Source organism: Leuciscus leuciscus (genome assembly GCF_965113295.1).
Source record: "Leuciscus leuciscus genome assembly, chromosome: 13".
Taxonomy (NCBI): Eukaryota; Metazoa; Chordata; class Actinopteri; order Cypriniformes; family Leuciscidae; genus Leuciscus; species Leuciscus leuciscus.
This window is the reverse complement of record NC_138737.1, coordinates 36634262-36778440: the sequence shown is the minus strand read 5'-3', so window position 1 is coordinate 36778440 and position 144179 is coordinate 36634262. Positions and strand designations below refer to the sequence as shown.

Genomic DNA, 144179 nt, shown 5'->3' with positions numbered 1-144179 from the left:
CATTTATGAGACGAGCTCCAGTTCACTCGCCAGCGCCTACGTGTCGTGATTATCTATTTTCTACTTATTTATTAAATCCTGGCAATTGTTTGATGAAACATTGATTAAAATTGAGATACAATTAATACAAAACGAAATTCAAATTTAAAAAAGGCTTTGTGCTTTCTGTTTGAGGTCTCAGTGAAAGTTTTAAAGCAGTCTTTTAGTGCCTTTCAGAGCGGTCACGTCTGTAACATTGTTTTTTCCTCATAAATGGGAACACGAAAAATAAAATAAAATGAATATGTTATGTTCTGTGGAGAGAGCCAACCCTTCATCCGGTGGGTATTACTTTTGGTTTGCGCAGTGTAATTCACAGAATTACAAAAAAATATTTTTCTACCTAAAAGTTAAATATTGTTTGTGTCCCGTAACGCATGTGTAGCCTAGATTTCCCATTAAATATAAAACGCATACTGATATTTTTCAATATGTATTAAATGCATTTTCTGAGAATTTATATTTCAAGTTTTTACTGCAAATGTCCCGTTTATAACGATGGAATTGCCAAATATTAAATAATTTATCCTCAACTAGTTTTGTGGTGTAGGTCTACGTATTGTATAATGTTAACTTCAAAAAAGGGGTGTGTCGCGATTCTGCCTTCTCCCTTCTCACACCGCGACACAGGTTCGTAGATCTGAGTGTAGCGATTTCGGATTCATATTGTTACAGCCCTAATTATTAGAATATAGACATTAAGAGAATAAATTGTTATGCAAGTACTTTTACTTTTAATACTTAAAGTACATTTAAAATCAGGTACTTTTTACTTAAGTAGGGTTTTCATTGTGGTAGGCTACTTCTACTTTTACTAAAGTAAATATGTCTCTGGTTATTTGTACTTTTACTTAAGTACTGAGATTCAGTACTTCCTCCACCACTGTTTATTTATTTGTCATTTAAACTGATGCAAACAGGGAAAGAGAGTAGAAAACACTTATTATCCTGTCGCCCCCTCTAGTGGACAGCATTAAGTATTACGGCCTTCATTGCTCAGATAACTCAAGTCGATGGATTTTTTGGGAAAGTCTGACCAGTTAGAAGCAAGTTAGACCAGTCTGAGGGTCTGAGCTGAGTTTGGTGAAGCATCAAAGTTCTAGGCGGAGTCAATTTCTCATAATAATAATAACAATTAATCCCAAACCTGGTCATTTTGTCAGTATTTAATTTACGTTCACTGATTCTGGCTTCTCTCTTTTCTGTCTCTTTCTTTTCATGTGAACTGAGTAGGCTACACATGCTTAAATTCAAAAAATATAAACTTTATTTCTATTCAAAATTATTTATAGCCCATAGGCTATATGTCACACACGCCTACCTGCCTTTTGATGTAAATAAAAGACTAGAGTGGTAAATGTTACGGACATATTATCATGGTACAGTTCAGCCTATTATTGATTTTTATTTCCACTTCCCTTTTATCCAAAGAGACGGAACTATTTGCACTGTATTTATCAATGGGAGATATGCTAATATAATCTGTCATATACTGTGGCTCACATTAATGGGGTTGCTTGCAAGTCGCAGCAGCACGAATTACTTGACCAGCAACATATTTCTAAATCAAATAGTGTGTGTAGTTAACAGTGAGTGGTGGTTTCAGACATTATTTCATTAAAGGGCATTTGTCAGTGCCGCACTCGTAGCCTACTGACTCTTATTCTGCCTGACAGAAAGAAAAGCTCACAGCTTACTGAAGGCGGAGCGGTTTGACCAATCAGATGAAAGGGGCGTTTCAGCGCCGCCCACGTGTGCAAATGAAATATCGAACCCATAAACCGACTTGTAAACCATAAACGAAAAATGAAAAATCTAGCCAAAATCTAGCCAAAAAAAAAACGAATAAACGAGCTGGTTTTCATTTCTCCTTATTCCATTCTAAACAGGAAATGAAATGATCAAAAAGTGCACGGACCCTATGACTAGATGTCGCCTTGGCTACGGCAGTTTGGAATATTCTGGGCTCATCTGATTTTTTTGTACATAGCATAACCTACTTTGTTATGATTTTAGTATCATAATGATTAATAAATGCACGCACAATTATCATGAACTTGATTTGAACAAATGCCTATCAACTTGTGTGTGCAAAATTCAGAATTAAATGAATGTGCAGCAATTTGTACAAATAGAGAGTCTGTAGGCCTATACTGTTGTAGCCATTAAATAAGCGCATTTATTTTCATATTTGTTCAAATGTTATAATGTTATTTTTTTCCCCATGTATGTTGATTTATGAAAAGTGAACAGCACGAGTAAAAGTGAATTTCGTTTTGTATAAATTGTATCTTAATTTTAATACATTTTTCATCAGCCTGTATTTAATAAATAAGATAAATAAGATTTAATAAATAATAATAAAAAAATGATAATCTTGCATTGCACGTTAACTGGAGCGCATCTCATCCTAACTTAACGAAACTCATTGTATGCCTCACACACAGACATGAGAAATACATCAAATACACAAAGCTTGAAATGTCTTTAAACGAAATAATTCAAAAACGAAAAGAAAAAGGCTACTCTCTGATTATGTAATCCATTATGTGCATTTCTCTCTATAGGCGCGTTCACTATACGGCGATCGTCAACTTCATCTTTGCAGCCGAGTCGACACTGTCAGAAAACACTAGATTATAAAAAAAAAATCAATGCACGCGTCACCGGATTTACAAATGCACATCTTGTTGCACCCACACATATTATGTCGAAATAACGAGATATTATGTTGAAATAACATTATTAATAATAATACATATTTTAGAATATTTGATTGAATGCTGAATGTTGCGCTTGTTCAGTTAATAAAATTCAAACTTTAATTGTGATCATTAAAATAATTGAATATGAAATATTTAGTGTCCAAGTTTTGCTAATTAATTAATTTATATATGTAAGGCATTCGTTCCAATCAACTGCCTTAGCCAAGGCCACTGGTCTAGTGTATATATCTATGACTTGATCAGTCAAATGAAATACAATAAACGTATAAATAAATATTACAAATTAAAAACCGATCGGAAATGTGGTCCAATTTTCTAATACTATTATTTGATGACAACAATAGATTTGTAAAACAAAATCCAGCCATTTGTGTTTTTTTGTTTCGTTTTTTTAAAGCAAAAAACCAAGCTGCACCCTTTTTTAAATGTCATCTTTCATTCCGAAAGAGAATAATGAACGGGGCGATGTGCAGATTGTAAATATTTAAAATGATTGAATGATTTGATTGTGTCATTATGATGAAGAAACAAGGCAAAAAATGTCAAAAAAAACCATTTGTGGAAGGCATCCGACCCGGCCAGATCAGCAAGTGCATCAAGGCAACCACGATTAGCCGGTGCACCAGCCAGCAAAGTGATTCAATGGTTCATAGGTGTAGCTCGCAGCCTCATCGCCCTACCCTCCACATCTTAAAGAGTGTACAGGCGGTTATTTATATAGGGCAGATAAGAGCTGTGTTTCTCTTCGACGGTAACTGTAAATTGAATTCAAGCTGCGATTTTTGAAGTTGGATATACTCGCGCGGGCAAATACAGATGTGTTAAACACGATAAGAACACAAATTGTACCTTTATTCGTTAATACAGTCGGTATTTCCCACAATGATTCTGCTTTGCTATTGGCCCACGTCACGATCAGTAAGCGCTGCTATTGGCGGTCACGATTATTAAGTATGAAAATGAAAATTCTGTCAGTAATTCCTCCCCCTCATGTTGTTCCAACCCCTTCGTTCATCTTCGGAACACAAATTAAGATATTTTTGATTAAATGACTAAATTGGACTATATTAACGATGTGTTTAATGAACAAGTTTCAAACCCTTAGAAGCCTGAAGAAGTCTCGTTCCGAACACATCGCGATATTTGGCATCAGTTCACGTGTGTCAGATGTTGGTAAGTAGTAAATACGCTGTCCGAATAATGTGTGATATATAATGTATTTTCTGTTTGTCGATATTAATCAGATTAGCTCACGTTCAGTCACGGCATTATATCTGTCATCTCCACTGAGGCTTTGCGTTTTATTGCTTTCTAATTCAAAACAGGGTGATTAAGTTACACTGCCTGTCACATGACGTGAGCATAGGCCTAAAGACCTTAAATCAGTTAATCATATTCATATCAGATTAAAAGTAGTACAATTAGTTCCAAAGTTGTATTTGTAGTAGAAGCACAGTACAAACAACACTTACCATGCTTTTACCACATTAACATTAGTTTTACTGTGGTAAGTGTAGTAAAAAGACAGTAATCACAAAACTTACCATGCTTTTACCACACTATTGGTAGTTTTAATGTGATACTTATTGTAAATGCACATTAACCACAACGCTTACCATGCTTTTACCACAGGAATGATGTAAAACAACATAATGATATTTTATTTTCTCTTTTTTCAGCTGAAAAGACCAAAAGGACCTTTCGGACTATTATTGTTTGAGGACAAGTAAACGGAGGAGACAGACAGCTGCAAAGGCAAATATTCGCAATGGTATATACATGTGTTGGTTCGAACCCTAAATCAAACATTTTATCAAGCATTTGTTGTTTCTTAAACCTTTTCTCGCAAAACCCATAGCCCAATCAGTACGAAGATAGTCTGAAAGTCTTAATAATTCACAAGATTTTACAAGTTGTCAAATTCGTACGATACTCGTACATATTTGTATACTCGTACACACACTGTCAGAAAGTTGATATTAATTGCATTGTATTGATTACAATTAGTGATGCACCGATGTGAAAATTGAGGCCGATACCGATAACCGATATTAATATTGCTGTTATGGCCGATACCGATATTTGCCGATGTCGATATCTCTGTATAGAAAACAAATTTGAATGATTATCAAATAAAGAGCTATTTTCCAAAACACTTTTTTTTTAGAAATGACTGATATTGGGCACCTTTACCTGTGTGCAAAATATGTCACATACGACACACATGCATTATACTGCATTGCATATACAGTAATGTGTGCTGGTCAACTTGTCTAAAATTAAGAAACCCTTAGAAAACAGTAAAAAAAAAAAAACCACACAAAAAACAGGAACATTGTGTAAAATTAAGATAGGCTACTTTATTTATTATTCCAATATCCAAATATCGAGGGCTTGGAACCAGAGGGGCGTAAGTGGCATTTGACAAACTTTACAGGAGAGCCAAAACAAAATTTTGACCACACTTCAATCAACTGTATTTATTAACCTTCAACCACAACATTGCAACCACATACATACTTATATGAGTAAGTTCTTAAGTGAACATATTATGGAATATTAACACGATGAACATATTCTAAAACCTTGCAAAATCTTGAAAATATGGCAAAAACATCAAATACGCCTTTTTGGCACCAAACATTTCCAATTCTTCTAAAGAAAAATAGGGCGTATCTGCTGATCAATGCAGAAATGATTGGTCAAAACATTGGTTAAAAACACTCTAACTTCATAACTTTTCATTTTATTTAAAATACTGTATACATAGTCATTTCATCATTTCAAACTGTTTAACATTTCATTTCTAACCGTTTAATTTCAATTCTCATTTATGAGTTCACATTCATGTCAAACAGTTTAACATTTAATTTCAAACAGTTTAATTTCTCTTGTTTATTACACATTTCACTTTTTAGTTCACTTTAGTTGAACTAAAAAGTTCACTCACTGCCCACTGTCAGAGTGTTATAGAACTCTGCATAACAGTGAGGAATACTCCCATTGGTGCACAGGGGGAGTAGGTCTTTTTTCTTTAAGGCACTGATCACTGGAGGATTTTCATACAATGAGCTGGGGTGTGTGGTTCTGGTGCCTCTGGTGCCTCTTGTTGCCTGTTGTGCCACCGTCAGTTTTCGAAAGGTTGGGGCGGTGAAATCATACTTGAAGAAGATTGTTTTTGGTTCATCTTTCGTGTAGCGGAACCATTTAATCTTCTGCCAATGAACTGATTGTCCCTCCTCATCTTTTGTTCTGTTTTTGAGTATGTGGTTGGAGAGGGACTTGAAGTCCAGAAAGTCCTTGTGTTCAAGTTCATGTACACTGTATGGGTCGTTCCTTCTTGCCATTCTCACAAGTGTGTAGTAGCCATCAGTAAATAGAAGTATGGGAGTAAATAGAAATGGGAGTAAATAGAAACTTTTCTTCTTGCAGTTTACACTGCAGCATGCACACTATCACACTCCATGTCTAGTAGCCATCCATGATGGCTACTACACACTTGTGAGAATGGAAAGAAAGAACGACCCATAGTGTACATGAACTTGGACACAAGGACTTTCTGTACTTCAAGTCCCTCTCCAACCACATACTCAAAAACAGAACAAAAGATGAGGAGGGACAATCAGTTCATTGGCAGAAGATTAAATGGTTCCGCTACACGAAAGATGAACCAAAAACAATCTTCTTCAAGTATGATTTCACCGCCCCAACCTTCCGAAAACTGATGGTGGCACAACAGGCAACAAGAGGCACCAGAGGCACCAGAACCACACCCCCCAGCTCATTGTATGAAAATCCTCCAGTGATCAGTGCCTTAAAGAAAAAAGACCTACTCACCCTGTGCACCAATGGGAGTATTCCTCACTGTTATGCAGAGTTCTATACTGTTCGTTGCTCAGACTCGCTCTCCCAGTTTAAAACTAGATTAAAGTCGCATCTCTTCAGCCAGGCATTCATATAATCCTACAGTTCAAACTACAATCCGGCCTGTAGCTCATAAATGCCAGAGGAGAACTGGCCCCCGACTGAGCCTGGGTTCTCCCAAGGTTTTTTTTCTCCATTAGGTCACCTGATGGAGTTTTAGGACACCATTAGGTCACTTGATGGAGTTTTTCGGTTCCTTGCCACTGTTGCCTTTGGCTTGCTCAGTTGGGGATATTTTGGGGATATTTAATTTTATTTTATCAATCAATAAATTCCTCTTGAAACAAACATTGTTGTATTATTTTAATTTAATACTGTGAAGCTGCTTAGATACAATCTGTATTGTGAAAAGCGCTATACAAATAAACTTGACTTGACTTGACTTGACTTGAATCGTATGGTAAATTAACTTATTTATAACTGTCTTAATTTATGTTTCAAGAACAATAGTAATTGCACATAGAGTAAGTCGAGACTTTCTTGTTTTACAGCAGAGAAGGAAGACCAGTCCTTATATCAACGCAAGCTAATCGAATAAGTCCTTTGTTTCGGGTGAGGAAGGAACATCTGGTGCCCAAAGAAGACAGAAAGCTGCGCGAGTCCATTGGTATGTCTTGTATTGAAACAATGCTGTAATATGTAGTACATAATTTGATGTTGACAATTTTACATTGTACAGGTTATCACTTGGTTTTTGACCAAGTGAAGCTCTTGAAACAAGTGACAGGAGAGTATGTAACTTGTCTGGAAAGTATCAGAGTCGCATTTGGCACGCGTGCCTTAGGTTGCCGACCCCTGGTCTAGCCTATAGTCTATGGTACCAATCACGTTAGTGAAGCCTGAGTAACATATACTGTAATCGGCATGGTCATGAATGCATGATCTTCATAAAAAATTATGATAGCCTAAAAAAAAACTGCTTAAAAAAAAAACTGCTTTACAACATTGGGTCTTAAAGGTGCTGTATGTAGCTTTTCTACTAAAACGAATCCTTTTTTTATTGCCTGTGTGTGAAGGGGTTGTAATATCACATTAAAATGATCCACTTTTCGGGTTTTGCTATTACCTCTGAAAGCAAGTATTCTTATGTTTATGTGAAGGTGCCGGGTCGGATTTACCGCGAAATCCAGTGACGTCACCTGCATGCGCGGAGCGCTCCCGAGCCTCTCGCCTCGTCTAGCCTACTGATTTTGCACTCAACAGCGACGACACTGCAACTTATGACATGGACTTATGACTTATGCAACTTATGACATGTCTGATAACACTAAGAAACGACCTGCTCCCAGCACAACACAGACTCCAACACAAACTCCACATATTGATAAAAAAAACAATAAAACGTTTTTTTCTTTCTGCTGAAGCTCGTATTAAAGGCCAGACGTGAATCGGATGAACTTCGGGTGAAAAAACACGGATCAACATCGGCAGGGCGTTTGAATCATGGAGAGACCTTATCTACAAACCTAGAATGTATACATTTCCTGAAGAAAATGTGAAGTAGTGCTTGCAGTGGCAAAATTCGGCACGGTTGATAGGGTTCCATTCTTATCATGGTACGAGCATGGAGCATTAGTTCAACGTCAAGCTGATAAAAGTAGCCTATTATTGTAACGTTGCAGTGGGAGTTTACCTGAGTTTCTAGCATGTTGTGGGATGCTCTCTCTGGTGTGTTGCGTGACGCGTCTCAGTCTGGCCGGTATCCACAGTGCTCGCTCCTAAATTCGAGCACGCGCAAGAGCACGCGCTTGTCAACTTATTGGTTGCAATCTGAAACATCACCGCTAGAGGCAGCTGAAAACTACATACAGCTCCTTTAAGTGGCTTGGAAATGCCACAAAAAAAACCTAAAACTGTTTTTCTAAACCTAAAAGCGCCAGGTAAACTCCGAATGACACGACAGACAGCACTTTCCATCAAGTTCTCCGCATCTCCAATAGTGTAAAGGAAAGAGCCACTCGCAAATAATCTTAAGGCAATGCAAACAGTTTGTGCTGTAGTTAAAGCCCGACTCCGACAAGTCGAAAATAAGTGTGCGTTTCCAACAAATTAATCATGTAAACGACAATCTCACCAGTCACGAGAAAAAATATATGTCTCAGAAAGTGCACTATTGTAACGCAAAATCTCAGTTCTTCGTACCTCAGGGCCCGTTCTTCGTACGCCGCTAACTCTGTTAGCTGGATTTGATTATTGGCGATTTGGCATGATCTGGGATTGTTTGGTTCTTCGACGCTCATCCTGGACTTGCTGTCATAGCAACAGGTGCGCAAGCTTATTTCATGTTAACAGGATTAGATCCCGGCTTCATAAGCGCTGGACTTCCCGTATCAGCTCCGCTTATGAAGCCGCAGTCTAATCCTGTTAACATGAAATAAGCCTGCTCCCGAGCAGGTTTAAGCTTGCGCACCTGGGGCCCGTTCTTCGTACGTCGCTAACTCAGTTAGCTGGATTTGATTATTGGCGATTTGGCATGATCTGGGATTGTTTGGTTCTTCGACGCTCCTCCTGGACTTGCTGTCATAGCAACAGGTGCGCAAGCTTATTTCATGTTAACAGGATTAGATCCCGGCTTCATAAGCGGAGCTGATACTGTACCAGCCATTTGGATTATGGACATACTTAATTTAATGCAGCAACAAATTATTTACAGTGTAGCAAGATGATTTAAAACTCATTTACCTGTAATTAAGGTGTTGCTGTTACTGGTCCCTGGCTTTAGGTCTAAAGGCCTATTTATACTTCTGCGTCGAACTTACGCCGTAGCTACGTCGTAGGCTGTGCTTAGCGCGCGTACCCTTTGGCGTACCCTGATGCGCACCTCTCCAAAAATGTAACAACGCGTCAATTCTACGCGGACGCAAGCGCTGTGATTGGTCTGCTAGAACCCCTCCCTCGGGTTTCACATGGTCCCTCTGCATGAGTAATTGCGCGTCAACGCGGACAACGACGCAGAAGTATAAATTAAAACCAACGCGTTGCCTACAGCGTAGAGGCTCCGGCGTAGGTCCGACGCAGAAGTATAAATAGGCCTTAAGGAAGAGCTGCCCCCAGGAATGCCCTCCACAATGGGTCGGTTCTCATTTAGCCCAAGGGCCAGCTCTTCTGCCGGGGTATAACGTGGGGGTGCAGGACCACCACCTGTTTTTTTCTGCTCCGCCTTTTCCTTGGTTGCAGATAACCATAAACAGACAAACACATCATTTAAAATGTCTTTGCTAAAAGAGACTAATCAGTAGAAGTAGAAAAGATTACCAGTTTGAAGAATATTCTTGTACTTCACTTTTACTTGTTCCCATGTTCTAGTGGGTCCTGAGGTGGCTCTGACATTAAGCAATTATGAAATTATTAAAATACAAGAATATATACTGTAATAAGTGATATAACCATAACATGGAACACTTACGCATTTAATTTGTCTGTTACTTTTTGCCAGCCCTCTCTCCTGGCTTTTGCACACTTTGATTCCCAGTGTTCCCTGGCGTTTTAATTATATTTTTCAAACTCTGCATACCCTTCCAGTAAAAATTCCTGCTCTGCTGCGTTGAAAAACTGAGCGCGCTCTTTGGCCATGGTGAGCAGCCAATAGCAGCGTTGCTGATCAATGTTTCTACTATCGATACATATCCCCTTTTAAACCAGCGCGTGAACGCGCAATTATCTCACTAACTCAATCCAGCTATACTAATCATATCCGGCAGGTGTGTTCGAAGAACCAAATTAGTCAGATCATGATTAGCACGATGATATCATCTTGGATGTCTCGTTTGATCTCAGATGTTTTAAGCAACGTACGAAGAACGGGCCCCAGTTGCTATGACAGCAAGTCCAGGATGAGCGTCGAAGACCCAAACAATCCAAGATCATGCCAAATCGCCAACAATCAAATCCAGCTAACTGAGTTCTTCGACGCTCATCCTGGACTTGCTGTCATAGCAACTGGGGCCCGTTCTTCGTACGTTGCTTGAAACATCCAAGATCAAATTATGAGACATCCAAGGTGATATCATCGGCCTAATCATGATCTGACTAATTCGTTTCTTCGAACACACCTGCCAGTTATGATTAGTATAGCTGGATTGAGTTATCTGAGATAACTGCGCGTTCATGCGCTGGTTTAAAAGGGGATATGTATCGATAGTAGAAACATTGATCAGCAACGCTGCTATTGGCTGCTCACCATGGCCAAAGAGCGCGCACAGTTTTTCTCCGCAGCAGAGCAAGAGTTATTGAAGGTTATGCAGAATATGAAACCTTAATTAAAACGCCAGGGAACACCTCAAAGTGTGCAAAAGCCAGGAGAGAGGGCTGGCAAAAAGTAGCAGACAAATGAAATGCGTAAGTGTTCCATGTTATGGTTATATCACTTATTACAGTGTATATTCTTGTATTTTAATCATTTCATAATTGCTTAATGTCAGAGCCACCTCAGGACCCACTAGAACAGTGTTCTTCAACCCTGCTCCTGGAGGACCCCCAACACTGCACGTTTTCTTTGTCTCCCTAATCACACATACCTGATTCAACTCATCAGCTCATTAACCCATGTGATGATGAGTTGATGAATTGAATCCGGTGTGTTTGATTAGGGAGACAAAGAAAACCAGCAGTGTTGGGGGTCCTCCGGGACCAGGGTTGAAGAGCACTGCACTAGAACATGGGAACAAGTAAAAGGGAAGTACAAGAATATTCTTCAAAATGGTAATCTTTTCTACTTCTACTGTTCTTTGTCTCTTTTACAAAAGAAAAGCACCGTTAAATGTGTTTGTCTGTTTATAACAGCAACCAAGAAAAAGGCTGAGCTGAAAAAAAAAAAAACAGGTGGTGGTCCTGCTCCCTCACATTATACCACATTATACCCCAGCAGTAGAGCTGGCCCTGGGGTTAAATGTGAACCGACCCATTGTGGAGGGCATCCCTGGGGGCAGCTCTTCCTCAGACCAACAGCCAGGAACCAGTAGCAGCAACACCTTCATTACTGGTAAATGAGCTTTAAATGATCTTGCTACACTGTAAAATATATCTTTTTTTTTTGCCGCATTAAATTAAGTAGGCCTATATAATCCAAATGGCTGGTACAGTAATTTCAGCTGTTAAATATTGAGTAGTGATCAATTGCTTTGACTTGTGAAGGTGAAAACTGCTGAACTTAATGTAAGAATATTTTGCCATGAGTTACTGATCACATTTGTTCATATAGTGTAGTTCATTGTAATGCCATTGTGTTTCCTCTTTTGTGCAGTTTTACATAATACACCAACACTTGTACCTGTTCCCAAGAAAGTAGTGGCTGAAATGTGTGCAGTAAGTGGACTTTTTCTAACTTTACATCAAAAGGGAAGAAAGTGCAACACTTTGTAATGCCCATTTGTTTCCATTGCACAGGACAGTGAAGAAACCCTCTCAGATGACTGTCCTTTGGAGGAAGTACTTGTAAGTGCATAAATAACTTTACTTCATTTATAGTAACTTGTGTACATATTATTTCTGACTGCAATATGAGTTGCAGGAGGAAAGGCCTACTGCACAAAGTGATACAGAGGTGGGCAGTGTAGTAACCTACTTGTACTTTTTATTTTTGTTGCATGAGGCTTGTGTTGACAGTTCTTTTTTATTTTTTTTTATTTTTTTATTCTTTTTATCCAAACATGGCACAGGGTGATATCCGTATATAAACGGAATCTACAACATAAAATTTAGTATTTTGACCTGAAAAAACAGAAAAATGAAGGGGAGAAATAGAACTTGACACCTTAAAGAAGAAAAAACTGGCACTAGAGATTGAGTTGCTTCAAAAGGAACTTCAGAGTAAGTGCTAAATACACTATTTCACACAGAGTACTATTGCTGACCTTGGATAACAATATATCTTATTGCAGGCAAAAGATGACCATCATTGGCTTTTCTTGACAAAGAATAATTGAAATAAAACTCAAGGAACTAAGCATGTTGTCTTGTCTTCTATTCATTTAATGAAGGTTTTTGTTTAAAAAAAAAAAAAAAAAAAATGGTGTTCCACAATTCTGTCCCGTGCAGCTCTGCCACTAGGTTGGTCCAAGTGCACTGGCTGGAGGTCATCATCAGGCTGCACCTCCACCACAGGGGTCCTCTCCTTTCTGATGGTGGCACTATTGTGGAGTATGGCACATGCAACAATAATGTCACAGGCCCTGTCAGGTGCAACCCTCAGACACTGAAATCTTTCCTTTAGTTGCCCAAAGGTCATTTCAATGCGTGCCCTTGTCCTGGCTAGAGCTGCATTGAAACGGGTTTGGGTCAGGGAATGGCGTCATGAAATACTGCCTGCAGGTATAGCCCCTGTCACCAAGCAGGATCCCGTCGTAAGCACCTGGAAAAATGCAGTTTTGTTAGGCTCAGAATAAATGTATGTAATACAGTGAGCTTGATATTAAATATTTCCTTACCACGTTCAAATAATGTGCATAAATGTGACTCTCTGAAAATCCTGGAGTCATGCACAGAACCAGGCCATTTTGCTTCCACATTTGTGATGTAGGACATGGAGTCACACACCATCTAAGATATTTTTAATCAGTCAACTGCATACTTTTTGATTACATTACTTTTTGTATTATTTGATATATTCTGGACTCGCTTCTCCAAGGTAAATGGTGAATTGTTTGATGTCAGGCTGCATGCTCAGAAAGCGGCAGTGGATTGTGCAGCGTGAGACCACCTTCAGCGACAGGTTCTTGTCGTAAAAACGGACAAGACATGGCTGCGAAAGACTTCCCGTATCACCTCCGCTTATAAAGCCGGGATCTAATCCTGTTTACATGAAATAAGCCTGCTCCCGAGCAGGTTTAAGCTTGGGCACCTGTTGCTATGACAGCAAGTCCAGGATGAGCGTCGAAGAACCAAACAATCCAAGATCATGCCAAATCTCCAACAATCAAATCCAGCTAACTGAGTTAGCGACGTACGAAGAACGGGCCCCTGGGGCCTGTTTCAGAAAGGAGGTTCAACTGAGTTGACTTACCCTGAGATGGGAAACTCTGAGTTTTCGGTTACAGAACAGCGGAAATTAGTTAGTTCAATCAACTCAGAGTTGACTGACTCTGAGTTAAGCGCGTGCACCACCACTATAAAAAGCCATTATCAATGGAGTGCAGATATTATGAGTCACCATGGTAACAGCGCCAGACAAAAAGAGGTCTGCATATTTCTCACCAGCTTCTGCAAGCGTAAGAAGACATATTATTATTTTTTAAATATCGGCTGCAGCAGCGAAGGACAACTAGAGTTAGCTAGGGAGAAAATAGTTGCTCGAGTCAATGCGTATGTTTACATTTTAATTAGTTATACAGTGTTGGGTGTAATTAATTACCAAGTCATCTAAATACTGTCATTTATTTAAAGGGATTACTCTTAATTCTTCTGTAATTTGAAGTAAAATCTGATGCAATTGCATTAGACTATAGAACAATTCTGTATATTTAACATACATTTTTAAAAGGTATATTTTTTATGTAACCTTCTCCCTCTACACACTTTGGTCAATTCAAGAATAATCCATGCAATTGTATATTGTTTATTTGAAAGCATTAAAAGTGCAGTTTCTTGTCTCTCATTGTATTGTTCAAGTGGTTGAGGTTGATATGGGATTTATTAATAAGTAGACCAATACTTTCTAAAGATAGTCATTATTACATGAATCTAATTACACGGTTGAAGATGTCATTTGTAGTTAGTAATTAATAACTATTTTAGAGTAACTTACCCAACTGTTATAATATCAGAGGTGAAACTGGAAGAACAGTATGTTATTCAACCTAATTTTAATTTTCATGGGTGCAATCCTGCAGGTATTAAAAGAACATGGCAGCAGCTGAAAATTAAATATAAGAACATAATTCAATCAGGTAAGGTTTGAGCATATCATGGGTGTAGGGCTACCTGAATTTACAAATATTTGACATATTAAATAACTAAATAGCATCCCAGTGTCTAGCAGTGCAGCAGCATTTTTGGCTGGGGGAATTCCTGGAGGGACTTCAGAGCCAGTCACTCCCGAAGATCCAAGGGCCTTCATAAAATGTAAGAGGTTTACATATGTGTTATTTCTTATATAGGCTATTTTTGATATTTCCATTTATTTTACTTTGGGTTGGGTTTTTTGTTGGTCCCAACAGATTCCGATGGTAATATCTGTCTTTTGGAGCCTCCTGTCCCAACAAAACCTGCAGGCAGTTGTAAGTAGCCTACTCAATACACCAGAAATTATGACAAATAGTGTTATAAAGTGTACTCATCTTCACAGGACGATGGGGATAATGTTATGTGTCACATCAAACAATCTACACATTCAGATTTTTTCACATTTTTATGTGGAGTAGAATCTAAGTTTAAAGCTAAGTATAAATGGGTAGTCTTATCTCTCCCCCCCGCCCCCAAAGTGGAAGAACAGCAGGAGGACGGTCCATCAACTTCTGTTGCACAGATGAACAGAGTTCAGTGATTTTCAGTAAATGCCACAGTTTAATTCTGTAGAATTTGTTTAGAACTACATTATGTAACTCTAATCTACTACTGTATATTCAGTTGCCAGTTAAGGAGTTAATAGACTTCATCTTATTTAAAAAAAAAAAAAAAAAAAAAAAAACAGTAAAAATAGCAATATTGTATTTATTAATTAAAGATTAATTTTATTAATAAAAATGTACTGAAAGAATGAATGAGGTGTTTAAACACCACTTCCTCTTTAAAAAAAGGGGAGGAGACCGAAAGAAACTCTGGGTTTACCGAAGAAAACCTGCTCCCGGCCAGGTTAGGTTCACAGAGTAAGTTACCATGGTAACTGACTCTGAGTATAAGTTACCTCTCTTTCAGAAACGGGCTTGACTTACTCTGCTTTCTCAGGTTTAACATACCTCCCATTCTGAAACAGAAAACCCAGAGTTTCCCTCATTTCAGGGTTAACATACTCTGAGTTTTCACTTAACCTCCTTTCTGAAACAGGCGCCCCTGGTCTTTTCACGATCGGATAGCTATCCGATCTGAGAAAACGCATGAAGTGGCCAGGTGTAAACAGCCCCAGAAATCATTCTAATATTCTGATTTATTATGAGTGTTGGAAACAGTTCTGCTGCCTAATATATTTGATGAATAAAAGGTTAAAAAGAACTGCATTTATTAAAAAAAATATATAATTTCTAATAATATAAATCTTCTTTACTATCACTTTTTTTTAAATCAATTTAACACATCCTTGCTGAATAAAAGTATTGATTTATTTAAAAAAAAAATAAATAAAATACTGACCTCAAATTACTGACCAGTAGTGTATATTGTTGTTACAAAAGATTTCTATTTTTAAAAAAATTGCTTTTTTTTTTTTTTTTTTACTTTTTATTCATCAAAGTATCCTAAAAAAAGTATCACAGGTTATGAAAACATATTAAGCAGCAGAACTGTTTCCAACTTTGATAATGAATCATCATATTAGAATTATTTCTAAAGGATCATGTGATAGACTGGAGTAATGATCCTGAAAATTCAGCTTTGCATCACAGAAATAAATGATCATTTAAACCAATTATTTTAAATTGTAAAAATATATCACAATATTACTAGTATTTTTGATCAAATAAATGCAGGCTTGATGAGCAGAGGAAACTTCTTTCAAAAACATTCAAAATACTAATACTTATACTTGCCCTGTAATACATGTATTCTTTGTTTTAGATGTTATTAACTTAAATTCTTATGAATAATAAAAATGTTGTAATGTCTATTTGTTATTTATGGCCTGTACGCCTCATTATTGATCTGAGCTTCTACATCTTGAATTCGAATAACATTCGATAAAACATAATTGCTGGATTATTTTGACTATAATAAATAAGCAGATGAAACATAGTAGGCCTATACACTGTTTATCACAGATTACTTTGGACCAAAGTTACCATATTATAATTAATTATTATATAGTTCTATTCATTCATTTTATTTAAATTAGCACTGGTTAAAATGTATAAAGCATGAACAAGATATGAAACAATATTTATTAATAATACACAGTTTAAATATCACAAATATCAAATTGTATTTTCATTTGCGTCCTATGCTGGCTAATTACGACGTTTAACCTGTTATCATAATGAAATTCATGCATTTATTTGCAGTGGTGGAATGTAACCAAGTACAAATACTTCGTTACTTTACTTAAGTACATTTTTCACGTATCTGTACTTTACTTAAGTAGAATCAATAGTGCATACTTTTGACTTTTACTTCGTTACTTTTTGCAGCAATTATTATACTTTCTACTCCACCACATTTCTACAACGTTTCGTTACATTTTCGGATCAGTTTTTCCCCTGCCAAAACAGGGATTGAAAAAAATCTCCATGTTTTCGGTGCTGATCGCGTTGGTGGCGCTAACAATAAAGCACCTAAAAGCTGTCACAAAGAACCAGCAAAAGTAATGAATATGTCAAATATAGCAAGAAGACATTTTAATTGTTTATTAATAAACAAGTGTTTTCTGTGTCGGCTGCAAAGATGAGGTTGACGATACTGATACGCGATCTTCGCAGTAGTGAACGCGCCAGAGAGAAATGCGCATTTCATACGGATTATAAGCAGAGAGCAGTCGGTTTTCTTTCGTTTTGAATTGTTCTGTTTAAAAGTACACATTTAAAGCTGTCTAAAGATATATTTATCAGGTCTGTGAGGCAAGTAGGATACCTTATAGCCTACGCTGAGTTTCGGTTCATTTATGAGACGAGCTCCAGTTCACTCGCCAGCGCCTACGTGTCGTGATTATCTATTTTCTACTTATTTATTAAATCCTGGCAATTGTTTGATGAAACATTGATTAAAATTGAGATACAATTAATACAAAACGAAATTCAAATTTAAAAAAGGCTTTGTGCTTTCTGTTTGAGGTCTCAGTGAAAGTTTTAAAGCAGTCTTTTAGTGCCTTTCAGAGCGGTCACGTCTGTAACATTGTTTTTTCCTCATAAATGGGAACACGAAAAATAAAATAAAATGAATATGTTATGTTCTGTGGAGAGAGCCAACCCTTCATCCGGTGGGTATTACTTTTGGTTTGCGCAGTGTAATTCACAGAATTACAAAAAAATATTTTTCTACCTAAAAGTTAAATATTGTTTGTGTCCCGTAACGCATGTGTAGCCTAGATTTCCCATTAAATATAAAACGCATACTGATATTTTTCAATATGTATTAAATGCATTTTCTGAGAATTTATATTTCAAGTTTTTACTGCAAATGTCCCGTTTATAACGATGGAATTGCCAAATATTAAATAATTTATCCTCAACTAGTTTTGTGGTGTAGGTCTACGTATTGTATAATGTTAACTTCAAAAAAGGGGTGTGTCGCGATTCTGCCTTCTCCCTTCTCACACCGCGACACAGGTTCGTAGATCTGAGTGTAGCGATTTCGGATTCATATTGTTACAGCCCTAATTATTAGAATATAGACATTAAGAGAATAAATTGTTATGCAAGTACTTTTACTTTTAATACTTAAAGTACATTTAAAATCAGGTACTTTTTACTTAAGTAGGGTTTTCATTGTGGTAGGCTACTTCTACTTTTACTAAAGTAAATATGTCTCTGGTTATTTGTACTTTTACTTAAGTACTGAGATTCAGTACTTCCTCCACCACTGTTTATTTATTTGTCATTTAAACTGATGCAAACAGGGAAAGAGAGTAGAAAACACTTATTATCCTGTCGCCCCCTCTAGTGGACAGCATTAAGTATTACGGCCTTCATTGCTCAGATAACTCAAGTCGATGGATTTTTTGGGAAAGTCTGACCAGTTAGAAGCAAGTTAGACCAGTCTGAGGGTCTGAGCTGAGTTTGGTGAAGCATCAAAGTTCTAGGCGGAGTCAATTTCTCATAATAATAATAACAATTAATCCCAAACCTGGTCATTTTGTCAGTATTTAATTTACGTTCACTGATTCTGGCTTCTCTCTTTTCTGTCTCTTTCTTTTCATGTGAACTGAGTAGGCTACACATGCTTAAATTAAAAAAATATAAACTTTATTTCTATTCAAAATTATTTATAGCCCATAGGCTATATGTCACACACGCCTACCTGCCTTTTGATGTAAATAAAAGACTAGAGTGGTAAATGTTACGGACATATTATCATGGTACAGTTCAGCCTATTATTGATTTTTATTTCCACTTCCCTTTTATCCAAAGAGACGGAACTATTTGCACTGTATTTATCAATGGGAGATATGCTAATATAATCTGTCATATACTGTGGCTCACATTAATGGGGTTGCTTGCAAGTCGCAGCAGCACGAATTACTTGACCAGCAACATATTTCTAAATCAAATAGTGTGTGTAGTTAACAGTGAGTGGTGGTTTCAGACATTATTTCATTAAAGGGCATTTGTCAGTGCCGCACTCGTAGCCTACTGACTCTTATTCTGCCTGACAGAAAGAAAAGCTCACAGCTTACTGAAGGCGGAGCGGTTTGACCAATCAGATGAAAGGGGCGTTTCAGCGCCGCCCACGTGTGCAAATGAAATATCGAACCCATAAACCGACTTGTAAACCATAAACGAAAAATGAAAAATCTAGCCAAAATCTAGCCAAAAAAAAAACGAATAAACGAGCTGGTTTTCATTTCTCCTTATTCCATTCTAAACAGGAAATGAAATGATCAAAAAGTGCACGGACCCTATGACTAGATGTCGCCTTGGCTACGGCAGTTTGGAATATTCTGGGCTCATCTGATTTTTTTGTACATAGCATAACCTACTTTGTTATGATTTTAGTATCATAATGATTAATAAATGCACGCACAATTATCATGAACTTGATTTGAACAAATGCCTATCAACTTGTGTGTGCAAAATTCAGAATTAAATGAATGTGCAGCAATTTGTACAAATAGAGAGTCTGTAGGCCTATACTGTTGTAGCCATTAAATAAGCGCATTTATTTTCATATTTGTTCAAATGTTATAATGTTATTTTTTTCCCCATGTATGTTGATTTATGAAAAGTGAACAGCACGAGTAAAAGTGAATTTCGTTTTGTATAAATTGTATCTTAATTTTAATACATTTTTCATCAGCCTGTATTTAATAAATAAGATAAATAAGATTTAATAAATAATAATAAAAAAATGATAATCTTGCATTGCACGTTAACTGGAGCGCATCTCATCCTAACTTAACGAAACTCATTGTATGCCTCACACACAGACATGAGAAATACATCAAATACACAAAGCTTGAAATGTCTTTAAACGAAATAATTCAAAAACGAAAAGAAAAAGGCTACTCTCTGATTATGTAATCCATTATGTGCATTTCTCTCTATAGGCGCGTTCACTATACGGCGATCGTCAACTTCATCTTTGCAGCCGAGTCGACACTGTCAGAAAACACTAGATTATAAAAAAAAAATCAATGCACGCGTCACCGGATTTACAAATGCACATCTTGTTGCACCCACACATATTATGTCGAAATAACGAGATATTATGTTGAAATAACATTATTAATAATAATACATATTTTAGAATATTTGATTGAATGCTGAATGTTGCGCTTGTTCAGTTAATAAAATTCAAACTTTAATTGTGATCATTAAAATAATTGAATATGAAATATTTAGTGTCCAAGTTTTGCTAATTAATTAATTTATATATGTAAGGCATTCGTTCCAATCAACTGCCTTAGCCAAGGCCACTGGTCTAGTGTATATATCTATGACTTGATCAGTCAAATGAAATACAATAAACGTATAAATAAATATTACAAATTAAAAACCGATCGGAAATGTGGTCCAATTTTCTAATACTATTATTTGATGACAACAATAGATTTGTAAAACAAAATCCAGCCATTTGTGTTTTTTTGTTTCGTTTTTTTAAAGCAAAAAACCAAGCTGCACCCTTTTTTAAATGTCATCTTTCATTCCGAAAGAGAATAATGAACGGGGCGATGTGCAGATTGTAAATATTTAAAATGATTGAATGATTTGATTGTGTCATTATGATGAAGAAACAAGGCAAAAAATGTCAAAAAAAACCATTTGTGGAAGGCATCCGACCCGGCCAGATCAGCAAGTGCATCAAGGCAACCACGATTAGCCGGTGCACCAGCCAGCAAAGTGATTCAATGGTTCATAGGTGTAGCTCGCAGCCTCATCGCCCTACCCTCCACATCTTAAAGAGTGTACAGGCGGTTATTTATATAGGGCAGATAAGAGCTGTGTTTCTCTTCGACGGTAACTGTAAATTGAATTCAAGCTGCGATTTTTGAAGTTGGATATACTCGCGCGGGCAAATACAGATGTGTTAAACACGATAAGAACACAAATTGTACCTTTATTCGTTAATACAGTCGGTATTTCCCACAATGATTCTGCTTTGCTATTGGCCCACGTCACGATCAGTAAGCGCTGCTATTGGCGGTCACGATTATTAAGTATGAAAATGAAAATTCTGTCAGTAATTCCTCCCCCTCATGTTGTTCCAACCCCTTCGTTCATCTTCGGAACACAAATTAAGATATTTTTGATTAAATGACTAAATTGGACTATATTAACGATGTGTTTAATGAACAAGTTTCAAACCCTTAGAAGCCTGAAGAAGTCTCGTTCCGAACACATCGCGATATTTGGCATCAGTTCACGTGTGTCAGATGTTGGTAAGTAGTAAATACGCTGTCCGAATAATGTGTGATATATAATGTATTTTCTGTTTGTCGATATTAATCAGATTAGCTCACGTTCAGTCACGGCATTATATCTGTCATCTCCACTGAGGCTTTGCGTTTTATTGCTTTCTAATTCAAAACAGGGTGATTAAGTTACACTGCCTGTCACATGACGTGAGCATAGGCCTAAAGACCTTAAATCAGTTAATCATATTCATATCAGATTAAAAGTAGTACAATTAGTTCCAAAGTTGTATTTGTAGTAGAAGCACAGTACAAACAACACTTACCATGCTTTTACCACATTAACATTAGTTTTACTGTGGTAAGTGTAGTAAAAAGACAGTAATCACAAAACTTACCATGCTTTTACCACACTATTGGTAGTTTTAATGTGATACTTATTGTAAATGCACATTAACCACAACGCTTACCATGCTTTTACCACAGGAATGATGTAAAACAACATAATGATATTTTATTTTCTCTTTTTTCAGCTGAAAAGACCAAAAGGACCTTTCGGACTATTATTGTTTGAGGACAAGTAAACGGAGGAGACAGACAGCTGCAAAGGCAAATATTCGCAATGGTATATACATGTGTTGGTTCGAACCCTAAATCAAACATTTTATCAAGCATTTGTTGTTTCTTAAACCTTTTCTCGCAAAACCCATAGCCCAATCAGTACGAAGATAGTCTGAAAGTCTTAATAATTCACAAGATTTTACAAGTTGTCAAATTCGTACGATACTCGTACATATTTGTATACTCGTACACACACTGTCAGAAAGTTGATATTAATTGCATTGTATTGATTACAATTAGTGATGCACCGATGTGAAAATTGAGGCCGATACCGATAACCGATATTAATATTGCTGTTATGGCCGATACCGATATTTGCCGATGTCGATATCTCTGTATAGAAAACAAATTTGAATGATTATCAAATAAAGAGCTATTTTCCAAAACACTTTTTTTTTAGAAATGACTGATATTGGGCACCTTTACCTGTGTGCAAAATATGTCACATACGACACACATGCATTATACTGCATTGCATATACAGTAATGTGTGCTGGTCAACTTGTCTAAAATTAAGAAACCCTTAGAAAACAGTAAAAAAAAAAAAAACCACACAAAAAACAGGAACATTGTGTAAAATTAAGATAGGCTACTTTATTTATTATTCCAATATCCAAATATCGAGGGCTTGGAACCAGAGGGGCGTAAGTGGCATTTGACAAACTTTACAGGAGAGCCAAAACAAAATTTTGACCACACTTCAATCAACTGTATTTATTAACCTTCAACCACAACATTGCAACCACATACATACTTATATGAGTAAGTTCTTAAGTGAACATATTATGGAATATTAACACGATGAACATATTCTAAAACCTTGCAAAATCTTGAAAATATGGCAAAAACATCAAATACGCCTTTTTGGCACCAAACATTTCCAATTCTTCTAAAGAAAAATAGGGCGTATCTGCTGATCAATGCAGAAATGATTGGTCAAAACATTGGTTAAAAACACTCTAACTTCATAACTTTTCATTTTATTTAAAATACTGTATACATAGTCATTTCATCATTTCAAACTGTTTAACATTTCATTTCTAACCGTTTAATTTCAATTCTCATTTATGAGTTCACATTCATGTCAAACAGTTTAACATTTAATTTCAAACAGTTTAATTTCTCTTGTTTATTACACATTTCACTTTTTAGTTCACTTTAGTTGAACTAAAAAGTTCACTCACTGCCCACTGTCAGAGTGTTATAGAACTCTGCATAACAGTGAGGAATACTCCCATTGGTGCACAGGGGGAGTAGGTCTTTTTTCTTTAAGGCACTGATCACTGGAGGATTTTCATACAATGAGCTGGGGTGTGTGGTTCTGGTGCCTCTGGTGCCTCTTGTTGCCTGTTGTGCCACCGTCAGTTTTCGAAAGGTTGGGGCGGTGAAATCATACTTGAAGAAGATTGTTTTTGGTTCATCTTTCGTGTAGCGGAACCATTTAATCTTCTGCCAATGAACTGATTGTCCCTCCTCATCTTTTGTTCTGTTTTTGAGTATGTGGTTGGAGAGGGACTTGAAGTCCAGAAAGTCCTTGTGTTCAAGTTCATGTACACTGTATGGGTCGTTCCTTCTTGCCATTCTCACAAGTGTGTAGTAGCCATCAGTAAATAGAAGTATGGGAGTAAATAGAAATGGGAGTAAATAGAAACTTTTCTTCTTGCAGTTTACACTGCAGCATGCACACTATCACACTCCATGTCTAGTAGCCATCCATGATGGCTACTACACACTTGTGAGAATGGAAAGAAAGAACGACCCATAGTGTACATGAACTTGGACACAAGGACTTTCTGTACTTCAAGTCCCTCTCCAACCACATACTCAAAAACAGAACAAAAGATGAGGAGGGACAATCAGTTCATTGGCAGAAGATTAAATGGTTCCGCTACACGAAAGATGAACCAAAAACAATCTTCTTCAAGTATGATTTCACCGCCCCAACCTTCAGAAAACTGATGGTGGCACAACAGGCAACAAGAGGCACCAGAGGCACCAGAACCACACCCCCCAGCTCATTGTATGAAAATCCTCCAGTGATCAGTGCCTTAAAGAAAAAAGACCTACTCACCCTGTGCACCAATGGGAGTATTCCTCACTGTTATGCAGAGTTCTATACTGTTCGTTGCTCAGACTCGCTCTCCCAGTTTAAAACTAGATTAAAGTCGCATCTCTTCAGCCAGGCATTCATATAATCCTACAGTTCAAACTACAATCCGGCCTGTAGCTCATAAATGCCAGAGGAGAACTGGCCCCCGACTGAGCCTGGGTTCTCCCAAGGTTTTTTTTCTCCATTAGGTCACCTGATGGAGTTTTAGGACACCATTAGGTCACTTGATGGAGTTTTTCGGTTCCTTGCCACTGTTGCCTTTGGCTTGCTCAGTTGGGGATATTTTGGGGATATTTAATTTTATTTTATCAATCAATAAATTCCTCTTGAAACAAACATTGTTGTATTATTTTAATTTAATACTGTGAAGCTGCTTAGATACAATCTGTATTGTGAAAAGCGCTATACAAATAAACTTGACTTGACTTGACTTGACTTGAATCGTATGGTAAATTAACTTATTTATAACTGTCTTAATTTATGTTTCAAGAACAATAGTAATTGCACATAGAGTAAGTCGAGACTTTCTTGTTTTACAGCAGAGAAGGAAGACCAGTCCTTATATCAACGCAAGCTAATCGAATAAGTCCTTTGTTTCGGGTGAGGAAGGAACATCTGGTGCCCAAAGAAGACAGAAAGCTGCGCGAGTCCATTGGTATGTCTTGTATTGAAACAATGCTGTAATATGTAGTACATAATTTGATGTTGACAATTTTACATTGTACAGGTTATCACTTGGTTTTTGACCAAGTGAAGCTCTTGAAACAAGTGACAGGAGAGTATGTAACTTGTCTGGAAAGTATCAGAGTCGCATTTGGCACGCGTGCCTTAGGTTGCCGACCCCTGGTCTAGCCTATAGTCTATGGTACCAATCACGTTAGTGAAGCCTGAGTAACATATACTGTAATCGGCATGGTCATGAATGCATGATCTTCATAAAAAATTATGATAGCCTAAAAAAAAACTGCTTAAAAAAAAAACTGCTTTACAACATTGGGTCTTAAAGGTGCTGTATGTAGCTTTTCTACTAAAACGAATCCTTTTTTTATTGCCTGTGTGTGAAGGGGTTGTAATATCACATTAAAATGATCCACTTTTCGGGTTTTGCTATTACCTCTGAAAGCAAGTATTCTTATGTTTATGTGAAGGTGCCGGGTCGGATTTACCGCGAAATCCAGTGACGTCACCTGCTGCATCCCGAGCCTCTCGCCTCGTCTAGCCTACTGATTTTGCACTCAACAGCGACGACACTGCAACTTATGACATGGACTTATGGCTTATGCAACTTATGACATGTCTGATAACACTAAGAAACGACCTGCTCCCAGCACAACACAGACTCCAACACAAACTCCACATATTGATAAAAAAAACAATAAAACGTTTTTTTCTTTCTGCTGAAGCTCGTATTAAAGGCCAGACGTGAATCGGATGAACTTCGGGTGAAAAAACACGGATCAACATCGGCAGGGCGTTTGAATCATGGAGAGACCTTATCTACAAACCTAGAATGTATACATTTCCTGAAGAAAATGTGAAGTAGTGCTTGCAGTGGCAAAATTCGGCACGGTTGATAGGGTTCCATTCTTATCATGGTACGAGCATGGAGCATTAGTTCAACGTCAAGCTGATAAAAGTAGCCTATTATTGTAACGTTGCAGTGGGAGTTTACCTGAGTTTCTAGCATGTTGTGGGATGCTCTCTCTGGTGTGTTGCATGACGCGTCTCAGTCTGGCCGGTATCCACAGTGCTCGCTCATAAATTCGAGCACGCGCAAGAGCACGCGCTTGTCAACTTATTGGTTGCAATCTGAAACATCACCGCTAGAGGCCGCTGAAAACTACATACAGCTCCTTTAAGTGGCTTGGAAATGCCACAAAAAAACCTAAAACTGTTTTTATAAACCTAAAAGCGCCAGGTAAACTCCGAATGACACGACAGACAGCACTTTCCATCAAGTTCTCCGCATCTCCAATAGTGTAAAGGAAAGAGCCACTCGCAAATAATCTTAAGGCAATGCAAACAGTTTGTGCTGTAGTTAAAGCCCGACTCCGACAAGTCGAAAATAAGTGTGCGTTTCCAACAAATTAATCATGTAAACGACAATCTCACCAGTCACGAGAAAAAATATATATCTCAGAAAGTGCACTATTGTAACGCAAAATCTCAGTTCTTCGTACCTCAGGGCCCGTTCTTCGTACGTCGCTAACTCAGTTAGCTGGATTTGATTATTGGCGATTTGGCATGATCTGGGATTGTTTGGTTCTTCGACGCTCATCCTGGACTTGCTGTCATAGCAACAGGTGCGCAAGCTTATTTCATGTTAACAGGATTAGATCCCGGCTTCATAAGCGCTGGACTTCCCGTATCAGCTCCGCTTATGAAGCCGCAGTCTAATCCTGTTAACATGAAATAAGCCTGCTCCCGAGCAGGTTTAAGCTTGCGCACCTGGGGCCCGTTCTTCGTACGTCGCTAACTCAGTTAGCTGGATTTGATTATTGGCGATTTGGCATAATCTGGGATTGTTTGGTTCTTCGACGCTCCTCCTGGACTTGCTGTCATAGCAACAGGTGCGCAAGCTTATTTCATGTTAACAGGATTAGATCCCGGCTTCATAAGCGGAGCTGATACTGTACCAGCCATTTGGATTATAGACATACTTAATTTAATGCAGCAACAAATTATTTACAGTGTAGCAAGATGATTTAAAACTCATTTACCTGTAATTAAGGTGTTGCTGTTACTGGTCCCTGGCTTTAGGTCTAAAGGCCTATTTATACTTCTGCGTCGAACTTACGCCGTAGCTACGTCGTAGGCTGTGCTTAGCGCGCGTACCCTTTGGCGTACCCTGATGCGCACCTCTCCAAAAATGTAACAACGCGTCAATTCTACGCGGACGCAAGCGCTGTGATTGGTCTGCTAGAACCCCTCCCTCGGGTTTCACATGGTCCCTCTGCATGAGTAATTGCACGTCAACGCGGACAACGACGCAGAAGTATAAATTAAAACCAACGCGTTGCCTACAGCGTAGAGGCTCCGGCGTAGGTCCGACGCAGAAGTATAAATAGGCCTTAAGGAAGAGCTGCCCCCAGGGATGCCCTCCACAATGGGTCGGTTCTCATTTAGCCCAAGGGCCAGCTCTTCTGCCGGGGTATAACGTGGGGGTGCAGGACCACCACCTGTTTTTTTCTGCTCCGCCTTTTTCTTGGTTGCAGATAACCATAAACAGACAAACACATCATTTAAAATGTCTTTGCTAAAAGAGACTAATCAGTAGAAGTAGAAAAGATTACCAGTTTGAAGAATATTCTTGTACTTCACTTTTACTTGTTCCCATGTCCTAGTGGGTCCTGAGGTGGCTCTGACATTAAGCAATTATGAAATGATTAAAATACAAGAATATATACTGTAATAAGTGATATACCCATAACATGGAACACTTGCGCATTTAATTTGTCTGTTACTTTTTGCCAGCCCTCTCTCCTGGCTTTTGCACACTTTGATTCCCAGTGTTCCCTGGCGTTTTAATTATTTTTTCAAACTCTGCATACCCTTCCAGTAAAAATTGCTGCTCTGCTGCGTTGAAAAACTGAGCGCGCTCTTTGGCCATGGTGAGCAGCCAATAGCAGCGTTGCTGATCAATGTTTCTACTATCGATACATATCCCCTTTTAAACCAGCGCGTGAACGCGCAATTATCTCACTAACTCAATCCAGCTATACTAATCATATCCGGCAGGTGTGTTCGAAGAACCAAATTAGTCAGATCATGATTAGCACGATGATATCATCTTGGATGTCTCGTTTGATCTCAGATGTTTTAAGCAACGTACGAAGAACGGGCCCCAGTTGCTATGACAGCAAGTCCAGGATGAGCGTCGAAGACCCAAACAATCCAAGATCATGCCAAATCGCCAACAATCAAATCCAGCTAACTGAGTTCTTCGACGCTCATCCTGGACTTGCTGTCATAGCAACTGGGGCCCGTTCTTCGTACGTTGCTTGAAACATCCAAGATCAAATTATGAGACATCCAAGGTGATATCATCGGCCTAATCATGATCTGACTAATTCGTTTCTTTGAACACACCTGCCAGTTATGATTAGTATAGCTGGATTGAGTTATCTGAGATAACTGCGCGTTCATGCGCTGGTTTAAAAGGGGATATGTATCGATAGTAGAAACATTGATCAGCAACGCTACTATTGGCTGCTCACCATGGCCAAAGAGCGCGCACAGTTTTTCTCCGCAGCAGAGCAAGAGTTATTGAAGGTTATGCAGAATATGAAACCTTAATTAAAACGCCAGGGAACACCTCAAAGTGTGCAAAAGCCAGGAGAGAGGGCTGGCAAAAAGTAGCAGACAAATGAAATGCGTAAGTGTTCCATGTTATGGTTATATCACTTATTACAGTGTATATTCTTGTATTTTAATCATTTCATAATTGCTTAATGTCAGAGCCACCTCAGGACCCACTAGAACAGTGTTCTTCAACCCTGCTCCTGGAGGACCCCCAACACTGCACGTTTTCTTTGTCTCCCTAATCACACATACCTGATTCAACTCATCAGCTCATTAACCCATGTGATGATGAGTTGATGAATTGAATCAGGTGTGTTTGATTAGGGAGACAAAGAAAACGTGCAGTGTTGGGGGTCCTCCAGGAGCAGGGTTGAAGAACACTGCACTAGAACATGGGAACAAGTAAAAGTGAAGTACAAGAATATTCTTCAAAATGGTAATCTTTTCTACTTCTACTGTTCTTTGTCTCTTTTACAAAAGAAAAGCACCGTTAAATGTGTTTGTCTGTTTATAACAGCAACCAAGAAAAAGGCTGAGCTGAAAAAAAAAAACAGGTGGTGGTCCTGCTCCCTCACATTATACCACATTATACCCCAGCAGTAGAGCTGGCCCTGGGGTTAAATGTGAACCGACCCATTGTGGAGGGCATCCCTGGGGGCAGCTCTTCCTCAGACCAACAGCCAGGAACCAGTAGCAGCAACACCTTCATTACTGGTAAATGAGCTTTAAATGATCTTGCTACACTGTAAAATATATATATATATATATTTTTTGCCGCATTAAATTAAGTAGGCCTATATAATCCAAATGGCTGGAACAGTAATTTCAACTGTTAAATATTGAGTAGTGATCAATTGCTTTGACTTGTGAAGGTGAAAACTGCTGAACTTAATGTAAGAATATTTTGCCATGAGTTACTGATCACATTTGTTCATATAGTGTAGTTCATTGTAATGCCATTGTGTTTCCTCTTTTGTGCAGTTTTACATAATACACCAACACTTGTACCTGTTCCCAAGAAAGTAGCGGCTGAAATATGTGCAGTAAGTGGACTTTTTCTAACTTTACATCAAAAGGGAAGAAAGTGCAACACTTTGTAATGCCCATTTGTTTTCCATTGCACAGGACAGTGAAGAAACCCTCTCAGATGACTGTCCTTTGGAGGAAGTACTTGTAAGTGCATAAATAACTTTACTTAATTTATAGTAACTTGTGTACATATTATTTCTGACTGCAATATGAGTTGCAGGAGGAAAGGCCTACTGCACAAAGTGATACAGAGGTGGGCAGTGTAGTAACCTACTTGTACTTTTTATTTTTGTTGCATGAGGCTTGTGTTGACAGTTCTTTTTTATTTTATTTTATTTTTTTATTCTTTTTATCCAAACATGGCACAGGGTGATATCCGTATATAAACGGAATCTACAACAGAAAATTTAGTATTTTGACCTGAAAAAAACGAAAAATGAAGGGGAGAAATAGAACTTGACACCTTAAAGAAGAAAAAAATGGCACTAGAGATTGAGTTGCTTCAAAAGGAACTTCAGAGTCAAGTCAAGTCAAGTCAAGTTTATTTGTATAGCGCTTTTCACAATACAGATTGCATCAAAGCAGCTTCACAGTATTAAATTAAAATAATACAACAAAGTTTGTTTCAAGAGGAATTTATTGATTGATCAAATTAAATTAAATATCCCCAAAATATCCCCAACTGAGCAAGCCAAAGGCAACAGTGGCAAGGAACCGAAAAACTCCATCAAGTGACCTAATGGTGTCCTAAAACTCCATCAGGTGACCTAATGGTGTCCTAAAACTCCATCAGGTGCCTTAATGGAGAAAAAAAAACCTTGGGAGAACCCAGGCTCAGTCGGGGGCCAGTTCTCCTCTGGCATTGGATAGAGGCCGGATTGTAGTTTGAACTGTAGGATTATATGAATGCCTGGCTGAAGAGATGCGACTTTAATCTAGTTTTAAACTGGGAGAGCGAGTCTGAGCAACGAACAGTATCAGGAAGACTATTCCAGAGTTTTGGAGCCAAATGTGAAAATGCTCTCCCTCCTTTGGTGGTTCTGGATATCCTAGGTATGACCAAAAGCCTTGAATTTAGTGATCTTAAAGAGCGCGATGGATTATAGGGCGATAGAAGATCCGTTAAATAGACTGGAGCTAAGCCGTTTAGGGCTTTATAAGTCAGTAGCAATACCTTGTAATTAATACGGAACTTTATAGGTAACCAATGCAGTGATGATAAAATCGGTGTTATATGATCATATTTTCTTGATCTCCTAAGAACTCTAGCGGCGGCATTTTGGACTAACTGTAGCTTGTTTATTGAGGATGCAGGACAACCAGCTAATAAAGCATTACAGTAATCCAGTCTCGAGGTCATGAATGCATGAACTAACTTTTCTGCATCAGAAACTGATAGCATATTACGTAGCTTAGCAATGTTTCTAAGGTGGAAAAAGGCTGTTTTTGTAACATATGAAATATGATTTTCAAAAGACAGGTTGCAATCGAGTATAACACCCAGGTCTTTTACTGTAGAGGATAAAGTAACAGGACATCCTATGATGTTAAAGTTGTATTGTGCGAGGTTTTGTGGGCGGTTTTTTGAACCGATAAGTATTACCTCTGTCTTGTCTGGATTTAATAAAAGAAAATTACGCGTCATCCAATCTTTTATATCTTTAACTAGGGTTGGGCATCGAGAACCGGTTCCAACTGGGAACCGTTTAAAAAATAACGATGCCATTGGAATCGTTTAGAAAATTTGTTTTCGATTCCGATCATCGGTTCCAAACGCGCAAGTTTTGGTTTCCATAGTGGCCACTGGATTTCCGGAAGTGCTTGCCGCGCCCACTTGTTCTGTTGCAGGCATGGAGCACGGTAAGCGGCGCTCAAAAGTGTGGCTTTATTTCACCTTAAAAAAGCCTGGGTCGGCAGAGTGCAACACATGTGACAAACTTATTTCTTGCACGGGCGGATGCACTACAAATATGACTAAACACCTAACGTTACGCCTGCATGGTGTACAAAATTTACAAGGAGTGTAGCGTGTTCGACATATGTCCACTGTCTCTGCGCGCTGGTCCACTGTCTCGTCCTCCTCAGGCAACCCTGCGCGACCAACGTTAGTAACGTTGCCAGGATCGAGTGCAAAATAATTAATCTGTAATGTTTTTTATTTTGAATAGAAATCATCACTCATAAAGCGTCATTCACGTCTTCTCCGGTTTATTTGTGTTCACATACATGCAATAAACAGCATCCGCCAGGGCTCTTAATTCAATGGTGCGCATATTTGGAGAAATAATGATTTATCATCACATGTTTGTAAAATGATTCGCATCAGTTTATGATATCAGCGCTCTCTCATTCGCTGTACAGCTGTCAATCATCTCACGTGGACCAACGTGATATGAGGTATTTTTTTTTAAATGAATAGAGAATGTTTATAGTATACGTGTTAAGCAAGGTAGCTATTAGCTGCATATAAAATGCTAAATATAACATATTTCAACATCTTTTTTTTTTTACTTAAAACCATTTTAAACCGCGACCGGAATATGATACAAATCAATGGTGTTTTAAAGTGAGCTTTTATACATTGAGTTAGTTATGTCCAGAGAGTCCAGACCAGGGTGCAAGTTCTGCATAAATCTGTTTTTTGGTCTGGTGCAGAGGCATTCCTAATTTTCTCCCACGTGGGCTGCAGCTCCCAAAACTAAAACTAAATCAAAATAAAATGTTCCTCTGTGAAATGAGCCTGTGACAGGTTTTGACTCCACCCCTCAAAGAATCGGAATCGAGAATCGAAAAGAACCGAAATCGAAATGAAGAATCGGAATCGGAATCAGAATCGTTCAAATCAAAACGATGCCCAACCCTATCTTTAACACACTCTGTCAATTTGGAAAATGTAGCGTTTTCATCCGGCCGTGATGAAATATATATTTGAGTGTCATCAGCATAACAATGGAAACTAATCCCATGTTTCCTTATAATATTTCCAAGTGGCATCATATATATTGAAAATAACAGAGGGCCTAATACAGATCCCTGCGGCACTCCATAGTTTACTGGAGTTATGATCGATTTTTCTCCATTTAAATAGACAAAATGGTAGCGGTCAGATAGGTATGATTTGAACCAGCTTAGTGCTTGTCCTTGAACACCAGTATCATTTTGTAGTCGATCTAAGAGTATTGTGTGATCTATAGTATCGAACGCAGCACTAAGATCAAGTAAAACTAGTATTGAGATACAGCCTTGGTCAGAAGCTAAAAGTAAATCATTTGTGATTTTAACGAGCGCAGTTTCAGTGCTATGATGCGGTCTGAATCCAGACTGAAACTTTTCATAGATATCATTTTGTTGCAAGAAAGATCCCAGTTGAGCGGACACCACTTTTTCTAATATTTTAGACATAAATGGAAGATTTGAAATGGGTCTATAATTTGCTAGATTATTATGATCTAATTGTGGTTTCTTAATGAGAGGTTTTATAACTGCCAGTTTAAATGTTCTTGGAACATGACCTAAAGATAAAGATGAGTTAATAATATTGAGGAGAGGCTCTTCCACTACAGGTAACACTTCTTTCAGTAGTTTAGTTGGTATAGGATCTAATAAACATGTTGTTGTTTTAGATGAAGTGATAAGTTTATTTAACTCTTTTTGTTCTATAGTTGTAAAGCACTGTAATTGTTCTTTCGGGGTGATAATTGAAGCTGAATTATAAGGCGCGATTGAAGATTGAACGTTTATAATTGTGGTTCTGATGCTTTCTATTTTCTCAGTGAAGAAGTTCATGAAATCATTACTACTGAACTGTAACGGGATATTTTGTTCGGGTGACGTCTGTTTATTTGTTAGTCTAGCCACGGTGTTAAATAGAGACCTTGGATTGTTTTGGTTGTTTTCTATTAGTTTGCGGAGGTGCTCAGCCCTGGCAGCTTTTAGGGCCTTTTTATAACGCGACATACTGTCTTTCCACGCGATTCTAAAGACCTCTAAATTAGTTTGTTTCCATTTACGCTCTAAAATACGGGTTTCTCTCTTTAAAACATGCGTAGTATTGTTATACCATGGTGCTTTATTTTTCTCTCTGACCTTTTTTAATTTAATAGGTGCAACCACATCCAATGTTCTAGAGAGAATGGTGCTCATAGTGCTAGTTAGTTCTTCTAGTTCATCTGTTTGTTTGGGTTCAGGCAGCAGCTGAGACAGATTAGATAAGCAATTTGAGAAGTTATCTATGGTGGATGGGAGGATTGTTCTGCCTGGTTGATAACGCGACGCCGCATGACATATTACAGCAGTACGTAATATGCAAGTTACCATGTAGTGATCAGTGACTACGGTAGCCAAGGCTAGAGATAATAGGGATGTTTTTCTAACATCTAAGAGCGTAACATTTAGTACAAGTACTTCAAATGAAATAAACTTATAACCCGTTTTCTGAGTAACATTTAGAATATCTTTATAAATGGTTGCAACACCTCTGCCACGGCCAATCAGACGGGGCTCATGCTTATAACAGTTTCCAGGAGGAGTAGACTCATTAATACCGAAATAATCAATCAATCATTCAAGAGTAAGTGCTAAATACACTATTTCACACAGAGTACTATTGCTGACCTTGGATAACAATATATCTTATTGCAGGCAAAAGATGACCATCATTGGCTTTTCTTGACAAAGAATAATTGAAATAAAACTCAAGGAACTAAGCATGTTGTCTTGTCTTCTATTCATTTAATGAAGGTTTTTGTTTAAAAAAAAAAAAAAAAAAAAAATGGTGTTCCACAATTCTGTCCCGTGCAGCTCTGCCACTAGGTTGGTCCAAGTGCACTGGCTGGAGGTCATCATCAGGCTGCACCTCCACCACAGGGGTCCTCTCCTTTCTGATGGTGGCACTATTGTGGAGTATGGCACATGCAACAATAATGTCACAGGCCCTGTCAGGTGCAACCCTCAGACACTGAAATCTTTCCTTTAGTTGCCCAAAGGTCATTTCAATGCGTGCCCTTGTCCTGGCTAGAGCTGCATTGAAACGGGTTTGTGGTCCGGGGTTTGGGTCAGGGAATGGCGTCATGAAATACTGCCTGCAGGTATAGCCCCTGTCACCAAGCAGGATCCCGTCGTAAGCACCTGGAAAAATGCAGTTTTTTTAGGCTCAGAATAAATGTATGTAATACAGTGAGCTTGATATTAAATATTTCCTTACCACGTTCAAATAATGTGCATAAATGTGACTCTCTGAAAATCCTGGAGTCATGCACAGAACCAGGCCATTTTGCTTCCACATTTGTGATGTAGGACATGGAGTCACACACCATCTAAGATATTTTTAATCAGTCAACTGCATACTTTTTGATTACATTACTTTTTGTATTATTTGATATATTCTGGACTCGCTTCTCCAAGGTAAATGGTGAATTGTTTGATGTCAGGCTGCATGCTCAGAAAGCGGCAGTGGATTGTGCAGCGTGAGACCAGCTTCAGCGACAGGTTCTTGTCGTAAAAACGGACAAGACATGGCTGCGAAAGACTTCCCGTATCACCTCCGCTTATAAAGCCGGGATCTAATCCTGTTAACATGAAATAAGCCTGCTCCCGAGCAGGTTTAAGCTTGGGCACCTGTTGCTATGACAGCAAGTCCAGGATGAGCGTCGAAGAACCAAACAATCCAAGATCATGCCAAATCTCCAACAATCAAATCCAGCTAACTGAGTTAGCGACGTACGAAGAACGGGCCCCTGGGGCCTGTTTCAGAAAGGAGGTTCAACTGAGTTGACTTACCCTGAGATGGGAAACTCTGAGTTTTCGGTTACAGAACAGCGGAAATGAGTTAGTTCAATCAACTCTGAGTTGACTGACTCTGAGTTAAGCGCGTGCACCACCACTATAAAAAGCCATTATCAATGGAGTGCAGATATTATGAGTCACCATGGTAACAGCGCCAGACAAAAAGAGGTCTGCATATTTCTCACCAGCTTCTGCAAGCGTACGAAGACATATTATAATTTTTTTAAATATCGGCTGCAGCAGCGAAGGACAACTAGAGTTAGCTAGGGAGAAAATAGTTGCTCGAGTCAATGCGTATGTTTACATTTTAATTAGTTATACAGTGTTGGGTGTAATTAATTACCAAGTCATCTAAATACTGTCATTTATTTAAAGGGATTACTCTTAATTCTTCTGTAATTTGAAGTAAAATCTGATGCAATTGCATTAGACTATAGAACAATTCTGTATATTTAACATACATTTTTAAAAGGTATATTTTTTATGTAACCTTCTCCCTCTACACACTTTGGTCAATTCAAGAATAATCCATGCAATTGTATATTGTTTATTTGAAAGCATTAAAAGTGCAGTTTCTTGTCTCTCCTTGTATTGTTCAAGTGGTTGAGGTTGATATGGGATTTATTAATAAGTAGACCAATACTTTCTAAAGATAGTCATTATTACATGAATCTAATTACACGGTTGAAGATGTCATTTGTAGTTAGTAATTAATAACTATTTTAGAGTAACTTACCCAACTGTTATAATATCAGAGGTGAAACTGGAAGAACAGTATGTTATTCAACCTAATTTTAATTTTCATGGGTGCAATCCTGCAGGTATTAAAAGAACATGGCAGCAGCTGAAAATTAAATATAAGAACATAATTCAATCAGGTAAGGTTTGAGCATATCATGGGTGTAGGGCTACCTGAATTTACAAATATTTGACATATTAAATAACTAAATAGCATCCCAGTGTCTAGCAGTGCAGCAGCATTTTTGGCTGGGGGAATTCCTGGAGGGACTTCAGAGCCAGTCACTCCCGAAGATCCAAGGGCCTTCATAAAATGTAAGAGGTTTACATATGTGTTATTTCTTATATAGGCTATTTTTGATATTTCCATTTATTTTACTTTGGGTTGGGTTTTTTGTTGGTCCCAACAGATTCCGATGGTAATATCTGTCTTTTGGAGCCTCCTGTCCCAACAAAACCTGCAGGCAGTTGTAAGTAGCCTACTCAATACACCAGAAATTATGACAAATCGTGTTATAAAGTGTACTCATCTTCACAGGACGATGGGGATAATGTTATGTGTCACATCAAACAATCTACACATTCAGATTTTTTCACATTTTTATGTGGAGTAGAATCTAAGTTTAAAGCTAAGTATAAATGGGTAGTCTTATCTCTCCCCCCCCGCCCCCAAAGTGGAAGAACAGCAGGAGGACGGTCCATCAACTTCTGTTGCACAGATGAACAGAGTTCAGTGATTTTCAGTAAATGCCACAGTTTAATTCTGTAGAATTTGTTTAGAACTACATTATGTAACTCTAATCTACTACTGTATATTCAGTTGCCAGTTAAGGAGTTAATAGACTTCATCTTATTTAAAAAATTGAAAAAAAAAAAAAAACAGTAAAAATAGCAATATTGTATTTATTAATTAAAGATTAATTTTATTAATAAAAATGTACTGAAAGAATGAATGAGGTGTTTAAACACCACTTCCTCTTTAAAAAAGGGGAGGAGACCGAAAGAAACTCTGGGTTTACCGAAGAAAACCTGCTCCCGGCCAGGTTAGGTTCACAGAGTAAGTTACCATGGTAACTGACTCTGAGTATAAGTTACCTCTCTTTCAGAAACGGGCTTGACTTACTCTGCTTTCTCAGGTTTAACATACCTCCCATTCTGAAACAGAAAACCCAGAGTTTCCCTCATTTCAGGGTTAACATACTCTGAGTTTTCACTTAACCTCCTTTCTGAAACAGGCGCCCCTGGTCTTTTCACGATCGGATAGCTATCCGATCTGAGAAAACGCATGAAGTGGCCAGGTGTAAACAGCCCCAGAAATCATTCTAATATTCTGATTTATTATGAGTGTTGGAAACAGTTCTGCTGCCTAATATATTTGATGAATAAAAGGTTAAAAAGAACTGCATTTATTAAAAAATATATATAATTTCTAATACAACAACCTTTATTTTTGTCATAAAGGTTGTTGTATTACAACCTTAAGAATCTTTATTCTTAAATATAAGAATAAAGATTTTTCTTGGCAAGATAACTGGTGTCCAGTCCCGTGAATCAAATAATAACGGGGAAAAGGCTACAGCATCAAATTAAATTTACAAAAGTAAAGTCTACTTTAAAGGTGACATATTATGCCCCTTTTCACAAGATGTAATATAAATCTATGGTGTCCCCAGAATGTGTCTGTGACATTTCAGCTCAAAATACCCCCAGATCATTTATTATAGCTTGTCAAATTTGACCCTTTTTGGGTGTACCTGAGTAACAAACGCATGTCATTCATTTACATTTACATTTACATTTATTCATTTAGCTGACGCTTCTATCCAAAGCGACTTACAATTGCTATATATGTCAGAGGTCGCACGCCTCTGGAGCAACTAGGGGTTAAGTGTCTTGCTCAGGGACACATTGGTGTCTCACAGTGGATTCGAACCCGGGTCTCTCACACCAAAGGCATGTGTCTTATCCATTGCGCCACTACCACCCCATTCAGTGAAATGCCACAACACACTTAGCCTATATTGTTAGATTTTTTGAAAAATAAGTAGATGTTGTGAATAATTGTGATTAACTTTGCTGGTCAAGCTCATTGTTTAATATAGGTGGCCAGTGGATGGCCGTCAATATAAGCTGAAGTAGAAGTTTGTGTCATTCAGTTTAATGCAAATTCTTCAAAAAACTGAATGACAGTATCTCTGTATAAATAACAATTTTAGTATCGTATTTATATTACAGATAAATTAGGAATGATTTCACTGACAAATATGTTCAACTTAATATTTTTTTATTGTTTGTTAATAGTTATAATATATAAGTTGAATCACTTATATTTCCCACAGGGGGCGCCAGAACTAAAACAACTATACAAAACAATACATTGTTGAGTGACATTTAAACTAGAAGCAGAACACTCCCCACCAGACATCCTAAGGATGTCTCATTTAAGTCTTAATTTTCCTTAGGGAACAGAAGAACAACCTCTGTAATTGGTCTGAGATACTTTACTTCCTTTCCAGATCCATTTTTAGTAACTTTCAACTGAACCTTGCGTACTCTCCCATCAGTGCTTTAAATACTTGGGACACAAGAGCCATAGGCCACTTGTTACGAGGGCTCTGATTGTCTTTTAGAAGTACAAGATCTCCTTCTTCAAGTTTAAAAAAGGCAAGCAGTTTCAAAACATAAATCATATAGGCTAAATGGGGAATCATATTAAATACAACAACTGTGTTATATACTGCTACTGTGTATAATTTCTCCTGTTTTTGTCTACTTTATCTCTCTTTCAACACAAGAAGCACAAAGCGGGTTCAGAGGATCCTGAAGACTCCCTGCAATGACGCTGTACCCTCACCCTGAGTCTCAGCTCAAGACTATGGAGGTATTTTTGGTGCAAAACTACTGAACGCCCGTGACAGTGGAATTTGTAGTTGTAGAGAATAGCCACACATGTGTATCAGTAAATTTGAAGTCACAGAGAGAAATGTTTTAAGAGTTGCAAACTTGTAGACTTTTTTTTATCTTCCACAAACACAACACAACAGTCACACCTTCTCAAATTCTTCATTGCAGGTGCACAAATCCTATTCTACAAATCACAAATTAAGAAACTCATACGCTCACATTTTTGCTACAGTTGCTGCAGTGAATATGGTGCAAAACGCATTTACACCCCGCATCAAGAAATGTGAAGTCACGGAGAAATTTTGCTGCTCATCTGCAAATCAGTATGTGAATTCATCCAATGAGAGTTGCACACTTGTAGAATATTTTCTCACAAATGTCTTGTATATTTTTCTAGCACAAACACAAGTACATAACCACAGCTGCTTGAATCTGCTGCGACCAATCTCAAACACTGTTTTTCGCTTTCAAGTGACAAGTTTCGCCCGCTCTCCCTTTTGCACCAAGTGCACCGTGAAATGTGGGGCAAAAGTGAGTTGTGCAACTGTAGAGGCAGTGGGCGGAGCCTACATGAATATTCATGAGTTTCCCGGGCATGCGCGTGGAATTGCTCATTCTAGTTCACGCTCCTCGTTTCTCAGCAGGTTTAATGGATTATTTCAAAAAAGGTAAATATAGTTTCAGCGCGAACTTAAACCACAATTGTGTATCGTTTTGTTAAATTCCTAATCTTTTTATTATTTCGTCACTGACTGAATGATTGCTGGCATTCACTTCGTGTAGGCCTATATACAGTAGCTACAGCAAACTTCAACTCGCCGTATAAATTGCACCTTGCGAAGCTTTAAAACTGTGGCTTTTACTAATTATTATCATTTGTTGATTGCAATAAATTAAATAAACCTTCACAAATGTATCTGTGGGCTAACACTTTTTAAAATATATATAATATATCCTGGTGTGATTGTTCTTAAATTCTTGTTCGTTTAAATAAGCCAAATCATTTAAGACCAAACTCAAGCATGAATGTGTTGCTTTAATACATACGTACAATTTGGATTAAACAAAATTGTATGGACAAAAGTGGATAAATTACATTTGATACAACTAGGTTACTGTAAATGAGAAACAAAAAACACTTAACATTATTTTACGGAATATAATAAGCCACCAATTTGATGTTCTAAAAAAAAATATTTACAAACATACTGGCAAAATAATATAAAAATATTATTTTTAATGTTTTGATTGCAAGGTGTGCTTGTGCTGGTTTTGATCTAATAATATATATACACGGTTCAAAAGTATGGTATTAGTAAGGTTCTAAGGTAAGGTACCTCTAAGGTACCAAGACTACATTTATCTGAAAAACAGTAATATTGTGAAATATTTTTATCAACTGTTTTCTATTTTAATGTTTTTAAAAATATATTGTGATGGCAGAGCTCATTTTACTCTAGATTTCAGTGTCACATGAGCCTTCAGAAATCATTCTAATACTGATTTGCTGCTCAAGAAACATTTCTGATTATTATCACAGTTGAAAATGGTTCTGCTGCTTAATGAAGTGTGGAAATTGACCTTGCCTGCTATAAAAGTATAACATTTCTTAAATCATAGTGATTCCAAACTTTTGTCATGCAAATCTTAAATACCAGAATGTCATGTTTTAACATTGATCCAACAAAGTTTAAAGGTTTCATTTTCAAGAGTTCAAGTCAGAAGTAGATCATGCATTTGTATCAATGGTCATCATTGTGTATCATCCAGGCACACAGAGCAACACATAAGGTCAAAGAAAGAACATGACAACGAGAAACATCAGTATAGGGTGCAAAATGTTTATTTGGACATGGATATGGTTGTGGAGTTATTTCCCAGAGATTATTGCCAGAGATGACACAGTTGTAAAGCTTCATAAGGTAAGGTATCAGAAGAGCTTAGCAATAAATAAATTAAATGGTAATGGTTCATGTATTTAGGAATATTCTGCTCTTCTGTTGTAAATAAGTGTTGCTGTAATCATTCAGGTGTTCTGGAATTTTTGGTTTTACGGTAAAAGTGGAACGTTATTTTTATTTTATTTATTTATTATTTTTTTTATTGCAGTGACATTCAACAAATGATAACAAAAGACAGTTTAAAGCATTGCAATGTACAGAGGAAAAGCACAACGAAATGAATGAGTTGAAGTTTGCTGTGCTTTATATAGGCCTACACGAAGTGAATGCCAGCAATAATTTAGTCATTAACGAATGCACAAAACGTGCAAACTAATAAAAACATTATGAACTTTATGAAATGATACACAATTGTATTTTAAGTTCGCGCTGAAACTATATTTACCTTTTTTTAAATAATCCATTAAACCTGCTGAGGAGCGTGAACTAGAATGAGCAGTTCCACGCGCATGCTCTTATTCCGTAAAATAATGTTAAAGACCCACTCCGATGAAAATCATGTTTTTCTAGGTGTTAACATGTTCTTGTTGTATTTTTCTGATGTTAGAGGACATATCTTGAGAAAAATAAATTCAAAGTTGTATTTCTGAGTATTTCTGCATTCAAATGGCTGTGAATCAGTAACAGACGCTAAAATGCCGGCTAAAATAGACTGGAGTTGTGACGTAGTAACTCCACTGGGCGGGGCCACAAGCTCATACTCCCCTCCGCCCCGCCCAATCAGGTTCTGAGGAGTAGAGAAGACGATGGCGGATCAATACCTATGTGCGGTAGCGGGTTGCAATGCTAAGAGGAGAGATATTGGTATTAGCTTTCATGCTTTACCAAAACATGTTGCTGTGAGAGATGAATGGATTACGTTCCAGGGTTCCAGACTGCGACCGTTTTTTGAGAATGTGCGAGTTAAAATTTTATGTGGTCGCATTTGTGCGAGTGCATGGTCATGTACTACTCAGTTAAATTCACGCATGAATTTTCCTGCATTGAACTTGTTTTAGCGCCCGCCAAAGTGAATTTTTGTCCCGCCAAAGTCTTATTTGATCGGTGAGTAATGTAGATGAACTGCTGCGCTTGTTTAAATGAAAGAACGAGCAGAGAGAGAGAGACCCGGACGCGCGCGCGCACTCTCTGTCTTCGGAGCCAGGCGAAAATGTAAACAAGACCTCACCGTCTCCAAACTAAGTGCTGTCTTGCTCTCTCTCCCTCGCACATATTAATCAAAATAAATCGACACGGCGGTAAATGGTCGGAAGACCAAAGTTTCATGTGGAGCATTCTGAGATTTTTTTTATTTTTCTGAATTGCTGCTGGGTGTGAATTGTGCTAAATAAGTTGCCTTATCTTCTCTGAAAAGCGTTCCGGACATTCAGCTGACATAAAACAACACTTTAATTAAACGAAAAAAACTATCCAGTGATGAAATGTTTTCTGTGTTGACAGAAAGAAAGAAAGACATAAAGAGGCTGTTGCTGCCTATGTATCTCGCTTCAGCCAACGGCTCCGCCCACAACGCAGAGGCGAATTGCTAATGAGCTACTGCCGTTCTGCTGAAGCGAAGTCCCAGAAAACGGCACAGGTTTTGTGATTTTGGCTAAAAACGGCATACTCATCATTTAAAGACCACTGAGAATGTTTAAAAATAGCTCAAAATATGATCGGAGTGGGACGATCTCCCCTGTTGTTCGGCTCAACAAGGCCGCTGTTCTGCCTAAATGTCTCAAACAGTCTTACATAATAGTCACCGACCCATTCATCTGGCCGTTGACGGCAGCAGCTTATCTTTTCAGTGTCCACACGTGCTGGAAAACACATCTCTTATTGCTCGTGCCAGGTCCAGGACAGCTCCTCTGTAATCGCCGTTTGCCCTGTCCGTCCAGTCCCTGTGCATGCGCCTGTGGTCTTCAATCTGTATTCGACCGGTCACCAGCTGCCACTTAGCGGCCCCTAGCTTCATGCCTAGCAGCCTCTTCAGCTCTTGTGTAGTGGGGCTGAATTCTTGGCAGAATTTGATCAGTTCTTCAGCAAATCTGTCCCCCGCGTCTTCAGGGTTTGGCAGAACTGTCATGCACTCTTTCAAGTCGGACCCGTTCCACGGTCTGTGCACGTAAATAGGGCCGTCAGTACCTGCTACTTCCACCATTGGCGCGGTGAAGCTCTCTGGCTCGCTCTTCACCTTTGATTTTGTGTTCATCGGTCTCTTTCGTTTGCCGACCCCCTTGTCTTCGTCCGGAGTGTCGTAAACGGCGTCATCCTCTTCTTCGTCCTCCGTGTCCTCTTCACCTTCCGTGTCTACTGGTCGTGCTCGCTTGATTGGCTTTGTCGGTTTGACGGGCTTTTTTGGGCTTTTTTGCAGTCTTTACTTGCTTCTTTGGTTCTGGCTCTGTTTCGGATTCCGTCTCTGTCTCTGGCTTTGGCTGTCTCGGCGGAGAGCGGTCAAGGTCGTGGTCAAGCTTCAGGGCTGCCAATTTCTGCTCAGGGACGTGTGTCAGTCCTGCATAAGCCGGCGGAGCATTCTGCGCGCTCGGCGCACTCGGTGCCGGGTTTACATGTGGGAAAACACAAACACAAACATTCCGTTCATTAGCTGGTGTAGGTGTCACATGTCTCTCACATGCATTCATATTTTCCTCACCACATTTCCTCACGCACACGCTGTCAGGTGCCGTGGGCACAGATTTTTCACACACATCACTCTGCTTTTCATTCATAGCCATTTCTTGCTTTTTCTGCATTCTGCATTCTCTCTTTCTTGCTTCTTCCATCCAACATTCAACCGTTGCATCACAGTTTTTACACACATGTCTAGCGCACGCACAGCAGCCTAGTGTTTTGTTGCTGCGCTTCTCAATTGACTCTTTAACCACTCTTAATCTTGTGGTGCTTAATGTTCCTTCTTTCGGAAAATCATGATGTCTTATGAGCTTCCCTATGTCTTTCAAGCCCTTTTTCCCATGATTTTTCTTCATTGCACAGTATACCGACCGGTGTGCAGTATTTACTATTAGAAATCCCCATAATGGCTATTATTCCCCTTCCTTCACTATTGCCCGTGGATTTTACTTCAGCGCGCTTACTCTGACTTTCACCGGAAATCAGGAAAGGTTTGGAATTAATTTTTCTGCATACTCTCAATTGACTCCCTGGAAGTGTTCCAGTGATCAATTATTTCAGCTCCTATTAATCTCACAATAACGAGTACTCGGCTTCGGTCTGGACAATCTCTTGACCTACCCTAGGTCTCAATTTCCGTTCCCTTTTTAAAAGCCTTCTTTTCCTCGTACCACAGCTCTAGTTTCAGTTCTCAAATACAGCCACTATGGTTCATCCACAAAATTTTCATTTCCAAAATCCCCAAATGAAAAAATAAATTTGCTATCTCTTACCCAAGATTTTCTTTTGCCACCTGGGTTCTTTTCCGAATTCCAGTGGAAGTCCTCCCGGGCCTGAAGCGGCTGGTTCTCCTTCTCTGAACACTTTCGAGGTGAGACTGAAGCCTATTGCATTCAAGGCAAGGCAAGGCAAGGCAAGTTTATTTATATAGCACATTTCATACACAATGGCAATTCAAAGTGCTTTACATAGAAGAAATTAAAATAATAAAAAGAAATAAGAATAATTAAAACAGTTTAGAAAAATAAAAAATAAAATACAGTACAAACAGTCGGACGAACAGTGGCACAGTGCTCATTCAGTAAATGCATAGTTAAACAGATGTGTTTTGAGTCTGGATTTGAATGTGACTACAGTAGGAGCACATCTGATCTCCTCTGGAAGCTGGTTCCAGCATAATAGCTAAAAGCAGACTCGCCATGCTTAGAGTGAACCCTTGGTATTTCAAGCTGATATGATCCTAATGATCTGAGTGATCTGTTGGGTTTATATTCAGTGAGCATATCTGCAATGTATTGAGGTCCTAGGCCATTGAATGATTTATATACCAGTAATAATACTTTGAAATCAATCCTAAATCTAACTGGGAGCCAGTGTAAAGACCTGAGGACTGGTGTGATATGTTCATATTTTCTGGTTCTGCTCAGAATCCTAGCGGCAGCGTTCTGTATGAGCTGCAACTGTCTTATGGTCTTTTTGGGAAGGCCAGTGAGGAGTCCATTACAATAATCCACCCTGCTGGTGATGAAAGCATGCACAAGTTTCTCTAAGTCTTGTCTGGAAACAAAGCATCTAATTCTTGCAATATTTTTCAGATGATAGTATGCTGATTTAGTTATTGCTTTGACATGACTACTGAGACTAAGCTCTGACTCTAGTGTCACACCAAGATTCCTGACTTGATTTTTGGTTGTTTGACCCCTAGAGTGAAGGTATGCGTTCACCTTGAGAACTTCATCTTTGTTTCCAAACGCAATAACTTCAGTTTTGTCTTTGTTTAACTGAAGAAAGTTTTGACACATCCAACTGTTGACTTCATTCAGGGCGTTTTCCCTCCACCGTCCGCTGATCAGGTCCAGAAGGCCTTTCAAGGAATATCGATCCCACTTCTGACACCAACTGTTGTGGCAGTTTAATTCACTAAACAATCATCTTTGGCATAAGAGACAGTCTGGAATCAAATGATCATTAAAAAGTAATTTATTGTCTTGCAAGAGGCCCAATTGCCACACAGAGGTAGACAGTACAGTCTGTGAAACAAGTGCGACCAGGAGGGAGGGGCAGGCCAGTCTTTATACTCTGTTATTGTTATCTTCCAAGGTTCTTTAAACTCCAGAGATGGATAAGACACCACCAGTGATCCTATTATACTGAACTTTAGTTTAGCTTAACTTACAGCCTGCAAGTCCTAAATTGGACAGCCCTTTGACCTTAGGGGTCAGGGCTTCAGCCTTCAAAGCTCTCCCCCTCTTTCTCCTGCTTCGCAGGCGTTTCACATCAATCGTTATATCACATAGTCAGCAACACACATAGTAGTCAATCTAGTGTATGGTAATGAAAATCAAAGTAAGTAATGAAAATCAAAAATCTCCCATTACACTATTTTTCTGTGCTCTTGTTTCATGAACACCCACTGATAGTTAACGTTAGCTGAACTGTTATCATTTCAACCGTTGTCTTCCTATGCTGGCATGTTTTGTCTACTATTTGAGAACTATTACAGCCTTTTGCAGCTCGTGTGGCTCTAATGTCCAGTTTTTGGCTGAAGAAGTTGAACTTGGTAAGTACGTGTTAAGTCTGCCTTGGCACCTAAAGTGTAAGTCTAAACCTTGAGTTAGTGTTATTGGAGCACACTGTTTATTAACTGAATTCTGAGGCAGGTGTTTCTACCAATTAAAGTTGTTGCTCAATAATACCCTCTCTATTATGTATTGAAAGCTTTAGTGTGTCAAATTAAATTTAGTATTATTTATGTCCTTCTTTGTATAGAGATATAAAACATCTTAATGCTATATTTCATTCTTTGTTGGTGGTTAGAGTCACCAGTCCATGTTTGTGGAATTCGTACCCTAAAAAAAAAGAAAAAAGAAAAGAAAAAGTGAACAGACTGTCCTTGTACAAACGGAAAAACTACTCGCCTTTGGACATTGTCGGGACAGCTATTATTGACTGAGTTGAATGGACCCTGCGTCAAAAAAACAATCTTACAGGGAGAAGGCAAGATGTAATGCTTATAATGGCAGAACTTGATCCATAAGGCATTGAACAACACTCAAGAAGAAGATTTGTGAGAAGGGTTTACCATTCTCTGGGGCCAAATCATGTCTGGCACATTGATGGCTATGACCAATTAAAACCCTGTAACCCTGTTGCTTTTAGTTGCCATCTCGTTTTGAATATTGTTTTGATTCTTCTCCCTTTACGTTTTCTTTCTGCCTTTTGATGACGTTTTGATAGAGTAAAGTGGACAGGTTAGATGTCACGTGAAACAACACCTAGGTAACTCGATGTATAGATACCCCAGGTAAGAAAGTGAATGCCACCCTCTGTATGTTTTGTATTAGTTAGTTAGAGTAATTACAGTAAGTTAGGGTGTTTGACGCTGAAGATTTGATGTATTTTCCTTTATTTATTTTATTAGTTAGATTAGAGGTTTAATTACAAGTTAGAATGAGTTTTGTTTTGTTCTTTTCATTTCTTTGGCTTCACTAATTGCGTCCCCTTTTTCTCTTGGGTTATTTATTTATCTGATATCTTTTTGATCTGTAAATGTTTTGCTTATTTTTCCTTGCTTATATTCACCATTATTATTATTACTATTTTCCATCTTTTTGGATAATTATTTCACTTATGTATAATAAATCATCTTTCTTTCACATCACTTCATTACATGTTGTCTCTTGCCACTCCAATCACACCAAATGTTATCATGACCTCAAAGTTACCTCTTCTGGCCTTAGATCATGAGAGTTCGTAACAGATGTTACTCACGCAAAGTGACTGTGGCGCTAGCAATAACAACCCAGACATTATAGCTGCTTATTACCTACAGTGTGCCACTCAATTTGGAGTCATACCAAAGCTTCTTCGCACAGACGGTGGCACTGAAAATGGAAATATGGCTGCAATCCACTGTTCTGGGATCAGTCACACAGATGATGACCTTGCAGGGGCTTCAGGCCATATGTACAGTGTGACTCCTCAACCACAAACCAACGAATTGAAAGCTGGTGGTCATACTTCAGGAAAACAAAGGTGTAATAGTCCACACAGTCATGATATTTAGGGGGTTTATTTAATATACCTTTTCTTGCAGAACTTTAAATTAGTTTGAATTTAATATTCAATTAAAACACGTTATAAGAAAATAGTCTATTAAATGTATACCCGGCTTCAAAGACAAGGCAAAGAACACTCACACCATTAGGGCAGTTAAAGGCACACTATGCAGTTTCCATTTTTGTCAAACATTGACCCCTAGAGTCGCTGTAGAGTACTTGTATTTAACGTTACTGTCGTAAATAGCACTCACGCAGAGCCGTCTCTGCACTCTTCCGACCGCGCTTTCTTCGTCGACTCTGCCATGATTCACGTCTGAGGGTGCTTTCACACCTGCCTCATTTAGTTCGGTTGAATCACACTAGAGTTCGTTTTCCCCATTGGTGCGGTTCATTTGGGCAGGTGTGAATGCGGCAATCGCACTCGGGTGCGCACCAACAGCGGACCAAACAAGCCTACCGAGACCTCCTCGAAGAGGTGGACTAAACCAGTTGCCGTAGTCAGCTGCGCTGTGCATTATGGGATGAGGAGAAATGTTTGTTGACAGTTTGCACTTTAAGCATGGCAGCTCGTGGACACACTTGGAGTTGTGAGGAGTTGCGGAGCCTGATAGATATTTGGTCTGATGACCATATTAGGTCCCAACTGTCAAAAATCCACAAGAACAGCAAAATATTCGCTTTGTTTAGCAAGCAGCTCAGGGAGAGGGGATTTAACAGGTCTGTGGAGCAGTGTCGGGTTAAAGCAAAGAAACTTCGCCAGCAGTGCATACAAGTGCGGGAAGCACTTAATAAAACAGGCAGCTCAGGTAAGGAGAAAGACAAGTTCCCCTGGTACGATGACCTCGACAAAACACTTGGGACAAAACCTGACGTTGATCCGGTCGATGTTGTTGAGCCCTGTCGTGGAAATTTTAAACTGAATATTAAACTAACCATGTTTCTAACATCTAACCTTATTTGAACAGGATGTACTGTACGAAACCAAGGGAAAACTTGTGTCTTTGACTGTGTGCGTATGTATGTATGTAAAAATAACATAGTTTGGGAAATGAAACTAGACAGTCTGTTAGAATCTTGTGATTAACTAATGAAGTCATCATTAAAACAAAGTTTGCTTGTGCCAGTGACAGAGGAAAAGGGTTGGGGCTTTTGAATCAATTGAACCAATCATATTGAAGGTGACATGTTAGTCTTATTTGTTTTCTCGATTCTATAAAAACTGTTGTATATGTGTTTTACGGTGGGATTCTCAATGGAATTTGTCTGAGATCCTCCGGCCTTGCTTCTTGGGAGAGATTCCCTGAGAACTGCTCGAAGACTCTCCTGGCCGTTATTAAAGCATTTAGAGGACATTTGCTGATGTCTGTCTGTTCATTTCTGCTGCGCAGCAGGTCAGTTTAGGGAAGCAAGGAAGTTAGGGTAAGAGACTCGGCCAGTTGTCGACTGAAGACGCAAGAGCTGGAGTATAAAAGTTATTAAGTGTCGATTTGTAGACGCTCTGTGTCGATGAGTAGACGCAACAGTTTTATTCTAAATAGTTGGGTTTAGGGGGAAAAATCCACTACAGTCCCATGATAGTTCAACATACATAATACTGGTTACAGAGAGCACACAAATTTACTTTTCTTAAAATCAAAAACATTAAAATTCATTGACCTGGTTCATTTTCAAACAGCACAAATCATGTACAAAGCAATACACAATAAACTTCCTGGAAATATTCAAAAATTGTTTATTAACAGAGAGGAGGGTTTAATTTAAAACATCAGCGGCACGTACAACAATAAAAGGTTTTTGTGTTTCTGTTTGTGGAGTGAGGTTGTGGAACAGTTTGTGTGTGGAGCTTAAGCGATGTCCAAGCGTGACCCAGTTTAAGAAGCAGTACAAACACATGGTTTTCACAAGGTATAGGGAGGAGGAAGGGATTTAGCAATCGGGTGGGGTTTTTTTGTAAATAATTTATGTATTTGTTTTCTTATTTTATTTATTTTCTATTTTTTGTAGATAGGTATTATGTAAATATGTTTATTAGGGAAAACTGGTTGTTTATTGAATAGTGGAGAAGGGGTAGGTTTTAATAAGCTTATGCTTCATCCTACTCCTTTTCGGACATGTTGGTTTCATATTATTATTATTAATTGTTTGGTTTGTTTCTCTTTTATTTTCAGTCTACTTTTTTTTGTTACTTGTTTTATGTTTATGTTCGAAATAAAGCATTCAAAAAAAAAAAAAAAAAAAAAAAAATCAACATTGCCATCGTCAGATTCCAATGATGCTACTGATGCTAGCACAGTTGACCGGACTATACCGCATCTGACACAGAGGTTGACGGTGAGTTTATTTAGTTTTTGCACTTGCTAATACCAACCACTTGTTTCAGAAGTTATGGCATAACTTTAGGCATAGATAGTATACTTTGCCTTGCCAATATGACAGCCAGTTAGGATACTTCACATTAACCAAAAGCAGCTAAATAAACCTGTTGCTTGTTTTCATGTTATATTCTCTTCGTTATACTCACTCACACACACACACACTGCATTGTGTATATAGCAAGATGCATTGTGATATATTTTTTTCTGCATTAAAATGACATGAGTAACACAGAGAAATTGTGTATTTCAATAAACAGTGGGAGATTCAAGCAGCGTTTCCTGAGATGTCACAAACACCATTGCTGATGCAGGACTGTCTACTACAACATTTTATTTTCGAAATGGAGAAAAAGAATGTTTGTTCAGATGTGTCAACTTTACATTTGTTACCAATTAAACAGGAAATAAAACAGTATTTCAAACTAAAAAGTATTCCCATCCCATCCATTTTAAATCAGACAAAACTGGTTCAGTATGTGGTGGTTCCTATACTAGCACATAAGAATAAGTGAAAATGAACTCATCAAGGGAGATAACACACCTTAACTATTTAACATAGTGAATACTAAATGCAGAGTATTTGCAGGTGTTGGCCATTCATATAGTAGTGAAGTAGCTACACAATGCATTTCTAATGTCGTGTTGCTGCTGTGCGTGTCCCTGCTCATCATGTACAGATCCTTCTTCCTCTGCAACGGTTTCTCCCTCCAGAAATTCCTCCTTCTGTATCTCACAGAAATGATGCAGCACACAGCAAGCAGACACAATGCGGCTTACAAAAATTATGTGGGTCTCATTTTCTTTAAGAAGGCAACGCCAGCGTCCTTTGAGGCACCCAAAGGCACGCTCAATGGTCATACGGGCTTGGCTCAATCTGTGGTAGAAGTTGAGCTGCTGTGGTGTTACTGCTCCTCCCTCTGGGTAAGCTTTCATGAGCCAAGTTAGTAGAAGGTAAGCCGAATCACCCAAAAGAAAAACAGGCACGTCGACCCCCTCAAACGTTTCAGTCCAATGAGGTAAAAGAGTGCCTGCGCTGCCACGCTCATACAATGATGAGAGGGAGAAAACACGGACATCGTGTATCTTACCTGGTCGTCCAACATTAATGTCCCAAAATCTCATTCTATGGTCCACCACACCTTGCAGAATGATGGAATAGTCTCCCTTCCGATTGTAATAACAAGATGAGTTGTCAGGTGGAGCTCTGATCTTGATATGGGTTTCCATCTATCGCACCTGCCACCTGAGGGAATCTCCATTTGTCATGAAAACCCTGTATTATCTGCCTGAACTCGGCTGCAGAGGCTTCATTACCACATTTATGGCAGTCACAACCTCTTGGGTGATAGTGCAACATGTTGATAACCCAACACCAAACAGTTGTGAGATGGATCTGTACTCCAGGTTTGTGGATAACCTCCAAAATACAAATTGCAACACGAGCCTCTATAGGCACAGCCTGTCTGAATTGAGTGGTCTGTCATGTCAGCCAGGGCCGGAGAGTGTCAGTAGTTTGAAACTGCCTCTTCCCATTCTGAAGTTCTTCAGCCAATCATCGTCTGTCCAGGTGGCGTAGATGTGGGGCCACCAACTTTCATTACGTGGGTGTGTCCAAATGGCCCTGTGTTTAACAGAAAGATCTAGTCATTATGATAACTTTCAGAAAAATAACTCTTAATTTAAATTATTATTATCATATGTAAACTGCTTTCATTAATATTGTTAGATGAATTAGAGCTATGTTATTTTTGCTATTAGGATTTTACACCTTTAATAAGGTTTCTCACTTAATAAAATTACTTTATGCTATAACATATGCCTGTAATCTGGACAGATATTTTAAACTGTTTAAAAATCTTAAAACGAGCTTATATAAAAATTGAGTGCACCTCAAGGAAAGCTGCCTTTTCCTCATCTGTTTTATCTTCAACTGTTCCATTAATGCCAACTCTCCCAGTGAGGTGATCGTCCACCACCTGGACCTGGACCACCGTGAACAGTAGAAACTGCAATCATCCGCCCAGCAAGGAAGTATTCATCTTCTCTGGCAGCTGTAGTGAACTGTTATTGTCCAGTTAGTATAAAACAAGACAATTATGAACAGGGCAGATAAAAGGTAGATGTAAGTAAATCATTTACTTGTGTTGTTAAAGGTGAGAAATCTCCTAATTTCTGGACCATCAAAGATTCTCCGTGCCCATAAACAGTCCATTAGGAGGGTTAGAAACTCACGTTTGGGAACACCTGTGTCCACTGCATCTTCAGTTGTGCCTTTGTCATCTGTGAATTTAACAAGCATGTTGTGTAATGGGTCGTATGATGCTTGAATCCACGAATTGCTCCATCCCAAACATTGGCTCTATTTATGTTGAATCTGCTGCAAGACGTTTTTATGATCTTCAATGAGAGATCTGACACAATATCTGCAGCAGTTAATACATCTGTGCTGTAATAAATAAAGAGGTTTTGATTAAGTTAATGATGAAATTAAAAAAAAGAGTCAATAAATTTGGGAACATGATATTGAGACGGAGTCATTAATAAATGAATTAAGAACCTTTCTTCTTGAACATGTTGTCTGCTCTCATCTGACTCTTCCCAGTCACTTTAGATTATTATTGGTGCATAGAGACGTGTGTAACTGCTGTAAAAAGACAAAGATTAACAGGAATTTACATCTATGGACATACAAAAGTAATTAGGCTACTTGAAAAGCAATCATGTGTGTGTTCTTGGATATTTGTTCAGTTTTTTCCTGCTTCCTAGATTTGTCAGAAATATAACAATTATTAAAATAACATTAGAACTGACCATTATAAAGACAGACTAAATTTTTTCATTTGTTGTAACAAAGTAACTTAGCAAGGTATGAACATTATGAACTTACTTGGTCCAAAAAAGGCAGAGAGAGATCAGGGGGTCTGAAAAACAACAACTATGTGTTAATTTGAGCAACTCCACTCCTAACCTCCAAATAATGTCTTGTTAACTAATACCTGTTTGATGTGACGCGAATTCGCCTCATTCACGCGTCCAGTTCACGTCAAACCTTTGCTTTTTACACGGGTCAATTTCGCTCTGGACGCGCGAATGGATTCAAAATGTTCAAACGTCCAACTAGACGAGGTAGACGCGAATTTGACGCGCTATTCGCGTTTGGTGTGAACGCACAGTAACAGGGAAACTTGCTACTGAACACTGACTGTTTCTGCTGCTCCCTGATGAAAGATACCTGTTGATGCCTGTTCAGAAAAAAAAAAAAAACAAGAAAACAGGACTCTGATGGTAACTTGTTTAACAAGCTAGATAAAAGGTAATGCCCTGGCAGTGGCAAAAAGCTTTGGTTTAATATTTTATTTGATTACATTAATGTTTAAGTTGAGATTTACAAGAAATATTTTATTGCTATTGTGTAAAGGGAATACTGCTGGTAAAAAGCACATTAGGCTATTTGTTTAAAGTTTTTGCAAACCACATGTTATTGCACTTTTGTGTATATAGCAGTACATTTAGATCTGCTATATACACTACTTTAGAATTCATTATTAAATTTTGCTCGTGACAATGCGATTAATCGTGATTAAAAATTAATCGTTGCCCAGCACAAAAAAAAAACCAAACAAACACAAGTCACGTGTTAAAATGAGATACATTTAAACTTTATATTTATGTAAGCTTTACTCTCATAATGTGGACTGTGAGACTTTACGTGCACTTCATTGTCTTCGCTAGAAGAATCCCTGGTACAGTCTTCAAACAACAATGAAAGTAATGAAAATTCACTTTGATTTAAACCCATTCATGTAAATAGTCTTTTATACATATGTCTTTGTAAGATTTTCATTAAATTAAATATGCTCACCACTGGCTAAAAAGTCTTGAAATGTGCTTATAAACAGTGTTATTCAATGATAAACCTTCCCGAGTGCCTCTTTGTACAGGTGTAGTTTGAAAGGGCTTTTTGTTCCTGGAATGTTTTTCACCTCTGAAGCATCTGGGTCCAGCAATACATAGCAATACCAGAGCCCGTCTACGGAGAGCCTGGCCACTCCATTTTAAGTCCTATTGTACCGAATTTTGGTTGTAGTTCCACCAGAGTTCCACTGGGGGCGGTCGCCCATGAGTGCGAAATGAATGGGAGTCTATGGGGCAAGACGACTAAATTTGTCTCTTTCACCCGATTGCCATTGAGAAATCTCAGATTTGATTGTAGGATTTGCAAGTTCAACATGGGTTATAGGTCGAAAGTTGAATGAACAAGTACTTGGTCTGTGTACTTTTTGATCATTTCATTTCCTGTTTGGAATGGAATAACGAGAAATGAAAACCAGCTCGTTTATTCGTTTTTTAGTTTAGCTTAAAAAACGAAAAATGAGATTTTGGCTCGATTTTTCATTTTTCGTTTATGGTTTAAAAGTCGGTTTATGGGTTCGATATTTCATTTGCACACATGGGCGGCGCTTAAACGCCCCTTTCATCTGATTGGTCAAACCGCTCCGCCTTCAGTAAGCTATGAGCTTTTCTTTCTGTCAGGCAGAATAAGAGTCAGTACGAGTGCGGCACTGACAAATGCACTTTAATAAAATAATGTCTGAAACCACAACTCACTGTTAACTACACACAATATTTGAAGCAGAAATATGTTGCTGGTCACGTAATTCGTGCTGCTGCGATTTGCAAGCGACCCCATTAATGTGAACTACAGTATGCCAGATTATATTAGCATATTTCCCATTGATAAATACAGTGCAAATAGTTCCGTCTCTTTGGATAAAAGGGAAGTGGAAATAAAAATCAATAATAGGCTGAACTGTACCATGATAATATGTCCGTAACATTTACCACTCTAGTCTTTTATTTACATCAAAAGGCAGGTAGGCGTGTGTGACACAGCCTATGGGCTATAAATAATTTTGAAAATTGAATAGAAATAAAGTTTATATTTTTGAATATAAGCATGTGTAGCCTACTCAGTTTACATTAAAAGAAAGAGACAGAAAAGAGAGAAGCCAGAATCAGTGAATGTAAATTAATACTGACAAAATTACCAGGTTTGGGATTAATTGTTATTATTATGAGAAATTGACTACGCCTAGAACTTTAATGCTTCACCAAACTCAGCTCAGACCCTCAGACTGGTCTGCTTATATCTTTTCTAACTGGTCAGACTTACTTTCCCAAAAAAATCCATCGACTTGAGTTATCTGAGTAATGAAGGCCGTAATACTTAATGCTGTCCACTAGAGGGGGCGACAGGATAATACGTGTTCTCTTACGAGAGGTACTCTCGTACTGCGTAATATCTTACGCTAGGGGAAATCTCTTTTCCGCGAGATACTGAAGCCAAAAAATTATCCTTAATTTTGAAATAATGTAAAACGCGTTGCGGCAGCATGCAGACATAGGCGAGACAGCTCGCGCGCCTATTGGCTGCCCTGCGGCAACTGCAGCAGCCTATCGATAAGGCCCTATCGTGACGTCATCACCAATGGGGGCGCTTCGCGCCCCATACGTCACGTCCCGCCGAAACGGGCGTGGCCTGGGGCTATAAATATAGCATCGAAAGGCTAGCTTACCGATTTTTCATCTCTTCAGCGGAGCTCACGCATCGCTGGATCCAGAGAGAAGCCGCGCCGTGGAAACAGCATTTCAGCGGGACGAGTTCGGTACCTGGAGTCGCTGGCCGCGCCGCCTTCAACCACCGTTCCTGCTACGCTATCCGGCGTTATATCCTTTATTGCATTGTGTGTGTGTTCGCCGCCGCGACTCACACTCCTTCTCTAAAAGAGCAGAGCGTCTTTTTCAAGATGTCTCGTCCATCCTGTGGCTCGTGCCGAGCCCCACTCAGCGACGGGGACCGCCATGTCATCTGCGTTTCCTGCCTGGGTGAAGGACATGCGGCTCTAGCGCTCGCTGACGGCGGATGCCCTCACTGCGAGCTTATGCCTATGGCGACTCTGAGGACTCGCATGGCAACTTTCCACGAGCCTGCACCTCCCGCTTCGACGCCGCGCCGTAAAAAGCGCCGTGCTCAGCGGATCCCTGAGCCTCCCACCGAGAAAAGCTCGCCGGTGCGCCTGCCAGCTTCGCCGTCTGCTTCTCTCGAGTCTCTCACTCCCGGACAGTGGCCGCCGCTGGCCGCCGGAGATGACAAGGAAGAAGCGGCAGTTTTCGAGGAGGACAACTGCTCTATCCTGGCTTCGGACAGCGAGGATTGGGCGAGCTCTGTGGACCTCGCCCCTTCTTCTGCCCGCGAGTCGTCAGGAAAACGGGCCAGCATTGAAGCTGAGCTGATGCGTCTGCTCACACAGGCCACAGAGAGCCTCGGCCTCGAGTGGTCCGCGCCCGCCGAGCCTACACGCAACCGTCTGGACGGCTGTTTTCTGCAAGGGGACCGCGTTTCCACGCCCTCAAGACCCGCCCCGTTTCTTCCTGAGCTTCATGAAGAACTGGCAAAGTCTTGGAGCGCCCCTTTTTCAGCCAGGCTACGTTCCTCTGCTTCGGCGGCATTCTCCGTGGTGGACGGTGCCAAAGACAGAGGATACCTCGCTCTCCCTCTAGTGGAGGAGGCAGTAGCAGCCCATCTTTGCCCGCCCTCTGCTGGACGGCGGACTAAGACGGCGCTACCTTCAAAAGCCTGCCGCGCTACTTCCACCCTGCACAGTCGCGCTTACACCGCCGCTGGGCAGGCTGCATCAGCGCTACACACTATGGCTACTCTCCAGATCTTCCAAGCTAACCTTCTCCGAAAGCTGGACGAGGAAGGCACGGAAGCAGTCAACGTGGCGGATTTAAGGAGCGCTACGGACCTCGCTCTCCGCGCTACGAAATCCGCTGCACAGGCCATAGGGCGGAACATGGCCTCTCTCACCGTTGCTGAGAGACACCTCTGGCTGACGCTTTCAGAAATGCCGGACTCGGAGCGCTCTGTGTTCCTCGACGCCCCCGTTTCTGCTACTGGCCTCTTTGGATCGTCCGTCAAAGATTTCGCGGACAGATTCGCTGAGGTACAAAAGACGTCGCAGGCCATGAAGCACTTTTTGCCAAAGCGCTCTAGCTCCGCATCAGGCCGCTCTAAACAGCCGTCTGCTCGCAGCTCGCAGCCACCGCCCCCCGCCGCCGCTTCACAGCGTCGACAGGCCCGGGACCAGAGACCACGCTCTCGCTCTGCCGGCCGCCGGCCGCCGCCCCCCACAGCGTGGGACTCGGCCGAAGGTTGAGATGAAGCCCGAGGCCTCAAAGTCTTCCTAGCCAGCTTAGGAAAACGACGGTGTTCAAGCCCCGCTGCGGCCGGGTTTCCACCAAAACTTCCCGCTCGTCCAGTTCCATTACATGCGACTGTTCCAGTGTACTCTACAGTAAACAAGTCGGTTACATTACCCGCTTGCCTGTACACAAACGCCGTTTTCACGGCGACCCAGATAAATCCTGTAAAGAGCGTATTTTCTGGTATTCCGGCCACGGCCGACGGTGTTATGAGTGTAGTAAAAATGCCCACTGCCCAGTGCCCATTCCTACACACAGACACAGCCCGCCCCACAGGGCTCGCGCACATAAAATCGACTCATGTCGATTGCGCACAGAATGTAGTGAACGTGCCCACGTCCCAGTGCCCACAAACACTACACGCTGCATGTCTCTCGGTTTCTGTAAAAACGAAACCAACACACATACAACCGACTCAGGTCGATGGTGTTTTCAGTGCAAATGTGCCCGCTGTCCTGCGCCCACATTCACTCACAGACATGACGAATCCCTCGGTTTCCCCCACGCTCGCCGTCTCTCAGCTACCTGCCGTGAGAGAGCCGAGCGCGGGCGAACCGCCCGCTGTGATCAAAACACTCCCCGCCTCGAGCGCTGCAAATGCGGTGTCTAGAATACAGCATACCGAAGCTCCCCGGTCGCCACTATGTCACGACCAGAGCTCCGATCTCATTCAACCCTTAGCGATGCATGCACATGCGTGGGCAAAGCTTCCCGGTGTATCAGAATGGGTGCTGAACATTATAGAAAGAGGCTATTCGCTACAGTTCGCTCGACGTCCCCGCCGTTGTGCGGTGCGAGTCGAAACCACGGTAGAAAAGGAAGTAGCAAGTGTACTTCGTACCGAAATTGCGAAACTGTTGAGCAAAGGGGCAATAGAGCCTTTATCTCAAGCTCAGAGCGAAGGGGGGTTATACAGCAGATATTTTCTGGTTCCGAAAAAAGACGGGGGTCTCAGACCCATTCTAGATCTAAGACAACTGAACGTAGCGCTTTCAAAACGCCGGTTCAGAATGCTCACAACCAAGAAAATCCTCGCGCAAATTCGCCACGGGGACTGGTTTGTGTCAATAGATCTGAAAGACGCGTATTTCCAAATACAAATAGCGTCACGTCACAGGCGATATTTGAGATTCGCCTTCGAGGGCCAGGCTTATCAATACACAGTCCTACCGTTTGGCCTGTCCCTAGCACCCCGTACATTCACGAAGTGCATGGACGCAGCCCTCGCTCCCCTGAAACTTCGGGGAATGCGAGTTTTGAACTACTTGGACGATTGGCTGGTTCTAGCTCAGTCACATACGGAGCTCATAGAACACAGAACCATTTTACTCGAACATCTCGAGAATCTGGGTCTCAAAGTCAACTGGGCGAAAAGTTCACTGTCTCCCAGTCAGAGAATATCTTTTCTGGGCACAGAACTGGACTCGCTGTCAATGACAGCTCAAATATCGCTACAGCGCAGATTGACTATTCAGCGCATGACAGAAACCTTCCGCCGCGGCACTATAGTCCCGCTAAAGAAGTTTCAAAGGATGCTCGGTCTCATGGCAGCAGCATCCACAGTTCTCCAGCTGGGTCTGCTTCGCATGCGCCCACTGCAGTTCTGGCTACAAGCGCGAGTACCGCGTCGAGCATGGACTTCAGGTCTCTTTCGTCTCAAGGTCGATCAGGAATGCGTCTCAGCACTGATACCCTGGAGAGCGACCGACTGGTACCAGTCAGGTGTAAGCCTGGGGACTTCCTCGAGTGTGAAGGTGGTGTCCACGGACGCCTCCACCTCGGGATGGGGAGCACTGCTCGAGGGCAGACCGTTTTTCGGCCAGTGGTCAGAACGGGAAAAGCTTCTGCACATAAACTGCCTGGAAATGATGGCAGTCGACAACGCGCTGAGGCGCTTTCGTCCCCAAATAGCAGGACACCACGTCTTGGTCCGCTCGGACAACATGTCAGTGGTAGCCTACATAAATCGCCAGGGAGGCATCACATCCCGAAACCTATACAGGTTAGCGAAACGCCTCCTGGTATGGGCTCAGCACAATTTGCGCTCGCTCAGAGCAGCGCATGTGCCTGGCCACCTGAATGTGGGACCAGACAGACTGTCCAGGAACAATGTTCCAGCAGGAGAATGGTCACTGCATCCGCAGACAGTCCAACTGCTGTGGCAGACATTCGGCAGAGCAAAGATAGACCTGTTTGCGTCTCAAGAAAACGCTCACTGCCCGGAATTTTTCTCAAAGAGCAGGGATGCGCTGGCCCACGTCTGGCCCCGCTGCCCGCTCTATGCCTTTCCCCCCATCACGCTCCTACCTCAGGTATTAGAGCGGATCAGGGAAAGCAGATGCTCAGTGTTACTGGTTGCTCCGTTCTGGAAGAACCAGGCTTGGTTCCCAGTTCTTATGCAGCTGACGAGCACTGCCCCATGGCCAATACCAGTGAGGAGGGACCTCCTCTCTCAAGCCAGGGGCTCGATCTGGCATCCTCGCCCGGAGCTTTGGTCCCTACATGCGTGGGCCATCAACGGGTACCCTCTGATATCCCAGAGGGAGTGTTAAACACGATCATGCAGGCTAGAGCTCCCTCTACGAGACGGCTCTATTCCTCAAAATGGTCAGTGTTCTCCAACTGGTGCACAGCACGCGGCTTTTCACCCCTGGACTGTGGAGTGACGGAGGTTCTCTCCTTCCTACAAGAGCTACTGGATGAAGGCAGAGCCCCATCCACGCTCAAAGTCTATGTGGCGGCTATAGCAGCGTTTTCCAAACCAACGCTTGGTCAGTCACTAGGAAGGAACGATCTGGTCATTCGGTTCCTTAGAGGAGCTAAGAGGTTAAATCCTCCCAGACCTCCCTCAGTCCCCATATGGGACCTTTCTACGGTCTTGGAGGCCATGAAGGGTGCCCCATTTGAGCCTATCCAGTCAGTAGATATCAAACACTTGTCTTTCAAAACGGTGTTTCTTCTGGCTCTCGCTTCAGTGAAGCGCATAGGGGACTTACAAGCGCTCTCAGTGAGCGCGACGTGTATGGAGTTTGGGCCAAATGACTCGAAAGTCATACTCAAACCAAGGCACGGGTACGTCACTAAATCCCTCAATACACCGTTCAGGGCCCAGGTAATTTCCCTGTCTGCCCTGCCGGTCTCTAACGAGGAGAAGGACGCCAGCTTCCTTTGCCCAGTCAGGGCGCTAAGGGCTTATGTGTCCCGCACGTCTGTTTTCAGACAGACGGAGCAGCTCTTTGTTTCACTCTACGGACGTTCTAAGGGACTCGCCGTTTCGAAACAGAGCCTATCCAGATGGATAGTCGATGGTATAGCGCTGGCTTACACTTCTAAGGGCTTGCAGTGCCCATTAGGTGTCAGAGCGCACTCCACGAGAGGCGTGGCCTCGTCGTGGGCTTGGTCTAGTGGGATTGCCTTGCAAGATATCTGTATGGCGGCAGGCTGGGCCTCCCCGTCTACATTTATAAGGTTTTATAACCTAGAGGTTCCCGCTCTGCAAGCTAAGCTGCTTTCAGTCTAAAAATCGGTACTGTCTGCCCCGAGTACGTCCGGCCCAGAATACCGAAATATCGCGAGCAACGCTCGTTTAGATCGCGCAGCTCTATGGGCAATGTGTAAGACCCACTATATTCATCAGTCCAGGTCGGGGTCGCCCTGACTGAGTAAATACCATCACTATAACTGTTCTTATAGGATGCTGCATTACAGGAATGATGCTATTCTAGCCACTCTTCCTGGGCTCTCTGTGAGTCACTTATGATCATGTACTACATGAGCCCGGGCACCTGCCCTTGGGACTTTGGTGCTGGATCATAGCATGCACGGCGTTTTACACTGTTTCCCCTAGCGTAAGATATTACGCAGTACGAGAGTACCTCTCGTAAGAGAACGTACTCGGTTACTAACGTAACCTCGGTTCTCTCTAGAGAGGAAACGAGTACTGCGTATCTTGCCGTGCTTGCGCACGCTCCGGTTCGCTCCGGCGATGAAAAACCGGTAAGCTAGCCTTTCGATGCTATATTTATAGCCCCAGGCCACGCCCGTTTCGGCGGGACGTGACGTATGGGGCGCGAAGCGCCCCCATTGGTGATGACGTCACGATAGGGCCTTATCGATAGGCTGCTGCAGTTGCCGCAGGGCAGCCAATAGGCGCGCGAGCTGTCTCGCCTATGTCTGCATGCTGCCGCAACGCGTTTTACATTATTTCAAAATTAAGGATAATTTTTTGGCTTCAGTATCTCGCGGAAAAGAGATTTCCCCTAGCGTAAGATATTACGCAGTACTCGTTTCCTCTCTAGAGAGAACCGAGGTTACGTTTTCTACTCTCTTTCCCTGTTTGCATCAGTTTAAATGACAAATAAATGCATGAATTTCATTCATAATAGGCCATATCTGTGTATCCACTCTCTAGTTTATTTTAAGATATTGTTATTCACACTGGTTTTTGCATTTAATGTTTGTCCATCTGGAACTTTTATTTGTCATGAGCTCTGTAGCCTACTAGAAAAAATGTATGATTCAACAACACAAACTCTGTTTTTACTCGGCAAATTTGTTTTTCTTTCAAGTAAGCTATAGCCTACAAGTTATCCTGCTTTTTGCCATGGCTTTGCCATACTGGCCAGAATAAACAACATTTTCCCCACACGAGAAGTTTAAAAACCCTGCATTTAGTTTTTGTGAAGACGAGCGCATATCTTACAAAGGTTCTAGTTCTGTTTAGATGGAAATATGGCTGCAATCCACTGTTCTGGGATCAGTCACACAGATGATGACCTTGCAGGGGCTTCAGGCCATATGTACAGTGTGACTCCTCAACCACAAACCAACGAATTGAAAGCTGGTGGTCATACTTCAGGAAAACAAAGGTGTAATAGTCCACACAGTCATGATATTTAGGGGGTTTATTTAATATACCTTTTCTTGCAGAATTTTTATTTAGTTTGAAACTAATATTCAATTAAAACACGTTATAAGAAAATAGCCCATTAATTTTATACCCGGCTTCACAGACAAGGCTAGTCCTAGACCAAATTGCATGTTTGAGCTGTTTTAAATGAGAACGTATCTTAAAATATGTCAGTGCAATTGTTTTGTCACAAGATGCACACCAGTAATGTTTTTTTCTGGGACATGTTTATAAATATATATTCGGAGATCGACTACTTTTGACTGACAAAATTCCAGCCACCGGAAAACTGATAAAGTGAGTCGTACAAAACCTTTCTTTTTAGTAAACTCTGTGTCCACAAACCATGCTGGAGTTCATGTGTAGAGCCTCTGGTGATACTTCAGCACAGTTTGATGTTGTGTCGAGCCTTCTTAGTGTTTTAAAAATAGCGATTTTGATGCCATCATAGAAGTGCCCCATTCACTCCCATTCAAAAGGCATTTTGACCTAAAACGAAAATACAGTCAATCTTAAAAGTGGCGTTTCCATCCTATTTATGCTTTTACACGAAAGTTTGACTCGGGCAGATTAACAAAAAGAGCCTAGGTTCAATTTTGGCGAGAGTTACCCTTTAATGAATGCAAAGAACACTCACAATCTACGCTCTTCCACACAGGTCGGTATATGACTATATTAAATATTTAACTTATTTACATTTTTGTAATGGAATTGTTAAAAGGACAGTTAACAACTTCAAACTCTCCCATCATTCACTCACCCTAATGTTGTTCCAAAGCCATATGGCTTACTTACATATAACAACATTTTTTGATATTATACACAATGTTAGTCTCACTCTCCGTTTACTTTCATTCAGTGTTCTTCTGTAAAATTAAAGTGAAAGGAGATTGTGGATAACATTCTATTCCACCGAAGAAAGTCATTCAACTTTGGACTGACGAGGTTTAGTAGACGGTTTTATTTTAGGGCAAAGATAGAATTTATAATTAAATACAAATTTAATTATAAATTCGTCTCTCGATTGCTCCTGTCTGCCTCGCTGCCTGCTGTGAGTGTTTTTGCTTCGTTGCTGTAAGCTCCGTCTTAGCCTCGTATTTCCTTGTTTTGAACCATAATTTACTACAATTTCTAGTTGTTTATACTACTACTAAATACGGCTTGCCCAACATCACTGGCTTCCGTTGCTACTAGCACAACACGCTAGTAATTCGCTAGCCTGTTAACGCGCCACCCGTGCGCTCAGCTATTTTTATTTATTTATTTTTCTCTCGCGCCTTTGAGTTCATAAAAGCTCAGGTGAGTAAGAATCACTCAACAAACACGGTGAGTAATGTCTTGTCCTGTTATTATCATGCGTCGCGTCTGAATGCGTTGTTGTTTTTGGAGCTCTATCGATTTGATTTATAATTCTTGATTTTTCTCGCTGCCTGCTGTGAGTGTGTTTGCTTCGGAGCTGTAAGCTCCGTCTTAGCCTCGTATTTCCTTGTTTTGAACCATCATTTACTACAATTTCTAGTTGTTTATATTACTACTAAATACAGCTTACCCAACCCTGATGCACAACACGCTAGTAATTCGCTAGCCTGTTAACGCGCCACCCGTGCGCTCAGCTATTTTTATTTATTTATTTTCTCTCGCGCCTTTGAGTTCATAAAAGCTCAGGTGAATAAGAAACACTCAACAAACACGGTGAGTAATGTCTTGTCCTGTCATTATCATGCGTTGCGTCTGAATGCGTTGTTGTTTTTGGAGCTCTATCGATTTGATTTATAATTCTTGATTTTTCTCTTTAAACTCGCTTACAACGAACATTTTCTACTTTTCCTCACTGAGAAGCACTACTGCTCAAACCTCATTGTTACAACGCGGACTGTTGAGCAGACGCGTCTCAAGCCTATTAGTGATCCAACGCTGCATACTCTTAAAGGTTACGTCCGTGGATCACGGCTGAACGCGTCTTCTCCACACTCATTTACAAACAAACTTATAATATAAATTAGTATTAATATTGATAGCATCACTGGTAGCTTCGTTGCTAACTCACTGTCCATCTGTTAAAATGGCGAATATATCAGATGTAAGTAGTCTACCGCTTGGTGCAGGTGAGGACACATTTGAGCTTCACGCACTGCAGTCTGAGCTGGAAGCTGTTGAGAAACAGATCCACAACCTTTTATTGAGACAGGCCGAGCTGAGAGACCGGTGTTTGGCTCTTGAAACATCACGCGCCGATGCACACAAATCAGTGTTTAACGTTACTAACCCGCTGACTCCGACCGCGTCTACTCCGTGCGTTCCTCAGCATCGGTCGCAATCAGCCATGGTCTCGTTCACTCCGGCTCCAACACGCCACCACGAAGCCTGGGTGGTTCCGCAGCGGAAGACGCGAGTCAGGTTTAGACCAAGACTTTCTCCGACCCTCCCGGTTTTCGAGTTATCCACACAAAACCGCTTCTCCCCTCTACGCGAAACAGAACGCGATGCTGTGATCATCGGCGATTCCATCGTTCGGCACGTACACGCTAGGTAAAAGTAAGGTGCAAAGTCACTGCTTCCCTGGTGCTCGTGTTTCTGAAATCGCTGCTCGCGTTCCCGAGATCCTGAACGGTGACGAGCGCGTCGGAACTGTGGTCCTGCACGCGGGAGTGAACGACATCAGGCTGCGCCAGACGGAGATTCTGAAGAAAGACTTCAGGAATCTAATCGATACGGTACGCAGCACATCGCCTGAAACAACGATCATTGTGTCAGGACCGCTTCCCACTTACCGACTAGGGCATGAAAAGTTCAGCAGATTATTTGCGCTAAATGAATGGTTAATGTCATGGTGCAATGAGCAGAAACTGCTCTTTGTAAATAATTGGAATCTGTTTTGGGAGCGTCCTAGGCTTTTCCGTGCTGATGGCTTACACCCAAGCAGATTCGGAGCGGATCTTCTGTCAGATAACATCTCCAAAATGTTAAATACCCTTTGACTAGTAACCAAAAGTCCAAATCATAGTCTCTGCTGCACCAATTCAACTGATATAAATACTAGTGTAGAACATTGCATAGAAACCGTGTCTATTCCTCGTTTAGTGAGATCAAATAATAAATCTAATGCAGGATCTAGGAAAAATCTAATTGTTATTAAAACAGAAAATGTTGCTATTAGTAAACAAAAACTATTTCTAAAGCTAGGTCTTCTAAACATTAGATCACTCACACCTAAGGCAGTTATTGTAAATGAAATAGTCACAGATAATAGCTTCGATGTACTTTGCCTTACTGAAACCTGGCTTAAACCAAATGATTATTTCGGTATTAATGAGTCTACTCCTCCTGGATACTGTTATAAGCATGAGCCCCGTCTGATTGGCCGTGGCGGAGGTGTTGCAACCATTTATAAAGATATTCTAAATGTTACTCAGAAAACGGGTTATAAGTTTATTTCATTTGAAGTACTTGTACTAAATGTTACGCTCTTAGATGTTAGAAAAACATCCCTATTATCTCTAGCCTTGGCTACCGTATATAGACCGCCAGGGCCTTACGCTGATTTCCTAAAAGAGTTTGCAGATTTTCTCTCAGACCTATTAGTCAATGTCGATAAAGCATTAATTGTTGGAGATTTTAACATACACGTAGATAATCCAAATGATGCGTTAGGAGCTGCGTTTACAGATTTATTAAATTCATTTGGGGTCAAGCAAAACGTCACCGGACCAACTCATCGTCTTAATCATACACTCATCGTCTTAATCATACACTCGATTTAATTATATCACATGGAACCGATCCAACCGATATAGATATCATTCCACAAAGTGATGAAGTCACTGATCACTACATGGTAACTTGCATATTACATACTGCTGTAATATGTCATGCGGCGTCGCGTTATCAACCAGGCAGAACAATCCTCCCATCCACCATAGATAATTTCTCAAATTGCTTATCTAATCTGTCTCAGCTGCTGCCTGAACCCAAACAAACAGATGAACTAGAAGAACTAACTAGCACTATGAGCACCATTCTCTCTAGAACATTGGATGTGGTTGCACCTATTAAATTAAAAAAGGTCAGAGAGAAAAATAAAGCACCATGGTATAACAATACTACGCATGTTTTAAAGAGAGAAACCCGTATTTTAGAGCGTAAATGGAAACAAACTAATTTAGAGGTCTTTAGAATCGCATGGAAAGACAGTATGTCGCGTTATAAAAAGGCCCTAAAAGTTGCCAGGGCTGAGCACCTCCGCAAACTAATAGAAAACAACCAAAACAATCCAAGGTTTCTATTTAACACCGTGGCTAAACTAACAAATAAACAGACGTCACCCGAACAAAATATCCCGTTACAGTTCAGTAGTAATGATTTCATGAACTTCTTCACTGAGAAAATAGAAAGCATCAGAACCACAATTATAAACGTTCAATCTTCAATCGCGCCTTATAATTCAGCTTCAATTATCACCCCGAAAGAACAATTACAGTGCTTTACAACTATAGAACAAAAAGAGTTAAATAAACTTATCACTTCATCTAAAACAACAACGTTTATTAGATCCTATACCAACTAAACTACTGAAAGAAGTGTTACCTGTAGTGGAAGAGCCTCTCCTCAATATTATTAACTCGTCTTTACCTTTAGGTCATGTTCCAAGAACATTTAAACTGGCAGTTATAAAACCTCTCATTAAGAAACCACAATTAGATCATAATAATCTAGCAAATTATAGACCCATTTCAAATCTTCCATTTATGTCTAAAATATTAGAAAAAGTGGTGTCCGCTCAACTGGGATCTTTCTTGCAACAAAATGATATCTATGAAAAGTTTCAGTCTGGATTCAGACCGCATCATAGCACTGAAACTGCGCTCGTTAAAATCACAAATGATTTACTTTTAGCTTCTGACCAAGGCTGTATCTCAATACTAGTTTTACTTGATCTTAGTGCTGCGTTCGATACTATAGATCACACAATACTCTTAGATCGACTACAAAATGATACTGGTGTTCAAGGACAAGCACTAAGCTGGTTCAAATCATACCTATCTGACCGCTACCATTTTGTCTATTTAAATGGAGAAAAATCGATCATAACTCCAGTAAACTATGGAGTGCCGCAGGGATCTGTATTAGGCCCTCTGTTATTTTCAATATATATGATGCCACTTGGAAATATTATAAGGAAACATGGAATTATTTTCCATTGTTATGCTGATGACACTCAAATATATATTTCATCACGGCCGGATGAAAACGCTACATTTTCCAAATTGACAGAGTGTGTTAAAGATATAAAAGATTGGATGACGCGTAATTTTCTTTTATTAAATCCAGACAAGACAGAGGTAATACTTATCGGTTCAAAAAACCGCCCACAAAACCTCGCACAATACAACTTTAACATCATAGGATGTCCTGTTACTTTATCCTCTACAGTAAAAGACCTGGGTGTTATACTCGATTGCAACCTGTCTTTTGAAAATCATATTTCATATGTTACAAAAACAGCCTTTTTCCACCTTAGAAACATTGCTAAGCTACGTAATATGCGATCAGTTTCTGATGCAGAAAAGTTAGTTCATGCATTCATGACCTTGAGACTGGATTACTGTAATGCTTTATTAGCTGGTTGTCCTGCATCCTCAATAAACAAGCTACAGTTAGTCCAAAATGCCGCCGCTAGAGTTCTTACGAGATCAAGAAAATATGATCATATAACACCGATTTTATCATTGGTTACCTATAAAGTTCCGTATTAATTACAAGGTATTGCTACTGACTTATAAAGCCCTAAACGGCTTAGCTCCAGTCTATTTAACTGATCTTCTATCGCCCTATAATCCATCACGCTCTTTAAGATCACTAAATTCAAGGCTTTTGGTCATACCTAGGATATCCAGAACCACCAAAGGAGGGAGAGCATTTTCACATTTGGCTCCAAAACTCTGGAATAGTCTTCCTGATACTGTTCGTTGCTCAGACTCGCTCTCCCAGTTTAAAACTAGATTAAAGTCGCATCTCTTCAGCCAGGCATTCATATAATCCTACAGTTCAAACTACAATCCGGCCTCTATCCAATGCCAGAGGAGAACTGGCCCCCGACTGAGCCTGGGTTCTCCCAAGGTTTTTTTTCTCCATTAAGGCACCTGATGGAGTTTTAGGACACCATTAGGTCACTTGATGGAGTTTTTCGGTTCCTTGCCACTGTTGCCTTTGGCTTGCTCAGTTGGGGATATTTTGGGGATATTTAATTTAATTTTATCAATCAATAAATTCCTCTTGAAACAAACTTTGTTGTATTATTTTAATTTAATACTGTGAAGCTGCTTTGATGCAATCTGTATTGTGAAAAGCGCTATACAAAATAAACTTGACTTGACAAATTAACCTTTATTGCTGTACCTTTAGTTATCACACCAAACTTTTTCCTCTTTTACTTAAAGGTTTAATGGGAGAGAATGCGGATTTCGTGTCTCAGAGGAAGACTTGAACCAGTTTTTCATTGAAGCTACTCTTAGTAAATGTGGAGATGAACAGCTTCAGGCAAACTCTGAAGAACTACATGCTCAAAGCAATCTGACTACACCTCACACCTGGAGACTGGTGTGGAGAACTATATAACTTTATAAAACATGGCCCGCATTTAAACTCTGGTTAGTTCAGAATTTTTTTTTTTCCAAATTAAAGAAAATGATAAAGGGATAGTTCACCCAAAAATGAAAACTGTCATCATTTACTCACCCTCATGTTCCAAACCTGTATGACTTTCTTTCTTGTGTTGAACACAGAAGATGATATTTTGAAGAATGTTGGTAACACATTTGCTTCGTTTTAAAAGTCAAGACAGTCATCTTTATTTATATAGCGCCTTATTTATGACCAATCTGTATATACTGTATAAATAACAATATGGGTCAAAGACGATATTGTCACAGTGTCTGGTTTGTTTCCCCGGGTGTCCACTAGAGGTCTCTCTCCCTTACTGTCACCATTCATTCTGGAACTGCATTTCCCACGATCCTTTGTCTGTTCTCATCACTCATCATTGCACGCAGCTGTTTCTCATTAGTTTCTGTGTATAAATAGCCTGTCTGTTTTAGTCCTTGTCATATATTGTCACTACACTTCTGGGGCCTGTACCATGAAGCCGGTTTAGGTGGCTAGCAGTGATGCGCGGGTCAATGTATAAACAACCCGGACCCGACCGACGTTTTCAACTAACCCGCCCGCAACTCGGACCGCAAAAAAAAAAGAAAGAAAATATTGTACCCGACCCGCTTCCTGACCCGCATTTTTTAAAAGTAGGCTAGTAAATGCATAGCAAGAAATACACATGACAAAGCCAGCACTTTGGTCATTATCTTTCATTATTTCGGCAACTTTGCTCTTTCTGTTTGTGTATTTGCGGAGCTTCCACTCCCCAGTAGGGCTGGGCGATAATTCGATCTCGATACGGGATCGCGATAATATTCTGAACGATTTCGATAATATGCTTGGGACGTATTATTCGATATCACATGAAAAACTAAGCGCAACAGTATCTGCCGGCAGGGCACGCCTACTTCTCAGCGAGCACCGTGGCTACAGTAAACAGAAGGAGACAGAGAGAGGGAAAAAAGTTGTAAAAAGGATTAAAAAAAATGAGCGAAACTGAAGTTGAGGACAGCGAAAATAATGCCGAATGTGAAGGCGACATCACTACATAACTCGAGACCGAAGACATTGTTGAAAAAAAGGTAACACGACGTCAATTGTGTGGACGCGTGGTTTGGATATGGCAGACAACTGACAAGCTGAGCCATATAGCATTAATTATCACAGGCGATCCCGATCCGTGATAATTAATGCGATATGGCTCAGCTTGTCAGTTAACTACGTCTCTGTGTTGTAAATGCTGCTCCATCTGAAAGCAGGTGATGGCGATTTACTACTAATCAAGGAACCGGCTTTACTGACGAGATGTGCCTAATGTCATGCGATATATCGCCCAGCCCTTGGTTTACTATGTTTACATATTTGTGCAATTTTGGCTCAGATTTCATTCTACTTATAAAACAGTTCTAGAGATCTACCTTAATCTTACAGGTAGTATTTGTGCCAGGGCCATGTTTACTCTTTTTGTAGGCTACTTGAGATGTTCACTGTCCAGCCAAAGCAATTTGATGTGATAGTTGTCACAGCTGTTAGTTTATATACAATGTTTCAATAAGTAAAAGTTTGTATTATTGTATAAAGGGAGATGACTCATGTTTGCAATTACAAATGATGTGCACAACCTTTTATTTTTGTATTTTTCAATACCTGAAAAATACCTCCAAATACACTGCTCTCTTGACTATAAAGATTCATAAATGTGGGAGTGTAATGTGAATCCTTTGGCTGCATGAAGACCTTAACAAAAATATTTTGTGCTCATTATTGAAAGGCATATTCTTTAATTTTTTATGTTATTAAACTTTATTCTAAAGTTTCAGTGAATATCTTGTTTCTTCAAGCTTCAGGATGTCCCTTACACTGGCAGCATCTGCAAAAACTACATATCGTGATAAGAATCGAGATCGATCAATATGGAAAAACATATCGTGATAAAAAAATATTCCATATCGCCCAGCCCTACTCCCCAGTCTTCACCTTTTCTCTTGCCGCCTCCATCTCTACCTGCAGACTGAGCTCGTGCGTCATCTTCGCGCCAGTTATTCAGCCAATAAAGTGTAGGCCTATGTATTTCATAGAAAATTGCATGTGAGCGGAGTGGAGCGGGAGCAAGCGGGCGGATCTTGGACAGAACGCAGAGCGGCATTTTTAAAAGGATGGAGCGTCGCCCTATTTCCCGCTCCAATTTCGCTCCGCGCACACCAAGATTCTGAAGCATGCTCAGTCAAGCCTGACTCAGTCTACTGTTGATGATTGCAAGATGGATTCTATTTTCAGTCAAAACTCGGCTCAATAATGGAGTTCAAAAAGTAGGCTACTTCAAAAAGGAAAATAAGAAGTCATACAGGTGTAAAACTAACTATTATGTGGTAGAAGAAAACGACATCGTTTCAGTCAGTAGGCCTAAAGATTAATTTTGGAATCTAAAAAGACACATCTCTCGAAAACATGCAGTGTGATATGTGAACACGCTGGGAAGAAAGCAAAAGGTTAGCAAATTGAATACGGTAACTTAAAGTGTAGCCTAAATTAAATACAGCGTAAAATGCAAACAATTGATACAAGCCCATTTAAATTTTAATCCTGCGCGCTGCGCACAAGTTCAGTTATAAGAATGTTGTCCTAATAGTTAATTTAGCCTAGGCCTACTTTTAAAACGTTTATGTATATTTATTTTATATTTTTGTTTATATAAATTTTATTTATATTATTAGGCCCATTTATTCGTTTTATTTTACAGCAGTTTGTGTGTACAATGGATATAAGCCCATTTTAATCGTGCGCGTTGCACAAAAGTTAACTTATCAAAATTCTGGCCTAATAGTAAATTTACTTTTAAAATTTTTATGTAGGCTATATTTTTGTTTATATAATTGTTATTCATATTATTAGGCCCATGTATTCGTTTAATTTTACAGGACTTTGTGTAGGCTATATTCCTTCTTGCATAGGCCTAATTTGTCATTTGAAATAAAACATTTCTATTTGAAAAATGTTGTTGTTGCTCATTAGTTCTTTAGGAGGTAAGGCTGTGGTCTAAGCTACAGTGATATAGGCTACATGTAGATTTTTTTTCCCCTTTTTGGAGCGAGCGGGGGGCGATTTGAGTGGAGCGCGGATCAAACTGCGTTGAGCGCTGATCGAGCGATAATGAGCAGAGCGGCCTGATGTTTGAGCGGGGGAGCGGAGGGGTGGACAGTTCCGTGAGCGATGAGCGAAGATTCTCACCGCTCCACTCCGCTTATGCTCTCTATACTACTATATAAATTACAAAGGTTTAATTGGCATCTTTATTTCAAACGACCCGACCGACCGCGACCCGAATATCATTAAAAATATTTTTGGATGACTCGTAACCGCGGGTAACCGCGGGTGACCGCAGGCACCCGCTCATTTCGGATCAACCCGCGCATCACTGGTGGCTAGCCAGCTATGTTTCAGTTAAGTTTCCGCCAACCCTGGGTTTTAGGTACTATGAAAGTAGCTTGGCTTGAATCGGTGTTCGTTGCCATGGTATCTTACGCTGCACGGCTAACCTGCTCCGGGGCAGGTTATGTTCTGGATTCAAGATCTCAGACTGAAGTTTGACCAATCAGCTGAGAGCAAAGAAACATAGGTGACGTAACTTATTCCCAGTGTCTGTTGCAATGACTTCACCTTTTCTTCCAAATCCTGTGACATCTCAGCGCAAATTGTTTGACGAGCACTTCGTAGAGAAAGAGTTTTTAGCCAGACAAAATCCCCTTTCCTTTCCTGATAGTTATTTGTATGAAAGATACAGATTTTCCGCGGAAGGAATGTCTTATCTTTACGAACTTCTTGAGCCGCACATAAAGAATTTAACACATCGAATTCATGCACTTACTGTACCGCAAATATTGCGTTACGTTTTTTTTGTTGCAAGTGGTACATTCCTGCACGGTGGGTGACGCACAGAAGCTAGGGGAAAACACGGTTTGTCGAACCATTCGTAAGGTGGTCCTCGCTCTGCAGGAGTACATGAATAGTTTCATTAATAGTGTTCCCCGGACATTTATCGTGTCCATAAAAGAGGGCTTTTATAAAATTGCCGGTAAGATATTGATAGGGTGGCATCACATGAACACATTTTATTTTATTTTTTCAAAAAGCAAATTGCACAAAATGTACTATACAATATAATACATGTTAAGAATTATTTAAAATCTTTATTATTATTCTGTTAATCTTATGATAGGATTCCCTAGCTTTCTTAGTAGTACAAATACGTTCTATATTTATGTAAAATTATGTATGTAGCCTATGTGTAATATAGCCTATAGCCTATTTTTATAATATATAAAAAATGTGCATGTATCATTTTTTATATATTATAAAAATAGGCTATAGGCTATATTACACATATAGGCTACACATACATACATAATTTTACATAAATATAGAACGTATTTGTTTAACTTACACATTAACAATCAGCAATCTTTCTCCAACAGTCTTCTCTTGCTTTGGCAGCAGAGACCGTATTGTTTCGAGCTTGAAATACATATTTAAATTCATCGTAATTCTGAATGATTATCTCTTGCTCCTCCGCGGGAAAATATATCGCTCACGCTCTACCCGCGATTGGTTGTTCAGTGTCGACGTCACTCTTTTATGTGCACGCGCGCGTGGAGTAATCATAGCTTGAGGATCAAAGCCTGAGTTGACAGAGAAAGTTGATGAGCTGCATCATGGTACCAATAAAGCCTGATTGCATCGGTTTGGTTTTGTCAACTCAAAACTAATCCTGTAACCCCGAGTTTGTTCAGCTACCTTCATGGTACAGGCCCCTGGTCTGCGTACGACCTGTTTCTTGTTTTGTTTATAGTGTATTTTGGATTGCTATCATGGATTTTGAACCTTGCCTGGATGACTACGAGATGGATTACACTTCAATAAACAACTATTTTCATACTGCATTTGGATCTACCTACTTTCCTGTGTGTCCCCGTGACAGATATGTCACCATTTTGTGTCTGAATCTGAAGACTAAAATTTCATTATTTAATATTATGTATCTGTATTATTATTATTATTTATTAATATTCATAATCAGTTGTATTATCTTATGAAGTGTAAAATGCACGAGTTAGACTATAGATTGCATGGACACAAGTGTTTAAGGAACATATTTTAGACACAAGGAAGGGTAGCTGGGAGGATTATGTATTCTGCTTAAAGGTACGAGTAACATGCAATGTTCACTTAGCAGAGAGTTCCAGTGATGATGATGATACTTCAGATGTGTACACTTGGTTTGCTCTTTGCAAGAAAATGAATGTTTCGACTGATGCAAATGTAGCATTTGTATACCACTAATATACACTGAGAAATAGTTTCTTAATGTGGAAAGGGGATTGTATCACGTGTAAGCATTAGCATATACGTTCTATCTTTAAACAATGTTTTTTCCACCTTACAAGGAAGTCGAAAGTCGTTCAGTTGTGTATTTAAGCCATAGACTAAAGAAATATGGACGTAGTGTCCGTGACGTCACCCGTAGGTTTCTGAAGAGCATTTTTGAAGCCTAAAGTGGGCGGATTCGGCCGTCGCCATCTTGGCCTCGCGTCACTCCTTGATAACAGAAAATGGGCAAAGAGGCGGGGCATGAGTAGCCTGGCTACCAGAGTTAGCTCAGGGAGGTAATGCTATATGCTACTGACAGTACCAAGTCTGCGACTGCACAGAGCCTCGCGCTAAAGTGACAGTTGATGATGTAAAGCCAATTAAAAGTTCCTGTTTTTGCCCTTTGAAATATTATAATAGTTAAAAGACATGGCTACAAGTGAGACTGTGTATCGTGATTCTGTACTATTCTGCTAGTTGAAAATGTATTATGCAGTAACTTAATATGAGAGAGTGTGTGTGACGGTGATTTATGTGCATAACAATTACATGTCAGTACACTTTTTTATAGTCTATGGTCCGTCAGCGCGGCATCGCTCGTCAAGTTCGTAGAGAGTTTATTCAGTCCATTTTAAATTCTGATTTGGCCGCCTCTCAAATGAGTTAAACCATTAATATATTACCTATGAAGTTCAAGTACGTTAAATGCGCTAGAAATCTGCTCTCATTCAAGGATGTGCATTTATTACATGGACGGAGAAAGCAACGACACCTGCAGGATTTCATCTGACGGTACATAAGCATATTATAATCTATCTGTTCCGTGTGAGCAGAACAAACGAGCCTTTATATCTATAGACATTTTTAAATCTGAAAACTCAAAAAAAAATCTACGAAATTGTCAGACATCCATTAGTGCATGTTCACAGAGGAAAACAACTGAAATGCAGCGCTGGTTGTTCTCTCGAACGATACTCGACGACAACGACGGAATCCTAAGCCGTGGGCGAAGTAATGGGTGTATTAAATTGTATGAAATAATCCCTAGAAAAGCACAAACACTGCAGAGATGGCAAGTTCAGCAGCTAAAATTTGCTGAGGTGAAGTGACGCAGGCACGCAGCTAACAGCAGACAAACGGCTAGCATTGACATCAGTGGGAATCCACCTGTCACTCAAAAGTGGACACACCCTTAATTATGCAGAACTTTAAATATTAATCAACTAAACGGATTAGTTATAAAAAAATTCACCCCCCTCACAGTTGTCATGAAGGGCAAAATTAGCTGTATAGACCAAAGCCACATAGAGATCCAGGCTGTAAACATGTTTTTTTTCTGCTGTAAAGTTGGTAATTTTAACATGGGGGAGATACAGATTTGACTCACTTCTGCAGCCAGCCTCAAGCGGCCAGTCAATGAATTGCAGTTTAACTCACTTCCGTGTTGGTTTCAAGAGAGAGACGGGGAGGTTGCCGCTTGATTTAAGCTCAATCTTACTGTACTACGGCAGAGAAACACGGAAACGCATAGACCTGGCATGAATATAACATTTTCTCAGAGTTGCTCTCCTGACATATAGACCTTGAGGCTGGGTAATAAGCTGAAGATGGCACATATTCTGTGGAGACATCAGAAGATGAAGGTAAATCTTGCTGCTCAAGTTTTCAGCAGCAGCGTTGCAGATGCCCTTGAATTCTGCAACAAGGAACTTCGCTTGCCTCAGTTTCATGGTTCAGAGGAAACCGTCGAATTTCTGAGAACAATCGACTTAGCTTTTGATGTTCTCAACAGCAGGAACCCTCTGGCAAAGGGTTACAAAGCTCCTTCCAAAGTTGTAATAAACTTCACATGCTGAGTCTATTGGAGAGAGCTGAAAATGTCCTTCTGCAGCTCAGAGATAGCTCTGGGAGACATCTTCATGCAGGTCCTAGGAAAACGGGTCCCATTGGATTTGTTGCCAGCTCCAGAAGCATTTCCAACATTTTTAAAGAGCTGGTTGAAGCACAGGATGCACCTTGTAAGTATCTCCTCACTTACAAACTCAGTCAGGATCATCTTGAGCCGTTCTTTTCTGCAGTTAGGGCACTCGGAGGCTACAACAACAACAACCCTACTGCCCGACAGTTCAAAGCTGCGTACAAACGCCTCCTAGTGAGACATCAAATGAAAAATGGAACCGGGAACCGTCTCATTAGAGATGGAATATCCGAGTTCAAGGACGCCGCTATCCATTACATTGCTGAATATGTGGTGAAAAAGATGAAGGAGAAATTCTTGTGCATGCCCTGTTCTGTTGCACTGAGTTCTGATTCCAGTATGCATGCTTTCATTGCCCTGAAGAACAGGGGAGGCTTACAGAATCCACCAACAAGCATTGTGGAGGTGTGTAAAGCCTCTGAAAGGTGCTGTCAAAGACTACTGAATACTAGTGGAGGAAAGCTTCAAGGAAAAGGAGTGACAGCTGCCATTATAATTCAGGTTCTGAGTGATTGTGCTGACAAGAATATTTTTTCAGAGTTGCACGACCACATGTTTGAGACCAGTGTTGAGGATAGTGTTGTTTTTGGCGGCCTGTTTTAATTTTAGTTTTAGTCTAGTCTTTGTGTCAAGCTGTCGTTTTAGTTTTTATTAGTTTTAGTCACGTTCATACTCTTTTTAGTCTAGTCAAGTTTTAGTCGCAAAAACTGATGACATTTAAGTCTAGTTTTAGTCAATGAAAATTGTATTTTAGTCTCTTTTAGTAATGCAATTCTATTTAACCCAGTCAATATAGAATTTCAAACAAGGTTATCTTATTATATTTAGTATATTTAGGGCTGTGACGGTGGCAGTTTTTTTATTTATTTTTTACCACCGCGGTAATGGACCAACTACCGGCGGTGGTTGGGGGGTTATTTAAAAAATTAAAAATAAAAACTCGTTTTATATTTCCACACAAAGACGCGTGATATAGCCTATACTCTGCGCTCTGAGAGGGATGTGGGACACGAGCAGGAAAGAGACCATCGATCTCTTCATGATATCTTCGTGTTTTCTACTTGATGTGAATTGGTCTGAAGAGCGAATTTTATCCTCCACAAGGGCGAGATATTTAGGCTATGTTTGAGATTGCGCTGCCAGAGAAAGTGAAACTAAAAATCACCCGCGCGTGTGAAACGCGCTTTACAACTAAACTTGACGCGCCCTGTCTAATATAACAAGCACAAACTGTGTTAAAAAGAATTTGACATGCAAGTACAAATGTAGGCTATCTGTCCTACAGCGTTTTTCTACTTTACCACAGTAAATAATACGAATATAATAGGCCTAATTAAAAGCGAGCCAATGAAGAAACGTTTATAATCCCTTTAGAAAATGGGTGAGACGTGAGTGAAGATTTGGGAAAAGAAACAAGAGATTCCATGCAGGGATGAGTCACGATTTTTGGATATTCGATTCGTTTATTTAATTATAGAACATCGAATAGGTTGTGCGATTATTCTCTAAAATAAAATCTCCATGTTCTGGTGCTGATGCGGTGACGCGTTCATGTAACCAGAGACGCTGCCAATAACATTCAGTTGTCACAAAGAACCGGCAAAAGTAATGATTATGAATGTGTCAAATATATCAATGAGACATTTTAATAGAGTAACTAATGGAGTAATATTGTTAAATTCGCTGATAATCGGGTGACCAGGTCGCAAACCAGAATTTAAACCCGACAAAGCTATGGGTTTCACGCACAACTCTCTCATTCGTCGTGACGTTATAACATTTCGTCTCGTCTCGTTTTGGTCAACGAAAATGAAGAGACATTTTAGCATAGTTTTTATTTTGTAAACCACATTTAGTCTCGTTTTTATTCGTCAACGATATTGCATTATACATGTATTTTAGTCATCGTCACATGACCAGCATTTACGTCTCGTCTCGTTTTCGTCAGGTGATAACGGTTCGTTGACGACAATATTTCGTCATAATTTTCGTTGACGAAAGCAACACTAGTTGAGGACAATCATGTTCACACCTTGGTTAAGATGGCAGCCTCCATGTACTGCAAGATACACCTTCATCATTTGGCAAGGCGAGAAACTGAAAAAGTATAAGGGGCTCTTGTGAGAAGGAGGATGAACAAATTAATACTTTTCCATCCCCAATAGTATGGTGTTTTTAGTGCACATCTTCCTGTTCAAATAACGTTTACAGCACTTTCTGTGTGTATCGCTCACACTCAGAGCCGGCTCTCCCTAGAAGCGAACTAAGCGGCTGCTTAGGGCCCCGCCGCCACTAGCGGGCCCCCTAACTACAGATGGTACTCGCCGGTGCCGCGGTTTAACAGTCAACCGACCGTGTAAAATCGTTGTCTTGGAAATTTGACCGCAAAAATGAAACGAGTCTATCCATCGGGTGCAGAAAAAAGGAAAAAGAAAAAAAAGGAATCCCATTATAGTAGAGCTGCTACTCTAACGAAATCCAAATTTTAAGCAGTTTTTACTGTAGAATTATTTTGAATGAATTTTTGAACTTGACATTACACAATGCACAAAGAGCCGCCTATTGCATTTTCTGCACAATTCGCGGTGCTATTTCACGGCAGTCTCGGAGGGTGCGTTAAAGTGGACATTATCCCATCATAGTAGAGGCACAACTCCAACGAAATCCACATTTTAAGCAGTTTTTACTGTAGAATTCTTTTTGTATGAACTTCATGTAACGTGTAACAATGTTCAAATTTTTTTTTTTTTTTTTTACTGTAAGTCGTTCCCGCCGCAGTGAATCAGCAGGACATCCGGGGCTGCTCTTCCTCTAAGGGACCGGTAGAAGAAAGGAAGGAGTCCGTGCCATCGAAGTCCACCCCAGCCAAACCAGTGAACCTTGGCCCCTATGGTCTCTCTTGTCCTCTCTTCCCCACGACGAATGTAACTGCTGCCCATGATCCAAATCACTGGACCTGTTAATAGCATACAGCAATCACAATCAAAACATTGTTTTGTCAGTACACATATTTTAACACACACAAGTAACTTGTGTCGGCCATTGATTTCTTTCTATCCAAACAAAACAGAAAAAAATTATATGCAGATTAGGGGTGACCCCGAATAGTCGAAGATTCGATGCTTCGATAGGAGGAGCCTGATTCTACTACCGATCTCACGCTCGAATCTTCGCTGAGGTGTTATGAAACGAGGATCATGCCACTTTGGCTGTATGAGGGGCGCTCAATGTCTGATTTCACTAAGAACTACCGGTTTTCTGTCAATACGTTAATATTCAGCCTATTATGATAATGCTGTATATAAAAATGTGCAAAGAAAGAAGCTTTCTAAATATTTTTTAACGTGCGTGAATAAATCCAAACACCCCGTGACAGATTTAAGTTTCACTTTCAATCCGTGACCGACAGAGGAGCGTCTTGGCGGCAAGGATTTAAATCTTTAACAATGTCTGGGATAAGAAAATCTAAAGTGTGGATCATGTACACCATCAGAAAGGATATTCTCCAAGGCTGGATTTAGCATCAGGAAAACCAGTCTTTCACTCTGTCTGTGTCCGTTGGAGTCTTTTGTGCGCGCGGATAAAATACATTCTAAAACACTTAACGTGAAAAACGTTTAACGACTTAATCTCCTAAAATAGTTAAATAAAAAATATAGGAGGAACGCATTGCGTTCATATTCTGGGTTCATCTGCACATAAAGTGTGTAGGCTACGGTGTACATTAAGCCACGTTAAAGTGCCTTTTAAGCGTTTGAAAAGCTTTTTTCACGTTAAGCATTTTAGAATGTCCCGTGGAAAACCAACTTGTTAACGTTGGCCGGCAGAAGTGCGATCATTGTTTTCCTTAATTTAACTATTTTAGGAGATTGAGTCGTTAAACGTTTTTCACGTTAAGTGTTTTAGAATGTATTTTATCCGCGCGCACAAAAGACTCCAACAGACACAGAGAGAGTGAAAGACTGGATTTGTTCTCTCGATCAGGTATCGGGTACAAGTGATTTCAAAACTTTTCAGCCGGTTCTAATTTGATTTTTGGATGCTGTGAACATTTTGAGCTAAAAAGACTGCGACTCCAGTTTAGCATTTATTGTTGTTTCTGCAGTTAAAAAGACAAAGTTGAAAATTCTGGCTACTATCGTTATTTTAATAATTTCTTTATTTTAATTGTATTTATTGATCTGTCAGGGTTATCTAATCTAACTATTTGTGGCTTGTGTTTTGAATATTATGTTCCCCTGCACTTTAGGCATTTTGCACACATTTGCTCCTCATCCTGTGACTTGATTCTGATTTATTTCGTTTTGTATTTTTATTTATTAGAAAGGTATATTCTGTTCATATTTAATTAATTGTTTATTTTTTCGGTGCATCGATGTTGTGCTGTACTTAGAGCCTGCTCGCACAGGTAATTTAGCCGATTTAGTTTGATTTGCATGTGAAATGCAAATCCTGTCTGCAGTGTGGCCTTTCTGGAGTTATTAATGTTATTTCTTAGTTTTATTGATCCAAAATGTTTTTATACATTTTCTTCTATATCTTTGTGTGATTTTCTGTACATCGCGGCTTTGAAATGTTAAAGCCCCGCCCCCACACACATGATTCGACTATTAGTCGACTATAGGCAAGACTTGACGATTCTGATTCGACTATGAAAATCCATAGTCGGGGACACCCCTAATGCAGATATACAATAAAACACAAATTAATTGCTCTTATCTGTTCATTGAAATAATAATATGACAGTATAGGTATTACACAAGGGTAATTTATTATTTTATTCTCTCTTACGGTCATTGTGTTGCTTTCAATATTTGACTTTAATCTCAATTACACTATAGCTACATGGCTTACCTTTGTTGTTAGGCATGGTGTAGTGCCACTTCAGTCCAGCTATTAGTATTTGAACCTATGAGGAAAGAAAAATGAAAAGGGCAACCATTAGTTATAGATGTTATGGGTGACATTTGTTATCGTCCATCTATTATCTATGTTATTTAACAGGCCAAAGCAGACGCTTTTGTCCAAAGCGATTTACTGAATAACTTTATTATATGACTGATTCGTCCATTTCTCTTGTGATGTAGATAACAGTTAACGCCATTTTGTGGTTATATTCGGCGACCATTAACGTTATACAACATCATGTGCATCAATTAACCAGAGGTGGGTAGAGTATCCAAAAACTGTACTCAAGTAAAAGTACAAGTACTTATAGAAATATTTACTCAAAAGTAAAAGTAATAATATCTATCTATCTATCTATCTATCTATATCTATATATATATGAAGACTTCAGATGCAAAAGCCTCTGAGTGCCATCTGAAACTTTCTTCTAAAACAAGCATTTTTATCGAGCTTGTATATTTAAGTTCAGTAATTTCACTTTAATGACAATTAATAGGTACTTTTCATTGCCATTTAAGTGAAATAACTGAACATAAACATACAAGCTTGATAAAAATGCTCTTTTAGTAGAAAATTTCAGATGGTACTTAGAGGCTTTTGCATCTGACGTCGTCATATATATAAAATTATATTTTTTTTATTTAAATGACTATTATTATCATAAGTAGATTGGCTATCTTTGCAACAAAAAAACAGAAGAGACAAGCATTATTTCTGCCATCTGTAGCCCGAAAATCATTGCCTGTCCTTTGGTTTGTATAATAGTAACTTATACAACTACATTTGGATTATTAGACATGTAGAAATAAAGTGAATCTGCAGAGTGTTGCATTCAAAGGCATGTAATTGACACAGAGAAGAAAGAGTTAAAACTCTCCACATGTGCTCGCGCTCATGACTGCTACTGAACACCTGAACACAAAAGTACATCGACGGATCTTCTTCTGTCTGTTCTCCAAAATATAATCAAATGTATATTTCTGCAAGCATGTTTAAACTGGTTAACTGTGTCTACGGCAGGCAAAGGCATTCGTTTTCAAGTCGAGTTCGCACGCCACTGCGCAACAATACACACACACTACCGCGGGACGGCGGGTGTTCATAAACTATGAACAATGGTAGCTTATTTAATGTATAAGTTAATGTATATGTCCAAAAAACGGGTAATGTCATACTTTCTAGTAGTGCTATCGTAGCGTAATAATCTGTTTGGTTGTAAAATGTATTACCTGAGTGAAATGAAATCGAATATATCGTCCTGTGGAATCATTCATTCACAGACAGCATACGAAGATGTTCAACTAATAAAGATCTTCATCGCTGGCAAAAATATGATGCATTTGAAGATATTTAGAAATAATAATTAGAATAATTATTAATATTGACAGTTGCTATTAAATGGTTTACCTCATCCTTTAGAAAAGGTGCAGTCGGCAGGCCATCTCTCTCTGAACTCCTCAACTACTGTAAATACATAATGAGCAAACATCTCATTTGATATGACAAAACATACAGTTGATTATAAAAATGATAAATACCAGACATGTTCACAAGTCCCTAAAGGCCAAGTCCAAGTCTTTGTACCTAAGCAATATTTAAACAATATTTATTTCAGGAAACCTAGTTATTGTAATTATCAGTGTTTTGAACTTTCAAAACAGATTTCTACTTCAAAAATGTATAATATAGCACATCAATTATTACTTAAATCATTTATTAATGAATGAATTTATAATAAATGTATTCACAATATATAAAATACATAACATTATGCCATGTGGAATGCAGGGAGAGTCACCACGGAAGAAAAAAAAACTAAACCTGGTGTGTATTTTGAGCTATTTGAGTTGCCGTAGTTTGCTGTAGTTCTAGGCAGTGATGGGTAATGTAGTCTTCCAGAGAGCGCCGGCGGTAACAAACCCTTTGTATAAACAAGCGATACAGTGAACAACACAAAGAACAATATTCCCGTCAGTGTGTCGTTAATACACACCAGTGACTCTTTAGAAACGCTGGATTGAATAGGCAGGACACCGCTAGTTAACAACAGCATTGACAAAAGCACCCAAAAGTGTGCGAAATCGGCAGCACTGGTGAACTAGATCAGGCCATCAGTTTGGGAAGAGCACAATATACATCATATATGACAAATAACATACAGTCGATTATAAAAATGATTAACACATACCAGTGATTCTTTAGAAACGCTGAATTGAAGGCAGGACTCCGCTACCGACTTCAAAATTCCGGCCAGTTAATACAGGGTGTCTACAGATATAAACAAGTTAAATTTAAGACTTTTTAAGACCTTTTTAATGCCACTTTGAATTAAATTTAAGACCAAATTTAAGTGATGGAAATACACATTATATTGCATACGTATATGTAATATTTAACCTAAGTAATTGAAATAATTTAATATTAACTACTTGTTTATTGAACTAAAATCAATGTAACATTTGCAATCGTGAGAATATTCAGCAAAATAGCTCCCGTCATGTTATGTTACTTAACTATATCACATGTTATAAAAAAATTTTAAAAAAATCAACATTTAGAATTTTTACCTCAGTATGTTTCTTCTGTGAGCTTTTTTATGTGTGCCGTTATGCTCATTTGTTTTGATTTCTTACTATAAAATCTATCACAAAGACAAGCAGAGCGAGCCTCAACAGCGTTACCAGAAAAAGCCTACATTATCATTATCAATAGCTGTTTAAGTAATAAAATCTGAATCATTCTCGCGATTCGATGCTTCACTGGTTATTTGACGGACATTAGGTCCGTCAGACTGGAGAAATTTTAGCGGTAATGTGACCAGAAATATTTAAGACCTATCGAAAATGAATTTAAGACATTTTAATACTTTAAGGCCTTTTATTAGGAACATTTTATTTAAGACTTTTTAAGGACCCGCGGCCACCCTGAATAACCAAAATACAATAAAATATATCCAATAAAATATATATTTTAAAGTTAAATAACCAAAATACTATGTTTGATAGTTATACTTATAATTTTGTTTCTATTACATGCAGTTCTAACTTGAGCTCTTAGCTCTCCGGTTAGAATATTGGCTTCTTACTGACCCTTTAAAGGGATACTCCACCGAAAAATGAAAATTCTGTCATCATATATTCACCCTCATGTTGTTTCAAACCTGTATGAATTTCTTTCTTTTGCTGAACAGAAAGGAAGATATCTAGAAGAATATCAGTACCCAGACAGTTTTAGATACCATTGACTTCCATAGTATATCTTTTTCTTACTATGGAAGTCAATGGTATCTAAAACTGTCTGGTTACTCACATTCTTCTAGATATCTTCCTTTCTGTTCAGCAAAAGAAAGAAATTCATACAGGTTTGAAACAACATGAGGGTGAGTATATGATGACAGAATTTTCATTTTTCGGTGGAGTATCCCTTTAAGAAACACAGAACTCACTCTTGCACTCACACTTACAATCTCTCTCTCTCACACACACACACACACACACACACACACACACACACACTCAGATATGTGGTTTATGAGGACTCTCCATAGGCGTAATGGTTTTTCTAATGTACAAACTGTATAATCTATCCCCCTACACTAACCCTACCCCTAAACCTACCAATCACAGATTTAGTATGTTTTTTAAGCCGTTTGGTTTAGAAGGACACATATGTCCTCATAAACCATGTTTACGTTGTAATACCCATGTCATTATACACATTTGTGTCCTCATAAACCATATACAAGATTGTAAAGGTACACAGGACCTACAATTTCCACACTTTTATTAGCCCCGGGTCTAGCCGGACAGCCTGTGTGTGTGTGTGTGTGTGTGTGTGTGTGTGTGTGTGTGTGTGGTGTGGTCATTGAAAATGTGTTCAGATATATATTCTTCACAGAAAATGAGCCAAGACCAATGAGTCTGAGTTTGAAAAAATAATGAATCGTGTAATTTTTCTCTTGATAAAAAATGAAACCGGGTCCTACAGACCCGAACACCATACAAGGGTTAAAACGACACTAACGAGACGCTTAACAACACAGCGTACAAAACAAACATTTTATATAGATATCATATTCTAATTAAATGAATACTTACAATCACAGAAATAATGTCCTTGGCGATGATCAATTTGCTGCCGCCGCTGCTGCTGCTCGTGTCCGAAAGCTGAATCATACGTGTAACAGCTGTTCTAAATAAGCTACATCGATCTGATTGGTTAATAATAATCCTATTTCAGTATCTTGCCGCACTATTGGCTCGACTGATATAGTAGGCAACCGCGTTTGCCTGCATATTTACGGGTCGTGCAATATAATTTCGGGGGAACATGTGCAATAAATGGGAGTGGCAACACTTTTCATATCGTTGAGAATAAAACAACCGTCCCAACTTTACAAATCCATGTTCTCCCTCCATGGGGATCATCCATTTCGAAAAGTAAAGCAGATACGGAACCTCGGCCCACGCGAGATGCAATGCGATTGGTTGCTGGACCAGCCAATGGAATTAATATGTGTAATATTAATATTTAAAATTGCCTAGTCATTAGATTTGTGAATTCTTTTTCTGAAAAACAAAATTATATCATTAATCTTTTAATTATTGTGGCGAAGTTTTATATCCATAAGACAAAAATTACTCAAAAGAAACCCTCCTATATTACCTTTTATAACACTGATCTCACAATATACTTAGAATATCTTTTAAACATGAGATCATAAAACAAAAAGCTTATAAAAACAATACAAATTTTAAAGCTTTTCAAATACATATAACTGCCCTGATATTATAAACTTTAATTTCTGTATTTATTATTTATTTTATTATTATCATGTACATTTATACTTTAGTTGTTGTTGTTATTCTTTGGTTTATACATTTTGAATTGTATTTACAGTGCCTTGTATTCATTTTGTTTTTTGTTGCATTGTAGGCTACTTGAAATGTTTGTAATTTAACTAAATAAATAAAAAGTACAATATGTTATGTATACCATACGTAATAAGATATATTTCTAAAATCAATACTTTCAATATTATAATATTATATATTATATGACGTTACTGTCACAAAAATAGCTTTAATGGTTCTGTTTTTTTGTTTTTTTTAAGCAAGTCTGGAGGCTAATGAAATGAAACAGATGAGAATCATTTTCCCATCTAAATACAGTTGATTTTATTGTAATGTGATGAATCAGAAAAATAAACAAATATAACATTCGCTTAGGCCGTTTTTTAAATGGACCAAAACAAAGTGAAACCAACGTAACAATTTGAAGTGACCAGACCACTGACATTGATAATAAATATTATTAAAAAAATATATAAGATGGCACCACAAGACGACGTTCACTTGCAGAGCAAATTTAGCACGTTTATAGTTAACTCAACTGGGTAGCAATTGTGAACAATTTTAATAGAGAATTCAAAAATAATTTGGATTTCTTCACCACTACTACTAACCGGTTGGATGGTGTATTTGTGATATTGAAATCTGATTGGCCTTGATATATATGCGGAAAAGGGCCAATTTAATTATTAATTTATATGATGTCCGATTTATTCTCTCTTGTGCCTTTTTGCGCACATTTTCCACGGGTTTTAATAATAAAACTGGTCTGAAAGAATGAAAATCATATTAAAGAAAACGTCAACATTAAGGTTGCAATAATTTAATAAATCAGAGTCGATGTGCGCGTGCATGCGTGGTTCGAATTTTAGTTGCTATGTAGGTTATGAATTCTGACTGCATATATATTTACACTCGAACCGGTCGCTGTCTGGGCGTGCGTGCATGTTATGATTCAAATGTTAGTTGCTATGGCGACGCGTTTTATGAATTCTGCGATCTGCATGTATCTCTCTGCTCAACGATCGACCGCTGTCTGTTGGTTGAGAGACGAGGCGAATTAACAGACTGACTTTTGCGGAGAATTTTCTGGCCGAAACTTGCTACTTTTAAGCTTTTCTGGATTGCTGAGAAGAGACTTATATTCTTGAAGGACATCGGAGGATATATCCTTTTTGAAAAAGGATATATAATTTAATTATATTATATAATTCATATAATATCTGATAATACTTTTGTTTGCTATTTTTTTTCAGGGGAGTAACGTTATTTCTGAGGAGATTTCTATTGTATTGTATTGTCTTGTATTTTGTTTGTACCGATTTTATTGCAGTTTGGAGGAGGTTGGCGATGGCTCGTAATTTCATGATGGGCGAAAGAGGAAGTGAGTGCTTTAATTTTTAATTTATTTGTTATGGTGTGTTGTAACGCTACAATGACTGACTGATCACATTTGATCCCATTTATTTGATTCATTGCATGTGAAATAAACTTGAATTGAATTTGAGTAACTTAACTGAAGTAAAAATCTGTAATTGACCGCACAGACATTGATTATTGATTATTATGATTAAACTAACGTTATGTGATATGTGAAATATTCCATCCTAAGAGCACTGGAGATTCAGGAGAGCTGCTTTCGGTCAGACGGCTGGTCAGGAGGTTTGGAGGCCCGATTCTGATGACCGTGATCAGGATCCGCTGCCCAGAGATGGACAAAGTAAGTTACACAATTTCCTTACTTGAGTGAAAGTAAGTTACAGATACTTCTGGTCAAATATTACTCAGTTACAAGTAAAAGTTGAAAAGACAGATTTTTACTTGAGTAAAAGTACAGAAGTACTTGTTTTTAAAAGTACTTAAGTATCAAAAGTAAAAAGTAAATGTCAATGCATTGTTTTATTATTGTTTGTAATACTTACAGTACCTTATGCCTCTGAATCTATGCCTGCCTACCTACCCACCCTCATATCAATATATCATTTATTTCTAGAACACAGGTCCTGTAGTGGGATTGAATGTGAGATTGAATAAGTGCTCTCAATAACGTCCACAATAGTTTCGGGCTGTTCCCTCAAATAGTGCCCTATTTAAAGATTTTTGGCTTTTAGGATGAATATGTCAGCCACTGTTATAAGCTAGTGTGCTCCAAAACAATGACAAAATGAGCATTTAAAAGACCAAACCCAACATTGAAAATGAAAGTCAGATTGATGTCAGAATCCAACTACTTTCTACTCAAGGACCTTGACAGAAATGTAACGTTAGTGGAGTAAAAAGTATGATACTTGTCTTTCAAATGTAGTGAAGTTAAAGTAAAATGTTTCCAGAAAAAATAGTACTCAAGTAAAGTACAGATACTCAAAAAGTGTACTTCAGTACAGTACTCAAATAAATGTACTTTGTTACTGTCCACCTCTGCCGCTGCCAGACCCGACCCAGAGCCAGGATCGTCCTGGATATTTACCATCTCTGTCTTCTGAGTTTTCTGTTTCTGTGTCCACAGGTCAGGCTCACGGGACGAGGGCGAAGCAGAACCCAGATGTTGGACGTCCGTCCACTTCATCTAACCACTCTCGCAGAGGTCAGAATAGGCTTTTAATAAAGATGTAATGGCTTAGTTTCTATTTCTATTTTCAATGGCTGATTTGTCAACTAAACCAACTAAAGTAACGATAACACTTTATTTTGATGGTCCCTTTTGAACATTCTGTCGACTATACGTAACTTTGCAAGTACATGTCGACTAACTCTCATTAGAGCATCAGTAGACTCTCTCCTTAATATCTGCAAACTCTTTATTGTAATGCTCCACCAACAGACACTTGTACTGACAACAAGTAACTTTTCAACTACATGTCAACTTATTCTAACCCTACCAGTCTACTAATACTCTACTAATACAGGGTCCCCGCGGATCCTTAAAAAGTCTTAAAAGGTCTTAAATTCCATTTTTTTTTTTTTAAGGCCATAAAAAGTCTTAAAAAGTCTTATTTTTACTTATGAAAGGTCTTAAATTTTAAAAATGACACTTTGACTTAGACTTATCTATATGCTTTCGAAATTAAAACTATCTAATTAGCGTAGGCCTACGTATTATTATTTTTATTTCTATCTTTGTCATCTTTGTGGATTTGCTTGTTCACGTGACAATTCGCGTCACTTAAGGCAGTATATTAGCCTATCTGTCTCCTGCACGCGAGAGGAGAGAAGAAAACGAGTAAATGTCAGTTCGATTGTAAGTTAATTCTTTATGTGCTTAGGAGTGTGCAATATTGTCTATGAACTATGATGATATTTTAATCATTGTTTTAACTATGTACGAGGCACTGCGAGTGCGAGCTGACATCGCGTTTGTCTCTCAGGCTTGCTTTCACTGCGTGATGTGTAAGTGCAGTTATAGATGTCCCCAAATTAGTTTTTGTCTTATATTAATATCATATTATGTTGTTATATTAAATATCACATGATCAAGAGTGCCGTTTTCCTTTGCACAATTGCAAATGTGCTATTTATTTTATACAACAGTTAAATTAACAATAAAGTTAACATTGTGAGTTACTTTTTGGACACAATATTGTCAATTTTCACTTTATATCGCCGACGAGAATTTCATAATGAAGCCGTAGTCCAACAGACAGATTTGTTTTTTACTGAAATCCGCGTTTTGAACGAATCATTTTAACGATTCAATGAACAATCACTTGTTTTCCGAATGAATCAGCCATTTGAACCATAGACTTCATATAGATAGACGCCCTATCGACCGCTACTGCCTACTGGCGCGGGCGAGCCGTGGGGCCGCCATCTTAGACCGGTCACTCGCTCCACTCAGTGTAATCTGTATGGCAGGTGCAATGAGCTGTCAGCGCATTTAATTAATCATATCTCACTGAATACCGAACTGATTTTCACGCGGGTTTGTTTGCTGCAAAGGTCATTCATGTCTATTATACAGGACACATGGTTCGGCGTATTTTAATATTCATAGTAGGCTTAACAGTAATATAATATTCTGATATAAGATATAAAGTGACCAGACGTCCAAAATCAAAATATGTGATGTAGGATATAAGCTATTTTATAAATCACACACTATAAATATGATAAAGAAGCAGAAACAGATAGTTGCAGTAAAGTAAGATATTTTAATAAGTTGAAGAAACGTGTGTGTTTTACATTTACATTGCTTCCTGATATCACGTGCGCAAACACAAACAACCTATATTTATATATATATATAAAACAGTTATGTCCGGTTGAACAATGTATGAATTAACTTAAGATTGGATTGCGGTAAAAGTAAGTTTCGTGCCTCTTACAAGTGCTTTCGAACTTCTTTCTGCTCTGAATGGTATGTGGAAAACACTTGAGTTGAGGGAGGGAGAAAACACGCAACTGAATGCCTTTTCAAGCGTCTCAATACTTGAAAAACCACAGGAAACTACTTTTAAACACGAAATTACTTGATTTACAGAGGGTCTATTCGCACGTTTATAAACGTTAACGTTACCTGAGGTAATTTTCCTGGACCTTTTTACAGAAGGTAAAAGTCGCCGTAATCTTTACTGACATTGTCCGAAATGATTACTGAGATGCACATTCGGACGGGACTAAAATAACCGAGAAGCTCTTGTAATTATTACTTTACCCCACCTCTCCATGTCAGGTGAACACCGGCTGGTGCAGTAAACATTGCCTAGCTAACGTTAACTGGCTACGATTTCAGTACAGTAATATCAAAGATCCTTGCTCCTTCTCAATTATCTGGTAATATTCTATTCACAAAATACAACCAATAGTACGGTAATGTTAAAAGTAATCCCCCGGGCCCTATTTGCGATGGTCCGTCGATTAGAACAGGAAAATACTCCACAGTGCTCTAGCATCTTCACTGCTGCCACACAACGAAACTAGGAACACGACCGGTTTAAGATGGCGGCCGCATTTCTCAGTGCCCAGCGGCCAATAGGGCATCTAGTCTCTATATAATATCTATGGTTTGAACAAATCGGTTGAATAAATGACTCCAACAACTCGCTTATTAAGACAGTGAATTGCCGCCACCTACTGGTGGTTTTAGTTTCATATTTAAAGTATTCTTTAATTAAAACATTAAAAAACTGTACAGTAAATCATTAAATAATTTTAAAATATCATCTAATTATTATCGACAAAACGTTGAAAATATCGAGACATATTTTTGTCAATATTGCGCACCCCTAATGTACGGTATTCATTTTGATTTCTTCAGGTCTTAAAAAGCCTTAAATTTGACTTTAAAAATTGTGCAGGTACCCTGTAATACTCTAATGAGAGTTAGTAGACATGTAGGTGCAATTTTACTTGTAGACAACTGAATGTCTGTTGGGAGGAGCATTTGAATAGTAAAATGTAAGTTATATCATTATGTCATTGCTTAATTTGATGTCAGAGATGGGTCTAATAGTTGTTTTCATTAGTTTTTTCTTCATTTCAGAGAAAGCTCCAGAACGTCTTTGGCTCAGGATCTGGAAGGCTACGAAGGGTGTTTTCAGCTGCTGTTCCGGTAGTGCTGTGACTGAACCATCGTCACCTTCTCCAGATCACTCCGGCGTCAAGCCAAATAATGGTAAATCATTATTTCTCCAACATTATTTTAAACAGTATTATCTTGTTTTCCACTCAAAATAAGGCTTGTTTTTACAGAATATTAAAATTATTTCCCCCATTATAATATTATTTTCTCGACCAGCGCTGACATTTTTTAAATAAAACAATGGATCTAGCAACAGACACTCTACTGAATATAAGTAACTTTTCAACTACATGTCAACTTATTCTAACCCTAACGGTCTACTAATACTCTAATGAGAGTTAGTAGACATGTGCAGTGTTACTTATAGACCAATTATAGGTTTGTAAACATCCGGGATGCGTGCGCATATCGTGGTTGCAGAAAGACCCGTTTAACAGCTGATCCTTACACGGATACGGATAAGAATAATACTAATAGCTCGATTTAAAACATTTTATATTTAATTTTCGTAATGTTCTCCGCATATTTTTTTGATCACTTTTGGTCCCGACATGCGCAGTAGAACCTGCGTGACGCCGTGTGACGTAGGGTGATAATTCCCCTATAGACTCATAGAATGTCTTAAAGGGACCAAAATAAAGTGAAACCAATTTTTTCCAACATTCATCTGACATTTTCGGAACATTCCGAGAACATTCAAAAGTAACGTTCCCATAATGAAAAATTATAAAATAGAATGTTCCTTTAACCAAGATAAAACATTTTTGAAACGTTAAAAAAAACTGGACGTTTTGAACGTTCAGGGAACATTTAGAAATAATGTTTTCTTAATTGAATGGGAATGTTAGCAAAACGTTCTCAATAAGGCATGAGCTCGATGGCTGTCTGACACACACCAGAAACACACGCACAGAAAGCCGCTTCACAGACAGCATACGATCCAGAAAAGAATTCAATTTCACCACTTATTTCTCTTGAATTGTCAAAAACATGCAAAATTGTCAAAATGGCTGTCGTGCCGAGCATTACAGAGTCGGTTATGTCATAAATAAGACATTGCTATGCATAATAAATGTCAGTGTTTAATAAAATATATATATATATATATAGATATGGCCCATATGATCTTTACCATTACAAGAACTGAGCCACATGTGCCAGAGTTGGCCAAATGAAGCCTGGAAATGTATGTTTTCTTTTTAATTAAAGATCAGATAAAATAAGAAAAATAACTTTAGCGTTGAATCGGAATCACCTCGTAATCGTGATAATAGTGGAATAAAATTACTATTAATATTGTGAAATAATATGTTGGGACATTTATGCAGGCATTAAGCAGAAGTCAGGTGGATAGCGTGAACAATTCCCATTACTTTAGATTTGTAACTTTACAGATAAGATTTGAATAGTAAAATATAAGTTATATCATTATGTCATTGCTTAATTTGACGTCAGAGATGGGTTTAATAGTTGTTTTCATTTGTTTTTTCTTCATTTCAGAAAAAGCTCCAGAACGTATGAAGGAACCTGGTCGTTTCCATAAGCTCTGGAAGGGTGTTTTCAGCAGCTCTTCCAGTGATGCTGTGACTGTTGTGGAGCCTTTTATGCCTGAACCATCATCACCCACTCCAGATCACTCCGGCGTCAAGCCAAATCATGGTAAATCATTATTATCTCCAACATTATTTTCAACAGTATTATCTTGGTTTCCACTCAAAATAAGGCTTGTTTTTAGAGAATATTAATATTATTTCCCCCCATTATAATATTATTTTCTCGACCAGCACTGGATCTAGCAAGCTAATAATTGTCTTTTACATTTTTTTTCATTATTTTTAAACTTTATTAAAGGAGACATTTCAATTGATACAAAAAGCTTTTAAGAATATAGAATAGACTTCTCGTCTCGTTTTCGTCAGGTGATAACGGTTCGTTGACGACAATATTTCGTCATAATTTTCCTTGACGAAAGCAACACTATGTACTGTAAATGTGTCTTATGGTGTGACATAAAAAAAACGAAGAAAAATAATACTCCTAATACAAATAGCATGAGAGATATTTATTTTCATTGTTAGACACTTATTTTCATATAGTGTTTATGTAGTGTAGGAACGGATTATGTCATGGTTGTGCCCTGGGCATGGATGTGTTTGGGTTCCTGTCATAGTTTTAACAAATATGCCTTGTATAATTTGTAAAACACTTTTTTAATTATAACATGATAACATTTTTATTGTAATTATAACAAAATATAAAATATCTTCCACTTAAAACAATAATACATGTTAAATAAAAAAAACTAATTATAACGAATAGGCCGTAACGTTTTCCAGCTCTGGGAGAGACTGCGACATCAAACATATACTATCATACTGTATAGTACAAGGTTTAAAACATTTAAATAGACACATCAAGTAGTGTGAATGTGTGTGATTCAGTATCTTATAGTTGAGATTAGGCTCTTGACAAGTGATTTCTGAGAGACGCACAGAGAGACGGCAGCGCGGCTGGTTGGTTTCATTCATAGCCTATAGTTCACACTCATTTGTGTATCATATAGTGGTTTAAAAAGTTTAAATAGACTCTTCAAGTAGTGTGAATGTGTGTGATTCAGTAGCTTATAGTTGAGATTAGGCTCTTGTCAAAAGAAAAGTAGAAAATGTGCAGTATGTAGTATTTTCAAGTATTTTATTTGATCGGCTGTTATTGATAAAGCTCTGATTTCTGAGACTCATAAGGCAGCGCGATTGATTTGTGATCATGCTGTGCTCATTTCAGTCATAGAGTTCACACTCGTTCACATCACACACTCATTATTGAGTAGTTTATTAGAGGTTTATACAGAGCTCTCAAGTTGTATCAAGAGTTTGGAGTGAGATCTGTTAGGGGACGAGCCACCCACATATTTGCAGCAGCGGCCCCTCGGCCCCACCAAATTCGCTTCAATTTTTGCTAGCAGTTCAATTTTACCTATTGTTTATAATTGACCAGCATAAATGGAAATTATAACAATTGGTAAATCTGATAATTGCAATATACTCCACTGTTCTTTAAGATATTTTGAGATAAAAACACATCTTCTTTTATGATCATGAGATGATGATGTGCCTGCCAGGCCAGGTCTGTGAAGATCTGTGTGTGCCAGGTCCATCCAAGATTAAGAAAACACAGCATGCAGATCCTGTGGATCCTGAGCTGCCGCCTGTGCCAGATGCCTCCAGTTGTGATCTGGATGACAGTGAGTCATTATTACCTTTGTTTCATGAAATTTCTGCCATCTGTTATTTTCTACTTTTCTACTAGGCTATAATTCTCATACTCTGACATCACGTAAAGTAACTTTGATTTGCAGAAGATCAGAAATCAAAAGACTGAAGTCTTTTAAGATTCTTTAAATGGATATTTTATTTTTATTTGATGTATTTCTGTGCTATAGTTTATTTTTAAATGTAGTTATATTTGCATATTTGTATATTTACAGTAGGCATAATTCATGGCCATTTCAGCCTGATGTTTCTGGTGTTAGTCTTCATTTTTCCTTCTCTACTCCTGTTGGCTCCTCAAATATGCATTTAAATGTTTTGTTTGTTTGTTTTGTTAAACACCATTTTAAAAACCCATATATTTATGTAGTGAAGTCTGATGGTTGAGAATTCTTTCTGTTTTTCTTTTTGTTACATTTTTACTGAACTGTACTGTAAATGTGTCTTATGGTGTGACATAACAAAAATTATGAAAAAAAAATCTCATAATAATATACAAATAGCATGAGAAAGATTTATCTTCATTGTTTGACACTTATTGTCCAAAATGTTTTCTTATACTGAAGTATTAGGAGTTCCTTCCACTGGAACTAAGCGGCCAAGCCCAACCCCTGTAAAACACATTTTTAAAATGTATATAAATATATATTTGTATGCTCCTCGAATGTGTATTTCACCAGTCATTCTCGTCATCCTCAGGTTCATTCCTCTCTGAGGTCCATGTTGAGAGGAGATGTAGAGATTCGTTGAGTCTGAGCAGCCGAGACTCGAACAGCGTCGATGGATTGGAGAGCCCAAACCAACAGGGTTTGTCCAGGTCCAACAACCTCAATCCGCACCCGACCCAGACACAGATCCAGGATCTTCCCGGATCATTAACATCTCTGTCTTCTGAGTTTTCTGTGTCCACGGGTCAGGCTCACGGGACGAGGGCGAAGCAGAACCCAGATTGTGGACGTCCGTCCACTTCATCTGAACACTCTCTCAGAGGTCAGAATAGGCTTTTAATAAAGAAGTAATGGCTTAGTTTCTATTTCTATTTTCAATGGCTGATTTGTCATTGAAAATAGAAAGTTGAACCAACTAAAGTAACGGTAATACTTTATTTTGATGGTCCCTTTTGAACATTCTGTCGACTATAAGTAACTTTGCAACTACATGTCAACTAACTCTCATTAGAGCATTAGTAGACTCTCTTATTGTGATGCTCCTCCAACAGACACTCTACTGACTACAAGTAACTTTACAACTACATGTCAACTTATTCTAACCCTAACCCTACCAGTCTACTAATACTCTACTAATACTCTAATGAGAGTTAGTAGGCTTGTAGGTGCAGTGTTACTTATAGTCAACCGAATATCTTAAAGGGACCAAAATAAAGTGAAACCAAAGTAACAATTTGATGTGACCACTGACTGATTATTAATATTATAAAAAATATATAAAACATAAACAGTTTTTGATGTCTGAAATGTTCCATCCTCAGGATTCTGGAGAGCTGTTTCCACAGATTCTTCTCTGGGCTTCACGTCATCCTCAGGTTTGTCCAGGTCCAACAACCTCGAAGGGTTTCTGTGTCCTCCGCTGCCGGGTCAAGTTCCTGTCGAGCCAACAGAGTCTTCAGATGGTATATTTAGTATAAATATATATTTCTAAAATGTATAAATATATAAATATATATATATATTTGTATGGTCCTCGAATGTGTTGGAATATTGGTCAAAATGGCTGTCGTGCCGAGCATTACAGAGTCGGTTATGTTATAAATAAGACATTGCTATGCATTTAATAAAAGTCAATGCTTAATATAATATAAATATATTTTAAGATATGGCCCATATGATCTTTGCCATTCCCAGAACTGAGACACATGTGCCAGAGTTGGTCAAATGAAGCCTGGGAATGTATGTTTTCTTTTTAATAAAAGATCAGATAAAATAAGAAAAATAACTTTATCGTTGACACGGAATCACCAGGCTCTGCCCTCGTAATCGTGATAATTGTGAAATAAAATGACTATAATTATTAATATTGTGAATTGAAATAAGATGTTGGGACATTTATGCAGGCATTAAGCAGAAGTCAGGGGGATAGTGTGAAAAATCCCATTACTTTAGATTTGTAACATTACAGATAAGAATTTAACAGTAAAATGTAAGTTATGTCATTATATCATTGCTTAATTTGACATGTGTGTGTCTAATAGTTGTTTTCAATTGTTTTTTCTTTTCAATTCTTTTCAAATCATTATTTCTTATTCTTCTATTATTTTAAACAGTATTATCTTGTTTTCCACTCAAAGTAAGGCTTGTTTTTAGAGAATATTACCATTATTTCCCCCATTATAATATTATTTTCTCGACCAGCACTGATATTTAAAAAAAACAAAACAAACAATGGATCTAGCAAGCTAATAATTGTCTCATATTTTTCTGTTTGTTTTTCAGAGTCCTTTGAGTCTCTCTATAACGTGGGAGAGATGATTGGATCCGGAGGATTTGGCATGGTGTACCTGGGAACACGCAGATTTGATGGCAAAAAGGTCAATCTTACTTAATTGTACAAACATTTTGCTCTTGCAAAACACAGTTAAAACAATGTACAGATGGTTTAATACTTAGTGCAAGGTCAGGTGCTTGAATACTGTTAATGTTATTGAAACTGGGTTTTTGTTTTGCAGGTTGCCATCAAGCGGATACGCAAGATAGACAACGATCGTTATCTTAATATTGTAAGTTGGCCAAAATCTGAATGTGTATTGAGTTGTTTAAGTGCAGATTACTGTAGTTAATACACCTGTAGGCAGTGTTGGGAAAGTTCACTTTCTACATGAACTAGTTCAAAGTTCAGTTCACAATTTTAAAATGAACTAGTTCAGTTCATAGTTCATACTCAAAATTTTACTCTGAGTTCACAGTTCCAAAAATGAACTAGTTCGTAGTTCTTTTTTTCCATGTTGCTGCGAGATATAATTTTTCAAAATGATTGCCACAGCCCATATAGAACCACAGACAATTATTTTATCAGTTTTAACACTGAAGCTATGCGTCAGATTTTTCCCATCCTCACCGACCTTGTCATAAAACTTGTTTAAATGATCATACGACGCCTCCTTGCTGCTTTTCGTTTTGATTTGTAACGTAAGTGATGAGTCGTTCATGAACGATCCATTCATTGCGTTTGTCACGTGACAAATGAACGAAAGACTCGGAAGGTAAAGTAATTATTTATGTTCCCTGTAAACGATTTTTGACTGCATTATAATGATTTCTTAATTCAGAATATGATCAAGATTGCGTAGGTGGATGTGTTCTGGGAATTTGCCAGTTAATAGTATAACATTTAAAGCCCATTAAATGAATGAAATGACTCGAAAAAAGATTTGTTCATTTTGATGAACGAGATCGAACAAGAGAGTCAGTAGACACTGGTGGCTGGTGTTGCCAGATTGGGTGTTTTTTCCACTACATATTAAAGGGTTAGTTCACCCAAAAATTAAAATTCTGTCAGTAATCACTCACCCTCATGTTGTTCCAACCCCGTAAGACTTTCGTTCATCTTCGGAACACAAATTAAGATATTTGTGATGAAATCTGAGAGCTGGCTCACTCATCCATAGGCTTCAATGGGATCGAAACTTGCCAGCCCAGAAAAGTTAAAATATTCCACATGACTACAGTGGCTCAACCACAAGCTTATCAAGCGACGAGAATACTTTTTGCGCGCAAAAAAAACAACAAAAATAACGACTTTATTCAAGTATTAATTTTCGTCTGTGTGGGCCTGAATGAATTCACGTAGTGTAACAGCGCAGCGCATCTGGGTTGTACGTCACACGTAGGCTCACTATTGGCCGATGCTGGTCGTGTGTGATGCGTGTATCGTTCAATGAACGCGTTCAGGCACAACACTGGCCGTAGGAAGCATTAGGTGTAAATGTGATCAACAAATAAGCCTAGAGGCACCAAAATAACTTTTGAACACATCTAAAAAGATCAAAGAAAAGTACATTTCAAAATGATAGGTTTTCTTCAGATTTTTACCCAGCTAACCTTCCATCTGCTACTTCTCTCTAGCCTGGGAATCCCAAACCTCTCGTTACTGAAGTGGCGCTGCTGATGATGATGAGGCAAGAACCCATAAGCCCCTTCGTCATACAGCTATACGAGTGGTTTGAAGATCCTAGAGGTTTCACTCTGGTTATGGAGTATCCCAAACCCTACGAGAACTTGCTGGACCTCATCACTCGTTTTCATCATTTGTCTGAAGCAACAGCATGGGACATCATGAGACAGGCTGTGCTGGCAGTGCAACACTGCATCCATCGTGGCGTTTTCCATAATGACATTCATGCGCAGAATTTCCTGTTGAAGAAAGCCCCGCTACAGGTCAAGCTGATAGACTTTGGCTGCGGTCAGCTGTTTAGTAGCGATGGCTACGACAGCAAAATATACATTGGTGAGCATTCTGGGAGTGTGGAAACCTGAATGTAGTGACTTACTAATTATTTGATGCTTTAAAAAAAAAACCTCAACAATGTGCAAATGTCTTTCTTCCAGGAGTTCAAGATTACTGCCCACCTGAAGTCTTGACAGAGCCTCGATTCCACGCCGTCCCAGCAAATGTCTGGTCTCTAGGAGTGTTGCTGTACAAGATGGTGAACGGATGTTCTCCTTTTCACAATAGAACGGAAATCACACGAGCCAAAGTTACATTTAAGAACCCCAAATTATCCAAAGGTGAGTGAATAATATTGATAACATTGATAAACACACACATAAAGCAAAGGCTTTGTACAGAAACAGTTAAAGGTGAAGTATGTAAGATGTTTTATATATAGCTCAACGTATAGCGAGAGTTTGGCGCGAGAGCCGTGGGAAAAGAAATGCCGCTTTAGTGACAGAAGTGAAAGCCAAAATTCACTGCATTTATTCCTTCAAAGATTAAACAGCTCATGAACACGTCAAAGTGAACAGAGCATTGTGATGCGGAAAGGCACATTTTCATAAAGACAAGCGCAACACAGCTGAAATTATTACTAATATGTTGGACCTGAAACATGCCTTCACATGAACCAGTAAGAGCTGCGTTTGTGATGTTTGAGTCGGGGAAGACGCGATGCACGGAAGAAGGGGCCTTTGCAAGAAAATATGTCATATATGTAAAAAATATATATATTTTTGAAAATATGCTTTATTTTGTCATTTATTCCACTCGCTGCCACTAGTGTCGCAGAAACGACATACTTCACTTTTAAACTAACGATAAGGAACATTTTACAGTATATTAATCATGTTTTAGATGCTGTTTTCAAAAATGCCAGGTCACATGGTCATGACTAACCAGCTCTCTCCTTATTGTACAGAATGCAGGGATCTGATTAGCCAGTGTCTAGCGCGGGATCCGACTAAACGCCCGACGTTAGAGCAGATGTTACAACATGAATGGATTAGTAATGGTCTACAGTAGATTGGAGAAGTTCAGGAGATTCACTCCATCAGTTTCAGGTGTGAGGAAGTGTAACAGGCAGAGAAGGATTATTATATGTTGTCTTAAATTCTGGATTATTTGTAGTGAGATTTTCAAATGTGTGTTCATTGTAATGTTCTTGTTATAGTCAAGTCACCTTCATTTATATAGCGCTTGATACTATACAGATTGTTTTAAAGCGGCTTCACTGTAGTAAACAGGAGAATAACAGAATCAGTGAACCAAGCAGAATTCAATTCTGTTCTAGCTCTAAGAAATCATTCATGAGTTGACTTGTTCATATCATCTTTGTATTGGATAGGAAATCACAGCTCACAGGCGGCTGCTCTGCGCGGGTGTGTCCGACTACCACGTACCCGGCCGTCAGCGGACTAGTTCACCGGTTAGCAACCTACAATGCTCTGACAAGAGGTTTGTGTTTAAAAACTCTGGCCAACCAGCTTCTCATCAGCCATTGTCTTTCTCCATCCAAACTATTATTTTTCACCGGTGGGTAACTGATGTTAAAGCAAATGACTCTGATGAAAATTAAAATAAGTCTAAATACGTTTTAAGTGCATCAAGACTTTTAATAACTATTCTCCTGTTTATTGGAAATGTTGAGCTAAATCCCGGGCCTGACTCAAATACTTTTTTGACAACTTTAGGCATATTGCATTTGTGGGGACTATATGCATAATTTGCAAACTATACCAGATTTCTTACCGCTGTACCGCAACCACAGCGTATGTTTTTACCGATAACTCGCAAATATTTTCCCCATTCTAGATTTCCAACCCCGATTATCTTTACTCCCCCATTTTTTCCGATCTTACCCTCTGAAGTATCTTCTTCTAGCCCTTTAGTCAAAACAGTTATAGTACAAAGAAGAAGACCTCATCCAAGAAAAAGTCCAACTAATTTAAGTCAACTCGGTAGCACCAGAGGCTTTAAGATTTGCCATTTAAACACCCGAAGCCTTGTTCCCAAACTAGACGAATTTAAAATCTTGCTTGCGCAGTCGAAAGCACATGTAATGGCAATCTCTGAATCATGGTTAACTCCTAATATTCCAGATTCTTTTATGAATTGTATCGTAAAGATCGCATTAGCAAGACCGGCGGCGGAGTGGCCTTCTATGTGAGTCGGAAATATGCACACTTAATATCAAAGTTTGAAACCGAAACTGAAACATTAAAACTGATCGTACATTTTACACCTCAACATGCAATTACCATTATTGTCACCTACAAACCCCCTAATGTCAGTGAAAGTTCTTATCTATCTCAGCTTTCTGACATAATTAAATCTGTTACATCAAAGGAGCTTGTAATTCTGGGCGATATCAACCTTGACTGGAATGATAGCTCATCAAAATCTTTAAAAGCTATTGTAGTGAAACTCGGATGAAACTCGGACAGCTCCATTTTCACATTTAGCTCCTAAACTCTGGAATGGCCTTCCTGATATTGTTCGAGGCTCAGACTCGCTGTCCCAGTTTAAAACTAGATTAAAGACACATCTCTTTAGCCAAGCATTCACATAATACTTACCTTTTATTCTACAGTTGAAGAGACGACGCGACGCCTGGGAAGAGACGACGCGACACCTGGGAAGAGACGACTCAACGCCTGGGAAGAGACGACGAGACGACGCCTGGAAAGAGACGACTCGACGCCTGGGAAGAGACGACGAGACGACGCCTGGGAAGAGACGACGAGACGACGCCTGGGAAGAGACGACGAGACGACGCCTGGGAAGAGAAGACGCGACGCCTGGGAAGAGACGACGCGACGCCGGCGATATGTTGTGCCCTAAATTAATACATGATTAAACAACTGTAGTTTTGTATTTTTGTATCAGACTTTCTATCTTTCCTACTAACTGGAAAACAGCACAAATTACTCCAACTTTAAATCTGATGATCACACCCTTGTTTCTGTCATGAATTTGAGGATGAACCCAAGCGCAGACATGATGCTTGTCACACAGTTTATTTATGGACAAAAAACAGGGAAAACAAAACCCACAAGGGGGCAAAACATGGACAGGACAAGGAGTGACTAAACTAAACTAAGACTTGACAGATAACTAGACGATAAACCAACAGCAAATACAGAATCAGAACTTTCTCTAGACAATACTCTTGCCAGGATACTCACAAGGTAAGATAGGCAAGGCAAGGCAAGTTTATTTATATAGCACATTTCATACACAATGGCAATTCAAAGTGCTTTACATAGAAGAAATTAAAATAATAAAAAGAAATAAGAATAATTAAAACAGTTTAGAAAAATAAAATAAAATACAGTACTTATAAAAATAAAAAAAGAATATTATTATAGATCTTTCCTTCAAAAGGATTCCCTTAAGACAAATCTTTCAACCTTCTTTTAACCTTCAATCTTCTTACGACTTCCATCTATCAACTTTCCTTTAACTTTCTTTTCTCCCTCATTTACTCGCACGTTCACATTCTTTCTCAGACGAAAACTTTAATATCGTCATTTAAATACTGTTCTACTTTCAAACCCACATTAATACACGTCACTTTCACATTATCACTTTCTTTTACACCTTCTGAGTGGGCATTTACAGTTACGGGCTAAATGCCCTGCTGACCATAATTAAAACCCTCTCTGTCACCTTGCCTATAGTTTGATCATTGAGCTTACTTTTGAAAGCAAAACAAACAGTCGGACGAACAGTGGCACAGTGCTCATTCAGTAAATGCACAGCTAAACAGAAGTGTTTTGAGTCTGGATTTGAATGTGACTACTGTAGGAGCACATCTGATCTCTTCTGGAAGCTGGTTCCAGCATAATAGCTAAAAGCAGACTCACCATGTTTAGAGTGAACCCTTGGTATTTCTAGCTGATATGATCCTAATGATCTGAGAGATCTGTTGGGTTTATATTCAGTGAGCATATCAGTAATATATTGAGGTCCTAGGCCATTGAATGATTTATATACCAGTAATAATGCTTTAAAATCAATCCTAAATCTAACTGGGAGCCAGTGTAAAGACCTGAGGACTGGTGTGATATGTTCATATTTCCTGGTTCTGCTCAGAATCCTAGCGGCAGCGTTCTGTATGAGCTGCAACTGTCTTATGGTCTTTTGGGGAAGGCCAGTCCATTACAATAATCCACCCTGCTGGTGATGAAAGCATGCACAAGTTTCTCTAAGTCTTGTCTGGAAACAAAGCATCTAATTCTTGCAATATTTTTGAGATGATAGTATGCTGATTTAGTTATTGCTTTGACATGACTACTGAAACTAAGGTCTGACTCTAGTGTCACACCAAGATTCCTGACTTGATGTTTAGTTGTTTGACCCCTAGAGTGAAGGTATGCGTTCACCTTGAGAACTTCATCTTTGTTTCCAAACGTAATGACTTCAGTTTTGTCTTTGTTTAACTGAAGAAAGTTTTGGCACATCCAACTGTTGACTTCATCAATGCATTGGCACAGGGAGTCAATGGGGCTGTAATCGTTAGGCGAAAGGGCTAAGTACAGCTGTGTGTCGTCTGCATAGCTGTGGTAAGCAATTTGGTTCTTTCTCATTATTTGGCTCATTGGGAGCATATACAGGTTGAACAGGAGTGGCGCAAGAATTGAGCCTTGAGGGACTCCGCATGTCATGGATGTCCACTAGACTTATGGTCTCCTATACTCACATAATAACCTCTCCCATCTAAGTATGACCTGAACCATTTTAGGACTATCCCAGAAAGCCCCACACAGTTTTCCAGCCTGTCAAGAAGTATGTTATGATCGACAGTGTCAAATGCAGCACTGAGGTCGAGTAGTACCAGCACTGATCATTTTCCTGAATCAGTAAGTTATAGTTAAGCGAATATCGTTTATTATCTTAATGAGCGCTGTCTCTGTGCTGTGGTGCGGTCGGAAACCAGATTGAAAATTGTCAAAGTATCCATTCGAGCTTAAGAATTTGTTCAGCTGGTTGAAGACAACTTTTTCAATGATCTTGCCTATGAAAGGAAGATTCGAGATCAGTTGCTTAATATGGTCTTATCCAGATTGCTCAAGATAATGAACCAACACAGGACAGCAAAAACAAGGGGATTAAATAGGGAGACTAATGATAACATAACAGGTGACACAGGTAAAGCAATAATGACAAAACGAGGATAACAAGGGGGCGGGGTTAAGTAACGGGACAACACAAGCACATGGCCCAAACAAAAGGCCATGTGCTTGCACACAAAACACGGGTCTGTCATGATCCTGCCTCAAGACTAGAGAAAATCAAGGACACGAGGGCAGAATCATGACAGTTTCAAATTACAGACCTATTGCAATACTTCCAGCAATGTCTAAGTTGCTGGAAAAAGTCTTGCATAACCAGCTAAGGTTTTACCTTGAAACTAATAACTGGCTCAGTGACTGTCAACACGGTTTTCGTGATAAGAGATCAACCATGTCGGCGTTATTACTTTTCACTGAAAAATTACGTGACACTCTTAACAAAGGTCACATTACTGGAGCTATTTTTATTGATTTCCGTAAAGCCTTCGACACAGTGAACCACCAGATCTTTGCTAAACAAACTTCACTCATTTGAACTGTCTCCATCTGTGATAGAAATGCTCTCTTCTTATTTGACCTTTAGTTTGTGACATGGGTGTTCCACAAGGCAGCATTCTTGGACCCTTATACTTTTTCTTTTATACATCAATGATTTCCCTCGAGTGTGTCAACACTCAAAATGCTTACTGTACGCTGATGATACTGTGATTTTTCTCTCTGATGCAAATCCTAATGTCATAAATTCCCAACTATCATCTGATCTTCACCTCTTACATGATTGGTTGAAAGAGAACCATCTGACCATCAATGTAAAGAAAACTGAATGTATGTATTTTCATTCACCCAGAAAAACTATACTAGTTAGACTATAGATTGCATGGACACACGTGTTTAAGGAACATATTTTAGACACAAGGAGGGTAGCTGGGAGGATTATGTATTCTGCTTAAAGGTACGAGTAAAATGCAATGTTCACTTAGCAGAGAGTTCCAGTGATGATGATACTTCAGATGTGTACACTTGGTTTGCTCTTTACAAGAAAATGAATGTAGCGAATATGCATCTGGGTAAATATGAATTAGCTCAAGAATATGGGGAATCTTGGGATATTAATATCTATGACACATGGTCATAATTCATAAGTCGCATGTACATTTTTTTTTTTTTTTATTATAGGAAATGCCTCGTTCTGTAACTGGTCTGACCAACCTTTAACTCGGCCAGCGAGTAGATGTAAGGTCAGTACAGTTAAGAAGGGGTATTCACAAACTCCACTAAAGTTTAGGTTCTGGCCAAGAACATTAAACTTTATTGAGTTTATTAATTAAAACTACTGAATGTAGTCTAATATTATAGAGCCTGTAGCTTTATAGATCTTTTGTTTCATTGACTTTATAAAAAAAAAGTGGGTTTTCAAACACAGAGACAGTTAAAAGTATAAATGGGTTTATTAATAAAATGGCACACGCTAGAGATTATAAACTACAAATATAAACGTACGTAAAATTGCAAACAAACACATAAACATTTAAACAACATGACGTGATCGGAATGAAAATGGAATGAAAGAAAGAAAGATATAGAAGATAGATGGTAACTTAAATCACAGACCTAAGACCTAGACACCTGGAACAGCTTTTATAGGAATCAATATACTTGCGAGATGTGGTACTCTTTCAGTGTGATGCTGAAAAGGGGACGCGCGTGCGCGTGTCCGGCTGGTTTGCGTCTAGCTTCTTCTTCTGGGTCGTTTCGAAAAACGATGTAAAGGCTCACTTGAATTTAACGTTACCGGAAAAGTTCAGATTCGTCTCCCGGGATGGGAGAGGCTGGAAATCTTAGTTGCAACGAACGGGAGCTACGACTCGAACATGTGTTGGTCCGAGGAGAAGGCCGGGGCCTCCTTCAGATGTTCCTTGGAGAAACGCTGCGCCGAGGCAGAGGGTCCAGAGAAGTTGGATGAGTTGGGTTGGAAGAGAGGAGAGAAGAGAGCGAGATGAGGGGGTTTCTGCCTTTTAACAAACATCTGTTTACGCCTTCTCTTGGAACGACAGCGAATCAGATTGTCTTTTCTGAAGCGGGAAAATTCTCTTTGTGTGAAGAAGAAAACGCCTACTTTCACCATATGTCTTATGAGAGAAAGAATTCATATTTCTTCTTAAGATTGTACACCTGGAACAATACATCTTACTGTAATACTATGTGCGGGACTGGTTGAATTAAAACAGGGCGGTCAGACAGATACCAAGAATTACAGGTAGATATTGGACACGCATAACATTACGTTCATATGCCTCATTACACACAAATAAAGCTTGATTAAACACACAATAAAATTGTCAGTGTTTCCGTTATGGCAAATGACGACACTTTGAGAAACATAGGAATACATATCAAACATTTAGTGGCTTGTTATGTGGAAGAATATCTGTTTCCAAAGTTCCAGAGTGTGTGTGTGTGTGTGTGTGTGTGTGTGTGTGTGTGTGTGTGTGTGTGTGTGTGTGTGTGGAATGCCTTTGAGGCTTGGGTCGTAAAGTTTTATGGTCTGAGCTAGGGTTACAACAAGACACGACTGAGGAATTCCCTTCAATGAACATTTAGAATTCAAAACTATACTCTAGCAAACCAAACCTCTATCACACGTGCATATAGGAAGGTACACACATTATAAAGGAAAATAACAGATATTTCTCTTATTCTCAGTTATACACAAAAGGGTGTTTGTGTGTGTGTGCGGAATGCCATGAGGCCATAAAGTTGGGGGATACGAGTCACATGGGCGCTGGTAAATGGGTCCTCGTGGGGCAATTATTAACCAGCAAGGACACAAGACGATGTGTCTTCCCATATGATCACTTAACGCGAGAAGCAGATGTCGTTGTGGCTACATTCCCCCTTTTTGTTAAACGAAATTCGGGATGGAATTCGTTGAACAACAAATAGGCACAACGAGTGTCAGGGCGTTGTCGGTGACCGTGGAGATGCACATCACCGTGCTAGACTTCTCTGAGTGTGAGTCCTGCCTTGGCAGTCAGGAGTCGGGGGTGTTCTTTCTCCATGCGATGTCGGATGCCAGACCTGGTGAGTGTGGCTGCTTCCTCGCGAACCACTGCGGCCTGCATCCTGTTAGAGGCGATAGGGAGAGAGAGAGAGAGAAGGAGAAAAAAAAAATTCCAGCGATGGAGGTCCTTAGTTGGTTTAGGACAGTCTTTTTGGTTCGCTGAGGTTGGTATGCCACATGCTTTGATGTCCCATGCATGGCTTTTTGGCACATGTGGCGTCATTGTTACGCCTGCCCCCCCCCCTTGTGCTTTGTGGCTTTACGAGCTGTGGCGCTGTGATGGCAACAGGTGCACAATGCGTATTGAAGTCTTGTGAACGCAACATGTGCGTGGTGGCAGACAGCTGTCTGAGGCACTGGTTGTCAGTGAGCTCGGATGGCCTGCGAGGGTGGTGGAGGGGTAAGTGGTGGCATAGGAAAAGTCTGTTCATCAGAGGCCCGCATGACTTTTTTTTGTACACAGCGGAGGTAGCGTTTGGCGGCTCTGAGGCGTGCAGTGTAGTTGGTAAAGTTCGTTTGTGCTGTGTAATCACTGCAATGGTTAGGGTGGGTGGGTGGGTTGTCTGTATGTGGCGCAGACATTGGTTTGGTTACTCAACTGCAGGTCAGTCAGGACCTTGAAGCAGTAGGTGTCAGTGTTCGTTTTCTGTGTCTGTGTCAGACGTGGCTGCACTGTCTTCATCTGTGATGTAAGAAGACTCTGCCTCACCAGTGTTCTGGAGAGAGTGGTTACAGGTTCGACGGTCTGGGCTTGGAGTTCTGGACGGCGGGTGATGCTGGTTCCAGAATCTTTCCGAGCGGTCGGTCCGACGCTTTGGACGGGCACCGTCACAGTCGTGCCGCCACCTCTGGCCTGGAACGGTGTTGATTCTCTGTGGTAAGGTCTGTGTGCCGACGAAGATCGTCCAGGGCATTTTGAAGTCTTTCAACTTCCTGTTGTAGCGTTGTGTCCGTCTCGTCCTCTTCCTCGGTCAGGAAGATTAGCTGGTCTAGCCGACTCTGTGTGTGGGCTCGGTCCTTCCGGGCTTCTGTGGCCTGGAGCTGTAGTGCGGCTGTCTTTTGCTGCAGGTCGGCGTTGCTCCTTTCGCTGTCCCGGGCCCTGGCGACGAGTTTGAGTGCGAGGTCTCCGAAGATTTTGGACAGCTGCTCGTGGCTGTATGTCTGGGCTGGATCATGGGCTCGAACTGGCTCAGGTCTGTGTCCCGTTGCTCTTGGCTCGAGCGATGTGGGTCCTGGGGCAGCACGGTCTTTGTTATGTCCCTCAGCCATGCCTCAAGGTCGTCCCAGCGGACTGCAGGACAGGGTGAGCTCGACATCTCGGCTTACTGTTGGCGAGAGAAGCACAGCACACACAAAAAGAGACAAAATGCAAGTTTGTTTTAGGGTCAAATGAGCTATACTCATACGGGCTATGCCGTTTATGAGAATTTCGGGGCTAACTGATGCCGACAGTTAGCTGAGCCAATTTCGTGGGTATGGATGAAACCCACAATAGAAATTTGGACAGGCGGTAGCCTGGGGGTCGTTTTAGCGACGCCCGCTTTGATCGTCACTCTATTATTCAGCTTTTCCCGGGGTCTCTCTTAGGTTCTGTGTCTAAGTGAAATGAAAGAAACAAATCACAACAGAGTGGAGAAAGAGACAAGGTTGAAGGTAGGGAAGATCAGAGGGAAACACAACACAAGGAAGTGAATTGGTCTGCAATGAACTGTCACAAACAATAACACGGGGAGCGTTATTTAAGGAAAATAAATCAAATAAGATAAAATAAAATAAAATAAAGAGGCCTAAGCCTTATTAACACTGCGAGAGTTCCTGATCGGGCCAGGAGATGCGTGGGTTATCGGGACAGGACCTCGAAAGAAAGTGTGTCTTAGAGAGAGAAAGGTGAGTCCAAGCACTTAAAATACACCCGAAGGAATAGCTAGTATTCTGTGGTTCCTAATAAGTGGATGGGTTCTATCAAATTTTAGTTCACCTGGGATGAATAGAGGTCATCCAGGTGGAAACCAGCGGGCGCGGTCAGACCCTCCGACGGTCCCAACACCAGAAGGAGTGCAGTGTCAGTAACGTCGGACAGATGATCCCCGCCCACCGGAAACCAACCAGTGATGACGTCTCATTCACCACAGTGCACTGACTGAGTCCTGCCAATAGATACACAATGAGGGATTACAATGTTAGACTTAAAGTAAATTAAGGCTTTCTGGTTTCATCAAATTGAGTAAATAGGTATGCAGGAGTCAGAGGCAAAGGCTTTACTAAAATAATGATACAACAAAGGAAATTACGATAATTGGTTGTAATTATCAGAATAACCTACCCCCCCCCCCTTGGAGAGACTGGAGAAAGAGGGAAGAGAAAAATAATTATCAATGAAATAAAATTTGAATAAACAACACAGGTTTGAGACGCAGGCAGAGGAAAAGGCCCCGGCAGTGGGTTTGTGCCACAAGGGTGAGGGCCGTGTTTCCTCTCCGTGGTCCACCTGGTTGAATAGACACAATTTGAAAAATGAAAACTTGTTTAAATTAAAATTCAAATAAGCATGCAATGAGAGGTCCAAAATAATAATAATAAGGAAGGAAAGAAAATTAGAATGATAACAGTGATGTATCAATACTAAAAATAATCAAAACTGAAATTCAGAATGACTTCCTATAATCCTTACAATAACACTGAGGTTATTAGTATGGATCATAAAAATAATCAAACGAAAAGGGGAGCAAGGAGACACTTCAATTGCAGACTGGGGGTTAAACAGATATTGATAAGTCGACCCAAGATCGCCACACGGTGGCGTGCTTCTTCCTAGGCGGACCTATCAATGAACTGAGTGAATCGAATCTAAGTTTTTAATTCGAAAAGTTTTCCTTTTTTTTTTCGAACTTAACTTAAAGTGTGACCGTCGAAAACAGAAAAAGGAATTGTCTAACTCCAAATAATATCAGCATAAGCTAAGCTTGAATGCAGTTAAGTATTTGAGAGAGAAAAATGAATGCAGAGAGAAAAAGAAATTGAAAGCAAGTATTATCTTAGAACGCCACGAGATGGCGTAGTTGCGCTCGCGCAGGCTGACGTCAGTGGGAGGCGACGCTCACGCAGGATGACGTCGGTTGGGGGCGCGTAATTTGAGAACTGCCCCAGACTTAGAGGCTGCCCTCTAGTGTCGGTCAGTGGCGTAATTCAGCAGATTTTTTTTTTTGGAATCACGTGGTGTTTTGCGCTTCTGTTGCATGCGGAAGACTGACGCGAGTTTCACAACATGTGACTAACAGGAATTACACATTATGCATTACACATTGAGACGGTTTTAGAATAAGAACAGGGATTATCGTCTTTTCTTAATTCATAAAACTGGTCTCCAATTTACACATTATATATTATACACATGAGACGGTTTAAAGAAGGAGAACAGGGATTATCATCCGTTTTCTTAATTCATAAAACTGGCCTCCAATTACATATTATACATATAAAACGGTTTACATAACAACAGGCATTAAAACTTCGTGTTTTAATCACTAGAAACTGTGAGCAAACAGGCGTTGAACATCTATTTACTTAAGCTGTGAGCACACCAGGCATCAGAACAGCTGTGAGCAGGACTTATCATCTGCTCATCTCCCATAAGCATTAATCAAAATAGCACTTTTATGATTTTTGCGTAGGTTTACGAAATTGGATCGCGAGGCCAATTTCTGACCAGGAGTTATCGTTAACGTATTGTATATCATAAGGCCTATTACGACTGAAAACTATCAGATTTACGTCTTCGTCCTAAAAGAGATCCTTCGTCTTCATTTAGTCGGTTTAAATCATGTTACATGTATCAACTGCAAAGAGTTTTGCTTCGTCTTTACAGAGACAGATGTAATGTCATGGACTGCAGTTTTAGCAGAGCTGGGCTGGCTTTGTGCCCGCGATCAGCTGGGTGAGTTCGCCTTGGCGACTTATCTCACACTTCAAAACGCGCGTACAATTATTAAATAGCCATAATACACATTCAACTGAAACTGAATTTGTCCACCAAACAAAGTTTGAAACTGCCCGCATTCTCCACCAAAATGTAGCGAATATGCATCTGGGTAAATATGAATTAGCTCAAGAATATGGGGAATCTTGGGATATTAATATCTATGACACATGGTCATAATTCATAAGTCGCATGTACATTTATTTATTTTTTTATTATAGGAAATGCCTCGTTCTGTAACTGGTCTGACCAACCTTTAACTCGGCCAGCGAGTAGATGTAAGGTCAGTACAGTTAAGAAGGGGTATTCACAAACTCCACTAAAGTTTAGGTTCTGGCCAAGAACATTAAACTTTATTGAGTTTATTCATTAAAACTACTGAATGTAGTCTAATATTATAGAGCCTGTAGCTTTATAGATCTTTTGTTTCATTGACTTTATAAAAAAAAAGTGGGTTTTCAAACACAGAGACAGTTAAAAGTATAAATGGGTTTATTAATAAAATGGCACACGCTAGAGATTATAAACTACAAATATAAACGTACGTAAAATTGCAAACAAACACATAAACATTTAAACAACATGACGTGATCGGAATGAAAATGGAATGAAAGAAAGAAAGATATAGAAGATAGATGGTAACTTAAATCACAGACCTAAGACCTAGACACCTGGAACAGCTTTTATAGGAATCAATATACTTGCGAGATGTGGTACTCTTTCAGTGTGATGCTGAAAAGGGGACGCGCGTGCGCGTGTCCGGCTGGTTTGCGTCTAGCTTCTTCTTCTGGGTCGTTTCGAAAAACGATGTAAAGGCTCACTTGAATTTAACGTTACCGGAAAAGTTCAGATTCGTCTCCCGGGATGGGAGAGGCTGGAAATCTTAGTTGCAACGAACGGGAGCTACGACTCGAACATGTGTTGGTCCGAGGAGAAGGCCGGGGCCTCCTTCAGATGTTCCTTGGAGAAACGCTGCGCCGAGGCAGAGGGTCCAGAGAAGTTGGATGAGTTGGGTTGGAAGAGAGGAGAGAAGAGAGCGAGATGAGGGGGTTTCTGCCTTTTAACAAACATCTGTTTACGCCTTCTCTTGGAACGACAGCGAATCAGATTGTCTTTTCTGAAGCGGGAAAATTCTCTTTGTGTGAAGAAGAAAACGCCTACTTTCACCATATGTCTTATGAGAGAAAGAATTCATATTTCTTCTTAAGATTGTACACCTGGAACAATACATCTTACTGTAATACTATGTGCGGGACTGGTTGAATTAAAACAGGGCGGTCAGACAGATACCAAGAATTACAGGTAGATATTGGACACGCATAACATTACGTTCATATGCCTCATTACACACAAATAAAGCTTGATTAAACACACAATAAAATTGTCAGTGTTTCCGTTATGGCAAATGACGACACTTTGAGAAACATAGGAATACATATCAAACATTTAGTGGCTTGTTATGTGGAAGAATATCTGTTTCCAAAGTTCCAGAGTGTGTGTGTGTGTGTGTGTGTGTGTGTGTGTGTGTGTGTGTGTGGAATGCCTTTGAGGCTTGGGTCGTAAAGTTTTATGGTCTGAGCTAGGGTTACAACAAGACACGACTGAGGAATTCCCTTCAATGAACATTTAGAATTCAAAACTATACTCTAGCAAACCAAACCTCTATCACACGTGCATATAGGAAGGTACACACATTATAAAGGAAAATAACAGATATTTCTCTTATTCTCAGTTATACACAAAAGGGTGTTTGTGTGTGTGTGCGGAATGCCATGAGGCCATAAAGTTGGGGGATACGAGTCACATGGGCGCTGGTAAATGGGTCCTCGTGGGGCAATTATTAACCAGCAAGGACACAAGACGATGTGTCTTCCCATATGATCACTTAACGCGAGAAGCAGATGTCGTTGTGGCTACATGAATGTTTCGACTGATGCAAATGTAGCATTTGTATACCACTAATATACACTGAGAAATAGTTTCTTAATGTGGAAAGGGGATTGTACCATGTGTAAGCATTAGCATATACGTTCTATCTTTAAACAATGTTTTTTCCACCTTAAGGAAGTGGAAAGTCGTTCAGTTGTGTATTTAAGCTCAATCTTACTGTACTACGGCAGAGAAACACGGAAACGCATAGACCTGGCATGAATATAACATCTTCTCAGAGTTTCTCTCCTGACATACAACAACAACAACCTTTATTTATAAAGCACATTTAACACAATAAAAATGGATCCAAAGTGCTGTACATAGTGCATAGCAGGACTACACTATAAAAAACAACAATTACAAATTTCCAAAAGCTAAGGAATAAAAATGTGTTTTCAGAGTAGATTTAAAAATGTCCAGTGAAGAAGCAGACCTCACATGATAAGGGAGAGCATTCCAAAGCTTGGGCCCAACCACAGAAAAGGCCCGATCACCCTTTAATTTGTAGCGACTTCGTGACACATTTAAAAGCAAGTGATTTGAAGATCTAAGTGCCCTAGCAGGACACTATGGCACAATAAGATCACAAATATACCTTGGTGCACAGCCAGACAACGCCTTATAAACAAACATAAGGATCTTAAAATCAACTCGAAACTTAATGGGAAGCCAGTGAAGGGATGCCAAAACAGGAGAAATATGATCCCTCTTTCTAGACCCAGTCAACAGTCTTGCAGCTGCATTTTGAACAAGTTGTAATCGAGATAGTGAAGATTGAGGAAGACCACAATAAAGAGAGTTGCAATAGTCTAATCGTGATGTTACAAATGCATGAATTGCAACTTCTAAATCTTTGCTTGAAAGAAGGTTCTTCAACTTTGCAATAGATCTTAAATGGAAAAAGCTTCCTCTAATAACCGCACTAATTTGTTTATCAAAGAATAGTGAAGAGTCAAAGATCACTCCAAGGTTTTTGATTTGTTTGCATACATTTGTTGAGAGAGGACCTAACTGGGCTTTCAGAGCAGGAGAGGAATCTGCCGGACAACCCAGAATTAAAACCTCTGTTTTATCCTCATTTAGCTGCAAAAAATTATTTGTCATCCACCTCTTGATATCATCTACACATTCCAATAACACATCAAATGGAGCAGTGGTGTCAAGCCTTACTGGAAGGTAAAGCTGAGAATCATCTGCATAACAGTGATATGAAATGTTGTACTTCTGAAAAATGAGGGCCAAGGGGAGCATATAAAGTGAAAACAATAACGGTCCCAAAATAGATCCCTGGGGCACACCAAACAAAACAGGCGCAGATGGCGAGGAACAATTTCCTAAATTTACAGAAAAAGTCCTCTTTTCGAGGTAGGAAGCAAACCATTTTAGTACAGTGCCCTTGACACCTACCATATATTCTAGCCTTTCAAGAAGAATGTTGTGGTCAATGGTATCAAATGCAGCGCTCAGGTCTAGCAAAACCAGCACAACACAAGAGCCTGAATCTAGAGCAAGCAAGATATCATTTGTAACCCTCAACAGAGCTGACTCAGTGCTATGTAACGATCTAAAGCCAGACTGGAACATGTCCAAAATATTAAAAGAATTCAAATAAAACTGGAGCTGTGAGAAAACCACTTTCTCTAAAAGTTTAGAGATAAAAGGCAGTTTAGAAATCGGTCGATAGTTACTGCACATTTCTGGATCAAGTTGAGGTTTTTTCAACATAGGTTGCACAATTGCATGTTTAAAACTAGCTGGAACGACACCTTTGGCTAGAGAGCTGTTTATGATAGCGGTTACCATATGACTAATGGTAGAGAAAACATCCTTAAAAAGACGAGCCGGGATAATATCTAACTTAGAACCAGAACACTTCATAGTAGAGATAATATCAGCTAGCTGAGTTGGAGAGACAGGTTTAAAGTTTGACAGACAACTCATAGGACAGGGCAGTTGCAAATGACATGGTTCAGATGGAACAATGGAGCTTCTAATATCATCAATTTTTTGAGTGACATGTTTTAAAAAATCTTCACAAAGCTCAATAGAGGCCTCAGATAAAATATTCGTGGTCGGGTTTAGAATAGAGTCAATCGTATCAAACAGGACTTTTGGTCGCTTAGCGTTGTCAGAAATTAATTGAGAAAAGAAATTTGATTTTGCCTGTTTTACTGCTGTTTGATAGTTGAACAGACTTGATTTTAAAATGTCAAATGAAACCTGTAGCCTTTTTTCCACTTTCGCTCCGCTTTTCGACACTCTTGTCTGAAAGCGCGGGTGTCATCATTTAACCACGGCTGGCCAGCAACCTTAATCTTTTTACGCTTAAGCGGAGCAACAGCGTCCATAGATATAGAGGATGCTTTATAAAATATCTCAGTCAAGCATTCAGTATCTGTTTCATTCAGAAAATTATTATTAAAATGTGAAGAAAAATGTTCCGAAAACAAATTTGCAGTATTTGAATGAATAGCTCGAGAGAGAAATGAAGGCTGAGGGCAAATAGAAGACGGGAGAAAGCACTCAGATTCAAACAAAATAGGATAATGGTCAGACACACATGCATCAATAACCTCCAGTTTTGAAATCAAAAAGCCACGAGACAGTACCAAATCTAGTGTGTGACCCAGATTGTGAGTTGGACCACATACAGATTGTACAAAGTTCAAAGACTCTAAAATAGTCACAAATTCTTTGACCAACGTTTTAGAAGGGCAGCAGAGATGAATGTTAAAATCCCCAAGAATCAATAGTCTATCAGCCCGAGTCACCAGATCAGAGAGAAAATCAGAAAATTGTTGAATAAAATCCTTATTGTATTTAGGGGGTCTAAATACAATAAGTATTTAGACCCCCTAAATACAATATAAGAATAAAGAATAAATTCTTTATTCTTTATTCTTTATTCTTATATCGATCATGTGATAGACTGGAGTAATGATCCTGAAAATTCAGCTTTGCATCACAGAAATAAATGATCATTTAAACCAATTATTTTAAATTGTAAAAATATATCACAATATTACTTTTTTTTTCTGTATTTTTGATCAAATAAATGCAGGCTTGATGAGCAGAGGAAACTTCTTTCAAAAACATTAAAAATACTAATACTTATACTTGCCCTGTAATACATGTATTCTTTGTTTTAGATGTTATTAACTTAAATTCTTATGAATAATAAAAATGTTGTAATGTCTATTTGTTATTTATGGCCTGTACGCCTCATTATTGATCTGAGCTTCTACATCTTGAATTCGAATAACATTCGATAAAACATAATTGCTGGATTATTTTGACTATAATAAATAAGCAGATGAAACATAGTAGGCCTATACACTGTTTATCACAGATTACTTTGGACCAAAGTTACCATATTATAATTAATTATTATATAGTTCTATTCATTCATTTTATTTAAATTAGCACTGGTTAAAATGTATAAAGCATGAACAAGATATGAAACAATATTTATTAATAATACACAGTTTAAATATCACAAATATCAAATTGTATTTTCATTTGCGTCCTATGCTGGCTAATTACGACGTTTAACCTGTTATCATAATGAAATTCATGCATTTATTTGTCATTTAAACTGATGCAAACAGGGAAAGAGAGTAGAAAACACTTATTATCCTGTCGCCCCCTCTAGTGGACAGCATTAAGTATTACGGCCTTCATTGCTCAAATAACTCAAGTCAATGGATTTTTTGGGAAAGTCTGACCAGTTAGAAGCAAGTTAGACCAGTCTGAGGGTCTGAGCTGTGTTTGGTGAAGCATCAAAGTTCTAGGCGGAGTCAATTTCTCATAATAATAATAACAATTAATCCCAAACCTGGTAATTTTGTCAGTATTTAATTTACGTTCACTGATTCTGGCTTCTCTCTTTTCTGTCTCTTTCTTTTCATGTGAACTGAGTAGGCTACACATGCTTAAATTCAAAAAATATAAACTTTATTTCTATTCAAAATAATTTATAGCCCATAGGCTATATGTCACACACGCCTACCTGCCTTTTGATGTAAATAAAAGACTAGAGTGGTAAATGTTACGGACATATTATCATGGTACAGTTCAGCCTATTATTGATTTTTATTTCCACTTCCCTTTTATCCAAAGAGACGGAACTATTTGCACTGTATTTATCAATGGGAAATATGCTAATATAATCTGTCATATACTGTGGCTCACATTAATGGGGTTGCTTGCAAGTCGCAGCAGCACGAATTACGTGACCAGCAACATATTTCTAAATCAAATAGTGTGTGTAGTTAACAGTGAGTGGTGGTTTCAGACATTATTTCATTAAAGGGCATTTGTCAGTGCCGCACTCGTAGCCTACTGACTCTTATTCTGCCTGACAGAAAGAAAAGCTCACAGCTTACTGAAGGCGGAGCGGTTTGACCAATCAGATGAAAGGGGCGTTTCAGCGCCGCCCACGTGTGCAAATGAAATATCGAACCCATAAACCGACTTGTAAAGCATAAACGAAAAATGAAAAATCTAGCCCAAAAAAACGAATAAACGAGCTGGTTTTCATTTCTCCTTATTCCATTCTAAACAGGAAATGAAATGATCAAAAAGTGCACGGACCCTATGACTAGATGTCGCCTTGGCTACGGCAGTTTGGAATATTCTGGGCTCATCTGATTTTTTTGTACATAGCATAACCTACTTTGTTATGATTTTAGTATCATAATGATTAATAAATGCACGCACAATTATCATGAACTTGATTTGAACAAATGCCTATCAACTTGTGTGTGCAAAATTCAGAATTAAATGAATGTGCAGCAATTTGTACAAATAGAGAGTCTGTAGGCCTATACTGTTGTAGCCATTAAATAAGCGCATTTATTTTCATATTTGTTAAAATGTTATTTTTTTCCCCATGTATGTTGATTTATGAAAAGTGAACAGCACGAGTAAAAGTGAATTTCGTTTTGTATAAATTGTATCTTAATTTTAATACATTTTTCATCAGCCTGTATTTAATAAATAAGATTTAATAAATAATAATAAAAAAATGATAATCTTGCATTGCACGTTAACTGGAGCGCATCTCATCCTAACTTAACGAAACTCATTGTATGCCTCACACACAGACATGAGAAATACATCAAATACACAAAGCTTGAAATGTCTTTAAACGAAATAATTCAAAACGAAAAGAAAAAGGCTACTCTCTGATTATGTAATCCATTATGTGCATTTCTCTCTATAGGCGCGTTCACTATACGGCGATCGTCAACTTCATCTTTGCAGCCGAGTCGACACTGTCAGAAAACACTAGATTCAGTGGCGGTTCTAGACCACAGTAACTGGGGGGGCCAGGCAGGGGCCACTTGTGCTTTTAGGGGGCACACCTTTAACATTCATCTAAACCTATTTTCAGTATTATTTCAAGTCATTTTTCACCATGTCATGCATGACTGCAATCTCTAGAAAAAGCTAATAAATTATATTAGCTAAGCTAATAAAACAATTTCAATTCAAATGAATGTTTCATTATGTTTAATTGTAGTGTGATATAATGATCAATAATAACACATTTTTAGCATCTAAGCACATCTAGGCACTTTTTTACACCTGGGGTGGGCGATATGGCAATAATATCATATCACAATTTTTTTTTTTTTTTTCAGGAAAATCACGAATTTATCACGATTCTTATTTCATGTTGGTTTTACTATTTTGCATGTGACTGAGCATTACAGCCAAACTAATGTCCCTATTTTAAAAGCAAAGCCTTATAGGTAACAAAATATAAAATATAAAATAAAAAAGAATGGCAGACATTTAGGCCAAAGTGGCGAAAATAAAAATCTTTGTCACTATTTTCTTTGTTATAAAAATTAAGAACAGAGATACATATTACACATACACAACTTAATATACAAATGAAATAAACAGTGCTTTATTTTTTCATCTATAGGTGTATTTAACAGTAGAATTGAAGAAAGTAATTAAATGAACAAATATGAAAATAAAACACAACAGACTTAAAGTTCTCAGTCAAGAGCAGTGAATGATTTCCTCTGTGTGTTTTGTTGTTTTATTAACATTAAAGGGATAGTTCTCCCCCCAAAAAGTCATAATTTACTCTCTTAAGTTGTTTTAAACCTGAATAAGTTTCTTTCTTCTGTTGAAAATAAACGTTATTTGAAAGAATGTGAGTAACCAAACAGTTGATGTACCCCTGTGACTTCCATAGTATATTTTTTTCCTACTATGTATGGAAGTCAATGGGGTGACCAGCAACTGTTTGGTTTTGGGTGAACTATCTCTTTAAGGACAAGCGGCAGCATGTTTATTATTAGGGCTACTGTCTCTTTAAGAACTGCACGCGACGCGTCTAATATACACGCATATGACAAGCAGATTTTAATAAATTTTCTCTGTTTGCTTTCACTTTAGACATAACCAACTTTGTTTGTGTAAACATTGTCTGTTTTTGACAGTATTAGCGCAATATAAGACTCAAAAGATAACTTAGTCCAGTAACAGGCTGTTAGTGCATGTGTGCGTCGAGTGTACGCGCTCAGTAAAGCGCATATTTGAACAGCGCATCAGCAGCGAATGACATGTTTAACCGGCAAGGCTTTAAAGCACATGCAAATAATGAACTTTTGGGAACTGCAGTGTCCCGTTCCTCTGCGTTAACATTTGATGTGAATATACGTCGTGCTGCAGTGTAGCCTATAGATGAAGGCGCCGCAACTGATCAAATGCGCAGTTGTTTGGTGTGATTTTACGATTCCAAATTTTGGGGGGCCAGAGGGGGGGCCAAGCTTGGTGACACGGGGGCACTGGCCCCCCCGGCCCCCCCTCTAGAACCGCCACTGACTAGATTATTAATAAAAATCAATGCACGCGTCACCGGATTTACAAATGCACATCTTGCTTGTTGCACCCACACATATTATGTCGAAATAACGAGATATTATGTTGAAATAACATTATTAATAATAATACATATTTTATAATATTTGATTGAATGCTGAATGTTGCGCTTGTTCAGTTAATAAAATGAAAACTTTAATTGTGATCATTAAAATAATTGAATATGAAATATTTAGTGGCCAAGTTTTGCTAATTTCTTTATTTATATATGTAAGGCATTCGTTCCAATCAACTGCCTTAGCCAAGGCCACTGGTCTAGTGTATATATCTATGACTTGATCAGTCAAATGAAATACAATAAACGTATAAATAAATATTACAAATTAAAAACCGATCGGAAATGTGGTCCAATTTTCTAATACTATTATTTGATGACAACAATACATTTGTAAAACAAAATCCATCCATTTGTGTTTTTTTGTTTAGTTTTTTTAAAGCAAAAAACCAAGCTGCACCCTTTTTTAAATGTCATCTTTCATTCCGAAAGAGAATAATTTGCAGATTGTAAATATTTAAAATGATTGAATGATTTGATTGTGTCATTATGATGAAGAAACAAGGCAAAAAATGGCAAAAAAGCATTTGTGGAAGGCATCCGATGAGTGTCAACCCGGCCAGATCAGCAAGTGCATCAAGGCAACCACGATTAGCCGGTGCACCAGCCAGCAAAGTGATTCAATGGTTCATAGGTGTAGCTCGCAGCCTCATCGCCCTACCCTCCACATCTTAAAGAGTGTACAGGCGGTTATTTATATAGGGCAGATAAGAGCTGTGTTTCTCTTCGACGGTAACTGTAAATTGAATTCAAGCTGCGATTTTTGAAGTTGGATATACTCGCGCGGGCAAATACAGATGTGTTAAACACGATAAGAACACAAATTGTACCTTTATTCGTTAATACAGTCGTTATTTCCCACAATGATTCTGCTTTGCTATTGGCCCACGTCACGATCAGTAAGCGCTGCTATTGGCGGTCACGATTATTAAGTATGAAAATGAAAATTCTGTCAGTAATTCCTCACCCTCATGTTGTTCCAACCCCTTCGTTCATCTTCGGAACAGAAATTAAGATATTTTTGATTAAATGACTAAATTGGACTATATTAACGATGTGTTTAATGAACTTTTCTGGGCCAGCAAGTTTCAAACCCTTAGAAGCCTGAAGAAGTCTCGTTCCGAACACATCGCGATATTTGGCATCAGTTCACTTCACGTGTGTCAGATGTTGGTAAGTAGTAAATACGCTGGCTGTCCGAATAATGTGTGATATATAATGTATTTTCTGTTTGTCGATATTAATCAGATTAGCTCACGTTCAGTCACGGCATTATATCTGTCATCTCCACTGAGGCTTTGCGTTTTATTGCTTTCTAATTCAAAACAGGGTGATTAAGTTACACTGCCTGTCACATGACGTGAGCATAGGCCTAAAGACCTTAAATCAGTTAATCATATTCATATCAGATTAAAAGTAGTACAATTAGTTCCAAAGTTGTATTTGTAGTAGAAGCACAGTACAAACAACACTTACCATGCTTTTACCACATTAACATTAGTTTTACTGTGGTAAGTGTAGTAAAAAGACAGTAATCACAAAACTTACCATGCTTTTACCACACTATTGGTAGTTTTAATGTGATAGTTATTGTAAATGCACATTAACCACAACGCTTACCATGCTTTTACCACAGGAATGATGTAAAACAACATAATGATATTTTATTTTCTCTTTTTTCAGCTGAAAAGACCAAAAGGACCTTTCGGACTATTATTGTTTGAGGACAAGTAAACGGAGGAGACAGACAGCTGCAAAGGCAAATATTCGCAATGGTATATACATGTGTTGGTTCGAACCCTAAATCAAACATTTTATCAAGCATTTGTTGTTTCTTAAACCTTTTCTCGCAAAACCCATAGCCCAATCAGTACGAAGATAGTCTGAAAGTCTTAATAATTCACAAGATTTAACAAGTTGTCAAATTCGTACGATACTCGTACATATTTGTATACTCGTACACACACTGTCAGAAAGTTGATATTAATTGCATTGTATTGATTACAATTAGTGATGCACCGATGTGAAAATTGAGGCCGATACCGATAACCGATATTAATATTGCTGTTATGGCCGATACCGATATTTGCCGATGTCGATATCTCTGTATAGAAAACAAATTTTAATGATTATCAAATAAAGAGCTATTTTCCAAAACACTTTTTTTTTTACTTTAGAAATGACTGATATTGACTTCCGCTTCCGGCCGAATGGAGTGAGCAGCGAAGTTAGGCAGCTCCGCAAAAGTTTTAACAATTTAAATATCCTGGGTCAACGAACATCGCCCTTTGTCAGCAATTCACTTATAAAAATAATTTAGGACAATATTTGATATGAAGGGCACTCGGAAATACACACAAAAAACTCTCCAAGCCACACCCGCACCGGTTGGCACTGCTCCGGTTAACGACTCTGCTAACAAGGCCTCAACCGGCACTGCGAATGCTATTGCAGCACAGGCTGACAAAGCCCCGGCTAACACTGCTCCAGCTAGTGAAGCTCTGGCCTGCTCACAAGATGAGGGCATGATGGCGGAAGAAGAAACGCCTCTTTCTGTGGGAATATTTCGAAGTGAACTACGTGCATACCGCGAAAATTTAAAGAATGATATTAAAGCGGAAATCGAAATAATGCATCAAGATATACGCAAAGACATCACATCGCTACGGGAGGAAGCTAAAGCGGATATCAACACGCTCCGAAACAAACTTTCACAGAAAATAGAAACATTGCACAGGGCCCACACTGAAACGGCAGACACACAGAGAGAGATGGAAAGATCTCTCTGTGATGTTTCGGACAAAATAACCGCCATGGACAAAGCACACGCAACCTTACAGAAGGACTACAATAAACTGCAGGAAAAATACATGGACCTGGAGAACAGAAGTCGCAGGCAAAACCTACGCGTAGTGGGAATTAGCGAAGAAATGGAGGCAGGGAACCCAAGCCGCTTCATAGCAGAGTTTTTTTCAGAAGTGCTCGGCGAAGAAAACTTTGAATCACCAATCTTGATAGATCGAGCTCATAGAACCCTGGCCCCTAAGCCCCGAGCAGGAGAGCGCCCGAGAGCGATAATAGCTCGCCTACACTACTACACCGACAGGGAGAAGATTCTGCAACTATCCAGGAGAAAAGGCAACCTATTTTACAAAGGATCACCTGTACATATTTTTCCGGATATGAGTCCAGAGGTCAGCAAGCTGCGAGCTTCTTTCAACCCGGTTAAGGTGAAACTACGCGACGCTGGAATACCCTACAGTCTGTACTACCCGGCAAAGTTGATCATAACGATGGGCAGCACCAAACATTCCTTCACTGACCCACGGGCAGCTGAAAACTTTATCAAAACCCAGGCCCCAATTGCACAGGGAGTAGAGGATTAAAGGTATTTGAGTATTCCTTTCAACATACAATTGTGATGTCACCAAGGAAAACATGCTAAAAGACATTTCTCTTTTGCCTGTAACACATGTTTTAGAGGATATAGAAGTAAGGTTGATTTGACAGAGAGAAAAGGAGGGGGAAGAAAAATTGTGTTGACGGGTGGAATAACTGGAGGTGTGGGTGTGTGTGTATATGCATATGTATATTTATTTTACTGTATTCTATTTTTTTTTTTATTTTTTTTTTTTATCTCCTACTATTCTTACTATTTATTCTTTTTTATTTATCTATTTTCTATGCATATTGGACAACAATCTGATTTAAATTTCATGTTTAAGGAAGGGGGTAAGGAGTCAAATTTAATTACTACACTAGATTTGATTTGTGTCTACTTTTATTCAATAAGAGTGGGCCACAACTACAAGAGATCTGACCCAGGAGTATATAGTATACAACTTTAGGAGTTAAGTGGTAAGTCAAGTGTCCACGGACTTAGGGATTAGGAACTTAAGGATCTTTAGGAAGATCTTTTTTGTTCTTTGTTTTTACCCTAGCACGTTTAGTTTAGGGATGTTGAAAAAGTTCATATGTTCAGATTTTGTTCTACTTCAGAGGATGTCACACAAGATAGTTTTCACTGCCATGCATTAATTAAACATGACCAAGGTTAACACCATGTTGGCTAAAACAATTCCGCACAACTTGGTCAAATTTGTGACTTGGAATTGCAAAGGGCTTAATGGAACCATAAAACGTTGTAATATTTTAGCACATTTGAAAAAACTAGATATGGATATTTGCTTTCTACAAGAAACGCACCTGAAAAATCAAGATCACAACAGATTACGCAATAAATGGATTGGACAGATATTTCACTCTAATTTCGGTGCAAAGAGTAGGGGTACAGCAATTTTAATTAAAAAAACAGTACCGTTTATCGCTTCAAAGATAATACCAGACTCTCAAGGCAGATTTATCATTGTCACTGGTAAACTTTATGATAATTTGATCACATTAGTAAATATATATGCGCCCAACGTTGATGACGAACAATTTATAAACTCATTGTTATTAAAAATACCTGACATGGACTCTCATCAACTGATAATTGGGGGAGATTTTAATTTAGTGATTGACTCTGACCTGGATAGGTCATCACGGAGGCCGGTTACTGTGACTAAAATGGCAAAAAGTGTTAAGAATTTCATGAATACTTATAAAATAATAGATCCTTGGAGAACCCTGCACCCCAACACACGACAATATTCTTATTATTCCCCAGTTCATCAGACTTATACCAGAATAGATTACTTTTTAATAGATAGTAAACTCCTTCAACAAACGAAACATTGCAATTATGAAACATTAATGTTGTCAGATCATAGTCCTCTAACTCTACATTTAACTTTCGGATATAATCAAACATCGAGGATCTGGAGGTTTGATAACAGCATATTATCAAGCAAAGAAGGAATAGAAGAAATAAAAAAGCACATAAATTTATATTTATCATTTAATGACACTCCAGATGTCACAAAATCCACCCTCTGGGAAGCGCTAAAGGCATTCATTAGAGGCCAGGTAATTTCATGGAAAAGCCTGAAAAACAAGCAACAAAGGGAAAAAGAAACTCAACTAAAAAAAGAAATAACAGAAACGGATAGACAACATTCATCTAGTCCCTCAATAACTCTACACAAGAAAAAGCTGGCTTTGCAGACAGAACTGGAATTAGTATATACTTCAAGAACAGTTAAAATGCTGACCAAAGCAAGGCATAGATATTATGAACAAGGGGAAAGAATGGGCAAGATTTTGGCTCAACAAATTAAAAAACAAACTGCATCAAGGATGATTACGGAAATCCGCACGGATTCAGGCCAAGTTACAAGAGACCTACAGGGGATAAATGATACATTTAAATGTTTCTATAAAAAACTATATACTTCAGAATCCAAGAAAAACCCCACACTCATAGATATGTTTTTTGATAAAATGTCTATTCCAACAATTAGTTTAGAAAATCTAGAACAACTGGAAAAACCCATAACAAAGCAAGAAATTGAACAAGCTATAAATAGTATGCAAAATTCTAAAGCGCCTGGTCCAGACGGCTACACTTCAGAATTTTATAAAGCCTTTAAAGAACAGATCTCGATATTGCTGTTAGATGTATTTAATGAAGCCTTACATAGGGGCTCTCTACCTCCAACATTTTACCATGCAAGCATTTCTCTTATTCACAAAAAAGACAAGGACCCCTTAGACCCCGCGTCTTATAGACCGGTGAGCTTACTCAACGTGGACAATAAAATACTTGCAAAAATTGTAGCTACACGACTGGAAACAATCTTACCGACAATCATTTCACAGGACCAAACTGGGTTCATCAAAAACAGACAGTTGTTTTTTAATATTAGAAGATTACTAAATATAATTCACACTCAGGATAAAAAAAATCTACACCCTGAAATTTTACTTTCCTTGGATGCGGAAAAAGCTTTTGACAGGGTCGAGTGTGATTATCTCTTTTCGACCCTGTCAAAGTTCGGATTTGGCCCAAAAATTATATCTTTGGTAAAATTATTATATGCCCAACCCCAAGCATCAGTGCGAAAAACTCCATCAAGTGACCTAATGGTGTCCTAAAACTCCATCAGGTGACCTAATGGAGAAAAAAAACCTTGGGAGAACCCAGGCTCAGTCGGGGGCCAGTTCTCCTCTGGCATTTATGAGCTACTACACACTTGTGAGAATGGAAAGAAAGAACGACCCATAGTGTACATGAACTTGGACACAAGGACTTTCTGTACTTCAAGTCCCTCTCCAACCACATACTCAAAAACAGAACAAAAGATGAGGAGGGACAATCAGTTCATTGGCAGAAGATTAAATGGTTCCGCTACACGAAAGATGAACCAAAAACAATCTTCTTCAAGTATGATTTCACCGCCCCAACCTTCCGAAAACTGACGGTGGCACAACAGGCAACAAGAGGCACCAGAGGCACCAGAACCACACCCCCCAGCTCATTGTATGAAAATCCTCCAGTGATCAGTGCCTTAAAGAAAAAAGACCTACTCACCCTGTGCACCAATGGGAGTATTCCTCACTGTTATGCAGAGTTCTATACTGTTCGTTGCTCAGACTCGCTCTCCCAGTTTAAAACTAGATTAAAGTCGCATCTCTTCAGCCAGGCATTCATATAATCCTACAGTTCAAACTACAATCCGGCCTGTAGCTCATAAATGCCAGAGGAGAACTGGCCCCCGACTGAGCCTGGGTTCTCCCAAGGTTTTTTTTCTCCATTAGGTCACCTGATGGAGTTTTAGGACACCATTAGGTCACTTGATGGAGTTTTTCGGTTCCTTGCCACTGTTGCCTTTGGCTTGCTCAGTTGGGGATATTTTGGGGATATTTAATTTAATTTTATCAATCAATAAATTCCTCTTGAAACAAACATTGTTGTATTATTTTAATTTAATACTGTGAAGCTGCTTAGATACAATCTGTATTGTGAAAAGCGCTATACAAATAAACTTGACTTGACTTGACTTGACTTGAATCGTATGGTAAATTAACTTATTTATAACTGTCTTAATTTATGTTTCAAGAACAATAGTAATTGCACATAGAGTAAGTCGAGACTTTCTTGTTTTACAGCAGAGAAGGAAGACCAGTCCTTATATCAACGCAAGCTAATCGAATAAGTCCTTTGTTTCGGGTGAGGAAGGAACATCTGGTGCCCAAAGAAGACAGAAAGCTGCGCGAGTCCATTGGTATGTCTTGTATTGAAACAATGCTGTAATATGTAGTACATAATTTGATGTTGACAGTTTTACATTGTACAGGTTATCACTTGGTTTTTGACCAAGTGAAGCTCTTGAAACAAGTGACAGGAGAGTATGTAACTTGTCTGGAAAGTATCAGAGTCGCATTTGGCACGCGTGCCTTAGGTTGCCGACCCCTGGTCTAGCCTATAGTCTATGGTACCAATCACGTTAGTGAAGCCTGAGTAACATATACTGTAATCGGCATGGTCATGAATGCATGATCTTCATAAAAAATTATGATAGCCTAAAAAAAAACTGCTTAAAAAAAAAACTGCTTTACAACATTGGGTCTTAAAGGTGCTGTATGTAGCTTTTCTACTAAAACGAATCCTTTTTTTATTGCCTGTGTGTGAAGGGGTTGTAATATCACATTAAAATGATCCACTTTTCGGGTTTTGCTATTACCTCTGAAAGCAAGTATTCTTATGTTTATGTGAAGGTGCCGGGTCGGATTTACCGCGAAATCCAGTGACGTCACCTGCATGCGCGGAGCGCTCCCGAGCCTCTCGCCTCGTCTAGCCTACTGATTTTGCACTCAACAGCGACGACACTGCAACTTATGACATGGACTTATGACTTATGCAACTTATGACATGTCTGATAACACTAAGAAACGACCTGCTCCCAGCACAACACAGACTCCAACACAAACTCCACATATTGATAAAAAAAACAATAAAACGTTTTTTTCTTTCTGCTGAAGCTCGTATTAAAGGCCAGACGTGAATCGGATGAACTTCGGGTGAAAAAACACGGATCAACATCGGCAGGGCGTTTGAATCATGGAGAGACCTTATCTACAAACCTAGAATGTATACATTTCCTGAAGAAAATGTGAAGTAGTGCTTGCAGTGGCAAAATTCGGCACGGTTGATAGGGTTCCATTCTTATCATGGTACTAGCATGGAGCATTAGTTCAACGTCAAGCTGATAAAAGTAGCCTATTATTGTAACGTTGCAGTGGGAGTTTACCTGAGTTTCTAGCATGTTGTGGGATGCTCTCTCTGGTGTGTTGCGTGACGCGTCTCAGTCTGGCCGGTATCCACAGTGCTCGCTCCTAAATTCGAGCACGCGCAAGAGCACGCGCTTGTCAACTTATTGGTTGCAATCTGAAACATCACCGCTAGAGGCCGCTGAAAACTACATACAGCTCCTTTAAGTGGCTTGGAAATGCCACAAAAAAACCTAAAACTGTTTTTCTAAACCTAAAAGCGCCAGGTAAACTCCGAATGACACGACAGACAGCACTTTCCATCAAGTTCTCCGCATCTCCAATAGTGTAAAGGAAAGAGCCACTCGCAAATAATCTTAAGGTCAAGTCAAGTCAAGTCAAGTTTATTTGTATAGCGCTTTTCACAATACAGATTGCATCAAAGCAGCTTCACAGTATTAAATTAAAATAATACAACAAAGTTTGTTTCAAGAGGAATTTATTGATTGATTAAATTAAATTAAATATCCCCAAAATATCCCCAACTGAGCAAGCCAAAGGCAACAGTGGCAAGGAACCGAAAAACTCCATCAAGTGACCTAATGGTGTCCTAAAACTCCATCAGGTGCCTTAATGGAGAAAAAAAACCTTGGGAGAACCCAGGCTCAGTCGGGGGCCAGTTCTCCTCTGGCATTGGATAGAGGCCGGATTGTAGTTTGAACTGTAGGATTATATGAATGCCTGGCTGAAGAGATGCGACTTTAATCTAGTTTTAAACTGGGAGAGTGAGTCTGAGCAACGAACAGTATCAGGAAGACTATTCCAGAGTTTTGGAGCCAAATGTGAAAATGCTCTCCCTCCTTTGGTGGTTCTGGATATCCTAGGTATGACCAAAAGCCTTGAATTTAGTGATCTTAAAGAGCGCGATGGATTATAGGGCGATAGAAGATCCGTTAAATAGACTGGAGCTAAGCCGTTTAGAGCTTTATAAGTCAGTAGCAATACCTTGTAATTAATACGGAACTTTATAGGTAACCAATGCAGTGATGATAAAATCGGTGTTATATGATCATATTTTCTTGATCTCGTAAGAACTCTAGCGGTGGCATTTTGGACTAACTGTAGCTTGTTTATTGAGGATGCAGGACAACCAGCTAATAAAGCATTACAGTAATCCAGTCTCGAGGTCATGAATGCATGAACTAACTTTTCTGCATCAGAAACTGATAGCATATTACGTAGCTTAGCAATGTTTCTAAGGTGGAAAAAGGCTGTTTTTGTAACATATGAAATATGATTTTCAAAAGACAGGTTGCAATCGAGTATAACACCCAGGTCTTTTACTGTAGAGGATAAAGTAACAGGACATCCTATGATGTTAAAGTTGTATTGTGCGAGGTTTTGTGGGCGGTTTTTTGAACCGATAAGTATTACCTCTGTCTTGTCTGGATTTAATAAAAGAAAATTACGCGTCATCCAAACTTTTATATCTTTAACACACTCTGTCAATTTGGAAAATGTAGCGTTTTCATCCGGCCGTGATGAAATATATATTTGAGTGTCATCAGCATAACAATGGAAACTAATTCCATGTTTCCTTATAATATTTCCAAGTGGCATCATGTATATTGAAAATAACAGAGGGCCTAATACAGATCCCTGCGGCACTCCATAGTTTACTGGAGTTATGATCGATTTTTCTCCATTTAAATAGACAAAATGGTAGCGGTCAGATAGGTATGATTTGAACCAGCTTAGTGCTTGTCCTTGAACACCAGTATAATTTTGTAGTCGATCTAAGAGTATTGTGTGATCTATAGTATCGAACGCAGCACTAAGATCAAGTAAAACTAGTATTGAGATACAGCCTTGGTCAGAAGCTAAAAGTAAATCATTTGTGATTTTAACGAGCGCAGTTTCAGTGCTATGATGCGGTCTGAATCCAGACTGAAACTTTTCATAGATATCATTTTGTTGCAAGAAAGAGCCCAGTTGAGTGGACACCACTTTTTCTAATATTTTAGACATAAATGGAAGATTTGAAATGGGTCTATAATTTGCTAGATTATTATGATCTAATTGTGGTTTCTTAATGAGAGGTTTTATAACTGCCAGTTTAAATGTTCTTGGAACATGACCTAAAGATAAAGATGAGTTAATAATATTGAGGAGAGGCTCTTCCACTACAGGTAACACTTCTTTCAGTAGTTTAGTTGGTATAGGATCTAATAAACATGTTGTTGTTTTAGATGAAGTGATAAGTTTATTTAACTCTTTTTGTTCTATAGTTGTAAAGCACTGTAATTGTTCTTTCGGGGTGATAATTGAAGCTGAATTATAAGGCGCGATTGAAGATTGAACGTTTATAATTGTGGTTCTGATGCTTTCTATTTTCTCAGTGAAGAAGTTCATGAAATCATTACTACTGAACTGTAACGGGATATTTTGTTCGGGTGACGTCTGTTTATGTGTTAGTCTAGCCACGGTGTTAAATAGAAACCTTGGATTGTTTTGGTTGTTTTCTATTAGTTTGCGGAGGTGCTCAGCCCTGGCAGCTTTTAGGGCCTTTTTATAACGTGACATACTGTCTTTCCAAGCGATTCTAAAGACCTCTAAATTAGTTTGTTTCCATTTACGCTCTAAAATACGGGTTTCTCTCTTTAAAACATGCGTAGTATTGTTATACCATGGTGCTTTATTTTTCTCTCTGACCTTTTTTAATTTAATAGGTGCAACCACATCCAATGTTCTAGAGAGAATGGTGCTCATAGTGCTAGTTAGTTCTTCTAGTTCATCTGTTTGTTTGGGTTCAGGCAGCAGCTGAGACAGATTAGATAAGCAATTTGAGAAATTATCTATGGTGGATGGGAGGATTGTTCTGCCTGGTTGATAACGCGACGCCGCATGACATATTACAGCAGTACGTAATATGCAAGTTACCATGTAGTGATCAGTGACTTCATCACTTTGTGGAATGATATCTATATCGGTCGGATCGGTTCCATGTGATATAATTAAATCGAGTGTATGATTAAGACGATGAGTTGGTCCGGTGACGTTTTGCTTGACCCCAAATGAATTTAATAAATCTGTAAACGCAGCTCCTAACGCATCATTTGGATTATCTACGTGTATGTTAAAATCTCCAACAATTAATGCTTTATCGACATTGACTAATAGGTCTGAGAGAAAATCTGCAAACTCTTTTAGGAAATCAGCGTAAGGCCCTGGCGGTCTATATACGGTAGCCAAGGCTAGAGATAATAGGGATGTTTTTCTAACATCTAAGAGCGTAACATTTAGTACAAGTACTTAAAATGAAATAAACTTATAACCCGTTTTCTGAGTAACATTTAGAATATCTTTATAAATGGTTGCAACACCTCCGCCACGGCCAATCAGACGGGGCTTATGCTTATAACAGTATCCAGGAGGAGTAGACTCATTAATACCGAAATAATCATTTGGTTTAAGCCAGGTTTCAGTAAGGCAAAGTACATCGAAGCTATTATCTGTGACTATTTCATTTACAATAACTGCCTTAGGTGTGAGTGATCTAATGTTTAGAAGACCTAGCTTTAGAAATAGTTTTTGTTTACTAATAGCAACATTTTCTGTTTTAATAACAATTAGATTTTTCCTAGATCCTGCATTAGATTTATTATTTGATCTCACTAAACGAGGAATAGACACGGTTTCTATGCAATGTTCTACACTAGTATTTATATCAGTTGAATTGGTGCAGCAGAGACTATGATTTGGACTTTTGGTTACTAGTCAAAGGGTATTTAACATTTTGGAGATGTTATCTGACAGAAGAGCCGCTCCGAATCTGCTTGGGTGTAAGCCATCAGCACGGAAAAGCCTAGGATGCTCCCAAAACAGATTCCAATTATTTACAAAGAGCAGTTTCTGCTCATTGCACCATGATATTAACCATTCATTTAGCGCAAATAATCTGCTGAACTTTTCATGCCCTAGTCGGTACGTGGGAAGCGGTCCTGACACAATGATCATTGTTTCAGGCGATGTGCTGCGTACCGTATCGATTAGATTCCTGAAGTCTTTCTTCAGAATCTCCGTCTGGCGCAGCCTGATGTCGTTCACTCCCGCGTGCAGGACCACAGTTCCGACGCGCTCGTCACCGTTCAGGATCTCGGGAACGCGAGCAGCGATTTCAGAAACACGAGCACCAGGGAAGCAGTGACTTTGCACCTTACTTTTACCTAACGTAGCGTGTACGTGCCGAACGATGGAATCGCCGATGATCACAGCATCGCGTTCTGTTTCGCGTAGAGGGGAGAAGCGGTTTTGTGTGGATAACTCGAAAACCGGGAGGGTCGGAGAAAGTCTTGGTCTAAACCTGACTCGCGTCTTCCGCTGCGGAACCACCCAGGCTTCGTGGTGGCGTGTTGGAGCCGGAGTGAACGAGACCATGGCTGATTGCAAGCTACAGTTAGTCCAAAATGCCGCCGCTAGAGTTCTTACTAGATCAAGAAAATATGATCATATAACACCGATTACACTCTTCATATAACTCTTCAGCCAGGCATTCATATAATCCTACAGTTCAAACTACAATCCGGCCTCTAGCTCATAAATGCCAGAGGAGCACTGGCCCCTGACTGAGCCTGGGTTCTCCCAAGGTTTTTTTTTCTCCATTAGGTCACCTGATGGAGTTTTAGGACACCATTAGGTCACTTGATGAAGTTTTTCGGTTCCTTGCCACTGTTGCCTTTGGCTTGCTCAGTTGGGGATATTTTGGGGATATTTAATTTAATTTTATCAATCAATAAATTCCTCTTGAAACAAACTTTGTTGTATTATTTTAATTTAATACTGTGAAGCTGCTTTGATACAATCTGTATTGTGAAAAGCGCTATACAAATAAACTTGACTTGACTTGACTTGATTGCGACCGATGCTGAGGAACGCACGGAGTAGACGCGGTCGGAGTCAGCGGGTTAGTAACGTTAAACACTGATTTGTGTGCATCGGCGCGTGATGTTTCAAGAGCCAAACACCGGTCTCTCAGCTCGGCCTGTCTCAATAAAAGGTTGTGGATCTGTTTCTCAACAGCTTCCAGCTCAGACTGCAGTGCGTGAAGCTCAAATGTGTCCTCACCTGCACCAAGCGGTAGACTACTTACATCTGATATATTCGCCATTTTAACAGATGGACAGTGAGTTAGCAACGAAGCTACCAGTGATGCTATCAATATTAATACTAATTTATATTATAAGTTTGTTTGTAAATGAGTGTGGAGAAGACGCGTTCAGCCGTGATCCACGGACGTAACCTTTAAGAGTATGCAGCGTTGGATCACTAATAGGCTTGAGACGCGTCTGCTCAACAGTCCGCGTTGTAACTATGAGGTTTTTTAGTGGTAGGGGTGTAGAGTAGACGCGCGATAGGCGAAAAAAAAAGTGTTTGTTTATAAGTGAGTGTGGAGAAGACGCGTTCAGCCGTGATCCACGGACGTAACCTTTAAGAGTATGCAGCGTTGGATCACTAATAGGCTTGAGACGCGTCTGCTCAACAGTCCGCGGTGTAACAATGAGGTTTGAGCAGTAGTGCTTCTCAGTGAGGAAAAGTAGAAAATGTTCGTTGTAAGCGAGTTTAAAGAGAAAAATCAAGAATTATAAATCAAATCGATAGAGCTCCAAAAACAACAACGCATTCAGACGCAACGCATGATAATGACAGGACAAGACATTACTCACCGTGTTTGTTGAGTGTTTCTTATTCACCTGAGCTTTTATGAACTCAAAGGCGCGAGAGAAAATAAATAAATAAAAATAGCTGAGCGCAAGGGTGGCGCGTTAACAGGCTAGCGTGTTGTGCGTCATGGTTGGGTAAGCTGTATTTAGTAGTAATATAAACAACTAGAAATTGTAGTAAATGATGGTTCAAAACAAGGAAATACGAGGCTAAGACGGAGCTTACAGCTCCGAAGCAAACACACTCACAGCAGGCAGCGAGAAAAATCAAGAATTATAAATCAAATCGATAGAGCTCCAAAAACAACAACGCATTCAGACGCGACGCATGATAATAACAGGACAAGACATTACTCACCGTGTTTGTTGAGTGATTCTTACTCACCTGAGCTTTTATGAACTCAAAGGCGCGACCGCGCGAGAGAAAAATAAATAAATAAAAATAGCTGAGCGCACGGGTGGCGCGTTAACAGGCTAGCGAATTACTACCGTGTTGTGCTAGTAGCAACGGAAGCCAGCGATGTTGGGCAAGCCGTATTTAGTAGTAGTATAAACAACTAGAAATTGTAGTAAATTATGGTTCAAAACAAGGAAATACAAGGCTAAGACGGAGCTTACAGCAACGAAGCAAAAACACTCACAGCAGGCAGCGAGGCAGACAGGAGCAATCGAGTGCCATCTCCAATAGTGTAAAGGAAAGAGCCACTCGCAAATAATCTTAAGGCAATGCAAACAGTTTGTGCTGTAGTTAAAGCCCGACTCCGACAAGTCGAAAATAAGTGTGCGTTTCCAACAAATTAATCATGTAAACGACAATCTCACCAGTCACGAGAAAAAATATATATCTCAGAAAGTGCACTATTGTAACGCAAAATCTCAGTTCTTCGTACCTCAGGGCCCGTTCTTCGTACGTCGCTAACTCAGTTAGCTGGATTTGATTATTGGCGATTTGGCATGATCTGGGATTGTTTGGTTCTTCGACGCTCATCCTGGACTTGCTGTCATAGCAACAGGTGCGCAAGCTTATTTCATGTTAACAGGATTAGATCCCGGCTTCATAAGCGGAGCTGATACTGGACCAGCCATTTGGATTATAGACATACTTAATTTAATGCAGCAACAAATTATTTACAGTGTAGCAAGATGATTTAAAACTCATTTACCTGTAATTAAGGTGTTGCTGTTACTGGTCCCTGGCTTTAGGTCTAAAGGCCTATTTATACTTCTGCGTTGAACTTACGCCGTAGCTACGTCGTAGGCTGTGCTTAGCGCGCGTACCCTTTGGCGTACCCTGATGCGCACCTCTCCAAAAATGTAACAACGCGTCAATTCTACGCGGACGCAAGCGCTGTGATTGGTCTGCTAGAACCCCTCCCTCGGGTTTCACATGGTCCCTCTGCATGAGTAATTGCGCGTCAACGCGGACAACGACGCAGAAGTATAAATTAAAACCAACGCGTTGCCTACAGCGTAGAGGCTCCGGCGTAGGTCCGACGCAGAAGTATAAATAGGCCTTAAGGAAGAGCTGCCCCCAGGAATGCCCTCCACAATGGGTCGGTTCTCATTTAGCCCAAGGGCCAGCTCTTCTGCCGGGGTATAACGTGGGGGTGCAGGACCACCACCTGTTTTTTTCTGCTCCGCCTTTTCCTTGGTTGCAGATAACCATAAACAGACAAACACATCATTTAAAATGTCTTTGCTAAAAGAGACTAATCAGTAGAAGTAGAAAAGATTACCAGTTTGAAGAATATTCTTGTACTTCACTTTTACTTGTTCCCATGTCCTAGTGGGTCCTGAGGTGGCTCTGACATTAAGCAATTATGAAATGATTAAAATACAAGAATATATACTGTAATAAGTGATATACCCATAACATGGAACACTTGCGCATTTAATTTGTCTGTTACTTTTTGCCAGCCCTCTCTCCTGGCTTTTGCACACTTTGATTCCCAGTGTTCCCTGGCGTTTTAATTATTTTTTCAAACTCTGCATACCCTTCCAGTAAAAATTGCTGCTCTGCTGCGTTGAAAAACTGAGCGCGCTCTTTGGCCATGGTGAGCAGCCAATAGCAGCGTTGCTGATCAATGTTTCTACTATCGATACATATCCCCTTTTAAACCAGCGCGTGAACGCGCAATTATCTCACTAACTCAATCCAGCTATACTAATCATATCCGGCAGGTGTGTTCGAAGAACCAAATTAGTCAGATCATGATTAGCACGATGATATCATCTTGGATGTCTCGTTTGATCTCAGATGTTTTAAGCAACGTACGAAGAACGGGCCCCAGTTGCTATGACAGCAAGTCCAGGATGAGCGTCGAAGACCCAAACAATCCAAGATCATGCCAAATCGCCAACAATCAAATCCAGCTAACTGAGTTCTTCGACGCTCATCCTGGACTTGCTGTCATAGCAACTGGGGCCCGTTCTTCGTACGTTGCTTGAAACATCCAAGATCAAATTATGAGACATCCAAGGTGATATCATCGGCCTAATCATGATCTGACTAATTCGTTTCTTCGAACACACCTGCCAGTTATGATTAGTATAGCTGGATTGAGTTATCTGAGATAACTGCGCGTTCATGCGCTGGTTTAAAAGGGGATATGTATCGATAGTAGAAACATTGATCAGCAACGCTGCTATTGGCTGCTCACCATGGCCAAAGAGCGCGCACAGTTTTTCTCCGCAGCAGAGCAAGAGTTATTGAAGGTTATGCAGAATATGAAACCTTAATTAAAACGCCAGGGAACGCCTCAAAGTGTGCAAAAGCCAGGAGAGAGGGCTGGCAAAAAGTAGCAGACAAATGAAATGCGTAAGTGTTCCATGTTATGGTTATATCACTTATTACAGTGTATATTCTTGTATTTTAATCATTTCATAATTGCTTAATGTCAGAGCCACCTCAGGACCCACTAGAACAGTGTTCTTCAACCCTGCTCCTGGAGGACCCCCAACACTGCACGTTTTCTTTGTCTCCCTAATCACACATACCTGATTCAACTCATCAGCTCATTAACCCATGTGATGATGAGTTGATGAATTGAATCCGGTGTGTTTGATTAGGGAGACAAAGAAAACGTGCAGTGTTGGGGGTCCTCCAGGAGCAGGGTTGAAGAACACTGCACTAGAACATGGGAACAAGTAAAAGTGAAGTACAAGAATATTCTTCAAAATGGTAATCTTTTCTACTTCTACTGTTCTTTGTCTCTTTTACAAAAGAAAAGCACCGTTAAATGTGTTTGTCTGTTTATAACAGCAACCAAGAAAAAGGCTGAGCTGAAAAAAAAAAAACAGGTGGTGGTCCTGCTCCCTCACATTATACCACATTATACCCCAGCAGTAGAGCTGGCCCTGGGGTTAAATGTGAACCGACCCATTGTGGAGGGCATCCCTGGGGGCAGCTCTTCCTCAGACCAACAGCCAGGAACCAGTAGCAGCAACACCTTCATTACTGGTAAATGAGCTTTAAATGATCTTGCTACACTGTAAAATATATATATATATTTTTTTTTTGCCGCATTAAATTAAGTAGGCCTATATAATCCAAATGGCTGGTACAGTAATTTCAACTGTTAAATATTGAGTAGTGATCAATTGCTTTGACTTGTGAAGGTGAAAACTGCTGAACTTAATGTAAGAATATTTTGCCATGAGTTACTGATCACATTTGTTCATATAGTGTAGTTCATTGTAATGCCATTGTGTTTCCTCTTTTGTGCAGTTTTACATAATACACCAACACTTGTACCTGTTCCCAAGAAAGTAGCGGCTGAAATATGTGCAGTAAGTGGACTTTTTCTAACTTTACATCAAAAGGGAAGAAAGTGCAACACTTTGTAATGCCCATTTGTTTCCATTGCACAGGACAGTGAAGAAACCCTCTCAGATGACTGTCCTTTGGAGGAAGTACTTGTAAGTGCATAAATAACTTTACTTCATTTATAGTAACTTGTGTACATATTATTTCTGACTGCAATATGAGTTGCAGGAGGAAAGGCCTACTGCACAAAGTGATACAGAGGTGGGCAGTGTAGTAACCTACTTGTACTTTTTATTTTTGTTGCATGAGGCTTGTGTTGACAGTTCTTTTTTATTTTATTTTATTTTTTTATTCTTTTTATCCAAACATGGCACAGGGTGATATCCGTATATAAACGGAATCTACAACAGAAAATTTAGTATTTTGACCTGAAAAAAACGAAAAATGAAGGGGAGAAATAGAACTTGACACCTTAAAGAAGAAAAAAATGGCACTAGAGATTGAGTTGCTTCAAAAGGAACTTCAGAGTCAAGTCAAGTCAAGTTTATTTGTATAGCGCTTTTCACAATACAGATTGCATCAAAGCAGCTTCACAGTATTAAATTAAAATAATACAACAAAGTTTGTTTCAAGAGGAATTTATTGATTGATAAAATTAAATTAAATATCCCCAAAATATCCCCAACTGAGCAAGCCAAAGGCAACAGTGGCAAGGAACCGAAAAACTCCATCAAGTGACCTAATGGTGTCCTAAAACTCCATCAGGTGCCTTAATGGAGAAAAAAAAACCTTGGGAGAACCCAGGCTCAGTCGGGGGCCAGTTCTCCTCTGGCACTGGATAGAGGCCGGATTGTAGTTTGAACTGTAGGATTATATGAATGCCTGGCTGAAGAGATGCGACTTTAATCTAGTTTTAAACTGGGAGAGCGAGTCTGAGCAACGAACAGTATCAGGAAGACTATTCCAGAGTTTTGGAGCCAAATGTGAAAATGCTCTCCCTCCTTTGGTGGTTCTGGATATCCTAGGTATGACCAAAAGCCTTGAATTTAGTGATCTTAAAGAGCGCGATGGATTATAGGGCGATAGAAGATCCGTTAAATAGACTGGAGCTAAGCCGTTTAGGGCTTTATAAGTCAGTAGCAATACCTTGTAATTAATACGGAACTTTATAGGTAACCAATGCAGTGATGATAAAATCGGTGTTATATGATCATATTTTCTTGATCTCCTAAGAACTCTAGCGGCGGCATTTTGGACTAACTGTAGCTTGTTTATTGAGGATGCAGGACAACCAGCTAATAAAGCATTACAGTAATCCAGTCTCGAGGTCATGAATGCATGAACTAACTTTTCTGCATCAGAAACTGATAGCATATTACGTAGCTTAGCAATGTTTCTAAGGTGGAAAAAGGCTGTTTTTGTAACATATGAAATATGATTTTCAAAAGACAGGTTGCAATCGAGTATAACACCCAGGTCTTTTACTGTAGAGGATAAAGTAACAGGACATCCTATGATGTTAAAGTTGTATTGTGCGAGGTTTTGTGGGCGGTTTTTTGAACCGATAAGTATTACCTCTGTCTTGTCTGGATTTAATAAAAGAAAATTACGCGTCATCCAATCTTTTATATCTTTAACACACTCTGTCAATTTGGAAAATGTAGCGTTTTCATCCGGCCGTGATGAAATATATATTTGAGTGTCATCAGCATAACAATGGAAACTAATTCCATGTTTCCTTATAATATTTCCAAGTGGCATCATGTATATTGAAAATAACAGAGGGCCTAATACAGATCCCTGCGGCACGCCATAGTTTACTGGAGTTATGATCGATTTTTCTCCATTTAAATAGACAAAATGGTAGCGGTCAGATAGGTATGATTTGAACCAGCTTAGTGCTTGTCCTTGAACACCAGTATAATTTTGTAGTCGATCTAAGAGTATTGTGTGATCTATAGTATCGAACGCAGCACTAAGATCAAGTAAAACTAGTATTGAGATACAGCCTTGGTCAGAAGCTAAAAGTAAATCATTTGTGATTTTAACGAGCGCAGTTTCAGTGCTATGATGCGGTCTGAATCCAGACTGAAACTTTTCATAGATATCATTTTGTTGCAAGAAAGAGCCCAGTTGAGCGGACACCACTTTTTCTAATATTTTAGACATAAATGGAAGATTTGAAATGGGTCTATAATTTGCTAGATTATTATGATCTAATTGTGGTTTCTTAATGAGAGGTTTTATAACTGCCAGTTTAAATGTTCTTGGAACATGACCTAAAGATAAAGATGAGTTAATAATATTGAGGAGAGGCTCTTCCACTACAGGTAACACTTCTTTCAGTAGTTTAGTTGGTATAGGATCTAATAAACATGTTGTTGTTTTAGATGAAGTGATAAGTTTATTTAACTCTTTTTGTTCTATAGTTGTAAAGCACTGTAATTGTTCTTTCGGGGTGATAATTGAAGCTGAATTATAAGGCGCGATTGAAGATTGAACGTTTATAATTGTGGTTCTGATGCTTTCTATTTTCTCAGTGAAGAAGTTCATGAAATCATTACTACTGAACTGTAACGGGATATTTTGTTCGGGTGACGTCTGTTTATGTGTTAGTCTAGCCACGGTGTTAAATAGAAACCTTGGATTGTTTTGGTTGTTTTCTATTAGTTTGCGGAGGTGCTCAGCCCTGGCAGCTTTTAGGGCCTTTTTATAACGTGACATACTGTCTTTCCACGCGATTCTAAAGACCTCTAAATTAGTTTGTTTCCATTTACGCTCTAAAATACGGGTTTCTCTCTTTAAAACATGCGTAGTATTGTTATACCATGGTGCTTTATTTTTCTCTCTGACCTTTTTTAATTTAATAGGTGCAACCACATCCAATGTTCTAGAGAGAATGGTGCTCATAGTGCTAGTTAGTTCTTCTAGTTCATCTGTTTGTTTGGGTTCAGGCAGCAGCTGAGACAGATTAGATAAGCAATTTGAGAAATTATCTATGGTGGATGGGAGGATTGTTTTGCCTGGTTGATAACGCGACGCCGCATGACATATTACAGCAGTACGTAATATGCAAGTTACCATGTAGTGATCAGTGACTTCATCACTTTGTGGAATGATATCTATATCGGTCGGATCGGTTCCATGTGATATAATTAAATCGAGTGTATGATTAAGACGATGAGTTGGTCCGGTGACGTTTTGCTTGACCCCAAATGAATTTAATAAATCTGTAAACGCAGCTCCTAACGCATCATTTGGATTATCTACGTGTATGTTAAAATCTCCAACAATTAATGCTTTATCGACATTGACTAATAGGTCTGAGAGAAAATCTGCAAACTCTTTTAGGAAATCAGCGTAAGGCCCTGGCGGTCTATATACGGTAGCCAAGGCTAGAGATAATAGGGATGTTTTTCTAACATCTAAGAGCGTAACATTTAGTACAAGTACTTCAAATGAAATAAACTTATAACCCGTTTTCTGAGTAACATTTAGAATATCTTTATAAATGGTTGCAACACCTCCGCCACGGCCAATCAGACGGGGCTCATGCTTATAACAGTATCCAGGAGGAGTAGACTCATTAATACCGAAATAATCAATCAATCATTCAAGAGTAAGTGCTAAATACACTATTTCACACAGAGTACTATTGCTGACCTTGGATAACAATATATCTTATTGCAGGCAAAAGATGACCATCATTGGCTTTTCTTGACAAAGAATAATTGAAATAAAACTCAAGGAACTAAGCATGTTGTCTTGTCTTCTATTCATTTAATGAAGGTTTTTGTTTTGAAAAAAATAAATAAAAATGGTGTTCCACAATTCTGTCCCGTGCAGCTCTGCCACTAGGTTGGTCCAAGTGCACTGGCTGGAGGTCATCATCAGGCTGCACCTCCACCACAGGGGTCCTCTCCTTTCTGATGGTGGCAATATTGTGGAGTATGGCACATGCAACAATAATGTCACAGGCCCTGTCAGGTGCAACCCTCAGACACTGAAATCTTTCCTTTAGTTGCCCAAAGGTCATTTCAATGCGTGCCCTTGTCCTGGCTAGAGCTGCATTGAAACGGGTTTGTGGTCCGGGGTTTGGGTCAGGGAATGGCGTCATGAAATACTGCCTGCAGGTATAGCCCCTGTCACCAAGCAGGATCCCGTCGTAAGCACCTGGAAAAATGCAGTTTTGTTAGGCTCAGAATAAATGTATGTAATACAGTGAGCTTGATATTAAATATTTCCTTACCACGTTCAAATAATGTGCATAAATGTGACTCTCTGAAAATCCTGGAGTCATGCACAGAACCAGGCCATTTTGCTTCCACATTTGTGATGTAGGACATGGAGTCACACACCATCTAAGATATTTTTAATCAGTCAACTGCATACTTTTTGATTACATTACTTTTTGTATTATTTGATATATTCTGGACTCGCTTCTCCAAGGTAAATGGTGAATTGTTTGATGTCAGGCTGCATGCTCAGAAAGCGGCAGTGGATTGTGCAGCGTGAGACCACCTTCAGCGACAGGTTCTTGTCGTAAAAACGGACAAGACATGGCTGCGAAAGACTTCCCGTATCACCTCCGCTTATAAAGCCGGGATCTAATCCTGTTAACATGAAATAAGCCTGCTCCCGAGCAGGTTTAAGCTTGGGCACCTGTTGCTATGACAGCAAGTCCAGGATGAGCGTCGAAGAACCAAACAATCCAAGATCATGCCAAATCTCCAACAATCAAATCCAGCTAACTGAGTTAGCGACGTACGAAGAACGGGCCCCTGGGGCCTGTTTCAGAAAGGAGGTTCAACTGAGTTGACTTACCCTGAGATGGGAAACTCTGAGTTTTCGGTTACAGAACAGCGGAAATTAGTTAGTTCAATCAACTCTGAGTTGACTGACTCTGAGTTAAGCGCGTGCACCACCACTATAAAAAGCCATTATCAATGGAGTGCAGATATTATGAGTCACCATGGTAACAGCGCCAGACAAAAAGAGGTCTGCATATTTCTCACCAGCTTCTGCAAGCGTACGAAGACATATTATTATTTTTTAAATATCGGCTGCAGCAGCGAAGGACAACTAGAGTTAGCTAGGGAGAAAATAGTTGCTCGAGTCAATGCGTATGTTTACATTTTAATTAGTTATACAGTGTTGGGTGTAATTAATTACCAAGTCATCTAAATACTGTCATTTAATTAAAGGGATTACTCTTAATTCTTCTGTAATTTGAAGTAAAATCTGATGTAATTGCATTAGACTATAGAACAATTCTGTATATTTAACATACATTTTTAAAAGGTATATTTTTTATGTAACCTTCTCCCTCTACACACTTTGGTCAATTCAAGAATAATCCATGCAATTGTATATTGTTTATTTGAAAGCATTAAAAGTGCAGTTTCTTGTCTCTCCTTGTATTGTTCAAGTGGTTGAGGTTGATATGGGATTTATTAATAAGTAGACCAATACTTTCTAAAGATAGTCATTATTACATGAATCTAATTACACGGTTGAAGATGTCATTTGTAGTTAGTAATTAATAACTATTTTAGAGTAACTTACCCAACTGTTATAATATCAGAGGTGAAACTGGAAGAACAGTATGTTATTCAACCTAATTTTAATTTTCATGGGTGCAATCCTGCAGGTATTAAAAGAACATGGCAGCAGCTGAAAATTAAATATAAGAACATAATTCAATCAGGTAAGGTTTGAGCATATCATGGGTGTAGGGCTACCTGAATTTACAAATATTTGACATATTAAATAACTAAATAGCATCCCAGTGTAGCAGTGCAGCAGCATTTTTGGCTGGGGGAATTCCTGGAGGGACTTCAGAGCCAGTCACTCCCGAAGATCCAAGGGCCTTCATAAAATGTAAGAGGTTTACATATGTGTTATTTCTTATATAGGCTATTTTTGATATTTCCATTTATTTTACTTTGGGTTGGGTTTTTTGTTGGTCCCAACAGATTCCGATGGTAATATCTGTCTTTTGGAGCCTCCTGTCCCAACAAAACCTGCAGGCAGTTGTAAGTAGCCTACTCAATACACCAGAAATTATGACAAATAGTGTTATAAAGTGTACTCATCTTCACAGGACGATGGGGATAATGTTATGTGTCACATCAAACAATCTACACATTCAGATTTTTTCACATTTTTATGTGGAGTAGAATCTAAGTTTAAAGCTAAGTATAAATGGGTAGTCTTATCTCTCCCCCCCGCCCCCAAAGTGGAAGAACAGCAGGAGGACGGTCCATCAACTTCTGTTGCACAGATGAACAGAGTTCAGTGATTTTCAGTAAATGCCACAGTTTAATTCTGTAGAATTTGTTTAGAACTACATTATGTAACTCTAATCTACTACTGTATATTCAGTTGCCAGTTAAGGAGTTAATAGACTTCATCTTATTTAAAAAATTGGAAAAAAAACCCAGTAAAAATAGCAATATTAGAAAATAGCAAGATTAATTTTATTAATAAAAATGTACTGAAAGAATGAATGAGGTGTTTAAACACCACTTCCTCTTTAAAAAAGGGGAGGAGA

At 39.1% G+C, this 144179-nt stretch overlaps 4 long non-coding RNA genes across 4 annotated transcripts; 1 reads left to right on the top strand and 3 right to left on the bottom strand.

The window, feature by feature from the left end:
• Positions 1-31749: 31749 nt before the first annotated feature.
• Positions 31750-32300, top strand: LOC309513118. The gene is made up of 2 exons (XR_014211320.1): positions 31750-31983; positions 32056-32300. It is a non-coding gene; the product is annotated as an uncharacterized lncRNA (long non-coding RNA).
• LOC309513068 lies at positions 32046-133959 on the bottom strand. The gene is made up of 2 exons (XR_014211266.1): positions 133286-133959; positions 32046-32262 (listed from the first exon to the last, which is right to left on the bottom strand). It is a non-coding gene; the product is annotated as an uncharacterized lncRNA (long non-coding RNA).
• On the bottom strand, positions 50056-51867 carry LOC309511917. The gene is made up of 2 exons (XR_014210823.1): positions 51721-51867; positions 50056-51452 (listed from the first exon to the last, which is right to left on the bottom strand). It is a non-coding gene; the product is annotated as an uncharacterized lncRNA (long non-coding RNA).
• LOC309513099 lies at positions 81852-83237 on the bottom strand. The gene is made up of 3 exons (XR_014211299.1): positions 83093-83237; positions 82726-82825; positions 81852-82365 (listed from the first exon to the last, which is right to left on the bottom strand). It is a non-coding gene; the product is annotated as an uncharacterized lncRNA (long non-coding RNA).
• Positions 133960-144179: the final 10220 nt, after the last annotated feature.